The 118859-nt window shown below is 43.5% G+C and overlaps 1 protein-coding gene and 1 pseudogene across 7 annotated transcripts; both read right to left on the minus strand.

The window, feature by feature from the left end:
• Nucleotides 1-730: 730 nt before the first annotated feature.
• On the minus strand, nt 731-115155 carry GTF2I (general transcription factor IIi). Of its 7 annotated transcripts, none has more exons than XM_055292777.2 (35): nt 114578-115140; nt 75982-76085; nt 74093-74231; nt 65380-65514; nt 64048-64231; nt 63849-63877; nt 59758-59812; nt 58549-58592; nt 53566-53643; nt 48886-48945; nt 46860-46916; nt 44868-44930; nt 34683-34793; nt 33275-33340; nt 29034-29217; nt 27714-27772; nt 26150-26221; nt 24977-25160; nt 23559-23617; nt 18208-18279; nt 16792-16975; nt 15796-15854; nt 15330-15404; nt 13640-13741; nt 12658-12723; nt 12297-12480; nt 10339-10394; nt 9536-9616; nt 8239-8322; nt 7385-7568; nt 5881-5909; nt 4561-4602; nt 3421-3462; nt 2568-2643; nt 731-1866 (listed from the first exon to the last, which is right to left on the minus strand). In XM_055292777.2, the coding sequence occupies exons 1-34, from the start codon at nt 115056-115058 to the stop codon at nt 2585-2587; spliced, it is 3483 nt and encodes a 1160-aa protein (XP_055148752.1). In that variant the 5' UTR covers nt 115059-115140; the 3' UTR covers nt 731-1866; nt 2568-2584. The 7 variants fall into 7 exon arrangements, with proteins under 7 accessions (XP_055148752.1, XP_055148753.1, XP_055148758.1 ...); XM_055292778.2 differs by having other exon boundaries at nt 48886-48942; nt 114578-115114; XM_055292783.2 differs by lacking the exon at nt 114578-115140 and adding an exon at nt 106351-106402.
• On the minus strand, nt 68578-71358 carry LOC134737514 (small ribosomal subunit protein uS2-like; annotated as a pseudogene).
• Nucleotides 115156-118859: the final 3704 nt, after the last annotated feature.

Below are 118859 nucleotides of genomic sequence, written 5' to 3' on the forward strand. Positions count from 1 at the left end.
CCAGCCTGGGCAACAGAGCAAGACTGTCTGTCTCAGAAAAAAAAAGAAAGAAAAAAAAAGTGTACACACAGAATTGTTGTAATGGATTGAATCATGAATCTCCTTGGCAAGTCTGTGACCTCACAAATGAGTGTGAAACCAGTAACTGAATGGAGATTCATGGCAGAGCTGAGCTTTCACCAACGGCAGCCTTGCCATGGCCCTGATTCTCCAGGATGGGTGCTGGGAGATGTGGCTGAGGGTGGCGCGGCAGGACACATTTTAAGAACATATTAAAAGAACTGTGAGACACTATCAGAGAAGTGGTCTCCTCCCAGGTTAGCAGGCAGGTGAATCGTGAGATGTTTCGCTTTCTGGCACACGTGGATAGGGCATGGTGGAGGCAGGGATCACGCTGAGAACAGAAGAGCCTCAGAGCCAGTGTGTGGGCTCAGGCAGAAGGGGCTGCTGCACAAGCTCTCGATGGCAGGGGCTTTTGGCCCCCAATGTCGTATGTGAGCGGCTCTCCATCCACAGCTGGCATGGCCCAGATGGAAGGGTGGGGGCCCTGGCCCGCTCAGAGGAGATGGGCAGCAGTGGTCTGAGAAAACACCACAAGTGGCGCTGTCCCCGGGGGGCCCGGAGGACTCTGCCCAGTGCCAGCCTCGGCCTTGGTCTGCGTCCCACCTACACCGAGCCACCCCCAAGCTTCCCCAGACAGAACCATGAAAACAGCTGAGAGAGCAATGACTTAGTGTGTGAAAGGCATGGATGGATTTTATTGATTACCCTATATCTACAATTTGAGGTAAAATAGAAGCAACACATAAAAGGGCCTATTTCTGCTACCATGTCATATAATTCTCCATTGTGAATATTGTGATAAAGCTACTGAAAACTATGCCGTCACAGAGCCTAGCTTCTTGTAGAGCTGGTATTTTTACAACTCGCATCGCTTGTGAAATCTCAACACATGTAAGACTCTCCCAGGAAGGCGCAGAACGTCAGAGGTTGCATCCTTAGCCCCGACCCCTCCTCACTCCCCACGCTGGCACCTCAGGGTTACAAGAAGGACTAGGAACTAATGCCGGCCACGGCGACCCCTGGAGAGGGGCCGGCTAGAACAGCGTTCCTAAGAATCCGCGCCACAGCAGGTCCCGCGATGTTGGGGCCTCAGTGTCATCGAGCTAGCCCCAATCCTCAACCCGATCTTCAACTTCTGGTACACCATGCATTTTATTTGGACGAAAAGTAAAAGTGGAAGAGGTTCTCTCTGTATTTACTCTATAATTCACACGCTGAGATACTGACCTCTGACTGTGAGGTGATCCAGATGGTTTTGCTTTTAATTATGATAAAAAAACATAGGAACCATGAGAGATAGCTTAGGAAAAGGTTTAGTCAAATATACAGATAGCAACTGTTCACTCAGTCATTAAGGAGAGCCGTGAACAAAGGATCATTTAAATGATTTTTTTTTTTTTCAAATAGAAAAACTAAAGAACTGAACTATCACAGGAATTTTTCTTCACTGCCGAAGCTGAGATGTTCCAGTAGGAGATATCTTCACTTGATTGGAAAATAAACACCGTGACTCAAGGCTCTGCTGAGTACATAAAAAATCTGGTGAGATTCATTCCTGTCATTTTCCCTGTCATTTCCCAGCATTGCTGTAAAATCCTGATAGTACATTCCCAAGTACACCAGCCATTCCAGACCCACAGTCACTCTGCTCTTTAATTCACAGAACTGCTGAAAAAGTAGACATTTCTATCTAAAAGTAGAAAAAAAGGTTTGTATAGAAGGTATTTCTGTTATACAAGTATATTACACAGCTTGGGGTAGTAACAGGTCCGAAAAGCTCTTCTCAACCACTGATACTTTAAGCTAAAATAGGAGAGAAAACAAACAAGCAAGCAAAGAGGTTAATCTAATTACAGGAATTTAACAGTCACAAATATCACAACTTAATTTGCAAATTCGGGTTTACAATGACTTGGATTCAGATGCACTCATAAAGCGGAATGAAACCTTAAGTCCAAGAGCTGACAGGGTAAGGCAAATTCCAGTACAAGTCTCTGGATTAAAAAAAAAAATCCATTGTCAAAGTTTCCTGACTTCGGGTCTCAAGCTACTGCTCCTATTATAACTTGGCCAAATTTAAAAAATCTAGAATAACAGGATCAGACTTGTTAACTCAACTCTGCAAGATGAACAATAGATCTGCAGCTCTGTGAGACTCTGCAAAATACTATTACTACAGAAAAAAAAAAGTCAGTCTAATGATTCTGACTCATAGTGAATTCCAATGAGGAGGACAACATTTACTCTATAGATCAGAAACAGAACATTCTTTTTAAGGCAAAAGTGCTTTTACATCTTTGACTGAGAGACAAATATTGATCCAAGGAGAATCTCCCTGTTGAATCTTCTAGCTTAAACATCCGGGAAGGCTCCCACCTGGCTCCCACATTCCCTGAAGGCAGGGCCACCATCTTATGTGAAAGTGGGGAGATCACATTAGCTACGCGTATGCAGGGGGTTCGGATGGACACCACACGGCATCCCTGACACAGAAGCTGATTTACCCTAGGAGGGAAGAGGTCTACCACGTGGGGTCTGGTTCTTGCTTGATCTGAGAGCTTCCATCGGTCTCTTTTATTTCTATCAATGGAAACAAAATGGTACCGATTAATTATTTTACAGACCTGCTCAGTGATAAATCCATTTGTACCAAACTATTTACTAAGATATGGTTTAATAAGAAGGACAAGGCACCAAACATCAAGAGCTTCAGAGAGACGTCTCTTTAGCAATACATTCAAACTTTTGTTACTTATGTTTTCAAAGTAACATATTTTCTGGCTTGTATGCATTTAAAGGACACACATTATGTTATCTAGGTTATGTAGCAGAGTCATTCACGGAGAATTTACCATGTCATCTAGGGGAAATGGAGTAAAAGCCGCTATGCGTCATCGCTCAACAGAATAACCTGCAAATCCAATTCACACAGAAGAAAGAGAGCAAAACCACCACCCAGTTCTACTGAAATAGTTTAAACGCACAATCCTTTGTCCTGATAAAAAAGTCTTGGCTGGGCGAGGTGGCTCGCGCCTATAATCCGAGCACTTTGGGAGGCCAAGGCTGGCGGATCACTTGAGGTCAGAAGTTCGAGACTAGCCTGGCCAATATGGTGAAACCCCGTTTCTACTAAAGATACAAAAATTAGCCAAGCATGGTGGTGCAGGCCTATAATCCCAGCTACTCGGGAGGCTGAGGCAGGAGAATTGCTTGAGCCCAGGAGGCGGAGGTTGCAGAGATTGTGCCACCTCACTCCACCCTGGGTGACAGAGCAAGTCTCTGTCTTTAAAAAAAAAAAAAAAGAAGAAGAAGAAAGAAGAAGTCTTAAGGACTTGCAGGACCACCCCACCCTTTTACCTTCTGTGGCTGGAACTTCCAACTGGCTTGGTTCAGCTGATTCTAAAGAGAAACACAGAGACTGATTTCCACACTGTTCAACAGCTGCTTTATACCATGTAAAGAACCCAGGAGGAGGAAGAGGAGAAAAGCCCTCTAGACTCTGTACAAACACAGGTGCATGATGAAACCATGCTCACGGTCTTGAGATGAAGCACACGATTATCCAAGTGTACTTTCAAATTTCTGTTTCTCAAATGTGGTCCTAAGTTCATATATACAACTGAAGTCTGAAAGAGCAGAGTCTTAACATAGCTCTACTATGAAAACAACAAGTTCCTTAGTTATGCTTTCTCCCTCATCCTTCTGTTTACTCCCTTTAATAAAAGGTTTTCATTACTTTTTTTGTTTTTGTTCGTATGTTTGTTTTTTTGAGACAGAATCTCCTTTTGTTGCCCAGGTTGGAGTGCAGTGGCACGATCTTGGCTCACTGCAACCTCCGCCTCCCAGGCTCAAGCGGTTCTCCTGCCTCAGCCTCCCGAGTAGCTGGCACACGCTACCATGTCCGGCTAATTTTTGTACTCTTAGTAGAGATGGGGTTTCACCATGTTGGCCAGGCTGGTCTCGAACTCCTGATCTCAAGTGATCTACCCTTCTCAGCCTCCCAAAGTGCTGGGATAACAGGCGTGAGCCACCACACCCAGCCTCATTACTTTCAATGACTCACAGAGCACCAGGCCATTCCACTTGTTTTTTAAGGAATTTTTTAAGAGCACAATCTGTACATTTCTACTGAAGAACATTTTGCTCAGTGACTTATGGCAGACATTAGAAACGGATGGCAGTCAGGTTAAAAGGACGGCCCTCTTGCTCTGCCATTTCATCCTATCCATTAATCCTGGGGTTCCTGATGTTAGGCCTGAGCTGGGATAGGGGGTGCAAATGGTCTGCAGCCCCCAGTTCTCAATCAGGACCCACAGCTTGAATTTATGTTCTGATCAGCTGTCAAACCCAGGAGTGAAAACCACAGAGAGGCATGTGCACGCTGTGTAACTGAGTCCTCTCAGGGCAGGTGACTGAGAGCTGAGGCCACACGCAGGCACGCCATGTGTGCCACCGTGCAGGCAGGAGTAGCTCCGGGCCCTCCCCTGCCTCACTCACCTTGTATCACGGGGCCTTCTGACTCACTCTGATCAACCAGCTCTGAAAATGAAGCAGATTGGTTTAAATAATTTAAGGACGTGTTGTTCCCTTGGAAAAGCATTTTAACATACATTTGCTGTTTCCCTCAAGATGAGAAGGAAACAAACCTCAGAGTTCTGGTATGTCCCTCAGAATCACTAATTCATAGTTATTACCATAAAACTCTATTCCACACTACCACACAAGAACAGGAACAAAAGAGAACATTTTATTTATTTATTGAGACAGAGTTTCGCTCTTGTTGCCCGGGCTGGAGTGCAATGGCACGATCTCAGCTCACTGCAACCTCCACCTCTAGGATTCAAGCAACTCTCCTGCCTCAGCCTCCCGAGTAACTGGGATTACAGACGTGCGCCACCACACCCAGCTGATTTTTGTATTTTTAGTAGAGACAGGCTTTCACCATGTTGGACGGGCTGGTCTTGAACTCCCAACCTCAACTGATCCGCCTGCCTCAGCCTCCCAAACTGCTGGGATTACAGGCGTGAGCCACCGTGCCTGGCCTCACTTTTATACATTTTTAATAATAAAGTTAAGAGAACAAAACACACACGCAAAATTAAGTTTGGCTCAAAATACTATTGAAAATGACATCAACGTTAAGGAATTGAAAGGACATTTGTTCACTCGCTCAGCAATATTTGAGAGCCCCATGTGTGCCAGGCATCGTGCTGAAATACTAACAGAAGCAGGCACATTGTGACTTAACTTTGTCACGAAATCCAAGCACAGTAATTATAACAGTCATAAAAGCAGTAATAAATATAGATTGTATTCGCTGAGCACATACTGTAGGCTAAACACGTACTATAGGCTAGACACCGTTCTAGGTTAGGGGGCTGCAAACTCTTTTCTTGCAGAGCCAATTACTAAATATTTTAGGTTTTGCAGGCACACACTTGCTGCTGCCATCTCTCAATTCTGCCATAAACAAATGGACACGATGGTGGTTTCAATAAAACTTTATGCACACACATTGGCAGGAGCTTGCTGACACCTGTTCTAGATGCTTTCCATCTATTGGAACAACTCCCCCAAAATCGGTGCTATTATTACCATTTTATGATTAAGTGCATCGAGGATAGGAAGTTAAGAAGCTTGAATAATTTTACAACTAGGAAGTGCCTCGTGTTTTTACTGAGGGCTAAAACAAGTATTTGGCATGGTTACTGACACAGGTCAAGTAACGTGATATACGTTAAGCACGTATACACACGCACAAGCACACACATCAGACCCCAGGAAAAAACAAACAAAAACACTTCACAAAATACTCACGGTTATTAATCACAAGTCCTGGAAATGGTCTAAAGAGAGAAACAAATTGTAAAGTATAACAATTTATGTTCACTCTGTAAGAATTTACAGGTATAATTGTTTATTCAACTCATATCTAGCCCACGTCATTTACGTACCACAATGAGAAGTGTTATCCATGACCTTATAAGCTTATGGAAGAGATAGATATGTATCGATAATAAGAACACTGTTAGAAAGTGTTACGCTACTAGTAAATGGAGGAAAAACAAAAAATAGAAACGCAGAGCAGGGAACAGAGTGATTCTAAGTTCAACATAAGGAAGAACAGAAGGGGCTTTTTGCCTAACTCCTGGGAATGATACGGAGAATGATCGTGGGTGAAGTGGAACCAAAATATGAGATTTTGAAGGAAAGAAGATTGGAAGAAGACGAGTGAATGAGAAGCCTCAAGAGGATTTATTACGAGATTTCTGAGTGCCAGTCCTAAGAGATCTGAACTAGAGACAGTGGCAATTTGATGATGAACTGATTGATTGGGCAGGTTGAGTCGTAGCTGTTTCTGGCGGGCTGGAAGACAAAGGGGAAGATAACCTGGGGTTGGTGCTCAGGTGGGCATCTTATGGTGACAAGGACACAGGAAGGAATGTGGTGCTCACAATGGTGTCAGAGGTGAGTACAATCATCACGCCTGCTCTATCAGAAGGAGCTGACACTCTCGGTGGGAACAACAATCAATCTCATTTACAGACAAAGAACAGAGTGACCTGGCTAACAAACAGCTGATGCGAGGTTGAATCCGTCTGACCTGAAGCCTGTGACAAGGTGCCCTAAGACAGAGGTTGACAAAATTTTTTTCTTGTGATGGGAGTCTCACTCTGTCGTCCAGGCTGGAGTGCAGTGGCATGATCTTGGCTCATTGCCACCTCCACCTCCTGGGTTCAAGCGATTATCCTGCCTCAGCCTCCTGAGTAGCTGGGATTACAGGCACCCGCCATCATGCCCAGCTAACTGTTGTATTTTGTAGAGATGGGATTTCACCATGTTGGTCAGGCTGGTCTGGAACTCCTGACCTCAGGTGATCTGCCTGCCTTGGCCTCCCAAAATGCTGGGATTACAGGCGTTAGCCACTGTGCCTGGCCAAGGTTTTTCTATAAAGTGCTAGAGAGTAAATATTTTAGACTTTGGAGGCCATGCCGTCTCAGTCCCAGCTACTTACTCACTGTGACAGGAAAGCAGCCATGGATAATACGGGTGTAGCTGTGTTTCAGGAAGACTCTAAAAACAGGAGGCAGGCTGAATTTGGCAAACAGTCCTAGTTTGCCAACCCTTTGCCAAAGAATTAGAAGAGTCAGCTTAGGTAGAAGCACATCTAACATTCTAATGATGAAACAAGTTATTTTGATTTGTTTATTGCACAGCATAGGAAGCCTGATTCGATGACTACCTGTGGCTGCATTTTAGATGAATCAGCCTCATGAGCTCCAGATTCGTTCCTGTGACTAAGCAGGAAACTCTCACTTACCTAATGACCGTGAATTTGATAAACTCGGCAGAATCTAAGATCCTTCTCATGGAGCTGATTTCCAGGTAGCTGGGGGCTTTGAAGGACACCCCCGGGGGCATGCCATCAACCACCACACAGCCAGGGTTAATTGTGATTTTCCTGTAGGGAACTTTCACAGGAAAACCCATACCAATAGCTTCACCTACAGTCACAGTGAGACAAACAGCACAACAGCACAGATTAACCCACTGCCTTAAACAGTCTGTCAAAAGCACAAGATCAACATTTATTTTAAAGACTGTCTCTGCTGTTAACTAAGGTCTTTGTACACTTCAAACAAATTTAAATATGAACCTTAAATTTTTTTTTTTTGAGACAGAGTCTTGCTCTGTCACCCAGGTTGGAGTGCGGTGGCTTGATCTCAGCTCACTGCAATCTCTGCCTCCCAGGTTCAAGCAATTCTCGTGCCACAGCCTCCTGAGTAGCTGGGATTACAGGTGTGCGCCACCATACCTGGCTAATTTTTTGAATTTTTTAGTAGAGACAGGGTTTCACTATGTTGGCCAGGTTGGTCTTGAACTCCTGGCCTCAAGTGATCCACCCGCCTCAGGGTCCCAAAATGCTGGGATTATAAGCGTGAGCCACACTGCCAGATGGTGAACCTTAAATTCATTAACTTCCATACTGACAATCAATAGTGTAGCACTAATGGTATCTTCTTAAATAAATTTAGCACAAACAAAAAACTCGCTTTTAAATTTTAATTCCTTTTATATAGGATTACAACCACCTAACCATCATCTGCTGAAAAGATCTTATTAAAACAAATCTCTTTGCTTATAGCAACTGTACTTTGCAAATGCAAAACTTACCAAATTTCCGACTAAAGAGGTCATTCACTTGTTCTCTTAGCTGTCTAGCTTTTTCAACTTTTGAGAGTCTTTCATTATCATCATCTGAAACAGTACAGAGAAAACCCAAAACTTAAATACTGCCTTTTTTTTTTTTTTTTTGGTAAAGAGATGGTATCTCACGATGTTGCCCACACTGGCCTTGAACTCTTGGGCTCAAACGATCCTCCTGCCTTAGCCTCCCAAGTAGCCGAGACTACAGGTACAAGGCGCTGCTCAATGATGCACTTTTAATCCCAATTTTTAGGAGCTCTGTGTAATGTTTTCAAGCATTTTCCATTTTTTTTTTTTTTTTTTTTTTTTTTTTGAGACGGAGTCTCACTCTGTCGCCCTGGCTGGAGTGCAGTGGCGCGATCTCGGCTCACTGCAAGCTCCGCCTCCCGGGTTCACGCCATTCTCCTGCCTCAGCCTCTCTGAGTAGCTGAGACTACAGGCCCCCGCCACTACGCCCGGCTAATTTTTTTGTATTTTTAGTAGAGACGGGGTTTTCACCGTGGTCTCAATCTCCTGACCTTGTGATCCGCCCGCCTCGGCCTCCCAAAGTGCTGGGATTACAAGCGTGAGCCACCGCGCCCGGCCAGCATTTTCCATTTTTTAATGATTTAAGTATTTGAGCACTTTGAGCTAATTAAATTTGAAATTGCTTAAAATAACGCCTAACTAAAAATGCTACAAATTTATTCTTGTTATAAAGACCTTTACCTGCTGTTTTATATAGATTTTTTTTTCCCAGATGGAGTATGGCTCTGTCACCGAGGCTGGAGTGCAGTGGTGCCATCTCAGCTCACTGTGACCTCCACCTCCTGGGTTCAAGCATTTCTCCTGCCTCAGCCTCCCAAGTAGCTGGGATTACAGCCACACACCACCAGGCCTGGCTAATTTTTTTTTGTATTTTTAGTAGACACAGGGTTTCACCATGTTGGCCAGGCTGGTTTTGAACTCCTGACCTCAAGCGATCATCCCGCCTCAGCCTCCCAAACTGCTGGGATTCGGTCTTATATAGACTTTTTTTAAGGAACAGACTAGACATTTGGGTGGTTAACAGGATTTAGCTCATGCCAAGTGCCAAAACTTGCCGGAGCTGTTTGGAGGGCAACTGTATTTGGAAGGCAACTGCTGTAGGGGTCTGGGAGGAGCGCCAGGCAATGTGTAATATATCCGAGTCCCCGGATGAGCTGAGCAAACCTCTCTAGTTGGGAAAGTCCAAGAGGCCCTGAAGAGACCCCCACAAACTCTGATGGAAGCAGAGAAATCATACCTGGAATTGTCACCTGAATGATGTTAAGGTCTTCAACACCTGATGCAGTAGTATTAACATTGGGTGATGAATTTATTTTTCCTGAAAATATACATTTAAAATCAGAATTTGTAGAAAACATGGTCAACATCTCTAATAACCATGCTGTCTGAGACTGTATAATCTCAGTCCTGTTCAAGGTTCTTTCTTTCCATTTCAAGATCATTTCTTTCCATTTCAAGATCATTTCAAGAAGACATGATGCCCCCTGAAGGGCTGCCTTTCACTGTTTTTCTCTTCCTGGAGGTGCTTAGGAGATCATCACACACTCACAGAGCCACCCAATTATTAAAGAACTAAAAATTGTGAAATAGCCCAAACTACAACTTTGAATGGGTTTTCTTTTTTTTTTCTTTTTTCTTTTTTTTTTTTTTTTTTTTGAGATGGAGTCTTGCTCTGTTGCCCAGGCTGGAGTGCAGTGGTGCGATCTTGGCTCACTGCAACTTCCGCCTCCCGGGTTCAAGCGATTCTGCTGTCTCAGCCTTCTGAGTAGCTGGGATTACAGGCACCTGCCACCACGCCCGGCTAATTTTTTATATTTTTAGTAGAGACAGGGTTTTGCCATGTTGGCCAGGCTGGTCTCGAACTCCTGACCTCAGGTGATCCACCCACCTCAGCCTCTCAAAATGCTGGGATTACAGGCCTGAGCCACCATGCCCGGCCTCAATGGCTATTCTTTAAACAATGTTTGTAAACCACAGCTGCACAATGCATGCCTAAAAGCGTGTGTTCTATAGCAATAAAAATACAGAAAATACACTCACTGGGAGGGCTCTTAGAGGAGGTGCTCTCCTTAATCGCTGTCTCAAACATTTCGGGCCTATAGACAAAAGAGAAAAAAATGTGCTGATCAAACAGTAAAACTCTGACATTAAAATTTAAACAACTCAAAGATTTACAAACCAGTAACTCTGTAAAGTCTAAATTCAATTCTTAGTCATGAAAAACAGAAATCACATGCTTATCTAAAGAACCACAGCCAAAAAGACAAACCACAATTGTAAATTTAACATCCATTGCTGCCTCTCATTGGCCGCCCTTCACCTATGCTGGTTTTATTGGCATCTTCTTTCCAAGGTTAGCATGTATCCTGAAAAGAATCAGCGCCAGACTTGAGGATGGAAAGAGAAAACGCCCCGCATACGTAGCATGGAAACACAAGATGGGCTGTGAAAACAGGAGCACTTGAGGCTCTCGCTCCGGAAGCAGAAGCAGAGGGCTTAGGGGCTGCCAAACCTCTGCAGACCTGGCCCAAAGTATAAAAGGTGGCCATTGGCCAGGCGCGGTGGCTCATGCCTGTAATCCCAGCACTTTGGGAGGCCGAGGCAGGCAGATCATGAGGTCAGGGGTTTGAGACTAGCCTGACCAAAATGGTGAAACCCCTTCTCTACTAAAAATACAAATATTAGCTGGGCATGGTGGCACATGCCTGTAAATCCCAGGTACTTTGGAGGCTGAGGCAGGAGAATCGCTTGAACCCAGGAGGCGGAATTTGCAGTAAGCCGAGATCACACACCACTGCACTCTTGGGTACAGAGCGAGATTCTGTCTCATTAAAAAAAAAAAAAAAAAAAAAAAAAGAGGTGGCCAGCTTTGCTTGAGAGCATCCCTGGGTGACTCAAAATTAAGCCTGACACCAAGTAAATGAAACCTAAAATTCATTTCAATTGATTTCAAATAATTCATGTGCATTCACATGTACTATAAAATTTCAATTATTCTTATTTCTTTATTTTTTTTTTGAGACAGAGTCTTTGTCACCCAGGCTGGAGTGCAATGGCACGATCTCGGCTCACTGCAACCTCCACCTCCTGGGTTCAGGCAACTCTCCTGCCTCAGCCTCCCGAGTAGCTGAGATTACAGGTGCCAGCTACCACCCCTGGCTAATTTTTTTTTTTTTTTGTATTTTAAGTAGAGATGGGGTTTCACCATGTTGGCCAGGCTGGTCTCAAACTCCTGACCTCAAGTGATCTGCCCACCTTGGCCTCCCACAGTGCTGGGATTTATGGCCGCACCCGGCCCATTCCTATCTATTTCAATTATGTTAGCCTAATCCACAGATGTTCAAGCAAACAGGAGAAATAAAAAATATTCTATTAAGTTGGAGAAATAAAAGGACTTAAAAAACTAAACAGCTGCTCAGATTCCAGCAGCATCAAGTAGTAACATAGCTGTGTAGATTTAGCAACCAAAAGTCGTTATCTCTCTAGTATGGTGGAGTCCTCCTTCCCTTCTACTAGCAGCATAAAGAAAATTTCTTTTTCTTTCTTTTTTTTTTTTTTTGAGATGGAGTTTTGCTCTTGCTGCCCAGGCTGGAGTGCAGTGGCACGATCTTGGCTCATTGCAACCTCTGCCTGCTGGGTTCAAGTGATTCTTCTGCCTCAGTCTCCCAAGTAGCTGGGATTACAGGCACGTGCCACCACACCCAGCTAATTTTTGTACTTTTAGTAGAGATGGGTTTCATCATGTTGGCCAGGTTGGTCTTGAACTTCTGACCTCAGGTAATCCACCTGCTTTGGCCTCCCAAAGCGCTGGGATTACAGGTGTGAGCCACCGCGCCTGGCCAGAAAGTTTTAAACATGTACAAGAGTGCAGCTTAAAAAGGAGTTTTTCTGACTCCAGAGCTAATTCAGTCCTGCCAACAAACACGAACCCACATACCCATCTCCCAGTGTCAAACACAATCAACTCATGCTAATCCCACTTCATCCAATTTCCTTACTTTTTAATGATGAACTTAATTTTGGCTTTGTTTCTGAGTATCTTCTCCAGCCTTGGAATGCCAAAAGTCGATGGTCTTCGGAATGGCACACCCTCAGGTAAGCCTTCCACGTAAAAGTCTTCTGGGAAAGACTCAAATAACGCGAACGGCACCTTCACAGCTTGTTTAAGGCCAAGAGCTTCCCCTGCAAAACAGCCGCGTACACAAAACAGAACATGGGCGAAATGACGCCATTCGATCCCGAAAAACCCACACGTTGCCAATGACAGGGATACTCCAATGCTCAGTATCCCACTCTGCTCCCTCCTACTCCCATGAAGGCACCCTGCGCTGCAGTAAGAACGTTTCAAAATAGACTTACCGCATTTCTCATTGAAGAGATTTTCAACTTTCTGTTTTAGGTCCGTGATTTTGGCATTCCAGGCCTCTGCATATAAAACATAAGAGAGTTAAATTGCAATACTTATCACAGTACTTATCAATACACGTTCACAGGCAGGAGTGTTTCATCTTATTTGTGCATCTTGTTTTTTTTGTTGTTGTTGTTGAGACGGAGTTTCGCTCTTGTTACCCAGGCTGGAGTGCAATGGTGCGATTTCTGCTCACTGCAACCTCCACCTCCTGAGTTCAAGCAGTTCTCCTGCCTCCGCCTCCTGAGTAGCTGGGATTACAGGCATGCGCCACCATGCCTGGCTAATTTTGTATTTTTAGCAGACATGGGGTTTCTCCATGTTGGTCAGGCTGGTCTCGAACTCCCAACCTCAGCTGATCCGCCCACCTCGGCCTCCCAAAGTGCTGGAATTACAGGCGTGAGCCACCGCGCCCAGCCTTATTTGTGCATCTTTAAGAAGAAATAAAAAATGCATAATCTTTTACCACAATATGACTTGACAACTACTCCAATCCTGATACATAAGCAAACCGTTTTAGTACATTGCTTTTATGTTGACTACAAATAAGTGAACAAATGCTGAAATAAAGAAAAAACAAATAAAAACCCCCAAAAGGCCCCCACAAATGATAGTGTCTACTACATGCGAGGTATGGTTCTAAGTACTTTAAATGACAGTGTTTGTAATCCTCATCATAACCTCATGAGAAAGAAAGTAATGTTATTACCATTTTGCACAAAGGGAAACTGAGGCAGGGTGCATTCACCTGCCCAAGTGGCATCGGATTTGAACTCAGATCTGAACTCAGGCAGCCTGGCTCTACGGGCTATTCCTTTAACCTTTGATATATACTGACTCATCAATAAGAACAATTCACCTGGCAAAATGAAACATGATGAACCTATTCTATTTAAAACTATGAAAAGAAAGAAAAATAAAACGCATATTTACCAAAGGAAAACTCTCTCCCTCGTGGCTTGAAGGGAACGTTAGAACCATTCGTCTGGGTCGGGGTTCGAACAGCTGAGGTTTGAGGATTGTTGTTATTAGGGCCTAAAGGACAGTAAAAATAATGATAACACACATTTAATGACGTTAGTGTCTCTAGGTTACAGACTTCAAGTCCAGCCTGTGCCAGAAAACAAAGCTAGGTTCAAATTGAAATGGGTATTCTTGTCATGCCGGCGAGTTCCACAGAAACCATTTTTCTATTTCTACAGAAACCCATTTTTCTTTTCTTCTTTTTTTTTTTTTGAGACAAAGTTTCACTCTTGTCGCCCAGGCTGGAGTGCAATGGCGCAATCTCGGCTCACCGCAATCTCTGCCTCCTGGTTTCAAGCGATTGTCTTGTCTCAGCCTCCCAAGTAGCTGGGATTACAGGCATGCGCCACCAGGCCCAGATAATTTTGTATTTTCAGTGGAGATGGGGTTTCTCCATGTTGGTCAGGCTGGTCTTGATCTCCCAACCTCAGGTGATCCGCCCGCCTCAGCCTCCCAAAGTGCTGGGATTACAGGCGTGAGCCTCCATGCCCGGCCCTAATTTTGTATTCTTAAAGCAGGCCTCCCAGGTCCCGTGAACTTGGATCTGCCCTTCAGGAAAGGCTGGCATCTTGTATATAAGAGAGATCTTCCTCTGATCTTTTCCGGAAGGAGGAAAGTAAAGGGTTCAATATATTTTTAATTCTTGGCATTTTTGAACAGAAATAATTAATCAGGTCTAAGTTGTCCATGGATGCCTGTTGGCTATCTTATGAGAAAGCAGGCTCTCTGACAGTGTGCCACATGACTAAATGGACTTCTGCGCCACTCAACACCAGTACGGCAAACTCTTATTTAAAAATTTGACACCTGGGATATAGAGAATGATCCTAATGCAGTGATTTCCTTCTGCATTTATGAAGAGATGGAAGAAATATCCAAACTTGACTGTTGGTTGGAGATTGTCTTTAGTATTGTATGCAGTATTTTAACACTGTGAGCCTGAAAAGATGAGAACCAGCTGGGTCTGGTGGCTCACTTGAGGTCAGGGGTTCGAGACCAGCCTGGCCAACATGGTAAAACCCCGTCTCTACTAAAGATATAAAAATTAGCTGGACTTGGTGGTGGACGCCTGTAATCCCAGCTACCTGGCAGGCTGAGGCAGGAGAATCACTTGAACCCGGGAGGCAGAGGCTGCAGTGAGCCGAGATTGTGCCACTGCACTTCACCCTGGGCAAGACAGCGAGACTCTGTCTAAAAAAAAAAAAAAAAAAGAAAAAAATACTTTCATTCAAGGCACCGCTGTTTAAACCACCCTAAACTTTCTTTCCTTAAAAGAATAGAAAAAAAATGAAGAGGAAAAAAAAGATAAAACATTCCACGTGACTCTGCACCCTTATTTGTTATGATAAAGGAAAAGTATTTTAGGGCTTTTCTTGGGGACAGTTTATGATGTGATCCATGTTATCTGTTTTCTATTAAGGATTTTAAAATTTTCAATTAGAAGCATTCAGAAATTTAGCTTTATCACAGGCAGCTGTTCACAGTTAAAGCTGGTTTGGTTAACGTCATCTGTATAAACCTGTATAAACACATAGCTAGTGAACTGACATAATTAGTAAACTAGAGAATGAACAGAAACATACCGAGGACTGGCCCTTACCTTCCACAGTGACCTCAATTTCAGGAACCTTTGAATTACTCCCAGGACTTCGTGGTCTTTTGGGGGACTGCAAAGCTGTAAAATAAGCAGAGTTCCTTTTGTATATTGCCAGGGAAAAAAAATACAGAAGGAGATGCTTTATAAGAGCAGAGTATTAAAATTCATACAGTTTGGCTCTTTTCAAAGAAACCTGCAGAATTAAACTTGTGTAATCCTCCACAGGGGCTCAACAAAGCTGTGAAAACATGAATGAACTGGGATTGCAAATGTGACATTTCCAATGAAATGTTTTTTTTTTTTTTTTTAAAAAAAGAAAAATAGTTCCATTAAATAAAATACCTTAGAAAGCAAAGTAAACAACTCCAAGCCCCACAAAGATATTGGCCGATTCCATATGATTTAAGGAATGCGATAGAAAGTGTCTTAATGCGCTCAAATAGGATACGGAGTACACGTCGTCTCTTACCTTTAGTGTTTATTTTACTAGCCATCCCAGGAGGCAAGTAGGAAATAACTAGTTCAGGTCTAGAAAGAAAACCAAGAAATGTTATAGTAGCCAGTACAGTGGTGGTCTCACAGCTAGTAAAACGGTCGTGATGTGACCAGGGTTTTTTTTCTAAAGGCGTTCACAGAATCATCCTGTAACATAATAATTCCTAGTGTTGTGGACAAAAGACCCTGACTTTTCCTTCCCATGACTGGTAAGGCATTTTATGAAGAGTAAATAAATGACTATTTTCATTAAAAAAGAAAACAAAAAAACACTAGTGTACTTTCTTTAGCCACTAAAATTCTGCAGAAATGTAGATAAGAAAATCAATCATTAGGCTGGGCACGGTGGCTCATGCCTGTAATCCCAGCATTCTGGGAGGCTGAGGCGGGTGGATTACCTGAGGTCAGGAATTCCAGACCAGCCTAGCCAACACGGTGAAGCTCTGTCTATTCTAAAAATACAAAAATTAGCCAGGCGTGGTGGTGCAAGTCTGTAATCCCAGCTACTTGGGAGGCTGAGGCACAAGATTTGCTCGAACCCAGGAGGCGGAGGTTGCAGTGAGCTGAGATTGCGCCACCGCACTCAAGCCTGGGTGACAGAGCAAGACTCCGTCTCAAAAAAAAAAGAAAGCAACTCAGTCACTGATATTTAGTCGCTCTCAAGATTGATCAGGAATAACCGAGCAGATAAAAAAACAGCAAATTAAACTTCCATTCAACTACTCAGGCATACTGCGAGTCACCACGGGGCCTCTTGCGGTGACTCCGCGGAAGCGATCGTCACTATTTTCCTTGCACTGATGAAGATGACTGAGTACGGGCAGGGGCAATGGACAGTACCAGGACTGCAGCTCACAGCCAGGCTTTGACATAGCCATGCCTGTCACCTCTAGCTTGAAAAACATTTTAACAGAAATGTCATTTTATTGTTTTAATTCCAGAAACGACTACAGTGGCAAAGAGAACTTACTTTTTAACAACGAACTTGATTTTATTACTCCCGCGGACGATTCTTTCAAGTCGTGGAATTCCAAACCAGGTAGGGCTTCGGAAGGGAATCCCCTCTGGCAAGCCTTCCACATACAAGAACTCGGGGTTTGATTCAAACACAGGATACGGTACTTTTACTGCCTCGGTGAGTCCAAGAGCTTGAGCTGAAAGCGCAAGAGAACTTAAGTTGCGGAGGATAACATTTGACACAGCCATTCTTTTCTTTGTGTCTACATTCTCGAGTACAGTATGGACAAGCTCCCTACGGTCAAGCAATATCCACTTCATATTGAAGGCATTTTGCTTAGGATATGGGGCAAATCTGAAGAATGAGCCTAAAAAATAAGTGCTTTTAGGAGGAACATTTTAACACTTTCAACCAAAAGGAGAGTTATGTTATTAGTGAAAATGACCTCTGTGCTCTGGGCAGAAATGACCGAAGGCCATTCCACACAGCAGTGGACCCTGCTGGCCTTTGTGTTATCATCAAGAAGCAGGGTGTCTGTTCACAAACAGGCGGTGTCTACAATACATCTAAGCAGCACTCAGTTCGAGTGGTCAGAGGCAGGGTAGTCAGGACTCCTGATCTGAGACAGGAAATGTCAACCCCAGGTATTGAGATAATGGACATAAGTGCCCCGGGAATTTTGCTAGCACTGCCCACTCCTTACTTCCTTCTCCATGACAGACACACCCAATCAACTGAAACACTCTTTCTTGCTGAGCCTCCTCAGAATCGTTCTCAAGACAGCACTCCAGGAAACCGCTGTCAACAAATCTAAGCTGAAACAAATGATGAAACCTATTTGCCACATGGGTGTTAGCCAGATGAGAAGAACAAACAGCGGAACTGAGACTTATCCCAACGCCTCCCTTCCTCTCCCATTCTGACACGTGAGAAAGTGGAATCCAAGAGAAATGAAGTCGTCTGCTTGGTTTCAGTAGCAAGTGTAGCAGTAGAAAGAAACAGAAACCCAGTTTCTGGGACCTTCCTTCTTTAGGTCCTGAACTTTTTTCTATTTTTTTTTTTTTGAGACAGAGTCTCACTCTGTCGCCTAGGCTGGAGTGCAGTGGTGCGATCTCGGCTCACTGCAAGCTCCGCCTCCTGGATTCAAGCCATTCCCCTGCCTCAGCCTCCGGAGTAGCTGGGACTACAGGCGCCCGCCACCACGCCTGGCTAATTGTCTTGTATTTTTAGTACAGACGGGGTTTCATCGTGTTAGCCAGGATGGTCTCGATCTCCTGACCTCCTGATCTGCCCGCCTTGGCCTCCCAAAGTGCTGGGATTACAGGCGTGAGCCACCGTGCCCGGCTGGTCCTGAACTTCTACACTTCATTCAGACATGGCCCTTCGTTGATATGTTTATTAAAGACATAAATACTGGCTTTTACTTACCAAATTTCAAATTAAAAATCTCTTCTACTTGCTTCCGTAGCTTGGTAATTCTGACATTCCAATCTTCTTTGACTGGAAAACAAAAAGAAACCCGATAACCATGTTATTTATCGGTGCTGTTGCAAATCAGAATGGATTTTGCTAGAATGTACTCTTGTTTGCAGTGATTCTTTTTTGTTTGTTTTGTTTTGATGTTTTTGAGACAGAGTCTTGCTCTGTCGCCCATGCTGGAGTGCAGTGGCGTGATCTCGGCTCACTGCAAGCTCCGTCTCCTGGGTTCACGTCATTCTCCTGCCTCAGCCTCCCGAGTAGCTGGGACTACAGGCGCCTGCCACCACGCCCAGCTAATTTCTTTTTGTATTTTTAGTAGAGACAGGGTTTCATGGTGTTAGCCAGGAAGGTCTTGATCTCCTGACCTTGTGATCTGCCCGCCTCGGCCTCCCAAAGTGCTGGGATTACAGGTGTGAGCCACCACGCCCGGCCTGCAGTGATTCTCTTAATTCAGTTTTGTTAAAAGCAAACATTTGGGGTATTTTTTTTAATTAATTATTTTTTATTATACTTTTAGTTCTAGGGTACATGTGCACAACGTGCAGGTTTGTTACATATGTATACATGTGCCTTGTTGGTGTGAAAATTTGGGGTCTTAAGGAAAATAATTTCTGGTACTTGCCAAATATCAGAAAAACTGCAGAAAGACAGAATTTTATTTATTATTTAGAGACAGAGTCTCGCTATGACGCCCAGGCTGGTGTGCGGTGGCGTGATCTCAGCTCACAGCAACCTCTGCCTCCTGGGTTCAAGCGATTCTCCTGCCTCAGCCTCCTGAGGAGCTGGGATTACAGGTGCCCGCCACCATGCCAGGCTAATTTTTATATTTTTAGTAGAGACAGGGTTTCACCATGTTGGCCAAGCTGGTCTTGAATGCCTGACCTTAAGTGATCTGCCCGCCTTGGCCTCCCAAAGTGCTGAGATTAGAGGCGTGAGCCACTGTGCCCAGCCGAGAAAGACAGAATTTAAATTTAAGTTTACATTGTAAATAAAGTGAAATTTGTCCACATGAAAGAGTGCTCAAAATCAGTGCTTCTCACATATTCCTCCTTGGAGAAGTCCCTCAGGGAACTCGGTCAGAGCAGGGAGCCCAGCTGCATAAGGTTCAAGGGCTCCCACACTAGTTTCAACAAGAGGGCCTTTGCTTTTATTTGCTTTCTCTACAGGCAAGCCTCGTTTTATCTAACAGATGTGTGCCTAAAAATCTACATAAAGCAACACTTCACTAATCAAAGTGACTTTTCGCATCAGAAATCTATGATAAAGGGACAGAATTCATGTGGGGGGTTGGAGTGGACGCAGGCGTGAGTGGGTCCAGCAGATGGAAACACAGCTGCTAAGTCTGGCCTGGCCTTAGCTTCTGCAGGAGGTGTGGGGAACTCTGCCTTCTACAATGTGATGCTGGACAGAGAGCTGTCTGTCACCTTCGACCAATTCCATGGCATTCAGGACACTGTGATAGGGGAAGGAACGCACTTTCTCATCCCATGGGAAAAGAAACCAATTATCTTTGACTGCTGCTCTTGACCACATTACGCACCAGTCATCACTGGGAGCAAAGATTGTCACCATCACACTGGGCGTCCTCTTCCCGCCTGTTGCTGGCCAGGTCCTTGCATCTTCCAATTATTGAAGAAGCCAATGAAGAATGTGCTGCCGTCCAGCACTGCGGAGCTCCTCAAGCTGGGGGTGGCTCAGGCTGACGCTGAAGAACCAATCACACAGGGAGAGCTGGGCTCCAGACAGGTGAGCAATTAACTTCGGAGCAAGCAGCAATCTTTGGGCTCCTCCTGGATGCTATGACCTTGGATCTGACCTTCAGGAAGGAGTTTGCAGAAGCAGTGGAACCAAAGAGGTGGCTCAGCAGGAAGAAGAGAGGGCCAGATCCATGGTGGCAAGGGCTGAGCAGCAGAAGACGGCCGCCGTCATCTCTGCTGAGGGTGACTCCAAGGCCACGGAGTTCATCGCCAGCTCAGTGGCCACTGCAGGTGACGGCTTGATCAAGCCCACAAGCTGGAACCATGGAGGACACACTGCGTACCAGCCATCCAGCTCTCAGAACTCACCCACCTGCCCGTGGGGCCATCTGTGCTCCTCCAGCTGCCCCAGTGCAGGCCACCCTTCCCTGCACCTCCTCCAGCCAACTGGGCCACAGCACTAATGACTTTTACTACTGCCTTCCTTCTGTCCCCATTCCAGAAATCACTGTGCAATTTCATGAATGGCTTAAAGCAATGGACACAAAAGGAAAAATCACTTCAGAAAAAAAAGAAAGCAATGGTAAAAGACCTAGAGACATTATTCAGCTTCACTCACAGTGACAGTGGGGTGTGTTTTCCTATTCCTAAGACAACCATTACCTTTTAAACATAAAAATTTAAAAAACAAACAAAAAAACAAGCTATTATATAGACACGTAGAATATCACTGATGTGGACAGCGTGTTCAGGTGTGGACGAGGTGCGGATGAGGATGGAGGTCAACTTGGAGACACTGCAGGATGACCGAAGCGTTTCTGGATGAGGAAAGGAGGGAAAGAGAGAGGAAAGGGGTCGGGGGGTAGAAGGTTCGCCTCAGTGTGGAGGTCATCTCTGATTGCTGATAAACGCAGTGGAAAATGTTGGAGGAGATCTGACAATATCGCTAAAGGTTGGTGGTTTCAGAAAATCTTATAACAGTTCCTTTACTTTAAAAGAAAACTCAGCATCTCAAGGGTTGAATGTGAGTTGTTTTTTCCCTGTGGATTTCAGAGTAGGCCATTCAGCCACAGAAAATAACTCTGGATGAACCATATTTGCATACTACCAATAAAGACCTCGGACTCTCCTCCTCTATTAACTGCTCAGCCTCCTCTTCTGCCCCGCCCCCACCCCTTCCTCCCCCACCTTGCTCTTCCCATGCAGGACTTCACAGCCTCCTCACAGAGCCAGGTGCCACCTCCCACTCCGTCATGTGCCTGGCTCCACTGCCTTCTCGCATGTGACATCTCCCTTTCACCAAGCTGAGGACACTGTGCACCCGTGTGTGTTTAAGCAGACAATTCTGATGGCCACAAAATTCTTTTATCATGTGGTCTGTGACTTGAATTGTCCTGTCCAAAGACTAATGCATGCTCTACGGGCAGGCCAAGTAAGGTGTTGTTGGAATGAGTAACCACCAAGCACCTTTAGTTCCTTCCAAGATCTTTTATGAATGGGACAAAGTCAACTGCTGTTAGTGACAACAAGAGTGGAGATTCTCCTTCTGGTGACGGCTGCTGCACTCTGGTGACGATGGCAGGTCCGGCACTGCTCCAGCACCCAATCCTTACAGTGACTTCTGTGGCGCTTGCACATTCTTTATATAATACAGGCTTTGCATTCTCAGTTTTTGCAGTCACTGTCACAACTGCCCCTAACAAAAGCAGTGACTGCACTCCCCACCTTGAATTTGAGCCTTGTCTTGAGAAATGAAGGTTTCTACAGGTTTCAGCATGTTCAGACTAATCCAAACTGAAGATCTACCTCCAGGAAGATTTTTCTTTCTCCATTACTTCCCTGAGCAAAAAAGTGTGTCACTTCCAATCTTCAATTCTTCACCAATACTTTGATTGCTTGACCAAATCAAAGGCATGCTGAGGTTAACCTATGAGTTAAGCATTGACTTTTATCTTCTCCACTGCAGGACTCCTGGACCAAGACAATTTTGTTACCCTGCTACAGAATTTCTCAGCCACTTTTCATGCCATAATCCACAAAAAATCTATTTGGCACACTGACTGACCTTCACTAATGGCCACAAGGTACTGTGAGAGCTGAAGGAGAAGTATTTTAGGGCACACCCAGGAACCCAACTTGAAACATTTGTTCACCTTAGTAGTCGTGAGCATGATTAACTGCACAAATCTGTATACACCTAATACACATACAAATTTCATACTTGATTCCTAACACTTATTTCCTAACAACAGAAAACTTCACGCTGCAGGGTACGGGCATTTATTGGTTCTTGGCAACAGAAGTTCCTAAGGTGGTCGATGATCTACAGATTGTGGTCACTTCCTCTGACATTACACAACGGCAAACAAAAAGAAAGAGGTCAGGTGCAGTGGCTCACACCTGTAATCCCAACACTTTGGGAGGCTGGGAAAGGTGGATCATCTGAGGTCAGGAGTTCAACACCAGCCGGGCCGACATGGTGAAACCCCATCTCTACTAAAAATACAAAAATTAGCTAGGTGTGGTGGCATGCAGCTGTAGTCCCAGCTACTCGGGAGGCTGAGGCGGGAGAACTGCTTGAACCCGGGAGGCGGAGGCCCCAGTGAGCCGAGATCACGCCACTGCACTCCAGCCTGGGCGACAGAGTGAGGTTTTGTCTCAAAAAAAAAAAAGATAGGAAAGAAATAAAAATAAAGGCACACTTAGAGCTCTAATAAAGAAAATAACATCATTCATTGAACAGAGACTTCTTAGATCTTCCCTATTAGGCTGTGATATTTGTGTGCAGGTCAGAGTTATAGTCTTTGCCATTTTAGGAACAGGATACATATGAATAAACATTAAGGTCTAAATGCGTATAGCAGGTACTATCCCTGAGCAGTTGAAATGTTTGAAACGTGGCTACTTGGAACTGAAATATGCTATGAGTATGAAATACGCGCCAACTGTCAAATAAAGAACATGGGATAAAGACCGTGAAAAACTTCCTCATGTATTTCTTTATAATGATTACAGGCTGAACTAGAATGTGGAAGATTACACACACGGCTTGCATTTGTGGGGCACACTGCCTTTCTCGTGGATAGCAGTGGTCTATGGTCAAAGCTTGAGTTATCCACACACTGCAGGTGTTCATATTGATAAATCAAGGAGTGCCTGGATTGAGCTTCTGCAAATGATTTTTTGGGGAGGCAGGGGAAGGAGGATTTCCATAATTTTAAAAGATTAACTTTTAAAAGCTTAAAAAGTATTGACCTGTGCTTTTTTTTTTTTTTTTTTTTTCTGAGAGAGTCTTGCTCTGTTGCCCAGGCTGGAGTACAGTGGCGCGATCTCGGCTCACTGCAAGCTCCACCTCCCGGGTTCATGCCATTCTCCTGCCTCAGCCTCCTAAGTAGCTGGGACTATAGGTGCCCGCCATCACGCCCGGCTAATTTTTTTGTATTTTTAGTAGACATGGAGTTTCACCATGTTAGCCAGGATGGTCTCGATCTCCTGACCTCGTGATCCACCTGCCTCAGCCTCCTAAAGTGCTGGGATTACAGGTGTGAGCCACCGCACCCGGCTTATCTGTGTTTTTAAAAAAGGATTTCACAACTAGCTTACCTGGTGTATTCGTTCTTGGCTGAGTAACTTCTGTGGTACTGTGAGTCAGAAGTTCTGGTCTGTAAAAACAGAGTTGATATTAGTAATAAAGCATTTAGAAGCAACTCACAAGGCCTTTCTCACACAGCTGTGCATTGCCACTTAGTTTTAAATATGGTTCATTCTGCCTTCATTTTATAGCGAAAAAAATCATTTTGGTGACTTATTTTGAAAATGGCAATTTTCAGATATTTGGGTGAGACCTTCAAAGTCATCCTATATTTAAGATAAACAGGCGAAAGTCACTTTTCCCCCAAACCAGCTCAATTCTGTTTCTGAATCTTAGATGAACTGTCCCACAGCATAGCCAGAAGCAGCTTGCTGTAGCATCTTAAACGTTTCCTATCCCTTATAACTCCGTCCCAACAAACACACAGAGGCATGACCCCAATCAGTAAGCAAGGTTTACCCTTTCACATCCCGTCAATGAGTGGAAAGAGGCCTTCTGTTCCTAACCCCGCACCCAAACTACCCATTGTGTTATCCTTCAAAATCAAGCCAGAATTACCTTTCTAAAGGGCAGATCCACATTATTTTCAGAGGGATCCACCTCGAGACCATTTCGTGACTGCCTCTGCTTTCGTAGGATCTGAGGCCTTCCTCCACTTGCCCACCCAAGTTGATCCATGCAACCCCACCACGCCCACGTGGCAGTCCTCACTCCACACACAATGGGTGAGTTCTGTGGATATGCTGGCATATTTGCCACCTCCTCCCCCTAGTCATATGATTTCCTTCACTAGAAACACCTTCGGTCTCTTCTGGATGCATAAATGACTGAGCTGGGTGTGCCATCCTTGCCTTCTCCCCTAAAAACGCTCAATAACACTTCATTGCATTTTTCTATTTTTTTTTTTTTATTATTATTTTGAGATGGAGTCTCGCTCTGTTGCCCAGGCTGGAGTGCAGTGGCGCGATCTCGGCTCACTGCAACCTCTGCCTCTGGGGTTCAAGTGATTCTCCAACCTCAGCCTCCCGAGTAGCTGGAACTACAGGCTCACACCACTGCTTTCCAGCTAATTTTTGTATTTTTACTAGAGATGGGGCTTCATCATGTTGGCCAGGCTAGTCTTGAACTCCTGACCTCAAGTGATCCACCTGCCTTGGCCTCCCAAAGTGCTGGGATTACAGGCCTGAGCCGCCGCGCCTGACCTTCAGTGTATTTTTCTTTGTATGAAGGCCCCAAAGACAGCGGTCTTGTTAGACCCAATTTTGCACATCTGATGCTTATACTAATATTTGTTCATTATGTGAATCTAAATATTAATGCCTCATTGTCAATAGAAATAAGTCAAAAGGTAAACAAAAGGCCCTTCTTCATCAAATTAACCTCTTCTCAGGGAAGACACTGAAACTATTTCTGCAGATTATCATCTTACCTTTTAATAACAAATTTAATTCGATTGCCCACTTGAATGATTTTTTCCAGCCTTGGGATTCCATACCATGAGGGACTTCGGAAAGGAATGTTTTCTGGCAGTCCTTCCACGTACAGATCATTCGGGTGTGCCTCAAATTTTTGGTACGGTACAGCCTTGGCTTCAGTGCTCCCCAAGGCTTCCGCTGGACAAAAATCAAAGCAATTCGGGAGACTACATTTGTATTGAAATCAGATTTTAGTACAATCCAAAGAAAGGCACAGGTCAATTTTGTTTTACTTGAAAAAAACTCTTTCTAGAAACATATTTATTAACTATTGAATAGACTTAATACAGCAAAGACAAGTAGAGATGACCGATCATCAACAGCCAGGTTTTGGCAGATTTAAGTGTCCTGGTCCTAAGACAATCTTAATAGCTCTGAGATCTTTAAAAGATTAAAGTTTGTTTTTCAGTATCCTTAGGAAGAAAAGAAAGAAAGAAAATCATCATGGACAATAGAGGACACAATCTAAATACTATCTGGAAGCAGCTTTTTGCTACTAACTGTTCAGGACTGTAATTACCCTCCTCTATCGGCTATGGCAAACTGGTACACATTTCCGAGTACACTTTCATCTGCGTGGCAACCAGATCAATGTTCTTTACCCCTTCAACCTCGTGAGCATGCCATTTTAAAGGAAATAACTTTCCACAGATAATTCGTGGAATGGGGGCCAGGCGCGGTGGCTCATGCCTGTAATCCCAGCACTTTGGGAGGCTGAGGCGGGTGGATCACCTGAGTTCAGGAGTTTGAGACCAGCCTGGCCAACATGGCGAAACCCCATCTCTACTAAAAATACAAAAGTTAGCCAGGCGTGGTGGCGGGCACCTGTAATCCCAGCTACTTGGGAAGCTGAGGCAGGAGAATTGCTTGAACCCGGGAGGAGGAGGTTGCAGTGAGCTGAGATCGTACCACTGCACTCCAGCCTGGGCAACAGAGCAAGACTCCCTCTCAAGAAACAAAACAAAACAAAACAAAACAAAACACACAAAAAAACAAAAAAAAACCAGAGAAAACTAAAGCTGAGTCCTATTCACTGTATTTACTTTCCTAAAATAAAACCACATTTAAAAAAACATTACTCAGTAATACATTTTAGTTGAAGGGGTAATTAAAAAAAACAGACTTACCAAATTTTTTGCAGAAAAGCTGATCCACCATCTTTCTTAATTTAGTGATTCTGGCATACCATTCTTCCTTTACTGTCAAAATAACAGTAATACAAGTGTTCTCAATTTAATGGGTTTAATAACTTTGATTATTAAATATTATTACTATAAAATAAGAGGTATAACTTTTCCTTTTCCTATGACTAAAATTATTTCTAAGATTCGTGGCCAGGCACAGTGGCTCATGCATGTAATCCCAACACTTTGGGAAGCCGAGGCAGGCGGGTCACTTGAGGTCAGGAGTTTGAGACCAGCCTGGCCAACATAGTGAAACCCCATCTCTACTAAAAATACATAAATTAGCCAGGCGTGATGGCGCATGCCTGTAGTCCCAGCTACTCACGAGGCTGAGGCAGGAGAATCGCTTGAACCCAGGAGGCAGAGGTTGCAGTGAGCTGAGATTGCACCATTGCACTCCAGCCTGGGCAACAGAATGAGACTCTGTCTCAAAAAAAAAAAAAAGACAGTAATGAAATTATTCCTAAGATTCTAGAATGTATTTATTTCTAAAACAATGCTGACACTGTACACAAAGAGAAAGAATGAAACATTCGTTAGAGCTAGGAAAAAGCAAAACTCAGTGTATTCAGGAACAGCTAGCAGGTAATACTTGCTACAGGAAGATTAGGGATATGATCTTGCTGCAGTCCTTCTATCTTAGTAAATATCAACAGTGTGATTCCATTCTGTTTTGTCCTCACTCCACTCCACTCCAGAGCAAAAGCAAGCAAGAAAATCAATTATATTTCTATTTCTTTTAAAACACATCTAACAGGCTGGGCATGGTGGCTCATGCCTGTAATCCTAGCACTCTGGGAGGCCGAGGTGGGCAGATCACCTGAGGTCAGGAGTTTGAGATCAGCCTGGCCAACATAGTGAAACCCTGTCTCTATGAAAAATACAAAAATTAGCTGGGCGTGGTGGCAGGCACCTGTAATCCCAGCTACTTGGGAGGCTGAGGCAGGAGAATTGCTTGAACCCAGGAGGCGGGAGGTTGCAGTGAGCTGAGATCGCACCACTGCACTCCAGCCTGCGCAACAGAGCAAGACTCCCTCTCAAAAAACAAAACAAAACAAAACAAAACAAAACAAAATACATCTAACAATCAAGAGATGATATAAATGGCTCCATGCTCTAAAAAGAAACCTTCTTATGTCCTGCACATCATGGACATTCAATGAATGCTTGTTCCATTGACATGTGTAGACTTCAATAATAAACTGTTCAATGCATTATGCCAGATAAATCTTGCATCAAAAGTAGAACAAATATTGTTCTTTTACTTCTGTCTACCCATAAATGCAATATTTACAAGTATTTACAATGGGTTAATAAAAAGAAGATGTGTTTATTCTTCTAGAAATTATTAGAATTTTGACAACATGAATTCTCCTGTAATGGCACATAATTAATAGTTAGAGACATATTATTTCATGTGGAAGGTAACATAAAGAAGAAATCAATGTTAAGTGTGAAATAATTATTGCATATAATCTTCTGATCTGCCTCGAGATTGAAGACCTACCTCCTGAAGCTGGCTTATCAAGCTGTAAATCTTCACGTGTTGAATTCAGAAGCTCATGTCTGAAAGGTGAGAATAAATACTCAATAATCACTAGGCAATATTCAGCAAACTAATAACGACTAGTACATATTTAACATTTAGTCAATAAGGCTGGTTTTGAAAAGAAAAGATAATCTGGATGCTTGAACACAACTAAATCTTTTTTTTTTTTTTTTTTCCTGAGATGGAATTTTGCTCTTGTTCCCAGGCTTGAGTGCAATAGAGCAGTCTCGACTCACTGCAACCTCCACCTCCCGGGTTCAAGCAATCCTTCTGCCTCAGCCTCCCAAGTAGCTGGGATTCCAGGCGCCCGCCACCACACCTGGTCGATTTTTGTATTTTTAGTAGAGACAGTGTTTCACTATTGTTGGCCTGGCTGGTCTCGAACTCCTGACCTCAGGTGATCCACCCACCTTGGCCTCCCAAAGTGCTGGGATTACAGGTGTGAGCCACCACACCCAGCCCACAACTAAATCTTAATTTGAAGTTTCTACAGAGTAAAAAGCAAACTAATAATTGCAAGTTGTCTCATAAGGTGCTTCATGGAGCATGTATCCTCACAAGTAAAGAGGTAACTTTGCAACCCACAGGTCTTTGAAGAGTATTACAAAAATCTTAAATGGGATCCTTTAATGTCATATTGCATTCAAGACTATCTTCCTCCACACATCTACAAAAACAATCATATATTCCCACACATGCTTTAAAAATCTCAGGCCTATGAGGGCGAGGTGGGCAGATCATCTGAGGTCAGGAGTTCAAGACCAGCCTGGCCAACATGGTGAATCACCGTCTCTACTAAAAATACAAAAATTAGCCAGGCATGGTGGCGCACGCCTGTAATCTCAGCTACTCGGGAGTCTGAGGCATGAGAATCGCTTGAACCTGGGAGGCAGAGGTTGCAGTGAGCCGAGATTGCAACACTGCACTCAAGCCTGGGTTCCAATGTGAGACTCCATCTCAAAAAAAAATATATATATATATCAGGCCTAAAAACAAAGTGTGGATTCTATATTCTTTAGCAAAAGTAGCAGAAAATTGTGAAAGAAAATGTGAGTTGCATGCCAATCCAGTGCGGGCACTGTTCATGCTTCGAATGCCAACACTGCATGACTGATGCAATGTTGGACTCAGACAAATTAAAAAGTGGAAGATAAAAATACTTAAAATAACTCAAACTTCATCACATAGAACCTTAGTGGTGAATGAATATTTGTCAACAATAAAAAAGACGTATTATTCAGAAAAGAGACAAGAGTTCAACAGGAATCCAAGTCTTACTTCTTTATCACAAAACGAATCCTTTCCTTTGCAAGTAATATCCTCTCTAGGCGAGGAATTCCGTAAGTAGATGGTCTTCTAAAAGGAATTCCTTCAGGAAGTCCTTCTACATAAAGATCTTCAACATGAGACTGGAAAAGAGGGTATGGGATCGTCACTGGACCTTTGGCTTTTATGGCTTGAGCTATAAGGACAAAAAGAGAAAGAGATATAATTTAAACACAGTTTGTAGAAAAGAATAATAAATCATTGAATCTGCAGTGCTCTTTAACTTTTTTTTTTTTTTTTGAGGCGGAGTCTTGCTGTGTCACCCAGGCTGGAGTACAGTGGCGCGATCTCGGTTCACTGCAAGCTCTGCCTCCTGGGTTCATGCCATTCTCCTGCCTCAGCCTCCCAAGTAGCTGGGACTACAGGCGCCCACCACCACCCCCGGCTAATTTTTTGTATTTTTAGTAGAGACGGGTTTCACTGTGTTAGCCAGGATGGGCTCGATCTCCTGACCTCGTGATCCACCCACCTCGGCCTCCCAAAGTGCTGGGATTATGGGCGTGAGCCACGGCGCCCGGCCATGTGCTCTTTAACTTTTATAATTTGATCTTTACTTGTTATTGTGATTGAATCAGAAGAAAAATACTATGAGGGAAATAAAAAGAACATCAAAATTTCTAATATTCTGTTTATCAAAGTCTGCAGTGAAATATCCCATTACTTTAAGGCAATGTGGATACAGCCAGACTTTCTACAGAAATCTGAACCACTTTACAAAGCCAGAAAAACACACCAGGTAATATCATTTAATACATATAGTACTAAATGGAAGAAGCAGTATTTTAAAAACATAAACATCACTGTAACCTTATTGGACTTATAAAAATACTTTCTGTTAAATAACAGAGGCAGGCTGGTCACAGTGGCTCATGCGTGTCATCCCAGCACTTTGGGAGGCCAAGGCAGGTGAATCACCTGAGGTCAGGAGTTCAAGGCCAGCCTGGCCAACATGGTGGAACCCTGTCTCTACAAAAAATACAAAAATTAGCCGGGCATGATGGCGGGCACCTGTAATCCCAGCTACTGGGGAGGCTGAGGCAGGAGAATCGCTTGAACCCGGGAGGCAGAGGTTGCAGTGAGCCGAGATTGTGCCGTTGCACTCCAGCCTGGGTGACAGAGCAAGTCTCCGTCTCAAAAAAATAAAATAAAATAAATAAGTATAAATAACAGAAGCAAAAGATTCTCCTGAACTACAACATTTCTGCTAACATTTATTTACCCAAGAGTAAAATAATACAGTGACTATAAACAGTTAAGAGTGTGGGGACTATTAAAATCAAACATAACAAGTGGCCTCCCATCAGAAAAGCTCCACTTTTGCCTTCATTGTGTGTAAAAGTCTATTTGTTGAACATTAATATTTGTACTAAAATTTCAAGTGTAACATATTACACATTAGCGCTGAGTTAGAGTTAATATCCTCTGTTGTACACTAAACTTGAATATTGTATTTGTATGTCACAATGAAAATATTGCTCCATAAGGCAATTACGATTAATATTGCTTTGAAATTATAAAATGTGAAGATGTTTTTATAATTTCACAACAGTTGGTAAACATTATTTATTGTCTTGTATACAAAATAATCTAATAAATCACCATCACAACAAAAGCCCCACAACATAACCTGTTTCAATTCATGAAAAGCACTGACATTGACGAAACTGATATAGTACATTTATAAAACTGTAATAATTATTTTAACTCAGAATAGCACTAAATAAAGAATATAATAAAAATATAAGGCCAGGGGCCGGGTGCGGTGGCTCACGCCTGTAATCCCAGCACTTTGGGAGGCCGAGGCGGGCAGATCACGAGGTCAGGAAATCGAGACCATCCTGGCTAACATGGTGAAACCCCGTCTCTACTAAAAATACAAAAAATTAGCTGGGCGTGGTGGCGGGCACCTGTTGTCCCAGCTACTCGGGAGGCTGAAGCAGGAGAATGGCGTGAACCCGGGAGACAGAGCTTGCAGTGAGCCGAGATCGCACCACTGCACTCCAGCCTGGGCGACAGAGCAAGACTCCATCTCAAAAAAAAAAAAAGTATATACACACACACACACACACACACACACACCTACATATATATATAAACAGGAAGCATTTATTACATGTATACCAGGTATTACGTGAAGCACTTTACTAACTTATCAATCTCCAGGCTAGATCTTCAGTTCTCATGACCACAAAAGAGGATACTAAGACTCAGACAGGAGAAGAGATGTGGCCAGGCACTGTGTCCCCAGAGCCTATGATCTTACCACTAGGTTACAGTGCTTCCAGGTAGCTCATGCTATGAAGTTTTTGCTTCAGAACAAACCAATAAAAAACACGAGGCCGAGAGCAGTGGCTCACGCCTGTAGTCCCAGCACTCTGGGAGGCCGAGGTGGGTGGATCACCTGAGGTCAGGAGTTCAAGACCAGCCTAGCCAACATGGTGAAACCCCGTCACTACTAAAAATACAAAAATTAGCTGGGCATGGGGGCGGGCACCTATAATCTCAACTACTCAGGAGGCTCAGACAGGAGAATTGCTTGAACCTGGGAGGCAGAGGTTGCAGTGAGCCGAGGTTGTGCCACTCCAGATTAGGCGACAAGAGTGAAATTCCATCTCAAAAAAAACAAACAAACAAACGAACAAAAACACACAAAAAAAACCCATGGGCAAAAAAGGTGTAAGCTATTAAAAACTGGGAGAAGCACTAAGAGAACCTTAAGTAAACCACTAAAAATATGGAAAAGTTACTGAATTCATTAGCAAATTTACTCTAATTGTAGATCTTCATTGAGGGGTAGGTTATATTACTCATGATGAAGAAAAAATGCTCATTTAAGTTTATTAACACAAATACCATCAATATGGTTTATTGCATTTAAATTTTCACTTAAAGCTGCATATCATACAATTTTACAGCTTGTTAGTTAATGGCAAAGTAAATAGTCATCCAAATAAAAATGATAACAGATAATAAAATTGATATAAATGATAAAAATAAAATGATTTTTATTTTAAATAATTTAAAATATTTTATAAAAAATAAAAATGGGCCGGGCGCAGTGGCTCACGCTTGTAATCCCAGCACTTTGGGAGGCCGAGGTGGGCGGATCACGAGGTCAGGAGATCGAGACCACAGTGAAACCCCGTCTCTACTAAAAACACAAAAAAATTAGCCGGGCGTGGTGGCGGGCGCCTGTAGTCCCAGCTACTCGGAGAGGCTGAGGCAGGAGAATGGCGTGAACCTGGGAGGCGGAGCTGGCAGTGAGCCGAGATTACGCCACTGCACTCCAGCCTGGGCCACAGAGCGAGACTCCATCTCAAAAAATAAAAATAAAATAAAAAATAAAAATGATAACAGATGATAATAACAAATTGAGAATTTCTTTGATCATTATATAAAGGTGGCTGTAGGATAGAATAGTAAAAGGACAAAGAAGGAATTGAAATCTAGCATCAACTCAGTTATACATCAAGATAAAAGCAGTGGCCGGGAAGGGTGGCTGACGCCTGTAATCCCAACACTTTGCGAGGACGAGGTGGGAGGATCACTTGAGGTCAGGAGTTCGAGACAAGCCTGGCCAACATGGTGAAACCTCGTCTCTACTAAAAATACAAAAATTAGTGGAGCATGGTGGCGGGCACCTGTAGTCCCAGCTGCTTGGGAGACTGAGGCAGGAGAATCGCTTGCACCTGGGAGGCGGAGGTTGCAGTGAGCCGAGATCGCAGCACCACCGCACTGCAGAGACTCTGTCTCAAAAAAAAAAAAAAAAAAAAAAGATAGAAACAGAGACAATGGGGGATCTCAGCGACTACTGGATTTAACAAAGTAGATTAACAAAAACTATCAGTTAAAAAATAATTTTTAATGAAACCCCCAAGATCCAGAGCTTTGTAATAAATATGTAATATAAATTCCCAAATATCCATGCTGGAAGTTTAAAAGAAATGTTAGCTGAGAACTACAGAAATACAACTTTTCCTTAGCTTTACTGTAATCTAGAAACAAAGCCTGTTTCTAATATTTAGACAGACACTACTAAGGACCTTACAATGAGAGACGTGTAAGTAAGTGTGGCACGGTTCACTGGCAGCCCTGGGCTGGGCTTGTCCACATCACCCCCATGATGAACAGTAACGCCATTGTGTAAATGCTCATGAACAAAGTATTACAGGAATTTTCCTGTTTAGACATACCATATTTCCTTTCAAACAATTCTTCAACTTGTTTACGTAGATCAGTGATGCGAGCATTCCATTTCTCTGAAAATTGAGCAAAAGTTAATTCTCATTAAGAAGTCCCTACCATCGGGGCAGCACTAGGGTCTTGGGATGACCGAACATACAATGACATATTTTCTACATTTTTACATCCCAACTGTCCATATCATTTTACTGCCTTCCAAGAACTTTCCCCTTTTTTGGTGGTTCTTAGAATTAGTAGGTTGGTGCAAAAGTAACTGTGGCTTTTGCCATTACTTTTAATAGTCTCATGGGAGACTATACGAGAAGTTTTAACATTTAGCACCTCTTTTTAGCCTTTTAATTTCTGAAAAGCAGGAGGGCAGAAAAGATCAATCAAATGAAACACGACAAAAGGGAGGCCACGACAAAAGGGAGGCCATGATAAAGGTCTCCAGGGGTCTTTTAGCAAACTTCCTAAAATATGTATTAGTTGTGTGGAAATAAGACTTTACGGATATATAGTTGCAACTTAAAATGCTAAAGAACAGGCCAAGTGCAGTGGCTTATGCCTGTAATCCCAGCACTTTGGCAGGCTGAGGCAGGCAGATCACCTGAGGTCAGGAGTTCGATTCCAGCCTGGCCAACATGGTGAAATCCCATCTCTACTAAAAATACAACAATTAGCTGGGCATGGTGGTGGGTGCCTGTAATCCCAGCTACTCAGGAGGCTGAGGCAGGAGAATCACTTGAACCCAGGAGGCAGAGGTTGCCGTGAGCCGAGATCGTGCCACTGCACTCCAACCTGGGTGACACAGCAAGACTCTGTCTCAAAAAAATAATAATAAAAATTAAAAATAAAGAACAAAAACGTATTTAAAAAGTACAAAAATTCAATTCATATCCAATCATTGTGACTATGACACAATAGAATATTAAAGTACTATTTTCAAGATGTATACAAGCTTAATGTCCCATTTATTCAAAATATGAATCATCAACATAATTTGCCGCTAATATCTCATTCAGTCCCTTGCTAGGATACATCATCCATTGAGAGCTCACAGATTAGCAGCCGCAGTAACATGGAGCAAAAAAAAGAAAACCAAGAGGTGAAACAGTTCTGAAATAAAGGTTTTAAAGCTAAGAGAAATAACTAGTTACTAAGTCTTTAGCACTAATCTTGAGCTGACTAATTAACATCAGATAAGACAATGTCCTATGCTTTGGTAAATCCAAACTATGTTTAAACAATGTCTGTAATGTAATGTTCAAAATGCTCCTGGCTTTCCAAAGATGAGATTATGATGCAGTAATAGATGCTAAAGCATATCCCCCCTGCAGAGCATGTTGCAACATTTATCAGTCACGCTGAGAATCCAGAAGATGAAGGAAAAGGTCACGTAGTTCGCTGAGAACTTACCGAAGTTGAACTCCCTCACTTTCCGCTTCCCAGCGTTGGCAGGTTCCGGGACTGGTGGCTGTGGTAGCTCATTGGCCTTTGGTCTCTTAGACGGTGGAGAATAATCATCATCTTGAAAAAGAAAATGGTCATTACTGGAAGAACCGTCTTAGAATTACAGTCACTTCCTGGTCAATTCCCAACATTCAAAAGGTGAGCAGGGCTTTAAAGCTATTTTGAGTATCAATAATTATTTCTGTATTGTGAGCTTTAGCAGGCTTTTTCCTAGTTACATTTGAAATTTTATTTGTTTGGGATGTGTTCAAGTGAATACTGCTTTTTCCTCTGTCGTTCTTCATTATTTTTTAGTTTGCTTCATTTGAATTGTCATTATAAATTTCCCCTTCTCAAATAACTTTCAAATTGCCAAGAACTATATTGTTTTAAGACTTTCAAGAAAAAACTTTTAATGAAGACAGCCACCTAAAGTTATAAGTAAAAGGGGATAAAATAAAGCTTAGATGGAAAAAGATATTTAAGCTTATACAAAATTTAAGCATGCATAAGCAAGGGAAATTGGGTAAATAGTTTTTTTCTTTTTTTGAGACAGACAATTGTTCTGCTGCCCAGGCTGGAGTTTAGTGGTGCGATCTTGGCTCACTGCAACCTCCACCTCCTGGGCTCAAGTGATTCTCATGCCTCAGCCTCCAGAGTAGCTGGGATTACAGGCACCCGCCACCGCGCCCGGCTAATTTTTGTATTTTTTTGGTAGAGATGGGGTTTCACCACGTTGGCCAGGCTGGTCTCAAACTCCTAGCCTCAAGTGATCCACCCATTTCGGCCTCCCAGAGTGCTGGGGTTACAGGTGTGAGGCACCGTGCCTGGCCTGTTCAAATACTTTCAACAAGTGCAAAATGTATGGGCTTAAAGAAATAGGGCTGCATTATTATGAAACAGATACTGTTGATTCAGTCAGCACAGAGGCTGTGTATAAAAGAGCAGTCAGCTATTCAAGCACAGCGCACAGCACACACGCTGTTGTGAGAGTTCCGGGCTCATTTCCTTGTGGATACACCAGCAACTCACTCTGCTGTGACCCTTCAGTACACCTCATGTTAGGATTAGAGACATCTGGGTCAAATCAGCTGCCACTGTCATCTTCTAGTCCCTCAAAGTGTCAGGTAAAATGCTATTAATATTGCTGCTCAAACACCTATAAAATACTGAAAACATCATTTTAAGAAATTCTCATTTAAAAACAAATGTGGTATGGTGAAGAAAATAATTATTGTGTTAAAGACAGTATCATAGGAAAAAAGATCACTCGAGTACAAGATGCTATCTTTTTAGATGGGTATAATTGTTATTCTTATTTACAGCTAAAGAAACGGGCTCAGAGGATGTTATTTGATTGGACTATGTTGTATCTCTGGAGAGCCCAGCAGAGATCAGACTGTGTGTGTAACTTCACTAGCCTACCAGGGTGCTTCTCATAAAGGTAAGAAATGCAAATTTGGCCTAATATACAATTGTTGCCCGGGGCAGCACTGGATCGCTTCTATAGACACTTCTGTGTTAATCAAGGGAAATCTTAAGGGAAGGTGAAAATGCTTCTAGAAGGCGACTGGACACCAGCGCCCTTGCTTGCTGCCTCTGGGCTTTTCCTCTAAGGCCAACAGTGACCTGAAATTATTGACCAGCTGGCCGTGCTAATCAACTGGAGAAAATGGTTCTGAGGTCACCAACATCAGACAAATTCATTTTAGGACCTATATATGTGCTTAGAAAGACAAAAGTGCTTTTGTAAAGGATACTGTTGGCTGGGCGCGGTGGCTCAAGCCTGTAATCCCAGCACTTTGGGAGGCCGAGGCGGGCGGATCACGAGGTCAGGAGATCGAGACCATCCTAGCTAACACGGTGAAACCCTGTCTCTACTAAAAAAAAATGCAAAAAAAATTAGCCGGGTGTGGTGGCAGGCGCCTGTAGTCCCAGCCACTCGGGAGGCTGAGGCAGGAGAATGGCGTGAACCCGGGAGGCAGAGCTTGCAGTGAGCCGAGATTGTGCCACTGCACTCCAGCCTGGGCGACAGAGCAAGACTCCGTCTCCAAAAAAAAAAAAAGAAAAAAAGGATACTGTTTCAGAAAAACATAATCATAATAACAACTAATGACGCTATAAAATGCTGATGTGTTGAATGCTACTTTAGAAAAACATGTTCAAATCTAGGAAAAAATTTGTGATAGAAAACTATCCGCAGGGTCTCATTCTATCTATCTATCTATCTATCTATCTATCTATCTATCTATCTATCTATCTATCTATCGGCAGGGTCTCATTCTATCGCCCAGGATGGAGGGCAGTGGCATGATTATAGCTCACTGCAACCTCGAGCTCCCGGCCTCAAATGATTCTCCTGCCTCAGCCTCCCAAATAGCTGGGACTACCACACCTGGCTATTTTTCTTTTAATTTTTTGTAGGGAGAGGGTCTCATTATGTTGCCCAGGCTGGTCTGAAACTCCTGGCCTCAAGTGATCCTTCTGCCTCAGCCTCCCAAAGTGTGGAGATTATAGGCATGAGCCCCGGGACCAGGACAGAAAACAATTTTAAAATGACAATCTCTCTGTGAAATAAAACTTGACTGGCACCTGGGTTTGTATTACTGTAAGGATTAAAAATGGTCAAGACACTCTATAAATAGATTAAGGTTCCAACCTAAGTAGAAACAATCTGGAAAACAGAATGTGTGAGTTTGGACCTCAATTCTGAAAATATGCTTTTTAAAAAACCCGATTTTCCAACTCCCAAATAGATTTTAGAAACCTTAAGAGTATTTTTATGCTGGCTTCCAAAGGTTAAAACAAAATACACTTATTTCACCTATGAATACTGTCAAAGCATTATAAATGCTTAATATTGCTATAATTTTTTTTTTTTACAAACATTAAGCAGTAACTTCTAAAATAAAAGTATTTCCACTATAGGTTAAGGTCTCCTAAGTATCCTTATAGATCATCATTTAAACTGACTGTTCACTGAATGACATAAACTGAAAGCTGCTAGAGTAGAATGACATGAGAAGGGAAACACAGCTGTAGATGGAATGGAATGGACACCTGTGGAGCTCCATCCCATGAATCTCAGTCCAAATCCAAACTTCACAGCTGAGGCCCAGGGGAGGGGAAGACAGGTTTTCCTTACTGAAAAGACTTCACTTTTTCAGTCACGCAAACATTTCAGAACACAAAAGATTTAATAGCATAAATATATTTTATGAAGGTAACTCAATCGATCATAAACCAAAAAAAAAAAAAAAAAGAGAGAGAGAGAAAGGCAAATCTACTGGAGTGCTTTTTTAATACAACAAAGACTGTAAAATATTGAAAATATCAGGGATATCACATTTTCCTCTTCACTGACAAATTATAAAGTTCAATCTGTTAAATGTGAACAAATGCAGAGATGAATGTAGTTATTTTTCAAGACAGGGTCTCCCTCTTTCACCCAGGCTGGAGCACCACTCACTGCAGCCTCGATTTCCCAGGCTCAGGTGATCCTCCCACTTCACCCTCCCAAATGGCTGGGACTACAGGCCTGCACCACCACGCCCAGCTAATTTTTTTTTTTTTTTTTTTTTTTTTTACTTTTATAGAGATGGGGGTCTCCCTATGTTGCCCAGGCTGGTCTTGAACTCCTGGCCTCAAGCAATCCTCCTGCCTTGGCCTCCTAAAATGCTGGGATTATAGGTGTGAGCCACCGCACCCAGCTGGACATAATTATTGATAAAATATCACACCATTTATTCTATTTTAAAAACCCTGTTTCATAAACTTATTAACTAATCTTTGGGTGTTTTAAGTCATATGGAACATGGCATTCAGGCGTCAGAACAGCTATAAACTTCACCACATCCTCAATTTTTTCTGCAATGAACTCTTTGTTGCAATTAATTGGTTTTGACAAAGTAAGAAAAAATGGGTTTCTTGACCTAAAATCCTTTCCACAAAGGATCAAAATTACTTTTTACTCTGAAGCATAAAACATCAACTAAAGCTCTAGGGCCTGCCCTCAGATACTGGGCATTGCTTTTCCAATTATTCTGCTGTTTCCAAAGCATAAACAACCATTTTTGTTTAACAAGACACATGTTTCAGCATGCTTCAAATTCAAGCCCGAACTCTGTTTCCATAATCAAAATGTAAAGCTTTTAAAATACATTTTACGATATTTTATTTTATTTTTTGAGATGGAGTCTCGCTCTGTCACCCAGGCTGGGAGTGCAATGGCACGATCTTGGCTCACTGTAACCTCCACTTCCTGGGTTCAAGCAATTCTCCTGCCTCAGCCTCCGGAGTAGCTGGGATTACAGGCGCCCACCACCACGCCCGGCTAATTTTTATATTTTTAGTACAGATGGAATTTCACCATGTTGGTCAGGCTGGTCTTGAACTCCTGACCTCAGGTGATCCACCCACCTCGGTCTTTCAAAGTGCTGGGATTACACCACCACACCTGGCCCATTTTAAGATACTTTAATATGCAAAAGGTGCTGTTCATGAATTTACAATAGTTACGCTACCCACACTAACAAAAGCACTCCGCCAGTACCTTCAAGTTGGCAACACCATCCCTAACTCAAAATTTGTGTTTAGAAAACACCAATTTCCTTTTTGCAACATATTAACGAATATGCCCACAGATAATACAGGCTTCAGAGCTAAAGCTGTTCATCACTGCATTCTGGCCAGTGAATCAATAAATAGACTATGTTACCATATCTTCTCATACTCTTAGCTTCAACATAATCAGACTGGTAATGTGTTATCATACAATCTGACATCTATTCAAAGTTAAAAGAACAATCAAAACCAGGTACTACGTCTATTTCAAAACTGGAGCCATTAATTACCCTATACATTTCAAATAAATGGATGCATTCTTTCACCCACGGATACCACTTATAGCTCCTCTAAAACTCTTTACATAAACAATTGAGTATTCACTAAATGACTATTTGACAGCAATAAAAAAAATTTAAAACAAAGTGTTCAAGTGCTAACCTAAGCAATTATGTCAATTTTAAAAGTGCTGCAGAGACATTTAAGAAAATACAAGAATTAAACCATAAACAGCAAAGCCTGGTGGCTTTGTCTTCAAAATCTCCCCAGAATCAACCACTTCTAATCTCCCCTGCCACCAACCTGCTCTAAAGCACCCTTCTCTGTGCCCGAGGTAGTTCCAAGAGGCTCCCAAGCTAGTTTTCTGTCAAAAAACTATTGACTGCTCTACGTCTTTTCTTTGTTTTGTTTTTCCCCCCTTTTCTCAACATAGTCGCCACTTTTCCTAGAAGTGAAGGACAAAAAGTGTCACTCTTATTTTCAAAACACTCCTGAGGATTTGCTACTAAATTATTCACTACTAAATTCTTAGCACTGTGGCCAGGCGAGGTGGTTCACACTTGTAATCCTAACACTTTGGGAGGCCGAGGCGGGCGGATCACCTGAGGTAAGGAGTTCAAGACCAGCCTGGCCAACATGGTGAAACCCCTGTCTGTACTAAAAGTAAAATATTAGCTGGACATGGTGGCATGTGCCTGTAGTTCCAGCTACTCCGGAGGCTGAGGCAGGAGAATCACTTGAACCCAGGAGGCGGAGCGTGCAGAGAGCCGAGATCAGGTCACTGTACTCCAGCCTGGGCAACAGAGCAAGACTCCGTCTTAAAAAAAAAAAAAAAAAAAAAAAAGAGGCCGGGCACGGTGGCTCATGCATGTAATCCCAGTTCTTTGGGAGGGTGAGGTGGGCGGATCACGAGGTCAGGAGTTCAAGATCACCCTGGCCAAGATGGTGAAACCCCGTCTCTACTAAAAATGCAAAAAAAATTAGCCGGGCATGGTGGCGGGCGCCTATAATCCCAGCTATTCAGAGGAAGGATGAGGCAGAGAATTGCTTAAACCTGGGAGGCAGAGGAAGCAGTGAGCTGAGATTGTGCCACTGCACTCCAGCCTGGGCGACAGAGCGAAACTCCATCTCAAAAAAAAAACTCTTAGCACCTGGTACATACAATGTGCTCAGTATTTGCGGAGGGATTAAATGAACATATGAATAGTATAGTCCCTAATTATATGCTGCAGTCAAGTATCTGGCACTATCTTAAACATAAATTCCACAAAAAAGGGATGGTAGGTAATCCAACTGCCCATCATAAACCCTACTAAAATATTGAAACTCTAAAAACGTATTATTCAAATCTTAGTACATAATTCCTCTGAGACTCCTTTTTTTACATGTATAATTGTGTATTAAGTGTCTGATTGGCAGCTATAAAAATAAAAAACGCAAAAGTTTTCCAACGCTACCCTCCTCAATTACAGAGATCCTAAAAAACCTACGGTACCAGCTGCAGTAAGTGTGCCATGTGTGGTCACGTGAGTCAATTATATTTGAAATTATTTACATATACCTTTCAAAATATGAGAAATAAAAAAAGCCAAAGAGTTTGACTTAGGAAGACATAAAATTCATCACAAAATGAATTTACTTAAAATCAATTTAAGGGAAAAAAATCAGGTTAAGTAATGAACAGAGAGTTAGGCCACAGCAGAAGGAACACAGGTAAGGTAAGTGACTCAGGTTTGGGAAGCTAGACCCTAAGAGAGAACTGCGCAAGAAAGAAACCTCCTTTACACCGTTCTTAGCACTCCCATGACAGCTAGACCTGAAACAAGTCGGATAAGGTTTTCTCTGCACACATCAGAGATAACATACCTGACAGCAATTCACCTTAACCCAGTTTTACGAAAACTGAGGCAAGCGGTCCTATTAGTCCAAGGCCGATTTCCCAAACCTAAGTCACGTATGTTTTAAATGTTTACCACTGACTCCAAGTACAAATAAAACGCCACAAATGGAAGCGCACAGCTCAGAGCGCACCAGCAGTGGGTAAGTAATGACCCTGTATCCACAAACACTTCCGCGTCAGTGTCAAATTAGCCACTTCAGAACTCCACATAATTGCAAGTGAAGATATCGAGGTTAAAACACTGTGAAAAATCGGACAGACTTGTTTGATAACAAAGTTCTGCTTTTTTTTTTTTCTATCTATCAATGATTTGGGAAATGTGAAAAGATATAAAAGGAGAAAATTTAAGTCATCTCCAAGCAAGCAGGAATATCTCAGTTTATTTTTGTCCATCTTCCTACCAAGCACGAGTATTTTCCAAAACAAAACTAAGATTATTCTCTAGATACACTTTTGCTTTTCAAGTTGCCTTGTTCTCAAGGCAGGATTTTTTTTTTTCCACTGTAACATTTTATATTAGAGATCTTTTTTCAGATTATTGGAAAACATTATCAGGATTTCAATGGCTATACATTTTTCTGTTATGAAGATATACCAAAATTTTATTTCCTAACTACGGGTATCTAAATAGCTCCTACCATTTGGAAGTAATCTTTCCAGAAAGAATATACGATACACACTATTAACCAGAGGTGTGCATATAAGTTCTCACTTGACCTTCCTTATTAATATTGAGAGCTTTTTATCTTCCTAAAAAAATCAGGAATTTAATGGTTCATGTAATTTCTATATAATATACACTTTTTTTATATATACATACATAAAATGTGTGTGTGTATGTGCACATATGATGTGGAAAATGCTACCTTTTAAAAGGATTACTTTACTCAGACCTGGTATTTCACTGGTCTTCTGAAAAGAAAGAGGTCTACTAGCAAAATTCTGCTAATCACAAATGTGAACATTAAATCAGGCTTATGGCACAATGTCTTAGTTTAAAAGAAATGAATGGCCGGGTGCGGTGGCTCATGCCTGTAATCCCAGCACTTTGGGAAGCCGAGGTGGGCGGATCACCTGAGGTCAGGAGTTCGAGACCAGCCTGACCAAGATGGAGAAACCCCGTCTCTATTAAAAATACAAAATTAGCCGAGTGTGGCGGCGCATGCCTGTAATCCCAGCTACTCAGGAGGCTGAGGCAGGAGAATCGCTTGAACCTGCGAGGCGGAGGTTGCGGTGAGCCGAGATTGCGCCACTGCACTCCAGCCTGGGCAACAAGAGTGAAACTCCATCTCAAAAATAAATAAATAAATAAATAAATAAATAACCAAATAAATGAAAAGAAAAGAAATGAGATTTATTACTCCATCCAAAACAGTTAAACTTCAAAAGGCTGACATAAGCTTCAGGTTCATGAGCCATTTATTTCTGGATTTTCGTAACCTCTCTTTAAAGGTCTTATACTACAAAAGCAAGTATTTACATTCTAAACCATTTTAATACAGCCTCTACAGGAGAATGGCGTGAACCAGGGAGGCAGAGCTTGCAGTGAGCCGAGATCGCGCCACTGCACTCCAGCCTGGGTGACACAGCCAGACTCCGTCTCAAAAAAAAAAAAAAAAAACAGCTTCTATCTGCTTTAAGATTTGACAAATCAAAATGGTTATTAGTCCTACCTAAAAACTTCATTTTTATAATTTTAATAACATCCTATTAATATCTCCATAGAAAGGGCACAGCTGAGTAGTTATATTTGTATGTTCTTAAATTTTTTTCCTGTTAATGAGGTTTCTAACTAAAAACGAATTAAATTTCAACCATTTAATGCTAGACAATAAACAATTCAAAATGTTTTAGATTAGAAAAATTATATTAATGAAAAAAGAAATCTGTATATTAAGTTAACACATGCAGCATGAAAAGATTTGTTGTATTAAGTGGAAGCTACTAATTGACTTATATTTTAGAAGCAATGAAGACAGACACATTGAGTAGTCTGGAGTAGTCAAACACTAGAAATAACCAAGTGACATCAGTAGGCGACAGGTTATTAAGAGAGAAAGAGAGACAGACAGCAAACCAAGAAAGGTTACGCAGCAGCTAGAAAAAAACTAATAAAGTACCAAGATGTGCAGTTATGGGAGGGGGAGGCCTATGGAATATGTGATATTTTAAAATTTGCATTGCAACATATGCTGAAAGCATCTGTATATTTTTGCATCAAGATATGTTCTGCAATTATTTCTCAAAGTAGACACAATAAGCTGACATATATCCCTCAGTACTGGGACTTGGGAGCAGAGTGAGGGTGAAGAAAACTTTCCACTGTACAATTTACTGTACCATTTTCACATTTTACCACAAGAAAGAAGTACTTTCAGGGGAAGAAACTTACGCAAGTATTGTGACACATTAATTTTAATTTTTTTTTGAGATGGAGTTTCACTCTGTCACCCAGGCTGTAGTGCAATGGTGTGAACTCAGCACACTACAACCTCTGCCTCTAGTGTTCAAGCGATTCTCCTGCCTCAGCCTCCCAAGTAGCTGGGATTACAGGCATGCACCACCACACCCAGCTAATTCTGTATTTTTAGTAGAGATGGGGGTTTCACTGTGTTGGTCAGGCTGGTCTTGAACTCCCGACCTCAGGTGATCTGCCTACCTTGGCCTCCCAAAATGCTGGGATTACAGGTGTGAGCCACCATGCCCAGCTGTGAGACACTAATTTAAAAGGAAAAACGCAATGCTCATTTAATAATTATTAGTATGAAGTGATAGTTAATAATTCTATTAGCTGAATTTTCAAATAATTCAGGATAAACTGGCTCAGCTGAGTTCATGCTTATCTTTGGAGAAAAAAAAAACCAGGTTTGAAGCAATCTTAGCTATAGAGAGTATTGTAGAATTTATTTGTAGCTATTGCTTCAAAACAGTTTTGAAAGATAAATTGTATGTCAGCCTCTAAGTAGTATTTGTGGGTTGTTGCAGGGGGCAGGGACTTGCTTTAAAAATTACTCACTAAACTATCAACACTTTCTCCTCCACTTTACTTAATTAGAAATTAGGGATTCCAGCTCCAAGTAAGTTTTCTTCTATCACAACCCAATAGATTATAGAATCTGTTTTTGTGTGTATCAAGTCTGGTCATAATTTTCTTTTTCTCTTTTCAACTCCCACTGATAGCAAGGATAGCTTGGGCCACCCGTGGGCCAATGCTAATTCTCACGGTCTCATTCTGTCATCTAAAACTCCCAAAGCAGTGGGGAGTGGGCTGCTTTGGCCACACAAACGCATGTATTCGTCCCACAAGTCTCCTTTAAAAATGAATGAAATGCATATTTAGCAATGTGAATGTGACAAATAGTTTTATGACCAGAAGTAAACTTTGGAATCAAGGCTTTTAGATAACTAACCTTCAATAGTCACCTCAACTTCAGGGTCCTCACTTGTTTCTGAAGGGACATGTTGAGTAGAATCTTGAAAAAAATAAAATTCTAAAATGACATTCATTATTAAGCATGTTTCCATATGTTCCAACATTTTACTGATTTGATACTCCAAAAGCAGCCTACTATAAAAATCCACTGGCATTTTCATTCATTTCATATTAATGAAATTAAAATTTGACCCTTTTCATTATAAATAGGGATAAAAGAAAACAAAAATTAGAAAAACTCTGGAAAAATTTAGATAATAACATGTTACCTGCAGAAATTGACTCAAAAAAATCCCATAGTCTTGGAGGAATGAGGATATGACAAAGTCACAATGAATTTCCTGCCACAGCTAGAAGATGCTCGGATAGAAACAAATGCTTTCTACTTTGGTTAGAATTTCTTCCCTCCTTTCAGAAATGTGAGGAGTGGTTTCTACTGTTCAATAAAACCACAACCCAGGCTTTGCAATGGAGAGTTTCCTATCAAAAGACTGAGTGTCACAAGTGCACACAGGACTATATCCTCTGGCTTTGTATGCAACATATTTCAAAAATTACAAAGTTCATTCATATTTGTTCCTACACAAGACAAATGTACATCAGAATGTTAGTGCTAGAAGCTTAGAGGGTATTTTCATTAGTTCTCTTTCATTGTGCAAAGGTTGAGAGATTAATTGATTTGCCAAAGATTATGTTTACTTGTTAGTAAAGGAATAAAGGCCAGAACCCAGATTCGATTCAACTTTGTTAACACTGGAATATGACAGTAAAAATGTCCTAAAAACGCAGTCTTCAAGGTGCAGTACCTGCCGACGGGGCTGCAAGGCGGTCAGTCATCAGTACTGCCCGATGAGCCCTTGTACTGCACGTGATCTACTACCTAGGTCTTGTTGTCCTAAATCCCGCCTACTCAAAGCTGAAAACTCTGTCACAGAGAAGATACCCACCTCCACACAGTAAAGCATACAACATTCACCCACACAGTCTTCTATAAAAAGGGCTGACAGGGAAATGTAACCAACGGTTTACAATGAGCATATCAGTATTTTTGAGAGAAATGTATTTCAGGGAAAAACCCTAATTCTATAATTGAATTTGGAGAAACCAGCCTATACTGGGGGACTTTTAAGATTGCCTTTCCCTCAAAGAAGGTAAAAGATCAAACAAAAGTTCTTTTTAATTAAAATAAAAATGTAAATACAATAGAATATAAGCAGTTACACAATAGACTCCTCTTTTCATTTGAGAAAAATAAGGGATAACATGACTAATTTATGAGAGAAATAATTCTAAAACAAGATTCAGTTACCTTACCAGTCATTTTCCTTGAGAGAAATCTATAAAAATTTGTGTGGAACCGTTTAAACCCCTTGGAAATAAGAAGCCACCCTATATGATAAGTTGAATTCAGGATGCTAAACAAAAAGAACTGTACCTCAGTCAGGCGTTCAATTCTAAAACCAAAGCTGTAGAGCTGATAAACTGACAAAGTCATTTATGGAGTAGTTGTGAGTATAAAATAAAGGGAGAAACTCTCTCCTGTATAAATTTTATGTAGGCTATATTCCTACCCTACGAAGAGACTAGAAGTATTAAAAAGTACATTTGAAAGTAAAATATGAATGGAGCTAGTAATTTTAATTCTCAAACACTGAAGCTATTCTTCCTTAAAAGATCTTTAATATGGCACAAGAAAACCAGGACAAAAAAAAAAAGTAGCATTTTGCATCATGTAAGAGCTTTACTTACCACTTAGTTTCATTCCCATAGGCTTTATTAATCAGTATGGTCAAAGAAGCATATTACATCTTAGAACTTAAAAAAATAATAATAACCTGTTGGCTAGGAAGGCATACCAAAGGAATCACCTTTTATTTCCAAATGAGGTGTTTTAAGGATAACAGAATCTATAAAACAGAATAAACATACAACAAATAGTGGAAAATATGCAATCTCTTTTTCTCCTAACCTTCTGCTGGTACTTCCATTTCTGTGCCTTCATTGCCCTCTGAAGAGTGATGGCTTCCTAAAAAGAAAATAAACAACATATAATAAACCAATAAAAACTGACATTGAAAGATGAAAGAGAATCTAGGTAACAATGCAAACAATGTAAGACATAATACACATATGCAAAATGATTGTCTAACTCTTTAGCAATTAAGTCGAGCAATGTTTTCTAATTCAGAAAAGAATACAACGCTTCTATTTGGAAGCTAAAAAAATTATCTGAAAACACAAATACAGAGTAGACCTAAGTAGGTTTGGGGATTTATTATTAGTTACTATAACTACATGATAAAATTACTAGATATTGGAATCTGAGGAAGCAGAATTATGCTTCAAGTACCATGCTCATCAGTCAATGACACACATACACAAATAGTTCAGAGTAAATGCTTGCTGTGATCAGACACTTAATTAACTCTCTATAAATAAGTTCCGGGTTTGCTGTGGAATGGTTCCTGCTTTCCATTTTCACTATGGTGAAAGCCATGGAAACTCAATCCCCATAATTTCATCAAAGTTGTACTTAAAGGAAACTCGTAAGTTAAAATTTAAGATACTACCTTTAGTCTCAAAAGCATTTTAAGTCAGGTAATATAATCTGCCTGCTTCTAAAAACTGGAACATAAAGCAATGATCAGTTAGGCAGTCACAAGGTGAACAGGCTCATCCTACTAGAGCAGAAGTTTTACTCACAAAAAGGAAAGGAAGAATCTAAGACATCAGAGAGCCACTTAGGATTAAGAACACAAGCTGCCCCCTAATTTGTATCCTCTGTCCTTAAAGATCTGAGCTACTAACATGGAAAAGACTGAAAAACACTGCCTTTAAGTACCAAAAAAACCATATTACCTATCAGTAAGAACACATCGCTTGAGGGGAAAGGAAGCAGATGTTCATCTATTTTGTCTTATCTATTGAGAACTAAATTCAGAAGCTATACTAAAAGTAAGATATATTATAAATGTATTTTATCTTGGTTTTTAAAGAGCAATGCTTACAGTCTGAAAAACTGTCATTTGGTGGCTAATACCCTTGAATTAAAAGTCCCATACTGAGGTTACATCTTTTTGGTTCTCAGTATCTAGCTTTAGCATGTCACAATTATCTGGGGATTCTTTTCCACTTACTTTATATTGTGAAAACTCACCTGAACTCAAAACTCTAGGTAAATCTACAAACCTATACCTATGAGTCACTCTTTAATTCATTTTTAAAATATGCTTTCTCTACACACTTCCTTTCTCTTTTTTTAATCTTAATATTTGAATTTATGGAGCATAAGTTATTTGACTGTAAAAGTCAAAGAAAAAAGAGATGTGAGGTCAAAGGAATGAGAGTGAAATGATGAGGCCAGTAGGTAAAAAGTAAAATTTCAGCAAAGAATAACAGTTAAGATGATTGTTCGTGTAAGCAATAATTCTGTATGTCTTTTAAAATCTGAAATAAACAATTACATTTACATTATATGCTAAGCCTAAAGAAAATACATCTTATGCACTCAAAGCCAGAATAGATAGAAGTAAATGCCATTACTAATAGCCTATGAGTATCAAGTTTGAGAACACTGTAAAAAATTGCCAAAAAGCAATAAATTAGAAACTTACAGATTAACAAGTGCTATTTCAGAATTCTTCTAAATACTAAGTATCAACCTATCAATATTTGCATCACTAACCAATACAACAGTAACCTGGCTTCTGACTGTTCTGAGATAAGGTATAAATGTGTACTTTACCTTCAATAGGAAAGTGTGTCATGTACCCATTTCGAGATTCATTACTAGATTCACAAAAGGGAAAATTGATTTTGAAAAATTGTTGCTTGTGAAGTTCATTTATATGTTAAAAAAAGGCCAATACATTTTTTTTTCCTTTTCCATTTAGAAAAGTAATACCATACTTACAAATATTAAAACACAGTCTGTGCAATATAGGAAACATTAAACATGAGCATTATGTGGGAGAATGGAAGTGAAAAGATTATACCTTGCAAAGGCTTCGATAGGGGCTGTTTTTCATCAACATCATCAGTTTCAGAAGGGCCTGCTTTGGGATACAAAGATAATACTTCAAAAGTAATCCCCCCCCAAAAAAAATGTGGGGTGACTTTAGTCAACAAATTTGGGTGAGATACATGGAATGGCCTTTTTATAAATAAAAAAGAAAAAAATTAAAAAAAAAGACTGACAAGATGAGCAATGTCAATTTATGGTCTTGAATGGAAAAATGTAATCAGGTGAATTCATATGTAAACAGTCAAAAGAAATTTTGAAGATGACTGGACATATGGATTGAATGGGAATGGTATGTCTAAAATGGATGATGTGGGTTTTTAAAAACAGTACAATGTTCATAACAGTAAACTGTAACTTTTACTTCATACAGATTACAAATGCAGGTTTATCTCACAGGTGTATTTGTTTCTTCTTTGGCAAATATTTGCTTACTCTTTTGTCATACTGAAGACAAATGCAGAACCAAATGTTATATACCTTCCTTAGAATCTCTAAAGCAACGTAAACCATCTCCTTGAATCTCTACTGAAATAGAAATGATACAAACTAACAGCTATTAATTCATTCTCCCTTTATTCCAGCACCACGGGCACTTTTTCTAATAAGGTTCTTTCCAAAACACAGAAAGTACTCTGAGTTAAATTCAACTTCACAAACTGCTATATTTTGACAACATATTTACATGTTATCATCAAATTTTTTAATGATTAAAGTAATAATAGTTTTAAAATAGAAAACAAAACATTGTGTTTTCAATGGCTATTTAATATAAAACACATTTTGGCATTAATATGACCACAATTCAGTTAACTATCTCTGAAGAGAATTGGGAAAACATCCTAAGTCGTTTGAAAGGCTTCATTCTCTAAAGGCTAAGAAATTTCACAAAGATGCACCACACTACACATTACAGGCAAAGGACACATCAGAGAAAAAAATCAATTGCATGAGAAATAAAGAAATAGTTTCTATTTGGAATCTCAAAGAAGAGCAAGTCTTTGAATGTAGACTCCTAAATTCAAATGCTAGATCCACTGCTTCCTAGTCTTCTGACTCTGAGTAAAATATACAGAGCTCATGAAAAGGAAGAAGTGCTATTTACAGGATTTAAAAATGCAACCTTAGTGAAGGCTACTAATTGACCTCTAAGTACTGCTTTAGTTGCTCTTCACAAGTTTAACTATGTGGCATTCTCAATATTCTGGTCGAAATATTTTTAATGAGGCCCTCATTAAGTCAATTACAAGAATGTTTCCTAGGACTCTCACTGTATATGTTTTCTATTAATAATTTAATTTCGGTATGTTCAGAGAATTTATTAAGACTAACTGTGAACAAGTATACAGTCAATTTTTATAAATGATTCATGCTTTGTAAATAAACTTATTTCTTGGGTACACAGTTTTCTATAGTTAGCTTACATATATTAACTGTAGTGAAAATATTCTATTTAACATATAAATGTTAAAAGAGTATTCATCAGCTAGACGTATATCGTTGGTTAAAATCTCCCACATGACTGCACATATCTACAGAGACTTATAATTTGTAAATAATTTTTACTTTTACTTTGAAGATATGTTGTTAGGCACATACAAACTAATGGTTGTTATATCAACTTAGTGACCAATTCCTTGAAATATGACATAGTCTTATTCTACCCCTGCTACTACTGTTTTTGGCTTCCAATATTGCTAAACTATATTTTTTTAAGTTGGTATTTACTCAGCATACCTTCATGTATCACTATACTTTCAAATTATTTTAATGTCCCATATTTGAATTTTATTCACCCTAAAAATGGTACTTGATTTTATTCACCCTAAAACATACTTAACCTCCACCTCTCAAATGCTTGAGGTGCCTACCACTCATTGAGAAAACCAACACATTCCCAACACTCACATTTGAATGCCACTATTTTATAGGAGCACTGAGGTGCACAGAGAAATATATCCAAGCCTATTTTGGAATACAAAAGGTTTCAGAAGAAAACATCAATGTCTTTATGTAGAAGAACGAAAAAATGAACTGTCTTATAATCACACAGTGTAACTACCATGATGACATGATTAAATCTACTTGTGACAAAACAGATAAATCCCAGCTGAGGCAGAGAATTGCTTGAATCTGGCAAGCGGAGGTTGCAGTGAGCCAAGATCGCACCACTGCACTCCAGCTTGGGTGACAGAGCAAAAATCCATCCCACCCCCACGCAAAAAAAAAAAAAAAAAGATAAATCTTGAAAACTTAAATTGAGTGACAGACTATACTCAACAACATATACCGTGTAGGCCGGGCGCAGTGGCTCGCGCTTGTAATCCCAGCACTTTGGGAGGCCGAGGTGGGCGGATCACGAGGTCAGGAGATCGAGACCACGGTGAAACCCCGTCTCTACTAAAAATACAAAAAATTAGCTGGGCGTGGTGGCAGGCGCCTGTAGTCCCAGCTACTCGGGGGGCTGAGGCAGGAGAATGGTGTGAACCCGGGAGGCGGAGCTTGCAGTGAGCCAAGATCGTGCCACTGCACTCCAGCCTGGGCAACACAGCGAGACTCTGTCTCCAAAAAAAAAAAACATATACTGTGTACCACTGTGTAAGCTTCACTCAGGAAGTGGCATATATAAAACAATACGCGTGGACATGACACACACACACACACACACTCCTGGGAGAATATTTACGTAGTAAAGCACATTACCATCAGGAAGGACAGTTCTCAGTTTTCAAGACCATGTTTAACTTAAGAATAGAAAGAGAAGTGGGGATTTGGGAGAGCCCAAAGAAGGGCTTCAATGAAATAGTTACACGTTTCTTGGAGGGAGGAGAGAAGAGACGAATACTATGGTTCACTAAACCTGGGCAGACTGATACTATGCTTTTAGGTTTTAAATATTTCATTTTAAAAAAGCGTGTTAGCCCCTGTAATCCTGGTACTTTGGGAGGCCGAGGTGGGTGGATCACCTGAGGTCAGGAGCTCGAGACCAGCCTGGCCAAGATGGTGAAACCCCATGTCTACTAAAAAACAGAAAACTTAGCCGGGTGTGTTGGCACACACCTGCAATCCCAGCTATTCGGGAGGCTGAGGCAGAAGAATCACTTCAACCCGGGAGGTGGAGGTTGCAGTGAGCCAAGATCGCGCCACTGCACTCCAGCCTGGGCAACAGAGTGAGACTCTGTCTCAAAAAAAAAAAAAAAAAAAGAGAAATTAAGGCCTATGTCCACACAAAAGCCTGTAAATAAATGTTCATAGTACTTCTATTTGTAATGGCCCCAAACTGGAAGAACCCAAATGGCTATCAACAGACAAAGAGATGAACAAATTTTGACTCAGGCATACAATAGAATACAAATCAACAATCAAATGGAATCTACTACTGATACATGCAACGCTGTGGATGAATTTCAAAACAATCATTTGAAATGAAAGAAGCCACACTGCTCCCCAGCCCATGAAAATAGTCCACATTTTATTATTTCATTCATAAGACTTTATAGAAAATGCAAACTAACCTAAAACAGAAAACAGATCCGTGTTGCCTGAATACTGGGCAGGGCAATGAATGACAAGGGGACACAGGAAACTTTTGGGGTTATAGATATTTCATTATCTTGGATGCAATGAAGATGGTGTATTAGATATGTACATGGCAAAGCTAACCAGATTTTTTACTTTAACTGTTTAATATACTATAATTATGCAGTGAGAAAAAATTAAGCCTAACAGGTTTATTTTATTTTATTTTGCAACACTAGAACCCGGGATTGAATTCTGTACTGTGCCACAACTTTTGCTCATCCTTCTAAGAACACAAATGGTGGCCGGGCACGGTGGCTCACGCTTGTAATCCCAGCACTTTGGGAGGCCGAGGCGGGCGGATCACGAGGTCAGAAGATCGAACCATCCTGGCTAACATGGTGAAACCCCGTCTCTACTAAAAATACAAAAAATTAGCCGGGTGCGGTGGCGGGCGCCTGTAGTCCCAGCTACTCAGAAGGCTGAGGCAGGAGAATGGCGTGAACCCAGGAGGCAGAGCTTGCAGTGAGCCGAGATAGTGCCACTGCAGTCTGGCCTGGGCGAAAGAGCGAGACTCCGTCTCAAAAAAAACAAAAAAACAAAAAAACAAAAAACACACAAATGGCTATTTTACATATCTCCTCTGGATTGTCTGAGTTGATCTTACAGCTCCATTTTAAAAATTTTTTTTTTTTTTTTTTTGAGACGGAGTCTCGCTCTGTCGCCCAGGCTGGAGTGCAGTGGCGCAATCTCGGCTCACTGCAAGCTCCGCCTCCCGGGTTCACGCCATTCTCCTGCCTCAGCCACTCCGAGTAGCTGGGACTACAGGTGCCCGCCACCACGCCCGGCTAATTTTTTGTATTTTTAGTAGAGACGGGGTTTCACCGTGGTCTCGATCTCCTGACCTCGTGATCCGCCCGCCTTGGCCTCCCAAAGTGCTGGGATTACAAGCGTGAGCCACCGCGCCCGGCCCATTTTTAAAATGTTTTATCCCTGGGACTGAATTACAAGTATATATATCGATCAAGAACTGATCAATAAAATACTATTTAAGAAATTAAAGCAATTGATGAGCAAATTTTAATTTTAGCCACGAATAATTTTTAGAAAGAAAAATTGCATTAACTCGAATTACCTTGAATGTTATATTGATAATAATCAGGATCTTCTGATTCTTCCTTTACTGTCACAGCTGCCATTTCCAGGGAAATGCCTAGAAAAGCAAATGCAATGATATGATTGCATGTCAGAACTTTCAGCTAGATTGTGTAGGGAAATCCTCTCTGCCCTCCCTATAAATACAGCAATGCGTATTTATTTTAAGTAAAGACTTTAAGTCTTTGAAAAAAGTTTGCTAGGTAGCAGAAGGTAAAAATCAGCTATGATCCCAGCCAATGCAAAGTTTTAACCATTTATTAATATTCTGCAATTATGTGCTGCTCTTTTCTCCAGCAAATTCTTATCTTTAGAATCAAAGAAAATTTTACCACACTCCCTTTTCACTTAATATTAAAAATACTTTTATAAACCATTGAAACACACTTATAAACATCAGTTTTAATAACTCAGTATTCCAGGCCGGGCGCGGTGGCTCACGCCTGTAATCCCAGCACTTTGGAAGGCTGAGGCGGGCGGATCACAAGGTCAGGAGATCGAGACCATCCTGGCTAACACGGTGAAACCCCATCTCTACTAAAAATACAAAAAAAATTATCCGGGCCTGGTGGCGGGCGCCTGTAGTCCCAGGTACTCCAGAGGCTGAGGCAGGAGAATGGCGTGAGCCCGGGAGGCGGAGCTTGCAGCAAGCCGAGATCGCAACACTGCACTCCAGCCTGGGTGACAGAGCGAGACTCCGTCTCAAAAAAAAAAAAAAAAAAAAAACAAACAAACAAAAAAACTCAGTATTCCAAAGAAGAGATAGCATAATGGTTAACAATTTCAATAATGAGATACATTGTTTTTTTTTCACCTAATACATCCCTTTTATTACAGAGATTTGTATAAGGGTACAAAGCACACCTTTCTGCATAAAGCTTTGCCCACAATTAGGACAGATGATTTGAAGCAGACCTTTGTGGCCAGATACAAAAGACTACACATTGTGTAATTCCTCTCATATGAAGGTCAAAATAGGCAAAAGCAATCTATGTTATTAAAAAGTTGACTTTGGGAAGGGCCGAGATTGTGCCACTGCACTCCAGCCTGGGTGACACAGCGAGACTCCCTCTCAAAAAAAAAAAAGAAAAAGAAATGAACAATGCATGGGTACACATACACATTTCAGGCTGAGATATTCACCCACAGTCATACCAACCCTAAGACGAACGAAATCGTGAGCTCTGACTTGGGCAACTTTGTAAACAGTATTTTCAACTCTAGAGAAAGAGCTCAAAGAGAGTTAAATTGATATACAAAGGGTATGCATCCCTGAAGCAACAAGCAAACAAAGGAGTTACTCCAGTGCCTTCAATCACCAAGGGGAAAGTGTTTTGCTGCTACACAGTGGTGGCAGAGAACACTGCATCTGAGACCTTTGCAACTCTCTGGGCTAACTTAGCACTTTCATGTCCATCAGTAAAAGTTAATAGAAAATTACAGCTAACAGATGGGCGCAGTGGCTCATGCCTGTAATCCCAGCACTTTGGGAGGTCCAGGCGGGCAAATCACCTGAGGTCAGGAGTTCGAGACCAGCCTGGCCAACATGGTGAAACCTCATCTCTACTAAAAATACAAAAATTAGCCGGGAGTGGTGGCACGCACCTGTAGTCTCAGCTACCCGAGAGGCTGAGGTACAAAGATCACCTGAACTCAAGAGGTGGAGGTTGCAGTGAGTGGAGATGGCACCACTACACTCCAGCCTGGGCGACACAGCAAGACTCCGTCTCAACAAAAAAAAAAAAAAAAGAAGGAAAGAAAATCACAGCATTACAGCTAACAAAAAAGGCAGATCCACTGGAGATTCAGACCCTTCAGGAATAAAAATTTGGGTCACTCCAATTTGCTAAAGAACCTTACACATACTGGCTGGGTGCAGAGGCTAATGCCTGTAATCCCAGCACTTTGGGAGGCTGAGGCGGATGATTACCTGAGGTCAGGAGTTCAAGATCAGCTTGGTCAACATGGTTAAACCCCGTCTCTACTAAAATAAATAAATGAATAATACAAAAATCGGCTGGGTGGCACACGCCTGTAATCCCAGCTGCTCGGGAGGCTGAGGTGGGAGAATCGCTTGAATCCGAGACATGGAGGTTGTGGTGAGCCGAGATCGCACGACTACACTCAAGTCTGGACGACAGAGTGAGATCTTGTCTCAAAAAATATAAATAAATAAAAATAAAAAGGTAAATCCAAAAAAAAGTCTGGTAAGCTGCAGAAATGTAGACTGTGGCAACTATGCCTATTCTCTTCCTTGTCTGTTACAAATGTGTTTGTGTGAAGATATGTGCTTGCATATACTAACTATTCTCTTCTGTGCGGTAGTATTTCACAATAGTTTGGCTGGAGGTTTCCTTTCCGTTTGTCCATTAGACTAGAGATTACTCAAATAGGTTTGGACTGCATTTAAAGAGCAGGTAATATAGCTCGCGACTGGATTTTAAGTCAGTCTCCCAGCGATGGGTGTGACTGCTGGAACACTGTGTCTCCCCATTTTAAGGAGAGGGTAAAAATGGATTTCTTTGTAGGAAGTAAAGTTGCATCTCTTTAGATGGAACAGTTGTCTTGTTTTGTACAGAAGGTCAAATGTGCAGGGAAGGGTGTGTATATATGCTGAGCAGCCAAAGAGAACAGCCTGGGCCACCCACAAAACTGATGTCTCTCAGTTGCAAACCCATCCTCTGGGTTTCTGCTGAAGTTTGAGCTCTGCACAGCAGCTGGCTCCGTGTGAGTCTCTGCCACAAGGATACACTACAGAGAGACAGGCTAGAGGAGGGGAAGAGATCTGGGCCTTCCTTTTGGCTTCTTGTCTGCATTTTCATCCCAAAAAGGTCACTCCTTGGTACCCTCGTTCAGCCTGGCCAAAGCAGGCCCTCCCATCACAACAGCTGCGCCCAGTTGGCAATGTCTCCAACACTACCAGAAGCAACTTCACCATGCCCCTCAGCCACCAGCACCAGCCAAACACTACCCCACCTCAGAAGTCAGATGGAAAGCTGATAGGGTGGCAGCCACTGCCTAGAATTATTCCTTAAAGAAAACCTTAGTATTCTCCTTTAGGTTACAAAGTTAACAACTTTATAACTAGTTAACAATGTTTTTTTTTTTTTGAGATGGAGTTTCACTCTTGTTGCCCAGGCTGGAATGCAATGGCACGATCTTGACTCAGTGCAACCTCCACCTCCAGAGTTCAAACGATTCTCCTCCCTCAGCCTCTTGAGTAGCTGGGATTACAGGCACCCACCACCACGCCCAGCTAATTTTTTTTTGTATTTTTAGTAGAGACTGGGTTTCACCATGTTGGCCAGGCCGGTCTCCAACTCCTGACCTCAGGTGATCCACTCGCCTCAGCCTCCCAAAGTGCTGGGATTACAGGTGTGAGCCGCTGCACCCAGCCAACAATCTTTATATTAAATTTTCTCTCTTCCAATAACTGATATGGCTTCTGTCTCCTGACTAAACCCTGGCTATAAATGTAAATCTTATTTGCAGAATAAATTAGGAATACAAAGATGCAAAGTGTAAAAGAGAAAAAAAAACATATAATGATGCTGATGTGTACATAAAGACAGCTGAAAGAATTCAATTAAACACATGGGGTTTCTCAATTCAGCATGTTTCTTTTTAGAAGCAAACTAAATATTCAGGAGATGAATATATGAATTATGGGGGAAAATTTGCAGAATGATGATTTTTTTTGGCACAATCTACTGAAAACCACACAAAAATTTGAGATTTCCTATGGAGTGAAAATAAAGAAAAAAGAAAAACCTTCGGTAAAACCAGCAAACAGTGTAAAAGACTCAAATACCTTTTCCAAAAAAGGATAATTCAACACTTTCTTGCAGCTCTCCCAAAATACATACATAAAAGCTCTCATTCACATGCACGCACACACACGTTAACGTGGCCCTACCCTCCTCCCCAACAACTCATTCGCGATGCCCTTAGATGGGGGTCAATCGGGGCAGGTGGCTGCCCAGGAAACATGGCAGAATGAGAAGGCTGACGAAGGGCAGGGGAAGCTGCCGAGGGCCTGGGCAGACAGAGGGAGATGAGGGAGCAGGCAGGGTGGTGACAGCCCACTAAGGAGTGTCCCGTGTGAATAAGGGGCACGGGGCCGAGCAGCGGGAGGCTTGACAGTGGCACTAGGACACAGGATAACACTGGGGAAACAATGAAATAAATAAATATGCTGAGAACATCTGGGTGCCATGGTTCTAGGACAGAACAGAATTATAAACAGGGGGCCAGGCACGGTGGCTCATGCCTGTAATCCTAGGACTTTGGGAGGCTGAGGTGGGCGGATCACTTGAGGTCAGGATTCAAGACTGGCCTGGCCAACCTGGCGAAACCCTGTCTCTACTAAAAATATAAAAATCAGCTGGGCATGATGGCACATGCCTGTAATCCCAGCTACTCAGGAGGCTGAGGTGGGAGAATGCTTGAACCCAGAGGCAGAGGTTGCAGTGAGCCGAGGTCCCACCACTGCACTTCAGTCTGGGTGACAAAGCAAGACTCCATCTCAAAAAATAAATAAACAAATAAGGAATTAAGTAGCAATTTTATTTGAGAATTGAAAATGGTCTCCTTAGAGAGTGGAAAACAGTAGTGTAGAGGGAAGGAGGAGACAAAGGGGGCGTTCTATTGATTTTTGTAAAAAGCACTACAAAACAGCTGACCTCTTACATTATATGTCTGTATAACTGGAAAAAAAACCAATACATTTTATCTACAAACATGTGTAACTGGCAAAGAACTCTGCCTACCACTTACTGAGCAAATTACCTTTCTGGGTCTTAATGTGATAACATTAACAAATGGTGTCACAGTTGGAATACATTAGCAGTGACTGCCTCTTTCTTATCAAAACAAAACAATAATTGAGTCAGACTATAACCTTCTACACTAAGGAAAAGTCTTCCTTAATTTTACCATTGATTCTAAAACAGCTAGTACGTACCAGAATCTTCTGTGGGTTCAGTTTTCACTTTGATGGGGCCACAACTGCAAGGAGAAGAAAGCCCTGATCAAGCCACACGCTGGTGACAGCCATTCCCACAGCATTCAAAGTCTCTGGGTCTCAAAGTGTAAGATCCCTCCCTTGACCAAGGTGGGTGCAAACCTGACTCAGCTTAAAACTGACATATTTATTTATTGCATAAATAAGAGTTATTGGGCCGGGCACAGTGGCTCACGCTTGTAATCCCAACACACTGGGAGGCTGAGGTGGGCAGATCACGAGGTCAGGAGTTCAAGACCAGCCTGGCCAATATGGTGAAACCTCATCTCTACTAAAAATACAAAAATTAGCCAGGTGTGGTGGCGCTCACCTGAATCACTTGAACCCGGGAGGCGGAGGTTGCAGTGAGCTGAGATCATGCCACTGAACTCCAGCCTGAGCGACAGAGGGAGACTCTGTCTCCAAAAAAAAAAAAACAGTTACCAACTGAACTTAGTACTTTAATTTCTATCTTTTGGGGAAAAAAGTACAATAAAATACTACAGAGTAACATATTAAGACTTATTGGGCCAGGCGTGGTGGCTCATGCCTGTAATCCCAGCACTTTGGGAGGCCGAGGCAGGTGGATCACCTGAGGTCAGGAGTTCGAGACCAGCCTGGCCAACATGGTGAAACCCCGTCTCTACTAAAAATACAAAAAAATTAGCCAGGCATGGTGGCACATGCCTATAGTCCCTGCTGTTTGGGAGGCTGAGGCAGGAGAATCGCTTGAACCCAGCAGGGGGGCGGAGGTTGCAGCGAGCCGAGATCGCGCCACTTCACTCTAGCCTGAGCAAAAAGAGCAAAACTCCATCTCAAAAAAAAAAAAAAAAAAGAGTTATCAACTGAACTTAGTACTTTAATTTCTATCTATCTTTTGGAGAAAACAGTACAATAAAATACTACAGAATAGCATATTAACTTCCAAATACCACTCTAAGGCCAATTCACAGTGTGACCAATGCCCCTGGCTTTTCCCAGGAACTCTACTATTCAGAAATACCAAGTCAAAGAGGGCATGTTCACAAGATCCCCAAATGATATCCTTGCCTACCAAACTTTAAGATGTGTGACATAAGGCCTTTTTAATATTCTAATATCTCAATTATCTAACAACTAAAACTTTTTGAGGTGTGGGAGTTAAACAGCAGTAATGAAATTAGGTTTTACCTTCCACCTGGAGATAGTATTGACCTGTCAGCATCTGTTACCATCACACGACCACCTACGTACAAAAAAAAAATTGGAGTTAGTTTTTCAACATTTCAAATATAATATGTCTAAAAGCTTTAAATATAGAATGAGTGGGGTAGAACTAGGCTTTGTAACTCTGGATCACACCAGAATAAACACTGCTTTTCATCCCTTCACCCAAACACACCTTCCTTGAATGAAAAAGCTCTTATTTTCATCAATGAGAGAAATGCAGAAACATACCATTTGTCTAGTAAGATGGAATATGGAGAATTTGACTCTGCTGACATATAAATGACGATACAGATTTTTTTTTTTTTTTTTTTTAGAAACAGGGTTTTTACTCTGTTGCCCAGGCTGGTGTGCAGTGGCATGATCATAGCTCATTGCAGCCTCCAACTCTCGAGGATCAAGCAATCCTCCTACATCAGCCTCCTGAGTAGCTGGGACTACAGAGGCATGCATTACCACTCCCAGCTAATTGTTTTCTATTTTTTGTAGAAATTGGATCTTGCTATGTTGCCCAGGCTGGTCTCGAACTCCTGGCCTCAAGGGAGACTCCCACTCTGGTCTCCCAAAGTGCTGAGATTAGGCTGGGCATGGTGGCTCACACCTGTAATCCCAGCACTTTGGGAGGCTGAGATGGGTAGATTGCTTGAGGTCAGGGGTTCGAGACCAGCCTGGCCAACACGGTGAAACCCCGTCTCTGCTAAAAAATATAAAAATTAGCCGGGTTGGCCGGGCGCAGTGGCTCATGCCTGTAATCCCAGCACTTTGGGAGGCCGATGCAGGCAGATCAGTTGAGCTCAGGAGTTCCAGACCAGCCTGGCCAACACGGCAAAAGCTTGTCTCTACCAAAAAAGGTTCAGTGATGAGCTGGGTATGGTGGCACACGCCTGTAGTCCTAGCTACTGAGAAGCTGAGGCAGCAGGATTGCTTGAGCCTTGGAGGTTGAGGCTGCACTAAGCTGAGATGGCACCACTACACTCCAGCCTGGGTAACAGAGTGAGACCCTGTCTCAAAAAAAAAAAAAAAAAAGGCCAGGCGCGGTGGCTCATGCTTGTAATCTCAGCACTTTGGGAGGCTGAGGTGGGCGGATCACGAGGTCAGGAGATCGAGACCACGGTGAAACCCCGTCTCTACTAAAAATACAAAAAATTAGCCGGGCATGGTGGCAGGCGCCTGTAGTCCCAGCTATTCGGGAGGCTGAGGCAGGAGAATGGCGTGAACCCGGGAGGCGGAGCTTGCAGTGAGCTGAGATTGAGCCATTGCACTCCAGCCTGGGTGAAAAAGTGAGACTCCGTCTCAAAAAAAAAAAAAAAAAAAAGAAAGAAAAGTAAAAACACAACATCAACAATCACTAGAGAAATTTTAAAAAATCAAACAAAAATTAGATACCACTTCACATCTATTACAGTGGCTAAAATCAAGAAGTAAGTTGGCAGCAATGTGGGGGTAACCCTCCTATCCTGCTGCGAGAATATAACATGGTATAGCCACCTTGGAAAACAGCTTGTCAGTTTCTTCAAAGTTCAGTGTACTAGGGCGCGATGGCTCACGCCTGTAATCTCAACACTTTGAGAGGCCTCCCTTGATCATGAGGTCAAGAGATCGAGACCAGCCTGGCCAACATGGTGAAACCTCGTCTCTACTAAAAATACAAAAATTAGCCGGGTGTGGTGGCGCGTGCCTGTAATCCCAGCTACTCAGGAGGCTGAGGCAGATGAACCTCTCGAATCCAGGAGGCAGAGGATGCAGTGAGCCGAGATCGTGCCACTGCACTCCAAGCTGGTGACAGAACGAGACTCCGTCTCAATTAAAAAAAAAAAAAAAAAAGTTCAGCGTAAATTTACCCTATTCCTAGTAATTGCACTCCTACATAAATATCCAAGAGATATCAAGGAATATGTCCAGACAAAAACTTGCTCAAATATGTTCACTGTAACATTATTCCCAATACCCAAAGGTGGAAACAACCGAAATATCTATAAACTGATGACTGGATCAACAGGCAGTATGTTCATGTCACAGAATAGTTAGTGCTCAGCAATAAAAAGAAGCTACGGATACACCCACCAAGCTCGATGAGCCTCGAGTGAGTGATGCTCAGTGAAAAAAGCTCGCCGGGCGCGGTGGCTCACGCTTGTAATCCCAGCACTTTGGGAGGCCGAGGCGGGCGGATCACGAGGTCAAGAGATCGAGACCACGGTGAAACCCCGTCTCTACTAAAAATACAAAAAAATTAGCCGGGCGTGGTGGCGGGCGCCTGTAGTCCCAGCTACTCGGAGAGGCTGAGGCAGGAGAATGGCGTGAACCTGGGAGGCAGAGCTTGCAGTGAGCTGAGATTGCGCCACCGCACTCCAGCCTGGGCGACAGAGCGAGACTCTGTCTCAAAAAAAAAAAAAAAAAAAAGAAAAAAGAAAAAAGAAAAAAGCTCATTTCAATAGGATACATACTACATATTCCATTTCTACAACATTCATGAAATAGCAGAGACAGAGATGATGAAAGCATCCCAAAATTAGACTGTGATGATGGGTGAAAACCCCTTAAAAACATTTTAAGATTGTAAATCTACTATTAGTGAATTATGTACTTAAGACAGGTGAATTTGGCTGGGCACAGTGGCTCACGCCTGTAATCCCAGCACTTTGGGAGGCCGGGGCGGGTGGATCATTTGAGGTCAGGAGTTCAAGATTATTCTAACATGGTGAAACCCCATCTCTACTAAAAATACAAAAAATTAGCCGGGCATGGTGGCACGTGCCTGTAATTCCAGCTACTCAGGAGGCTGAGGCAGAATCACTTGAACCCAGGAAGCAGAGGCTGCAGTGAGCCAAGATTGCGCCACTGCACTCCAGCCTTGGCGACAGAGCAAGACTCCGTCTCAAAAAATAATAATAGGCCGGGCGCAGTGGTTCACGCTTGTAATCCCAGCACTTTGGGAGGCCGAGGCAGGCGGATCACGAGGTCAGGAGATCGAGACCACAGTGAAACCCCGTCTCTACTAAAAAATACAAAAAATTAGCCGGGCGTGGTGGCGGGCGCCTGTAGTCCCAGCTACTCAGAGAGGCTGAGGCAGGAGAATGGCGTGAACCCGGGAGGCGGAGCTTGCAGTGAGCCGCGATTGTGCCACTGCACTCCAGCCTGGGCGACAGAGCAAGACTCTGTCTCAAAAAAAAAAAAAAATAAATAAATAAATTAATTAAATAAATAAATAAAAATAATAATAAAAATAAGGCAGGTGAATTTTATGGTGTATCAATTATACCTCAATAAAGCTGCTAAAAAATTAACCTTTTCACCACAACGAGACTAAAACAAAGGTTAACAGAAAACACAATGTGTATGTTTACGTATATATAATTTTTTCCATTCATAGTTACATGTTTAAGAGTATTCCAATGATACTGGTTATTTACTTCCGAAAGTCTCAAATAAACCTGGTTCTAAAGGGTACCATTCTTTATCCTGTTTTCCCTTCAAATGAAATGGCTAGACTTCCCTAAAGGAAGCTGAAATCCGCATCATTCTTCAAGGGCCCATGGAAATGCTCTCTTCCTCATGAACTCTTTCCTGAACTATAAAGGAATCCAACCTCCAATAACATCCACAGCGCTTTCTCAGAACCATTCTTGCCATAGGGATGCGATGTTCTTGCCATGTTCACTTTACAGACTTTTCTCTCTTCCATGAGACTCACAGCTCTCAAAAGTTGTAATGCTGATACACAGCTGCGTATCCCCTCCCCACTCAATGCTGGGCCCAACAATGCCTTGCCTAGTCAATGACATTAGGTCACTTAAATCCTACTCATAATTCTGGTAAGTGAGGGCAGATATATGATCTTCTATAGAAAACAAGCAGCAGAGCTGAAAACAAAAAAACAAGTCTCCACTTTTTTAGCTCAAGGAACCTTTGGTGGATTATATAAACATCTAAACAGCCCATCCGAAAATGTCTGATATCATATTCTCAAAGAAAATAAAACAGAAACCATTAAAGTGTATTAAAATCTAGCAAAACGGAGGCCAGCCAGCTATCAAGGAAGCGAAACACTTACTTACCTACATGCTTCTTTGGCTCTAAGAAAGGTCTGCATTAAAACAAAACAAAACTCTGTATGAATATGCAAAATTATTGTAGAGCATACATTTAAATGACTTCTGTGTTAAATATGAATTTTAAAAATACATTAACATAAGCTAAATATTCAAATTTATACGAATCAACTGTTGATGGCTACAAAAGGAGAAAGCACTTCACCTCTTAATGATGAATGAAATCCCTGCTTTGTTCTCCAAAATCCATTTCAGGGTTGCAAGATCATAGTTCTCGGGGTGTTTAAAGGCAACACCTTCTGGAAGCCCCTGCACTACCACAGCCGACTGGTCTCGCAGCATCTTCTCATATGGTACAGGTACCACTGTGGATTTGCCTAAAGCTTTCCCTGGGGGAGATGAAAAGCGGATGAACATCATTCAATGGTAAGATTACAAAATGAAATCATCGCTAGCTTATTGTGGCTTAATAAGGGCATCCACGATTTTTTATAATATGTGATTTCAAAATTAATTAATACTACAGCATTCTATCTCCCCATGTCAGCAGAAGGTCTAAACCTGAAACTGATCCAAAGAGCCAAAATGAAAAGTAGATAAAATATTTTACTTTAAAAACTACACAGAGAGAGCAATGGTTGGTTTCTTGCACTATTGTCTTTCTTGAAGATGGTCCCATCCTGGCATATTCTCAGGTACAATTTGGCCTCAGAATACAGAAGCCCAGCACATCCAACTATTACCATAAAATACCAGGAACGTTTCGGCTAATATTCTCATTGAAAACTTATCAGGTAAACACAAACTTCCCATTTACAAATGAGTATATACTGTCAACCTATTGGGCAGCAAGCCTCACACATACTGAAAATCCCATTCCAGAGAATTGATTTTCACCTATGATCCCACAGTAAAACCTCAATCTCCTCCTTTGAGTGTTTTCTTTTAAGAGCTTTGTTTTATGATGTGACAAGAGTAACAAAAGGTGGCTTTGCAGGGAATTAGAGAGATGAGCATGCTTATTAGAAAGAAACAGCTAGGCCAGGCGTGGTGGCTCATGCCTGTAATCCCAGCACTTTGGGAGGCCAAGGTGGGTGGATCACCTGAGATCAGGAGTTCGAGACCAGCCTGGCGAATGTGGTGAAACCCCATCTCTACTAAAATTTAATACAAAAATTAGCCGGGCATGGTGGCGGACACCTGTAATCCTAGTTACTCGGGGGGCCGAGGCAGAAGAATCACTTGAAACTGGGAGGCAGAGGTTGCAGTGAGCCGAGATTGTGCCACTGCACTCCAGCCTGGGTGACAGAGCGACACTCCATCTCAAAAAAAAAAAAAAGAAAGAAACAGCTCTGCTGGCCACACTTCTTCCTGGGTTCCTTCAAAATGGAAGTGGAAGAAAGTAAGGTTATTGCTAATCCATTCAATCATTGAAAATGTGTGTTATATGATTTTCGAAATCAATTACATAATCTCTCCTTTAGAAAACTCAATTATATAATGTATCTTTTAGAAAAATTAAGTGTATTGTTTTTACCATAGCAAAAGCAGAAATAGTCCTCAACTGTTTTTCTGAGTGTTTCAATTTCTACAGCATCTACACTCATCCGATTCGCCTGGGTTGTAGATTTCATTTTATGCATCTCTGCAGCTTTTTCTTCTTCTTCAACACCTGTAAAAAATAATAATAATAATAAAAACGTCCATATCCATTACCTTAATATTTGGTTTTTAGTAAAAATCGTTTTCCTGTATCCTAACAGGGAAAACTATTTTTATCATGTATTCTAACAGGAAAAAATTATTTCTTAACCATTCTTTAACATTTATTAATCATTGTAACAAAATAACAAGTCTTTGTGATTTGTTATAAAAGCAAAAAAGAGGCCAAGCCCAAGGGCTCACGCCTGTAATTCCACCACCTTGGGAGGCTGAAGCAGGAGGATTGCTTGAGCCCAGGAGTTCAAGACCAGCTTTGGCAACATAACAAGGACTCATCTCTGCAAAAAAATGAAAATAGCCAGGTATAGTGGTGTGTGTCTGCAGTCCTAGCTGTCTGGGGGCTGAAGTGAGGATTGCTTGAGTCTAGAAGTTTAAGGCTGCAGTGAGCTATGATCAGGCCGAGAACATACCACTGCACTCCAGCCTGGGTAATGGAGAGAGACTGTGTCTCTTAAATTAAAAAAAAAAAAAAAAAAAAAGCCAGGTGCGGTGGCTCACACCTGTAATCGCAGCAGTTTGGGAGGCCGAGGCTGGCAGATGACAAGGTCAAGAGATCGAGAGCATCCTGGTCAACATGGTGAAACCCCGTTTCTACTAAAAATACAAAAATTAGCTGGGCATGGTGGCACACACCTGTAGTCTCAGCTACTTGGGAAGTTGAGGCAGGAGAATTGCTTGAACCTGGGAGGTGGAGGGTGCAGTGAGCCAAGATTGCGCCACTGCACTCCAGCCTGTCAACAGAGCGAGACTCCGTCTCAAAAAAATAAAAAATAAAAGGCAGGGAGATGGAGATTTAAAAGGGAACTTTTCAAATAAAAATCTAAAATACATAAGTGAGATCAATGAAAGTAATATGAAATGGTGACCATCTCTGAAATAAGTGTAGCTATAGCTAAAAATACCATATACTAGTACCCTTGTACTACTTTTAAATAGAAAATTTGTATTGGTTACAAATTTAAATATGAGAAGATTATCAACACAAAAAAATTCTAGGCTTACAAAGTCTAGCATGGTAACAAATAGATACATGTGGCACTTGAAACTTGGCTGGTCCAAATTCAGATGTTTCATGAGTGTACAATACACTTTGGATTTTGAAGACTTAGTACAAAAAAAGTATGACAAATATCCCATTAATAATTTTTTTTTTTTCTGGAGATGGAGTCTTGCTCTGTCACCAGGCTGGACTGCAGTGGCGCGATCTCGGCTCACTGCAATCTCCACCTCCCAGGTTCAAACGATTCTCCTGCCTCAGCCTCCCGAGTAGCTGGGATTACAGGTGAGTGCCACCACTCCCAGCTAATTTTTGTATTTTTAGTAGAGAAAGGGTTTCACCATGTTGGCCAGATGGTCTCCATCTCCTGACCTCATGATCCGCCTGCCTCTGCCTCCCAAAGTGCTGGGATTACAGGCGTGAGCCACCACACCCGGCCTATTAATAATTTTTAAATTGATTATATGTTGAAATATTTTAGATATAATAAGTTAAAGTATTACCAGTAAAATGAATTTCACTTGTTTTTCTTTATTTTTCTTTAATGTTCTAACTAGAAAGTTTTAAATTATGTGAGAGACTCACATGATACTTTTTTCTGCTGAACAACGCTTTTCTAAATCCCAGAAAAGGGCTCAGAATTTTCCTGAAGAATTTCTATGATTGCCTCATAAACCTATTGATTACATTCCAGAAGACCATTATTGCCTCTTATCTACAAAGTACTTTATACAAACAAGTAAGAGGTACTTGAGAATTAGGCCAGGTACAGTGGCTCATGCCTGTAATCCCAGCACTTTGGGAGGCCAAGGAGGGCAGATTACCTGAGGTCAGGGGTTTAAGATCAGCCTGGCCAACATGGTGAAACCCCATCTCTACTAAAAAATACAAAAAATTAGCCGAGTGTGGTGGCGGGTGCCTGTAGTCCCAGCTACTTGGGAGGCGGAGGCAGGAGAATGGCATGAACCCGGGAGGCGAAGCTTGCAGTGAGCCGAGATCGCGCCACTGCACTCTAGCCTGGGCGACAGAGCAAGACTCCGTCACAAAAAAAAAAAAAAAAAAAATTAGCCGGGTGTAGTGACACACGCCTGTAATCCCAGCTACTCGGGAGGCGGAGGCAGGAGACTTGCTTGAACCTGGGAGGCAGAAGTTGCAGTGAGCCAAGATTGTGCCACTGCACTCCATGGGCGATTGTGAGACTCTGTCTCAAAAAAAAGAGAAGAAGGAGAATTAGATACAGAAACCATTCTCCACGGATCAAATTATTAACAATGAGGCCAGTCATGGTGGCTCACGCCGGTAATCCCAGCACTTTGGGAGGCCAAGGTGGGTGGATCGCTTGAGGTAAAGAGTTCGAGACCAGCCTGGCCAACATGGCAAAACCCCATCTCTACTAAAAATACAAAAATTAGCCAGGTGTGTCTGTAATCCCAGCTACTCGGGAGGCTGAGACAGAAGAATCGCTTGAACCTGGGAGCTGAGGTTGCAGTGAGCCAAGATCACGCCACTGCACTCCAGCCTGGGTGACAGAGCGAGACTCATTCTCAAAAAAAAAAAAAAAAAAATTATTAGCAATGAAAACAAAGTATGAATACTGATGGACAGTGACTACAGCTTGCAGCTGAGGACAGTGCCCTTAATGCTTAGTTCTAACCAGTGGAGAACCACATAAGCCAGGCAGGACAGGGAAGGGGAGAATAAGTACAGCTGTGGGCAGGCTTATGGTATTGGTGGGGGAGACAGCAGCTGATACACACACAATCAAAACAGCATTATTAGTATAAAGAAACACAGAAACATAATCAATGCCTGAACATTTCTCAACATTGTAATACTGACAACACTTTAAAAATAGGTTACTAACATAAAGCTTAGAAGATTACAGCATGGGGGTGGGGGACAGGGGGAGGAATACAGTGGCAGAGGATAGTTTTTAAAAGAAACTAAAAATACAATTGGGAATTAAAATCCGTGTATTAACAAAACTTTTTATTCACTAATAATTTGCTGAATGTATCACTAATAATTTGCTGAATGTATCACCAATTTAATCTAAACTGACATCAGAAGTTTAACTTTAGACCTTAGTGGCATACAGGCATCTGCAGGAGATAGTGTAGGTTCAATTCCAAACCGCCACAATAATGCAAGCATAAAGTCAAGTCACGTAGATGTTTTGGTTTCCCAATGCATGTAAAAGTTACATTGACTCTTGCTTTCATGAAAGATCTCTCTGTAGTGTGACGCTATTTGATAGCATTTTACCCATAGTAGAACTTGCTTCAAAATTGGAGTCAATCCTCCAAAACCCTGCCACTGCTTTATGAACTAAGTTTATGTCATACTCTAAATCCTTTGTTATCATTTCGACAATGTTTGCGGGGGTTGCAGTGAGCTGAGATGGCGCCATTGCACTCCAGCCTGGGCAACAAGAGCGAAACTCTGTCTCAAAAAATAAAAAATAAAAATAAAATGGCAAGCATCTCCTTATACACCTCCATCAGGACTCTGTGAGTGATTATGAGCAGTCATATTTTGAAAGCAATCTTTTTTTCTGAGCAGTAGGTCTCAAAAGTGGGCTTAAAATATTCGGTGAACCATGCTATCAAGAGATGTGCTGTCATCCAGGCTTTATTGTTCTATGGATGGAGCACAGGCAGAGCAGATTTAGTGTTAACTCTTCAGGACCCCAGGATTTTCAGAATGGTAAATGAACATGGCTTCAAAGTAACCAGAGGCATTAACCCCTCACAAGGAATTCAGCCTGTCCTTTGAAACTTTGAAGCCAGGAATGGACTTCTCTCTAGCTAGCAAAGTCCTAGAGGGTATCTTCCAACATAAGGCTGTTTTGTCTACGTTGAAAATCGATTTCATGAGTGTAGCCATCTTCATGAATTACCTCAGCTAGATCTTCTAAAGAACTTGCTGCAGTTTCTACATCAAGCACTTGCTGCTTTACCTTGCACTTTTATGTTATAGAGACTCTGTCTTTCCTTTTTTTTTTTTTTTTTTTTGAGACAGATCTCAAGAGTCCAGGCTGGAGTGCAATGGCGTGATCTCAGCTCATTGCAACCTCCGCCTCCTGGGCTCAAGCGATTCTCATACCTCAGCCTCCAGAATAGCTAGGACTACAGGTGCGCGCCACCGTGCCTGGCTAATTTTTTGTATTTTAGAAGAGACGGGGTTTCACCAGGGTGCCTAGGGTGGTCTTGAACTCCTGAGATCAGGCGATCTGCCTGCCTCAGCCTCCCAAAGTGCTGGGATTACAGGCGTGAGTCACCGCCCCCAGCCGACTGTGTCTTTCCTTAAACCTCATGAGCCAACCTCTGCTACCTTCCAATTTTTCTTCTGCAGCTTCGTCACCCATCTGAGCCTTCACAGAACTGAAGAGAGTTAGGGCCTCACTCTGGATTACGCTGTGGCTTAAGGGAATGCTGTGGCTGCTTTGATCTTCTATCCACACCATTCAAACTTTCTTCCTATCAGCAATAAGCTGTTTTGCTTTATCATTTGCGTGTTCACTGGAGCAGCACTTTTCATTTCCTTCGAGAACTTTTCCTATGCATTCTCCACCTGGCTAACTGTTCAGCCTAGCTTTCAGCCTACCTCAGCTGCTGACATGCCTTCCTCACTAAGCTTCATCATTTCTGCTTTTGATGTAAAGTGAGCAGCCTGCAACTCTTCCTTTCACTCGAACACTCAGAGGCCACTATAGGTCTATTAATTGGCCTAATTTTTTTTTTTTTTTTTTAGAAACTGATGTTTATTTTCCATGACCATTTTTCCATGTTGCTTAAGAGCTCGTGCAAGAACAGCTTAAGACCAGTCAGTCAGTCAGTGGTTGCTCCTACCCATCCAGTGGCCTGAGCGATGGGAGCTGCAGACCAGTCTTCCGTGGCAGGCTGAGCGCTCCAGTCTTCAGTAGGGAACTGCTGAATAGGCACAGAGGGCACCTGTACACCTTCAGACCAGTCTGCAACCTCAGGCTGAGTAGCAGTGAACTCAGGAGCCGGAGCAGTCCATTCACCCTGAAATTCCTCCTTGGTCACTGCCTTTTCAGCAGCAGCCTGCTCTTCTTTTTCAATTTCTTCAGGATCTCTGTAGAAGTAGAGATCAGGCATGACCTCCCACGGGTGTTCACGGGAAATGGTGCCACGCATGCGCAGAACTTCCCGAGCCAGCATCCACCACATCAAACCCACTGAGTGAGCTCCCTTGTTGTTGCATGGGATGGCAATGTCCACATAGCGCAGAGGAGAATCTGTGTTACAAGGCGCGATGGTAGATAGGTTAACATAAGATGCCTCCGTGAGAGGCTGGTGGTCAGCCCTGGGGTCAGTAACCACAAGAAGCCGTGGCTCCCGGAAGGCTGCCTGGATCTGGTTAGTGAAGGTTCCAGGAGTGAAGCGGCCAGCAATTGGAGTGGCTCCAGTGGCAGCAGCAAACTTCAGCACAGCCCTCTGGCCAGTATTCCTGGAGGATATAACACTCACATCAGCAGGGTTTTCAATGGCAACAATAGCACGAGCTGCCAGCAGAAGCTTCTCTCAGGTCCTCTTCAGATTTATGATATAGATGCCATCACTTTTCCTTTTATAGATGTACTGTTCCATCTGGAAGTCAAGATTGGTGCCACCTAAGTGGGTTCCTGCTGCAAGGAACTTAAGGACATCCTCCTCCTTCATTCGCAGGACATCAAGGGCTCCGGACATTGTGAACGTTTCCCTTTAAGTTACGACGGGAATCCACAACAACGCCGTATGGACCCCCCCTACAGATACCGCAGAAAGCTTTTTTTTGTTGTTGTTGAGACAGAGTCTTGCTCTTTCGCCAGGCTGGAGTGCACTGGCGCGATCTTGGCTCACTGCAACCTCCGCCTCCCAGGTTCAAGCAATTCTCCTGCCTCCCGAGTAGCTGGGACTACACGCGCGTGCCACCACACCCAGCTAATTTTTGTATTTTTCATAGAGATGGGGTTTCACCATGTTGGCCAGGATGGTCTCGATCTCTTGACCTCGTGGTCCACCCGTCTCGGCCTCCCAAAGTGCTAGGATGACAGGCGTCAGCCATCGCGCCTGGCCGGCCTAATTTCAATATTGTGTCTCAGGGACCAGGGAAGCCTGGGGGCCTGAGGAGAGGGAATAATGGGGGACCAGGAGATTGGTGGAGCAGTCAGAACACATATTTACCAATTAGGTTTGCCATCTTATATGTGTGCGTTTGAGGACTCCCAGTACAATTACAATAGTAACATCAAAGATCACTGATCTCAATACCTTGAACCAAGGAGGCAGAGGATGCAATGAGCCGAGATCGCACCACTGCACTCCAGCCTGGGTGACGGAGCAAACCTCCATCTCAAAAAAAAAAAAAAATCCACCACAGCGGATACAATAATCGTGAAAAAGTCTCAAATAATGCTATGCCAAGTTACCAAAATGCGACACAGAGAACCAAGTAAGCACACGCTGCAGGAAAAATGGCACCAACAGACTTGACACAAGGTTGCCACAAATCTTCAATGTGTGAAAACTGCAGTGTCTGCAAGACACACAAAAAAAATGAGGTATGCCCAGTCGGGCACAGTGGCTCACGCCTGTAATCCCAGCACTTTGGGAGGCCAAGGCAGGCAGATAACCTGAGGTCAGGAGTACAAGACCAGCCTGACCAACATGGAGAAACCCCATCTCTACTAAAAATACAAAAATAGCTGGGCATGGTGGTGCATGCCTGTAATCCCAGCTACTTGGGAGGCTGAGGCAGGAGAATCACTTGAACCCAAGAGGCGGAGGTTGCAGTGAGCCAAGATCACACCATTGCACTCCAGCCTGGGCAACAAGAGCAAAACTCTGTCTCAAAAAAACAAAAATGACAACAAGAAAAAATGAGGTATGCCCATATATAATACGTGCCTATAGATACCCTAGCTTTTTCTGTTCCCTTTCCATGTTTTTAAGAAAATGCTGTATCAGTCAGTTAACATAAAACCTGGTGTTAGGTTAAACACAGATATGAAAATTGTCATACTGGGAAAGGCTGTGGGTATTAAAACCCTACAGTAAATTTCAACACTGTTCCAATGTCAAATCAGCTCACCACTGCTCTAAATGCGGATTACAAAACTCACTGAAGACTGTGGTAAGGTGATTCTTATCTGTGAGGGAGTGGAGAAGAACTGTTTAATTTTGCATATGCTTAAACAAACTTGCACAGTGAATCACTGGTTTTCAACACACCAACTCTTTTATCTAGAAAAGAACTCCTGGCCGGATGTGGTGGCCCACGCCTGTAATCCCAGCACTTTGGGAGGCCAAGGTGGGCAGATCACCTGAGGTCAGGAGTCCAAGACCAGCCTGGCCAACATGGAGAAACCCTGTCTGTACTAAAAATACAAAAAATTAGCCAGGTATGGTGGTGCGCACCTGTAATCCCAGCTACTCCAGAGGCTGAAGTAGAAGAATTGCTTGAACATGGGACGTGGAAGTTGCAGTGAGCGGAGATCGCACCACTGCACTCCAGCCTGGTGACGGAGTGAGACCCCATCTCTTAAAAAAAAAAAAAAAAAAAAAAAGGCCGAGAGTGGTGGCTCATGCCTGAAATCCTAGCACTTTGGGAGGCCAAGGCAAGCAGATCACCTGAGGTCAGGAGTTCGAGACCAACTTGGCCAACATGGCAAAACCGTGTCTTTGCTAAAATTACAAAAATTAGCCAGGCATAGTGGTGGGCACCTGTAAACCCAGCGACTCAGGAGGATGAGGTAGAAGAATTGCTCGAACGTGGGAGGTGGAAGTTGCAGTGAGCCGAGATCGCGCCATTGCACTCCAGCCCAGGGGGCCAAGAGTGAAACTCCGTCTCAAAAAAAAAAAAAAAGAGAAAAGAAAATAACTCCTTATCTGAGTAAAAGTTTTAACCTATTCAAAATTTCTCTACCTTCATTACCTTCTCTCTAATGTATCTCATTAACCCAGAGTAAAGCCAAGCAAGGAACACTGTACAATAAACACTACAATTTTTCTTAACTCTTCAGTATCTATCCTGACATATTTCAGTGATTCCTTTTGAGCATTTTGAAATGTCTCCATAAACATTTCAGAAAATCTTTTTTAGTTTAAACCTCATTCTGTTTTAGAAGAAAATATAACTTGGCCAGGTGCAGTGGCTCACGCCTGTAATCCCCGCACTTTAGGAGGCTAAGGTGGGGAGATCACCTGAGGTCGGGAGTTTGAGACCAGCCTCACCAACACGGAGAAACCCCTTCTCTACTAAAAATACAAAATTAGCTGGGCGTGCTGGCGCATGCCTGCAATCCCAGCTACTCAGGAGGCTGAGGCAGGAGAATCGCTTGAACTCACGCAGCGGGGGTTGTGGTGAGCCAAGATTGCGCCATTGCACTCCAGCCTAGGCAACAAGAGAAAACTCCATCTCAAAAAAAAAAAAGAAAGAAAGAAAGAAAGAAAATATAACTTGTCTTACCTATAAATATTTAGGCTTAAAATTAATGAAATGCGAAAGATAAAAATACAATGCTTACAATATTTTACAAAATCTTTTTGAAAATCCTTTCTGGTATTGACAAAAGCACGTCCTCTTTCAGTTCCGACGACAAACACATCTGTTTCATACACTGCAATGCAGGCCACTTCGGCTTTGGACTTGGCCAGTTCTTTACACTACAATACAAACAGTAAACATCATGTTACACGCGGACGTTTAAGAGCACCATTTCTGCTCCATGAATTAAAAAAATCTAACATTTTTTAAAGGTACTTCTCTTTCGAGATAGTTTTCGGCCTGATTTTAAACAAAAGACGACACAGAATTTATAAGGAAAAAAAAAAAAACACAATTCCCTTGTAATCTCTTATAGGTCAGATTCTCCAAGAAGTAGACTCAGAGTTTACACAGGCTTGCTGGGGGGCACTGTCACTTACAGCACTTGGGGGGTGGAAGGCAGGCAGGGCTGGACAGGGGAAGCACTGAACACTGATGCAGCTGCACCCAGAGCTAGGAGCTGGCATGGCCCTCCCCAGGGAAAGGGTGGAACCTTGTGCAAGGTGGCTCTAACAGTCATGGCACCTGGGGCAATTAGTGCCATCAGTACAAAAGGAGGGGGTCTGAAACCCACACTACAGCGTTCATTACATAATCCCCACCTCCAGAAGTATTCCCCTGTGTACGCACAGCCAGAATCACTTTTAGGTGGTAGAGTATTTACTGACTTTTACTAAGTATATTTCTATGAAATTAAATATTCTTTTAAAATGTTATAGAGTATATAGTATTCCATTTAATGAATATACCTTGAATGATTTACTGATAACATTATTTAAAAGGTTGGTGATTCCAATTTTCTCCCCTAAAAATAATACCACCATAACAACCTAGGAACAAAATATTATGGGCATCCTTTTTTTTTTTTTTTTTAAGACAGAGTTCCGCTCTGTTGCCCAGGCTGGAGTGCAGTGGCGCAATCTCGGCTCACTGCAACCTCCACCTCCTGGGTTCAAGCAATTCTCCTGTTTCAGCCTCCCGGGTTACTGGGACTACAGGCACACGCTGCCACGCCGGCTAATTTTTCTGTATTTTTAATAGAGATGGGGTTTCACAATGTTGGCCAGGCTAGTCTTGAACTCCTGACCTCAGGTAATCCACTGGCTTATGCCTGTAATCCCAGCATTTTGGGAGGCCAAGGTGGGTGGATCACCTGAGGTCAGGAGGTCGAGACCTGCGTGACCAACATGGTGAAACCCTGTCTCTACTAAAAATACAAAAAATTACCCGAGCGTGGTGGCACACACCTGTAATCCCAGCTACTCGGGAGTCTAAGGCATGAGAATCACTTGAACCCAGGGGGCAGAGGTTGCAGGGAGCCGATATCGTGCCATTGCACCCCAGCCTGGGCAACAAGAGCGAAACTCTGTCTCGAATGAATGAATGAGTGAATGTGATGTGAAAGGCTTAAAGCCATAACTATTATTCAAGAAGAAAAACTACTCATTGGTTGGGGCGGTGGTTCACGCCTGTAATCCCAGCACTTTGGGCGGCTGAGGCAGGTGGATCAAGAGGTCAGGAGTTCGAAACCGGCCTGGCCAAGATGGTGAAACCCTGTCTTTACTAAAAATACAAAAAATTAGCCGGGTGTCGTGGCAGGCACCTGTAATCCCAGCTACTCGGAAGGCTAAGACAGGAGAATCGCTTGAACCCGGGATGTAATGGTTGCAGTGATCTCACCACTGCACCCTAGCCTGGGTAACAGAGCAAGACTCAGTCTCAAAAAAATAAAAAAATAAACAAAATAAATAAATAAAAAGTACTCATTAAAACTAAAAACCATAAAATTCTATCTTCCACAAAAACAAATCAACGTTATCTACAGCGCAGGCCTACCCAACTACAGAATGATGGAACAGAAGGCCTCACCATGGACTCGAGAGCTGACATGAGGAATGTCACCACCATCCTGCTCTCCGAGGACTCCTCATCTTCAACGGGCAGGGTGGACATTGCAACTTGGGCCATGATCCCTGTGCAGGAGAAGTAAGAAAAAAGTGAGTGGTAGAAATCTGGTGTCCTGAACCCACAGCCAAAGCTGTGAGGGCCCCTCACGGGCTGCCTAATTTACAGTTTTCTTGCTCTAGAGACAAAATAAGGCTCAGAAACTAAGTATTTGACTTGCCCCACACCCTCATAAGATAAAGAATCTATCCCCTAACTTTCTATATATTGTTGTTTCCAGAAAATTGGGTCAATATCACACCCCAAATAAATCCAGGTGGCACCCAGATTCAGTGAAATTTCTCCCAAGTAAGAGCAAGAGGAGGCAAGGCACTTTACAGCCCAGTGACGGACAACCACAACTCAGTACAGGAAAGAGGTGCCAAGCCCTCTTCTCCCCTGAACATCCTGACACAGAAAAGAGTGGGTGCAGTGGACTGAGGCTGAGTGGAGAGAAGTTTCTCTTCTTACTAAGAAAACAGATCACAGGCATCAACTAACATGTAAGATTCTTTATAATACAGCATATTCTGCCCAGGCACGTTGGCTCACACCTATCATCCCAGCACTTTGGGAGGCTGAGGCAGGAGAATCGCTTGAACCCAGGAGGTGGAGGCTGCAGTGAGCGGAGATCACACCACTGCACTCCAGTCTGGGTGACAAGAGCAAAACTCCGTCTCAAAAAAACAAAGCAAAACAAAACAGAAATGTAAATTTTATGTTATGTATATTTTACCAAAATAAAATGAAAACAATACACCATATAAAAACATACTGGCCAGGCGTGGTGGCTCATGTCTCTAATCCCAGCTCTTTGGGAGGCCGAGGCAGGTGGATCACCTGAGGTCGGGAGTTCGAGATTAGCCTGGCCAACATGGCAAAACTCCGTCTCTACTAAAAATACAAAAATGAGCCAGGCAGGGTGGTGGGCGCCTGTAATCCCAGCTACTCAGGAGTCTAAGACAGGGGAATCGCTTGAACCTGGGAGACGGAGGTTGCAGTGAGCTGAGATCACGCCATCTCACTGGAGCCTTGGTGACAGAGTGAGCCCATCACAAAAAAAAAAAAATTATGTATATTTTACCAAAATAAAACCAAAACAATACACCATATAAAGACATACTAAGATGGCAAAATCTAAAGCAAATTTCTAAAACTGAAATACTAAAAAGGTTTTCTGTAAATAGCATGCAAATTAGATGCCTATTAAAAATTGTCCCTTTTAATTTAGTTGAATTAATTCTACTTTTAGGGAGCTATTGAATAATTATATAAACTTAATATGGAAAGATAACTGAAAAATTTAAAAATTAAACACTGGAAACAAGAATAGTAACTGTAAAAACATAAATTAATTTACTGACAATACCCAAGTATTCCTTAACTAAATCCCCAGGGTTCTGGAGAACGTGGACAAGCAGTTGAGGAGCTGTCAGCAGAAAACTGTTATGCCTAAAAATGTCAGTAAATCTTTTCCCTATTATTCAAGAGGATGCTCTATTTCCCTATTATTAAAGACTGTGATCTAGCTTTATCTGTTACCATGTGAATTAACTGCTAGCCCAGATTACCCATCAACAGGTAACGAAGCATACATACTTAGGAAGTTGCACTTTATAATAAAAACCATAATCCACTGGGCATGGTGGCTCATGCCTATAATCCCAGCACTTTGGGAGGCCGAGACGGGTGGATCTCCTGAGGTCAGGAGTTCAAGATCAGCATGGCCAACATGGTGAAACCCTGTCTCTATTAAAAATTCAAATTAGCCGGGCATGGTGGCACGCACCTGTAATCCCAGCTACCTGGGAGGCTGAGGCAGGAGAATCGCTTGAGCCCAGGAGGCGGAGGTTGCAGTGAGCCAAGATTGTGCTGCTGCACTCCAGCCTGGGTGACAGAACGAGACTCCATCTCAAATAAATAAAATAAATAAATACAAACCATAATAAAAAATAATTGACACTTGGCCGGGCACAGTGGCTCAAACCTGTAATCCCAGCATTTTGGGAGGCCGTGGCAGGTGGATCTCATGAGGCCAGGAGTTCGAGACCATCCTGGGCAATGTGGTGAAACCCTGTCTCTACTAAAAATACAAAAATTAGCCAGGCATGGTGGTGTACTGTCTGTAATTCCAGCCACTCAGGAGGCTGAGGCACGAGAATCAATTGAATCCAGTAGGTGGAGGTTGCAGTGAGCCAAAATCACGCCACAGCACTCCAGCCCGAACAACAAAGCAAGACTCTATCTCAAAAAAAAACAAAAACAAAAACAAAACAAACAAACACTTAGCCCCATATATTTGAACAAACAGAAGCAAATCTGATTCCCAAAACAAGATTCCCTGACTAGAGACGGAATTAAAAGCCGTATCAAGCAAGTGAATAGGTAAATTACAGAAATCATTTGGCCTAACAGCCTAGGTCCCATTCTTCTTCTCTTGGATAAGACTAAGTGAATTTGTCTGGTTTTCTTTCCCTCTCCCTCTCCCCCAAGTCTAAGTAAATTTGCATTAAAATGTGGCTTAGGCGAAATGGACAACAAAGGCATATATGTTTCTCTAATTAGACATTTGCTTAGCATACACTTTCATTATTTCTGAAAATTCATGGTATTTCTTCATAATCTCACTTTTCCTTTAATTCCCCAGTGAAAGAAAACAGAAATGTGTTCTCATTTTACAAATGCAGTGATTTGTCAAGGTCATATAGCCACTATCACAGTCAGAACATGAAACTAGGGCAATTTTCTGCCTACTGCTGTTACCACTTCTTCTCATCTTTAATCGCCATAAATCTGCTATCAAGTCATCATGAGGCCGGAGAATAGGGTCTGGAGGCAGGGAACCTAAGGCCAATTCATGCTGACTTCCTGGAACTAAATCAAAAGGAAAACCCCAACTTTCCACACCTAAGTAACAAAAGGATGGGAGGCTACTCAGTGTGCAAACCACCACCCTCACTTTTTCTGTGTCCCAGATGGAAAATTGAAAGTATCTCTGATTGGTTACTTTCTGCAACCAATCAGACGTTTGCACAGGAGTGTAACTTTGTAACTTCACTTCAGCCTCTGATTGGTTCCTTCCTGCAACGAATCAGACTGACTGCGATCAAGTCTTTTTTCCTTTTTTTTTTTTTTGAGATGTAGTCTCCCTGTGTCACCCAGGCTGGAGTGCAGTGGCACGATCTCGGCTCAGTGCAAGCTCCGCCTCCCGGGTTCACGCCATTCTCCCACCTCAGCCTCCCGAGTAGCTGGGACTACAGGCGCCCGCCACCACGCCCAGCTAATTTTTTGTGTTTTTTAGTAGAGACGGGTTTTCACCATGTTAGCCAGGATGGTATCAATCTCCTGACCTCACGATCCGCCCGCCTCGGCCTCCCAAAGTGCTGAGATTACAGGCGTGAGCCATCGCGCCCGGACTCTTTTTTTCTTTTTTTAAGACGGAGTCTAGCACTATCGCCCAGGCTGGAGTGCAGTATGACCTCTCCTATCTGTCATGACACATCAAAACTCAGAGGTCTCCCAATAAAAGAGGCCGTGAAAGAAAAAAAAAAATTTAAACCTGGTAAAATGAGGACATTTTGCTTTGCGCTCATAAGGAATGCAACTAGGCATGATTTTTAAGTTTTTTTTTTTTTTTTGGTTGGGGGAAGGAGTCTCGTTCTGTTGCCCCGGCTGGAGTGCAGTGGCACAATCCTGGCTCACTGAAATCTCCAGCTCCTGGGTGCGAGCAATTCTTCTGCCTCCCGAGTAGCTGGGATGACAGGTGCCCACCACCACACCCGGGTAATTTTTTTATTTTTAGTAGAGATGGGGTTTCACCACGTTGGCCAGGCTGGTCTTGAGCTCCTGACCTCAGGTGATCCGCCCGCTTCAGCCTCCCAAAGTGCTGAGATTACAGGCATGAGCCACCGCACCCGGCCTAATTCTCTATTTTTAGATGCAACACTATCTTTTTTTTTTTTTTTTTGGAGACGGAGTCTCGCTCTGTCACCCAGGCTGGAGTGCAGTGGCGCAATCTTGGCTCACTGCAAGCTCCGCCTCCCGGGTTCACGCCATTCTCCTGCCTCAGCCTCTCCGAGTAGCTGGGACTACAGGCGCCCGCCACCACGCCCGGCTAATTTTTTGTATTTTTAGTAGAGACGGGGTTTCACCGTGGTCTTGATCTCCTGACCTCGTGATCCGCCCACCTCGGCCTCCCAAAGTGCTGGGATTACAAGCGTGAGCCACCGTGCCCGGCCTAGATGCAACACTATCTTTGCTTAAACAATTTAATTTTCCTTTAGTTGTAACCACGTATTTATGACATAATTTGCTCATTCTTTTGTGTTCCTGCTGTCCTCTGGTGACAAACTGTTTCTGTTTGCTAAAATTTTTTTCTTGAAAGGCATTTTCACTGGAATAGAAACCTGGGTTGACAATTATATTCTTTCAGCACACTAAGGTTATTTCATTATCTCTTGGTGTCATTATGTTTTGGCTTCCATTGTCGCTATTGGGAGGTAATCTACAGTCTCTTTTTAGGTGATTCCCATCCCTACTCCTGCTGTTTTTAAGGTTTTCTTTGTCTCAGATGTTTTCTACAGTTTCACTATGTATTCTAGGTGTAGATTTTATTTTTATTAAACATGTCTGTCATTCACTGGGCTTCTTGACTATGGAATGGTATCCTTCAATGTGGAAAACTCTCAGCTATTATCTCTTTAGATTCTGCCCCATTCTCTATCTCCTATCCTAATGGGACTGACATTAATGTATGTTAGTCTTCACTTTATCCTTTTAGCTTCTTACCTTTTTTTTACTTTTTCTTCTCCATACCAAACAATTATTTCTTCTGGCTTAACTTCCATTTCACTAATTCCTTCTTCATCTTTTTATTCTGTTGTTAAAACACCTATCCGGTTTTAAATTTTGTTTGTAACTTTCATTTCTACGATTTCTAGTTACTGCTAAGTCATATTTTATAGTTTCCTACTCTCTAAGGAATTTCAAGATTGTCATATTTCTTTTAAGGTAACGGGGAAGTTATTTTATAGTCTCTGATAATTCCAAATCTCAAGTTTTTGCAGGACTATTACTGTTGTTCCTAGTGGTTCTTACCCTTATGCATGGTTCTTATTCCCTTGTATGCCTAATTATCTTAGTGAGTTAGTTATTTTACATGAAAAAATTCCTTATAATCTTAAGCCTAGGGTGATGGCAGCTTCCTCCAGGTGTCAAGAGACAACACCTGCCTAGAATCACTCTAATCCAAGTTGGAGACTTGGTTCCTTGGCCCACCCAGTAGAAGTTAACCCAGGCCACAAGTAAGGATGCAGACTATTCTGAGTCTCTCACCCCACAAAGCTTTCAAAACTCAAAGTCAAGTGGTGAAATGTTTGCCTTCAGAACAAGAGCAATTCTCATTTCTGTCATCTGACTTCCCATAACACAGCCCTTCAAGTTTTCTCTACTTTTCAACTTTCTGGTGTTTTCACGAAAGTTTTGTTTTATAATTTTATAACACTGTTGCTTGTTTTCAGTAAGAATAACTAACCTCACCAACTCTGGGAACCATACCTTCCATATCCTTTATTCTCAAGAACAATTTATGAATTAGCCAGAACTACTTTAGATTGTGAGGTTACCAATTCCCGATTCAAACAAGATCAAGTACAAAAGAGAACTTTTATTGCTTCATTTAATTAATTAAGTCTAAAGGTTATACTGGCTCCACATATAGCTAGATCCAAAACCACAAAATAAGTCATTAGAATTCTCTCGGCTTAAGCAGAAGGGTGTCCTCCCTAAGGCAGACCTGACAGCCACATGTGCCTTCATGCATACCACATTCCTGTCCTGTGATCCCAGAGGCAGAGAACTATCACATCCTCCCATTACCTTTTTTTTTTTTTTTTTTGAGACGGAGTCTCACTTATCACCCAGGTTGGAGTGCAGTAGCACAATCTCAACTCACTGCAACCTCCACCTCCTGGGTTCAAGTGATTCTCCTGCCTCAGCCTCCCGAGTAGCTGGGATTACAGGCATGCACCACCACGTCTGACTAATTTTTGTATTTTTAGTAGAGACGGGATTTTGCCATGTTGGCCAGGCTGGTCTCGAACTTCTGACCTCAGTTGATCCGTCTGCTTTGGGCTCCCAAAGTGCTAGGATTACAGGCGTGAGCCACTATGCCCAGCCTTCCCATTACATTTTGTGTAAAAGATCTGGGCATGTGTGTCATAAGCCTACCCAAATCCAATTACTGTGGCTGGTCAGAAGATGACACGGGATATACTGTGATTAAACAGACACACAAAAAATAACAGCTATGTGAGCCTGCTATACCTTCTTTCCCATTTTTTTTCTTTTTTTTTTATTTTTGAGACAGAATCTTGCTCAATCGCTCAGGCTGGAGTGCAATGGCACAATCTCGGCTCACTGCAACCTCCACCTCCCAGGTTCAAGCGATTCTCCTGCCTCAGTCTCCCAAATAGTTGGGATTACAGGCGCCTGCCACCACACCCAGCTAATTTTTGTATTTTTAGTAGAGATGGGGTTTCGTCATGTTGGTCAGGCTGGTCTTGAACTCCTGACGTCAGGTGATCCGCCCGCCTTGGCCTCCCAAAGTGCTGGGATTACAGGCGTGAGCCACTGCGCCCAGCGTCCCATTTTTTCAATCTCCTCAGTTCTTCTATTCTCAACGTTTTTTGACTTCACCTTTTGTTTCCCTGATTTGATTTTAATTCTCCTTCATGAGTTTCAAAGATGAACTCAAGTGGCCTGTTGCTGTTTCATTGTTTATCTCTGATTCTGGTTGGCTACTGTATATGTGATGCCTTCTTTATCTCTGAAAACAGACTCTAGCCATTGTTTGAAATCCTCTTGAGTTTCCTGTTGGAGATCCATTTCAGGTATTAGATTTATCTGTGTCCTTGCTGTTCTGATTCATTCTTCCTCAAAATAAGCCAATAACTAATTCCATAAAATTTTCTTTTTGACTGTACTTCTGCTTTAATTATCTGATTCCTTGCCATTAATACAAAACAGCACACAACAACATTTGGTTTTGGGTTTTATGAGACAAAGTCTCACTCTGTTGCCTGGACGAGTACAGTGGCACCATCACTGCTAACTGCAGCCTCCACCTCCTGCGTTCAAGCGATCTTTCCACCTCAGCATCCCTACTAGCTGGGACTACAGACTTGCAGCACCACACCCGGCTAATTTTTTGTATTTTTAGTAGAGCTCTCACTATGTTGCGCAGGCTGGTCTCGAACTCCTGAGATCAAATGATCCTCCCGCCTCAGTCTACCAAAGTACTAGGATTAAAAGCATAAGCCACTGCACCCAGACAAAAAAAAATATTTCATAGTGAGTGAAAGGAAGAACGCGCTTGAAGATTTTTACAAACCTTATCATTACCCTAATAAAAACTGAGGTTCTTAATATTTTTTATGATGCTGTTCTCTGAAATACTTCTGAACTTTCAATACATTTCTGCTTCAAAACAAGGTTCCAGTCAGACTGGTAAGTGGTGAGGCGCTAGAACACTCTTTTATTTAAATTATATTCATGCCCTATTTCTTTCTCATGTTTATATATATATATATATATATATATATATATATATATATATATACACACACACACACAAATATATATATAAATATATAGGCCGGGCGCGGTGGCTCACGCTTGTAATCCCAGCACTTTGGGAGGCCGAGGCGGGTGGATCACGAGGTCAGGAGATCGAGACCACGGTGAAGCCCCGTCTCTACTAAAAATACAAAAAAAAAAAAAATTAGCTGGGCATGGTGGCAGGCGCCTGTAGTCCCAGCTACTCGGAGAGGCTGAGGCAGGAGAATGGCGTGAACCCGGGAGGCGGAGCTTGCCGTGAGCCGAGATTGCGCCACTGCACTCCAGCCTGGGCGACAGAGCGAGACTCCATCTCAAAAACGATAATAATAAAAATAAAAATAAATAAATAAATATATAAAAATTACATGTATGTGTATATATAAGTTTTTATTTTGAGATGGACTCTGGCTCTTGTCACCCAGGCTGGAGTACAATGGTGTGATCTCAGCTCATTGCAACCTCCACCTCCCGGGTTCAAGCGATTCTCCTGCCTCAGACTCCCAAGTAGCTGGGATTACAGGTGTCCGCCACCACCCAGATAGTTTTTCTACTTTTAGTAAAAATGGGGTTTCACCATGTTGGCCAGGCTGGTCTCGAACTCCTGATCTCAGGTAATCTGCCTGCCTCGGCCTCCCAAAGGGCTGGGATTACAGGCGACAGCCACCGAGCACAGCCTACAGTTAGTTCTTTAACAAGGGACTAGAATCCCTCTCTGAATTCCAAATTGCCTCTTTACAGCCAGGTGTGGTGGCTCACACCTGTAATCTCAGCATTTTGGGAGGCCAAGGTAGGAGGATCGCTTGAGGTCTAGAGTTCAAGACCAAACTACGTTTTTAATGCATAATAACAATCAAAGGATGGCAGGTTTTAAAAACAGAATCAACACAAGGTAAATAATTAGACAGTGATTGCAACTATAATACTACACAGTCTTTCAGCAGAGAATTAACTGCCACTTACCATAAATGAACTGACTGAAGCAAAGTATAATATCCTTTTCATTAGAAAGCAAAGATGATAGTGGACACTGAACTTTCTGTATCAGCATCAGTCACATTCTAAGAAAATAAGGGATTTGGTTAAAATATATATGGAAAATATGGCAGTGGCTCATGCCCGTAATCCCAGCATTTTGGGAGGTCAAGTCAGGTGGATCACTTGAGGTCAGGAATTCGAGACCAGCCTGGCCAACATGGTGAAACCCCATCTCTACTAAAAATACAAAAATAAGCTGGGCGTGGTGGTGGGTGCCTGGAATCCCAGCTACTCAGGAGGCTGAGGCAGGAGAATCCCTTGAACCCGGGAGGTGGAGGTTGCAATGATCCAAGTTCACGCCACTGCACTCCAGCCTGGGCAACAGAGTGAGACTCCATCTCAAAAAATTAAAAAAATTTTAAAAATATAGCTGGGCGCGGTGGCTCATGCCTGTAATCCCAGCATTTTGGGAGGCTGAGGTGGGCAAATCACAAGGTCAGGAGTTCGAGACCAGCCTGGCCAACATGCTAAAACCCCCACCTCTATTAAAAATACAAAAATTAGCCGGGCGTGGTTGCGCATGCCTGTAATCCCAGCTACTCAGGAGGCTGACACAGGAGAATTGCTTGAACCTGGGAGGCGGAGGTTGCAGTGAGCCGATATCGCACCACCGCACTCCAGCCTGGGCGACAGCGAGACTCTGTCTCAAAAAAAAAAAAAAAAAAAAAAAAAAAAAAATATATATATATATATATATATATATATATATATATATATGAGTAGGTTACAGACTGATTCTCTAGGTGGACACATTACTTATGTCACAAAACACTGCTTCCAGGTACTGTCAGGCAAACTATCTCCTTTAACAATGAAAGACAGCCCTGAATTTAGACAATGGTTTAAATTAGTAAAACCTTGACTTGCCACCTAAAAGAATGAAGACTCAGTCTCAACGAAGGTGAAATGGATTTAAACTGATGAGAAACACCAGGCCCATTATTTTATTTTCTTCTGCACAAATTTCTGCAGGCTACTATTTTTACTTGTAATAAGCAATGAAGATCTACACTGCACCTTTACTTAAGGAAGGCGAGATAAACTCAAGACTGCAAAAATCAGTAACTTTCCTAACTCAATGTTTTGCATTCAAACAATAATCACTAAACCCCCAGATTCTTAGATGAATAAAAACTGAGAAAAACCTTCAAAATTAGCTAAAATAACTGCCACTAGGATATTGTCCCTGGAAGACAGTATTTAAGACAGGTAATAGTATTCAATTCTGTAATTATTCAACAGGCTTAAGAGTTTAAAAAAAAAAAAAAAAAAGGCCGGGCTCAGTAGCTCACACCTGTAATCCCAGTGCTCTGGGAGGCCGAGACAGGAGGATGGCTTGAGCCCAGGAGGTGAAGGCTGCAGTGAGCCATGATGACACCACTGCACTCCAGCGTGGGTGACAGAGTAAGCCCCTGTGTCCATTAAAGAGAGAGAGAGAGAGAGAGAGAGAGAAAGAATACTTTTACCAGAGAAATTTTCCATCCAAACATAAGTTTTTGACCCCCTATTCCAAAAAATGGACTACAGAGGTGAGTCTGCAGTACTGGTGGATGCACTTCTGCCTTGGCCAGTATTTCAGGGAAGTTCTCTCTTTCTTGGTTTTCTGGTGTCTTCCAGCTTTCCAGTTGTCTTCATTCTTTGAGATCTAGTCTCCAGTTATCTTTTGTATAAGAGGAAAAACTGTAAAACCCAAATTTACTTTTTTTTTTTTTTTTGAGACAGAGTCTCACTCTGTCGCCCAGGCTGGAGTGCAGTGGCTCCATCTCGGCTCACTGCAATCTCTGCCTCCCAGGTTCAAGCAATTCTCCTGCCTCAGCCTCCCGAGTAGCTGGCATTACAGGTGTGTGTCACCACACCCGGCTAATTTTCTTTTTTTTAGTAGAGACGGGGTTTCACCATGTTGGCCAGGCTGGTCTTGAACTCCTGACCTCAGGTGATCTGCCCGCCTCAGCCTCCCAAAGTGCCACACCTGGCCAACCGACTCATTTTATTAACAGCCACTAAAGCCAAGTTTCAACAAAATTAAGTGACTAATGGCATCATCATATTCTTGAATGTATACACTAAGAAACATCTTCAGTCAGTAGAATAAAATGAATTCATGTATCGCTTAATGCTAAGGGAAAAATTAGTGACATCTCAAACTTTTAAAAAGTAATTTCTTCAAAACAATGAGTGGTAAGAAAAAGTTAAAATTCATCAAGTAAAATGTTATATATTTTGTCCTAAAATGGTGCTTAAAATAAATCCAAAAGATCTAATACTAATAGTTGAATCAGCTGACTTTATTCTAAACCAGGATTCAGTTGCATTAAAACTAGTTTAGTTTATCATGTAATACTACATTTTGGCAATCTTTTAGGCCGCCTAAATCTTTTTATCTCTGTAACTGTTGGGGTTTTTTTCGGTTTTTTGTTTTGTTTTGGTTTTGTTTTGGAGACGGAGTCTCACTCTGACGCCCAGGCTGGAGTGCAGTGGCGTAATCTCGGCTCGCTGCAACTTCCACCTCTTGGGTTCAAGCAATTCTCCTGGCTCGACCTCTGGAGTAGCTAGCATTACAGGCACCTGCCACCACACCCAGCTAGTTTTTTTTTGTATTTTTAGTAGAGACAGGGTTTCCCCATGTTGGCCAGGCTGGTCTTGAACTCCTGACCTCAAGTGATTTGCCTGCCTCAGCCTCCTAAAGTGCTGGGATTACAGGCATGAGCCATCACGCCCAGCCAAATTGTTGGTATTTAATATTTCCATGTTCTCCCTATAATTATTAAGTACTAAAAGCCAAAACTAAAATCTGTTTTTCAGAAGGAAATTTATTCATCCCTAAAATGTCAGTATACATTTAATATAATCAGTTCAGATTGTAAACACAGACTTTGTAAATGTCTTAATGATTTCTATTTAATTTTTTTTTCTGGACATGTGGTTCACACTAAATGTCTTATTTTTTTCAACATACTACCATTTGTTTTAATTACGTCCACTGAGTAGCTTCTATAGAAAATGTGCTTTGTTCGGGTTTTGGTTTTTGTTTTGTTTTGTTTTCCAGATAAGGGTCTCTCTATGTTGCCCAAGATGGCTGCAAACTCCTGGGCTCAAAGGATCGTCCTACCTCAGTCTCCCAATTAGCTGGGACTACAGGCATCTGCCACCATGTCTGGCTATAGGAGATGTGTTTTCAATTTTTGTTTTAATGAGAACATGTTTAAGGTAGTTTGCTGACCCTATCAGTTTGTCTTTCGAATGACAGCAAAGAAATTAACTTCATATCTTGTTATGTTTATTATAAATGGTCGACATCTGCTTGACACAATTTACAAAATGGATCTTTTTATAACCTAAGAACAGCTGATAACTAAAGACAATGTAAATTGCCCAAGATCACAGAATTGCTAAGAATAGAATCCAGATCTATCCAACTGACTGGATGTCCTCAATTCCCCATTCTCTGTCTTTTTTATTTTGTTTGTTTTAGACGGAGTCTTGCTCTGTCACCCAAGCTGCAGTGCAGTGGCATGATCTTGGCTCACTGCAACCACTGCCTCCCAGGTTCAAGTGATTCTCCTGCCTCAGCCTCCTGAGTAGCTGGGACTATAGGCGCCCATCACCATGGCCCAGCTAATTTTTCTATTTTTAGTAGAGACGGGGTTTTGCCATATTGGCCAGGCTGGTCTCCAACTCCTGACCTCTAGTGACCTGCCCACCTCGGACTCCCAAAGTGCTGGGATTACAGGCGTGAGCCACTGCGCCCAGCCCCCCATTCTCTTTCAAACCACACTATACACTGTAAAATTTAATCAGATTTTAAATACTTTTCAAATTCCATTATCTACAAATTTAAACTTTAGAAAAACATTAAGTTTTCAAGGGCTTAGATAACAACTATAATGGTATTTAAGTCTATGAACTGACCTTCTGCCCCCACCAAAAAAAAACAGCCTCTCAAAGAAATAGGATTCCTCAAAACTAAAACGAGATCTTTTCATTTTCCCAAAGTATTGTACCACAAAATACTAGTTCATAGCTACTTTTCTTCTTTTAAAAATATTCATTCTTTTAAAAAAAAAGGAGAACATGGCACACCCCATCGTAACCAAGTCATCAAAGTTAACACTAGTCTCCAGACAGACAAACACCATGTCCCACCCAACAAAATGCAAGGAAAACATGGATATTCCTGCTCAAAATGCTTAACCTCAATATAAGCATGAGGAAGCACTGGACAAACCTGAGTTAAGAGATATTCTATAAAAATGCCTCTAGTCTTCAAAAAGGTCAAGGGCATGAATGAAACTCAAAACACTGAAGAACTGTTTTAAAATAAAGTATATTAGGCCGGGATCGATGGCTCACACCTGTAATCCCAGCACTTTGGGAGGCCGAGGTGGGTGGATCACCTGAGGTCAGGAGTTTGACACCAGCCTGGCCAACATGGCAAAACCCCATCTCTACCAAAAATACAAAAATTGGCTGGGTGTGGTGGCAGGTGCCTGTAATCCCAGCTGCTTGGGAGACTGAGGCAGGAGAATCGCTTGAACTGGGGGGAAGAAGTTGCAGTGAGCTGAAATGGTGCCACTGCACTCCAGCCTGGGCGAAAGAGTGAAACTCCATCTCAAAAAAAAAAAAAAAAAAAAAAAGTGTATTAGGGCATAGTGGCTCATGCCCATCATCCCAGCACTTTGGGAGGCTGAGGTGCGCGGATCACCTGAGGTTGGGAGTTCAAGACCAGCCTGACCAACATGGAGAAACCCCGTCTCCACTAAAAAAAAATGCGAAATTAGTTGGGCATGGTGGCGCATGCCTGTAATCCCAGCTACCTGGGAGGCTGAGGCAGGAGAATCGCTTGAACCCAGGAGGCAGAGGTTACAGTGAGCCGAGATTGCACGATTGCACTCCAGCCTGGGCAACAAGAGCGAAACTCCGTCTCAAAAAAGTATATTAGAGAGGCAAGGAAACTGGGTGGAAATATGATCCTGGATTACAGTCTTGCAATAAAGGACATCCATCACCAAAACGATGGGCAGAACTTGAATGCAAGTCTCTGCGTGAAAGATACGTGAGCAAGTTTTGTTTATTTGCTGTTCTTGCAACTATTTTCTAAGTTTAAAAGTGACTCAGGCTGGGCGCCGTGGCTCACCCCTGAAATCCCAACACTTTGGGAGGCTGACGTGGGAGGGCTGCTTAAGACCAAGAGCTCGACACCAGCTTGGGCAACAGAGTGAGATCCCTTCTCTACCAAAAATTTAAAAAGTATCCAGGTGTCGTGGTACACGCCTGTTGTCCCAGTTACTCAAGGAGCCTGAGGCAAGAGGATCACTTGAGCCTAGGAGTTCGACGCTGCAGTGAGCTATGACCACACCACTGCACTCCAGCTTGGGAGACAGAGCAAGACCCTGTTAAAAAAAAAAGTCAGATCACTAGCTGGTTTATATTAGTTGTACATTTTACCTGCTTTTTAAATTCATAGCTATTTTTCTTCTTTTAAAAATAGTTTTTAGGCCAGGCGCGGTGGCTCACGCTTGTAATCCCAGCACTTTGGGAGGCCGAGGTGGGCCTCACGAGGTCAAGAGATCGAGACCATCCTGGCCAACATGGTGAAATCCCGTCTCTACTAAAAATACAAAAATTAGCTGGGTGTGGTGGTGGGTGCCTGTATTCCCAGCTACTTGGGAGGCTGAGGCAGGAGAATCGCTTGAACCTGGGAGGTGGAGGTTGCAGTGAGCTGAGATCACACTACTACACTTTAGATTGGTGACAGAGCAAGACTGGTCTCAAAAAAAAAAAAAAAAAAGAGGCCGGGCGTGGTGGCTCACGCCTGTAATCTCAACACTTTGGGAGGGCGAGGCGAGCCGATCACCTGAGGTCGGGAGTTCGAGACCAGCCTAACACAGAGCAATCTTGTCTCTACTAAAAATACAAAATTAGCCATGGCCGGGCGCGGTGGCTCACGCCTGTAATCCCAGCACTTTGGGAGGCCGAGGCAGGCGGATCACGAGGTCAGGAGATCGAGACCATCCTGGCTAACATGGTGAAACCCCGTGTCTACTAAAAATACAAAAATTAGCCGGGCGCGGTGGCGGGCGCCTGTAGTCCCAGCTACTCAGGAGGCTGAGGCAGGAGAATGGCGTGAACCCGGGAGGCGGAGCTTGCAGTGAGCCAAGATTGCGCCACCGCACTCTGGCCTGGGAGAAAGAGCAAGACTCCGTCTCAAAAAAAAAAAAAATTAGCCAGGCATGGCTGCGCATGCCTGTAATCCCAGCTACTCGGGAGGCTGAGACAGGAGAATTGCTTGAACGTGAGGGGCAGAGGTTGCAGTGAGCTGAGGTCAGATCACACCATTGCATTCCAGCCTGGGCAACAAGAGTGAAACTCCATCTCAGACAAAACAAAAACAAACAAATCCAAAAACCACATAGCAGTTAAGAGCAGGAGTTGTCTGGCTGCCTAGTTTTATATTAACACTGTCCCTTACTATATTTTTCAGATTAGTTAGCCTTATTTTTCTCAACTTTAAAATGGGATCATAATAGTGCCTACCTCACATCTCAGGATTGCTATGAGGATTAAATATGTTAATGCAGGTAGCACTTAAAACAGTAAACTCAGCTGGGGGCAGTGGCTCAGGCCTGTAATCCCAGCACTTTGGGAGGCCAACCGCAGGCAGATCACGAGGTCAGGAAATCGAGACCATCCTGGCTAACACGGTGATACCCCATCTTTACTAAAAATACAAAAAATCAGCTGGGCGTGGTGGCACGCGCCTGTAGTCCCAGCTACTAGGGAGGCTGAGGCAGGAGAATCGCTTGAACCCAGGAGGCAGAGGTTGCAGTGAGCCGAGATCGTGCCGCTGCACTCCAGCCTGGGCAACAGAATGAGACTCTGTCTCAAAAGAAAAAGACAAAAAATCCCAGTAAACTCATAAACTCTCAAAAAATGTCAGTTATTGTTGTTGATATTGTCTTCAGTATTCTAGTCCAATCTCCAGCTCTGACATATCCTCCAACAGAGAGCTTCCTGTTTACTGTATATAATATCTTAGAAAAGATAAGTTCACCAGAGACTACACTAGACCTGGAATAGGCAGGACTTCTGTATGCCTTGCTTATAATGAACAATACTTCAATTCTAAGAGTTTATCTCCATAGGCTTACTAGGTATTTTCCCAAGGAAAATAAATTAGGTCAGCAATTCAGAGGCTCTGTGTTTTTTTTTTTTTTTTTTTGAGACAGAGTCTCACTCTGTTGCCCAGGCGGGAGTACAGTGGCGCAATCCTGGCTCACTGGAAACTCTGCCTTCCTGGTCCAAATGATTCTCCTGCCTCAGCTCCCGAGTAGCTGGGATTACAGGGGTGCACCATCACTCCTGGCTAATTTTTGTAATTTTAGTAGAGACGGGGTTTCACCATGTTGCCCAGGCTGGTCTCAAACTCCTGAGCCCAGGCAATATTTGTGCGCCTCAGCCTCCCAAAGTGCTGGGATTACAGGCGTGAGCCATCGTGCCCGGCCAGAGGTTCTGTTTTACAAATATTTAATAGCAGGATATAAACTATCACAATTTATATTAATGTATATTAATATATACACTTCAGCAGACAAGAAATAGAGCCAAAGAACCCATTTTAGTTCATTTGACTTTAATTTTTAACATATATATATATATATATATATATATATATATGGCAAGTACTTCCAAATAAAATAAGAAATCCCTAAGCCAAACCTTTGATCAGGATTGATTTTTAAATCAAGACTTTGAATTTTTTTTTTTTTGAGACACGGTCTTGTTCTGTCATGCAGTGGCAGGGACATGGCTCATTGCAGCCTCAACCTCCTGGGCTCAAGCAATCCTCCCACCTCATCCTTCATAGTAGCTGAGACTACAGGAATGCACCACCATGCCTGGCTAATTTTTTTGATTTTTTGGTAGAGACAGGGTCTCACTATGTTGCCTAGGCTGGTGTCAAACTCTTGTGCTCAAGCAGTCCTCCCACCGTAGCCTTTCAAAGTACTGAGATTACAGGCATGAGACACCATGGCCAGCCGGCTGTGAAATTTTTCTAGGGGTGTATGCAGACATTTTAAGATACTAAATTGTTAATTTCTATCTGCTGAAATAAAGCTGGCATTTACATCAGTAAATAACAAACATCCCTCAAGAAAAAATAAAATAAATTTGAAGGGTTAAGATTTGAAATGATTTACAACTGTGTTGTATTCCTACTTAAAGCTTTATAGTATGGTGACCCCATTAAAGAAAAAAAAGCTTCAGACAGCTAATAGCTAAATTTGACTTTTTTAAAAAGCCAGGTGAAGGAAAGAATGACAAAATAATAAAGAAAGGATCTAGCCAGGTACAGTGGCTCATACCTGTAATCCCAGCACTTCGGGAGGCCAGGGTGGGCAGATCACCTGAGGTCAGGAGTTCAAGACCAGCCTGGACATCATGGTGAAATTCTGTCTCTACCAAAAATACAAAAATTAGCCAGGTGTGGTGGCACACACCTGTAATCTCAGCTACTTGGGAGGCTGAGGCAGAAGAATCACTTGAACACAGGAGGGGGAGATCATGCCACTGCACACCACCCTAGGCAACAGAGTGAGACTGTCTCAAAAAAAAAAAAAAAAAAAAAAAAAAAAAAGGATCTGCCCAATCAGTGGATGACAAGTTCAGCTCTGAGTTCTGAGTTTCACAGTAGCCAAAACAACATCCTTAAAAAACAAACAAGGAAAAATCTTAACCAGCTATTCAGAAAGACCTATTTTCCTTGCACCACAGTTTAAGACACCATTTTTGCATATGTATTAATTATACTTTTAAATTGATAGTCCAGATTTTTAAACAGCAGCAGCTTGCTCTGCCAACACACATAAAGAATGTGTCCTTTTGACATGACTCCAAATTTAAAACTCAGTTGGATTTGGAAAAACCATTTGGAAGAGAAAATGAAAATCAAGTAGCTATTATCTAAGGATCCATCTTTACTTTGTTCTTGAGGTGTTTTTTTTTTTTTTTTTTTTGAGAAAGAGTCTCACTCTGTTGTCCAGGCTAGAATGCAGTGGCATGGTCTCAGCTCACTGCAACCTCCGTCTCCCAGGTCCAAGCAATTCTCTTGCCTCAGCCTCCCGAGTAGCTGGGACTGCAGGTAGATGCCACCACACCCGGCTAATTTTTTGTATTTTCAGTAGAGACGGGGTTTTACCATGTTGGCCAGGATGGTCTCAAACTCCTGACCTCAGATGATCCACCCACCTCGGCCTCCCAAAGTGCTGGGATTACAGGCGTGAGCCACCCGCACCCGGCCATTTTTACTTTTTTAAAAGCACTGTTCACAGAAGGCAGGCAACAGAGCAAAGCTATTAGGAAGGTGAGCTTTGCAATCAGGCAAAAGTTCTGAATTCAAGTCCTGTCTCCAATCTTATAGGTGACGCTGGGATTCTTTAATCCCAAATTTACTAGTCTGGAAGATGACAATAGTCTGCATACTTACCTTACAAAGTTGATAATGCATCAGAATGCATGTCAATTCTTAATAAAAGAATTATTTAATAATTATTAATAAAGCGCATCACAAAAGCATTCAGTGAATTGAGCAAGCATTTATCATTTAAACTTCACTAAAATAGTTATTTTAAAAATATATGTACATATATCTATTAATTTACATAAAAACTCACCAAATCCAAGCCTGGTAAATTGAAAATAGCTTATTTCCCAACAAACTGCATTAATTATCACTGCTAAATAAAATAACCTATTTTCTGAGAGAGCAGGAAAATTAATGAGACAAGTGTCAAAATAAATAACTGCTTTGAAATGACGTATGTGTACCTTTTAAGGCATCTGAGCATGAACAACTGCTTATGTCAAATTTACTCCTCAAAGATCGTTTTAAAATTTAACTTTAAAAAGTCACCTTGGCCGGACACAGTGGCTCACACCTGTAGCGCCCGCACTTTGGGAGGCCGAGGTGGGTGGATCACAAAGTCAGGAGTTCGAGACCAGCCTGGCCAATACGGTGATACCCCGTCTCTACTAATAATACAAAAATTGCTGGGCGTGGTGGCATGCGCCTGTAGTCCCAGCTACTCAGGAGGCTGAGGCACGAGAAGAGCTTGAACAGGAGGCAGAGGTTTCAGTGAGCCGAGATCGTGCCACTGCACTCCAGCCTGGACAACAGAGGGAGACTCTTTCTCAAAAAAAAAAAAAAAAAAAAAAAAAAAAGTCACCTTCCAGCTGGGCGCAATGGTTCATGCCTGTAATCCCAACACTTTGGGAGGCCGAGGCGGGCGGATCACTTGAGGTCAGGAGTTCAAGACCAGCCTGGCCAACATGATGAAACCTCGTTCTCTACCAAAACACACAAAGATTAGCCAGGCATTGTGGTGCACGCCTGTAATCTCAGCTATTCAGGAGGCTGAGGCACCAGAATCGCTTGAACCCGGGAAGTGGAGGTTGCATTGAGCTGAGATTGTGCCACTGCACTCCAGCCCGGGAGACAGAGCAAGACTGTCTCCAAAAAAACAAAAAAAAAAGTAAACTAGTCTGGATACACAAACTAAACTAAAAGATTCTTTATCCTGAAGCTCTCAACAATGTCATTTGCCCATGCCAGTATTTTCCAAGAAACACGCTGTGTTCTGAGGCCTCATAGGATGAGGCCGTCAGTATGCTGAATAAATGAATAAATAGTTACTGTTCCCGACGAGATAAAAGATCCCTTCTTTTGGGCCGGGCGTGGTGGCTCACACCTGTAATCCCAGCACTTTGGGAGACTGAGGTGGGAGGATCACTTGAGCCCAGGAGTTTGAGACCAGCCTGGGCAACATAGCAAGATCCTGTCTCTATAAAAATAAATTAATGTATTTTTAAAAATTTAAAAGATCCCTTCTTAACCTGGTACGGTGGCTCACATATGTAATCTCAGCACTTTGGGAGGCCAAGGCAGGTGGATCACGAGGTCAGAAGTTCGAGACCAGCCTGGCCAACAAGGTGAAACCCCATCTTTTCTAAAAACACAAAAATTAGCCAGGCATGGTGGTCGGCGCCTGTAATCCCAGCTACTCAGGGGGCTGAGGCAAAAGAATTGCTTGAACCCAGAAGTGGAGGTTGCAGTGAGCCAAGATCACGTCACTGCACTCCAGCCTGGGTGACAGAGTGAGACTCCATCTCAATAAATAAATAAATAACTATGATCTCTAAGGACTGTGTATGGAAATGAGATCAAAACACAAGCAGGAATTCTCAAAAGCATAGAACCTATACAATCAGAAAACTTCCTAGGTTCTGTCTGCTAAACAGGGTTCTACATAACCAGTTATATTATGGACCAAACTCTTCATCATGCTCCACTTTTCCAAGTACACCATAATATAATTATATATACTTCTTACACACACACAGACACACACACACAGACACACACACACACACAATGTGCTTTGCCATGCTACAAAACAAAAACTCCAAAAACCACAAAAAGGATTAAATAGGGAGATTCTAACACACAGGTGAACTTGATAATATCCTGCATTCCAGCCTGGGCAACAGAGCAAGACCCTGTCTCAAAAAAAAAAAGTTCTGGACCACTGAACTCTACATACACTTAAAAATGGTTAAGACTGGGTGCAGTTGCTCACGCCTGTAATCCCAGCACTTTGGGAGGCCAAGACAGGTGGATCACGAGGTCAGGAGATTGAGACCATCCTGGCCTACATGGTGAAACCCCATCTCTACTAAAAATACAAAAATTAGCTGGGTGTGGTGGTGTGCACCTGTAGTCCTAGCTACTCGATCGGCTGAGGCAGGAGAATCACTTGAACCCGGGAGATGGAGGTTGCCATGAGCCAAGATGGTGCCCCTGCACTCCAGCCTGGCGACAAAGCAAGACTCCATCTCAAAAAAAAAAAAAAAAATTTTTTTTTGTAAAATCAGGCTGGGTGTGGTGGCTCATGTCTCTAATCCCAGCACTTTGGGAAGCAGATGCAGGCAGATTGTTTGAGCTTAGGAGTTTGAGACCAGCCTGGGCAACATAGCGAGACCCCCATCTCTACAAAAAATAAAAAATCAAGCCAGACGTGGTGGCATGCACCTGTAGTCCCAGCTACTCAGGAGACTGAGGTGGGAGGATGTCTTGACCCTAGGACACGGAGGTTACAGAGAGCCAAAAGCATACCACTGCACTCCAGCCTGGGCAACAGAGTGACACCCCATCCCTTCCCCCACAAAAAAAAGGTTAAAATGGTAATTTTTGTGTTAAGTATATGTTACCACAATTTAACAACAACAACGACAACAAAAAAAACACTACAACGAACAACTCCAAAGAAAGGCATTCACGGTGTAAATGGAAGACACAAATTTATTCTTCATAAAGGAACAAATTCATCTTACAGGATTTTCTTTTTTTTGAGATGGTGTCTTGCTCTGTCGCCCAGGCTGGAGAGCAGTGGCAAGATCTCGGTACACTGCAACCTCTGCCTCCCAGGTTCAAGTGATTCTCGTGCCTCAGCCACCCAAGCAGCTGGGATTACAGGCACCTGTCACCACTCCCAACTAATTTCTGTATTTTCAGTAGAGACGTGTTTTTTTGTTTGTTTGTTTTCCTTGCGACATAGTCTTGTTCTATGGCCCAGGCTGGAGTGGAATGGAGTGATCTTGGCTCACTGCAACCTCCGCCTCCAGGGTTCAAGTGATTCTCCTGCCTCAGCCTCCCAAGTATCTGGGATTACAGGTGCGTACCACCACGCCTGGCTAATTTGTTTTTGTTTTTTGAGACGGAGTCTCGCACTGTCACCCAGGCTGGAGTGCAGTGGCACGATCTCAGCTCACTGCAACCTCCGCCTCCCGGGTTCACGCCATGCTCTTGCCTCAGCCTCCTGAGTAGCTGGGTCTACAGGCGCCCGCCACCACGCCCGGCTAATTTTTTTTTTTTTTCGTATTTTTAGTAGAGACAGGGTTTCACCATGTTAGCCATGATGGTCTCGATCTCCTGACCTCGTGATCCACCCGCCTTGGCCTCCCAAAGTGCTGAGATTACAGGCGTGAGCCACTGCACCCAGCCAATTTTTTGTATTTTTAGTAGAGATGGGGTTTCACCATGTTGGTCAGGCTGGTCTCAAACTCCTGACCTCAAGTGACTCATGGCCTCCCAAAGCGCTGGGAGTACAGGAGTGAGCCACCATACCCAGCCAAAAAAAATTTTTTTTAATGCTTACCATGGGGAAAAACGAAGAAAGAAAATGAAAAGGAGGAAGGAGTGACGCTAATGAATCTTGCAGGGTCTATTTCTCTGCCCTTTCCTCATATGGACATAATACATGCCATCGTCCTCTGTCAAATTATCTCACAGATGAGATCATGTAATTTAAGTGCATTAAAGTCTAATGCCAAAGCCAGTTACTAATTTTAGTTCACTTCCAATACCTTATTTATTTTCTTGAAACCAATTACGGTCTGAAAACTCAATCTAGATAAAATTCTACTCACGTCATGTATGTGTTATAGTCAACAGTAAGAGCTAAATATCTAGATATAACAAATTATAATGAACAACATCTAAAGCATACATTCTTAGGTTTCATCAATCAAACTGTCAAGCTCTGGCCAGGCGTGGTGGATCACGTCTATAATCCCAGCACTTTGGGAGGCTGAGGTGGGCAGATCATCTGAGGTCAGGGGTTCCAGACCAGCCTGGCCAACATACAGTACAACCCCTTCTCTACTAAAAAAAACAAAAATTAGCTGGGCATGGTGGCGCACACCTGTAGTCCCAGCTACTTGAGAAGCTAAAACAGGAGAATCCCTTGAACCCGGGAGGCAGAGGTGGAGGTTGCAATGAGCTGGGATCCCGCCACTGCACTCCAGCCTGGGTGACAAAGCGAGACTCCATCTCAACAAAACAAAACATAAAAACAATGTAGCAGTCACAGGGGAAAATCCCACAGAGGAACAAGTCCTTGCCCTTGCAATTCATATTCTCCAGAGTTCTTGGAGATTAACATCGTAGTCAATATTACTAGTAAAATTTTCGCTTCCTCAACTTCCCAAAAGTCTTTATAATAGTACTTTTATGACTAATATTTCTTGAGTGTCTACTATATGCCAGACAGCAACCTAAGTACTTAAACTCTATCCTCGCAACAGCTCTTAGAAGCGAAACATGTTCTATTATCATCAACTCCATTTTTAAAAATAGGCGCCAGGCGCGGTGGCTCAGGCCTGTAATCCCAGCCTTTGAGCGGCTGAGGTGGGCGGATCATCTAAGGTCAGGAGTTGGAGACCAGCCTGGCCAACATGGTGAAACCCTGTCTCTACTAAAAATACAGAAATTAGCCAGGTGTGGTGGCACACGCCTATAATTCCAGCTACTCAGGAGGCTGAGGCACGAGAATCACTCAAACCCGAGAGGCAGGGGTTGTAGTGAGCTGAGATCATGCCACTGCATTCCAGCCTGGGTAACAGAGCAAGACACTGTCTCAAAAAATAAAAATAAAAATAAAAAACAGGCCGGGCACTGTTGGTTCACACCTGTAACCCCAGCACTTTGGGAGGCCGAGGCGGGTGGATCACCTGAGGTCAGGAGTTCGAGACCAGCCTGACCAAAATGGAGAAACCCCGTCTCTGCTAAAAATACAAAATTAGCCAGGCGTGGTGGCACATGCCTGTAATCCCAGCTACTCGGGAGGCAGAGGCAGGAAAATCACTTGAACCCGGGAGGCGGAGGTTGCAGTGAGCCAAGCGCACCACTACGCTCCAGCCTGGGCAACAAGAGCAAAACTCCGTCTCAAAAAAAAAAAAAAAAAAAAAAATAGGGAAACACACAAAGCTGAAGTGAAATGCCCAAGGTCGCACAGGCAGGAAATGGCAAGGGCCAGGATTGGAATCCAGGCAGTCAGACTTCAAACTTGTGTCACTAGCCATAAGCTATAAACCCTCTCTCAATTTATAAATTTGTCTTCCCTCTCATGATATATTTTTTAAGTAACTAGTTCTTTAAAAATCCTATATAGAGTGTTGGCCGGGCGTGGTGGCTCATGCCTGTAATCCCAGCACTTTGGGAGGCTGAGGCAGGTGGATCACTTGAGGTCAGCAGTTTGAGACCAGCCTGACCAACATGGTGAAACCCCATCTCTACTAAAAATACAAAAATTAGCCGGGCATGGTGGCACATGCCTGTAATCCCAGCTACTCAGGAGACTGAGGCAGGAGAATCGCTTGAACCTGGGAGGCGGGGGTTGCAGTGAGCCGAGATCGCGCCATCGCACTTTAGCCTGTGCAACAGAGGGAGACTCCTTCTCAAAAAACCAAAAACAGAAACAAGTTACAACCAAAGGAGAATGAGTCAATCCTCCAACAGCTCTGACAGTTCCTGGCTATACTGAACTTTCTCTTACTTTCTCAGTAGGCCAAAGTGGTAAAAAGCAAATGAGTACTGCCTGAAACAGGCATGGAATACCAAAACAAGAATTTTACAAAGGAAAAAAAAGAAAGAGGAAACAACAAACAGGAAGACAGCAGGGAGAGTTCCAGAACAAAAGGGCAACAGTAAAGGACGACAGGGGAAGAATGGAGAATGAAGAATTATCAAGACAAATTCTTCACCTCTTCCAATGACATATCCACACAATTTTTACAGGATACACACATCCTTGGCTGGGCGCGGTGGCTCATGCCTGTAATCTCAGCACTTTGGGAGGCCAAGGCGGACAGATCACCTGAGGTCAGGAGTTTGAGACCACCTGGCCAACATGGTGAAACCCCATCTCTACTAAAAATACAAAAATTAGCCGGGCGTGGTGGCGAGTGCCTGTAGTACCAGCTACTTAGGAGACTGAGGCAGGAGAACCACTTGAACCCAGGAGGCGGAGGTTGCAGTGAGCCGAGATCGCGCCACTGCACCCCAGCCTGGGTGACAAAAGCGAGACTCTGTCTCAAAAATAAATAATAATAAAATAAAATGCAATAAAAAAACACACATCTTCTAAGACTAAGGCGTTTCGCTCCCCCAGGTAGGTATCCCCAATACACTTTAGTTAACCAAGTATGAGTCTTCATAGAGCTATGCTGCCAGTTTAAGCCTACTGATTCCCAGGTATCTCAACTCTACAAGTAGAATAAGCAACTGATTAGGTGTATTTTCTACTTTCTTTCAGTTATTAACAATGAATAACCTTCATTCAATAAATGAACCGGGTGCAGTGGCTCACGCCTGTAATCTCAGCACTTTGGGAGGCCGAGGCGGGTGGATCACTTGAGGTCGGGAGTTGGAGACCAGCCTGGCCAACATGGTGAAACCCCATCTCTACGAAAAATACAAAAAAATTAGCTGGGCATGGCGGCACATGCCTGTAATCCCAGCTACTCATGAGGCTAAGGCACAAGAATCGCTTGAGCCTGGGAATCGGAGGTTGCAGAGCTGAGATGGCACCACTGCACTCCAGCCTGGGCCACAGAGCGAGACTCCGTCTCAAAAAAATAAATAAATACTTTCCCTTAGACTGACATAAAAATGATTTGACATCCACCTATTTAAGCCAGTGGTAAGACCATCTCGTGTTAATTATACCACCCTAGTTACGAAGCATATTGCAAAAACTCATGTTCATATAAAACATTCATGTCATCAACAAAGAATGAAACAACAGTAGAAATGAATTAGGTGAAATGCAATGCAAATAGCTGGTAACCAGTAATAACAGAAGAGGTTAAGTGTTTAGTAATTGTTCAGTGTTCCTTTAGACAATAACAACCTGTCCACCTATGGGTCATCGAAAATGCTAGAACATAGCAGGATAGTGGCCATGAAAGTTGGGATCCCCTGAGGAGTGTGTACAACTCGCCTAAGGGTGTAGGTGGGGGAAAGGAGGGAAGTCATCAACTTTAAACTAAAACCATTCCTCCCACCTAACCTGTGGTTATTTTCCCCAGAAAGAAATCCATTATAATTTTAAAAACCTAAAAATCACCAGGCGCGGTGGCTCACGCCTGTAACCCCAACAGTTTGGGAGGCCTAGGTGGGCAGATCACAAGGTCAGGAGTTGGGGACCAGCCTGGCCAGCATGATGAAACCCCGTGTCTACTAAAAATACAAAAAATTAGCCAGGTGTGGTGGTGCATGCAATCCCAGCTACTCAGGAGGCTCAGTCAGGAGAATCACTTGAACCCAGGAGGAGAGGTTGCAGTGAGCCAAGATTGCGCACCTACATTAGAGCAAGACTGTGTCTCAAAAAAAAAAAAAAAAAAAAAAGGGGGCCAGGTGCGGTGGCTCACGCCTGTAATCCCAGCACTTTAGGAGGCCAAGACAGGTGGATCACCTGAGGTCAGGAGTTCGAGACCCGCCTGGCCAACATGGAGAAACCCCGTCTCTACTAAAAATACAAAGTTAGCCGGGCGTGGTGGCACATGCCTATGATTCCAGCTACTCCGGAGGCTGAGGCAGGAGAGTCACTTGAACCTGGGTGGGAGCAGAGGTTGCAGTGAGCCGACTGTGCCACTGCACTCTAGCCTGGGCGACAGAGTGAAACTCCATCAAAAAAAAAAAAAGAAAGAAAAAACCTAAAAATCTTTCTCAGCAAGAATTGCCCCCAACCCTGTCCCGCAAAAAGAACCCCCAAAGCCTACATTTTAATGTCAGTCTCTGTAGTCCTATTTGAGTAAGCTGAATCGTTGGAGGGGCATGTGGCAGAGGAGCCTCAGCACACAATGCTCCCCAACCCCCGTACTTCCAAGGGCCAAAACTACAAGCTGTGGTCCTATCACTCAAACCTTCTGTGTGGTGGTGTGGCAGACTTTGGGCATCTGAAGAAGATAATGTAACAAATGCCTGTGCTGCGACTAAAATAATAAATAAATCAGAATGGAAAAAAGCCAAACTTCCATAGATTTCCCATTTTATTCCGCACTTAAATCCATGGCCCCTTTTTAAACTGGAAACTTATGAAACTTTTAACTTTTCTAATCATGCCTAACAGGAATTCTCAACTCTCAGACAGTTTTCTAAGCAATCTACAGTCAATCGTCCGAATTATTTTTCATTCTTTAAGATCTAATTGTATTTTATTTATTTTTTTTTTGAGACAGAGTCTCACTCTGTGGCCCAGGCTGGAGTGCAGTGGTGAGATCTCATCTCACTGCAACCTCCGCCTCCCAGGTTCAAGAGATTCCCCTGCCTCAGCCTCCCCAAGTAGCTGAAACTACGGACGCACGCCACCACACCCGGCTAATTTTTGTATTTTTAGTACAGACGGGGTTTCACCATGTTGGCCAGGCTGGTCTCGAACTCCTAACTTCAGGTGTTCCACCTCCCTCGGCCTCCCAAAGTGCTGGGATTACAGGTGTGAGCCACCTCACCCGGCCAAGATCTAATTTTAAAGTAAGGAAAAGCAAACATCTCCAATAAATTTCTCCCCCTTCATTTTGCACCATTGTGAATGGTTCTCAAAGGGCTGTCCGGGGAGCAGCCACCATCAACACCACCTGGGGAGCTAATCGAAATGCAAATTGTCGGGCAACTCCCCAGACCTACAGGATCAGCCTGGGAGGTAGGGCCCAGCAAGCAGAGTCCGCACATGCCAGCTCTCCTGGGGACGCCCAGGCGCGGTGGTTTCAGAACCTCGGCTTAGGGGTTGAGTCACACTGGCCAGGTTCATGTGCTAGGTAAGCAAGAGTACAGAACTCTCCAACTTCTCTAGACTTGTTCCGCTCTATAGAATAGAATTACAGACTTGTCACAAAGATTAAATAAGAAAAATACTGTACATCCAAAGCGCTCAAGAGCCATGGGGGGGCAAGGAAGACACTCAAATGTAAGCAGCATTGCTACCACCGGCAAGGCACTAGGACGATGCCAAACTGGAGGGGGAAGTGGAGGGAGAAAGACAAAGGAGGAAAAGGCTTCTTGTCCCTGCCCCTACGAGCTCAACATCCAGTGACTAGGTCAGATGCAGAGGAAAATAAAAGTGCCCTTAGCCGGGCGTGGTGGAGCGCTCCTGTAATCCCAGCTACTCAGCAGTCTGAAGCAGGAGAATCGCTTGAACCCGGGAGGCAGAGGTTGCAGAGAGCCGAGATCGCGCCACTGCACTCCAGCCTGGGCAACGAGAGCAAAACTCCGCTTCCAAAAAAAAAAAAGAAAAGAAAAAGAAAAAGGAAAAGGAAAAAAAAGAGAGAAAATACAGGTGCCCTGCGAGGAAGGGCACACAAGTTGATGGAAGACTAAGAAGAAACAAACTCTGACCATGAAATATAAGACCTCAGGCCGAGAGCGGTGGCTCACGCCTGTAATCCCAGCGCTTTCGGAGACCGAGGCAGGCGCATCACCTGAGGTCAGGAGTTCAAGACCAGCCTTACAAACATGGCGAAACACCGTCTCTATTCAAAATACAAATATTAGCCGGGCTTGGGGGCAGGCGCCTGTAAACCCAGCTACTCGGGGGAGACTGAGGCAGGAAAATCGCTTGAACCTGGGAGGCGGAGGTTGCAGTGAGCGAAGATCGCGCCACTGCACTCCAGCCTGGGGGATAGAACGAAACTCTCTCAACAACAACAACGACAAAAAAAAAAAAAAGAGAAGACCTTAAGGAAGTGGCTGCATATGAGCAAGAAAGATTTCCATAGCCTGAAAAACGTCATTCCAGCCAAAAGACCAAGATCTCAAGGAGGAGAAACGAAAGCCAAGCCAGCAGCTACCGAAAAATCCTGTAGCAAGAAATAAAATCGGTCAACCCACACCATAGGCCTCAGCCTGGGGAGTAGACCCCGTCTACCTGCACGTTCTCATTTGCAAACTAACTTCCCCTTTTGTTCCCTGAAGGACTGGAGACTTCTCCTCTGCACTGTCGGCCGATCAAGCCATTGTCTGCGGCAAAGTTGAATTTAAAAGAGATGAGGCCCAGCGTGGTGGCTCAAGCCTGTACTCCCACCACTTTGGGAGGCCTAAACGGGAGGATCACCAGAGTCCAGGAGTTCCCGACCAGCCTAGGCAACACAAGAAGACCCCATCTCTAAAAAAAAATTAAAAATTAGCCAGGCGTGACCCAGGGCGGTGGCTCACGCCTGTAATCCCAGCACTTTGGTGGCAGGCCAAGGCGGGCCAATTGCTTTGAGCTTGATTTAAGAGTTGGAGACCAGCCTGGGCAACATGGTGAAACGCCATCTCTACTAAAAACACAAAAATCAGCCCAGCGTGGTGGCGCACGCCTGTAATCCCAGCTACTCAGGAGGCTGAGGCAGGAGAATGGCTTGAATCCGGGAGGCAGAGGTTGCAGTGAGCCGAGATCACGCCAGTACACTTCAGCCTGGGCCACATAGTGAGACTCCATCTCAAAAAAAAAAAAAAAAAAAAAAATTAGCCGGGTATGATGGCATGCGCCTGTAGTCCCAGGCACTGGGGAGGCTGAGGCAGGAGAATCGCTGGAGCCCAGGTGTTGGAGGCAGCGATGTGCTATGATTGTGCCACTCTGCACTTCAGCCAGGGCAACATAGAGAGACTCTTTCTAAAAAAAAAGAAAATTAAGCCGAAAGCGATGGCTCACACCTGTAATCCCAGCACTCTGGGAGGCCAAGGTGGGAGGATAGCTTAAGCCTAGGAGTTGAAGACCAGCCTGGGCAACGTAGTGAGAACGCATCTCCACAAATAATTTTTTTTTAAAAAAAGAGGTCAGTAGTCAGCAAGAGCTGCGCATCGGCAAGAGTGGACACTACTCGAACAGCACCCCACCTGTGAACATCCCCAGCCGCAAATCAGCGCAAATCTATAACCTAGGGAGGACAAAATTCGCTACACGAAAAGGCAAAAGTTGGATTAAGAAAAAGTAGAGAAGTCAGGGAGCGGGAAGGAGACAGCTTTTTCCATTTCATTTTCCTTCTTCCTCTGCACTCCCGTCGTCTGGGTGCTGGCCGAACCCAGACGGCTTAATTTTCATGGCCTAAGGCTGAAGTTTTCCTTCCGGTCATTGTGTTTATTTCCCCCAAAGAACAGGCCCCGCGGGACAGGCGCGCCGGGCCGGCCCGGGACAAAGCCCACTGCGGACTCCACCTGGGAGCGCGGCGGGGCGGGGGACAGCGCTCCCGCTCCCCCTCCCGCCGCAGTTACCAGGCAACGCGCGGCCCCGCCCCCGCGCCGGTCGGCCAATCCCGCGCGTCTGCTGCCCCGGCGCAGGAGCCCCAGATACACCAGGCGAGCGCGACCCCAAGGCGGCTCGGGCCTGGCACCGCGCGCGCCCCCGCACCGCCTAGCCGGCCAATCAGCGCGGCGGGGCATGCGCAGCCCGCAGGGCCTCTCGCTCGCTCGCGCGCGGGATCGCACGCGCGAGGCGCCCCCCCACCCCACGCCGGTTGGCGCGCGCGCCCCTCCCCCACGCGCACCGAGGCGCGCGCGTGCCACTGTCGTCCCCCGCGACCGCGTCCGTGCCGCCCCACCCCCATCGCCTCGTTTCGGCCACTGCCAAGGCCGGCGGGGCTCGAGACCCGGCGAGGCGGTGGGGGTGGGGGTAGGGGGGGCGGCACGGGCGCCCCCCAAAGCCCCACACCGCGCGCGGCGGGCCGCGGCTCCCAGGCCCCTGTCCCTGCAAGCCCCGGCGGGGCAAAGTCTCCAATAATGGCCCCCGAGGCGGGGGCGGGGGGCGCGGGGACGAGGCGAGAGGGACTCACCCGAGTGCGGCCGCCTCCAGGCAGCGCCGGGGCCGGAGGTGCCGAGGGGAGGCGAGTGTGGGCCGCGCGCGGGCTACGGCCGCCGCGGAGCAGCCTCGGCTGAGGGGAGCTGGCGAGCGGACGGGAGGCGACAGGGGGCGAGGGGCCCGTGAGTGTTGGCCGCGCTCCTGTCACCGCCGCATGGCCGCCCCGCAGGCAGGGCCTCGCTCAGCGCCTTGATCCGATCACTGGGGGACAGAGGCAGAGGCCGGGGTGACCGCGGCAGGCGGGCGGCCGCGGCTGGAGAGCGCGTGCGGGGAAGCGGGGGGGCGACCGGTGGCCCCTTTTCTCTGCTCTCCCAGCTTCTCTCTCACCCTCCTCCTCCTCCTTTTTTTTTCTTTTTTTCTTTTTTTTTTTTTTTGTTCCTCGAAGGCGCGTTGCGCGTGCGCATCCGCAGCGCCGCCCAGCGGGAGTTGTAGTTTCGGATGCGTTCCCGGTCAACGCGGCGGCGGTGGCCATGGACTACAACTCCCAGGAAGCACCGAGCCAGCTAGCCCCGAACCCGAGGACTAGGCAAGCGCGGCGCCCGGCCCTCTCCAGCAAGGGCTGTCAATGGAGGCGAGGGTAGTGGGAGCGAGAACATGGCTGCACCTGGGGCCTGCGCGGCCGCCCGGGTGGGGGAGGGGAGCCGGGGTGCAGAAACGGAAATCTGGACTGGTGGTGGTGGCTCCGGCCTCGTCCCCACCGCGCGCCAGCCGCCGTCCAAGTTCCCCACTTGCTCTTGCACCCCACATTCCTTGCAAATTGCGAGGCAGGGACGCTGCAAAAGCCGGGGAGCCCCGGGCCGGCCCGTCGTCCTCTGTGCTCTGCAAAAGCGGAGTCTTTCCGCCCAGCACCACCCTCCGGGACACAAAGAACTCCTCTCTAGTGTTTTCCAAGCTGGCCTCCAAAGAGACCGTTGCCCCCAAGTTCGGACAGGCGAGAGGGGAGGAGACCTTGTGTTTTAATTCCTCCCCCAGACCCTCCGCCTCTGTCTCTCCCTCAGGATTTGGAAGGAAACTTGCAAGGGAGTGGGAGCAGAAATCCTGACTCGTAGCTCTTGTTTTGTTCTGTCAACCGCGATGCGATTTAACTCAAACTCCTCCCCCTACCATTATTTTTTGCTTCTCAACTTGCATTAGCCGGTGGGTTTTGAAAATGGAGAGACATTACTGTTCACCTAAGTTAAACTCCAAAACTTTACAACCCCGAGGCCGACGATTTTTAGATGTTTATGTAAAGCACAAGATTGAGTGGTTTTTTGATTCCCGCCCCCACCACCCCCCCACCGACCCAGTACCACCCACTGGGGATTCGGGCCACGACGGCCATCCTCCCCCTACCCGCCGCTTCTCGGTAGGTGGCGACCACGACGCTTTTTCCAGTCTCCAAGCCTTTGTCGCTAGTGAGAAAACTTTCCGAGCAGCCAGTCTTTTGATGTGGGTCCAAAAAACCTTTCCTTTCAATCTGGGTTCTGCGATTGGCATTCCCCATCGTCTCTCTTGCACAGACCGCACCCAATAAAGCCTCCTCTAGAATTTTCATGTTGGATTTTTTAAAAAAATACATGGAGAGCGTAAAGCTCACCGGAGAAGCAATCTGATTACAGAAGCCTGAATTTTTGCGATTTCCCGGACAATGTCTAGGATCCCTTCGGTCCTTGCCTAATAAGATTGTGACTCTCCTTTGTCGATTGTCTCGAAAGTCATTCATTAAGTTTGCACAAGAGCAACTTTCTTTTTGCACTTGTATTTCATTGATACTTAGTAATATTTAATTAAATTCTCTATTCCCAATACCACGTGCCACTGACATATATTTAGGAACAAATTTAACTCTTGAGAAGCCTATAACTCACTTTAGTAAGAGCAGCCAGCCTACGAGATGCAGATTTCAGCTACTGTGGACTTCAGTGAGTATGTTTTGTTGAGAGAGTGGTTTCTCCACCTGGAGGGGTCGAGGAAAGGATTTCCTGGGTATAGTGGAGTCGTAGAGTAGAATTTGGGAGGGTGTTACAAAGTGAGTTAGTAAGGCAGAAGTTTATTTAGCCAAGATGACCCTTATCGTGAAAAAGTTTGGAAGATAGTTCCTTTCTTCTATGAATTTGTTTAGTGGTTCACAGTGGAATTTTTTTTTGAGACCAAGCCTCGCTCCGTCGCCCACGCTGGAGTGCAGTGGCGCGATCTCGGCTCACGGCAACCTCTACCTCCCGGGTTCAAGCGATTCTCCTGCCTCAGCCTCCTGAGTAGCTAGGATTACAGGCGTGCACTACCACGCCCAGCTAATTTTTGTATTTTTAGTACAGACGGGTTACACCATGTTGCCCAGACTGTTCTCGAACTCCTGACCTCAAGTGATCTGCCTGCCTCAGCCTCCCAAAGAGCTGAGATTACAGGCGTGAGCATTGCACCGGGCCCACAGTGGAATTTTGCTGCCTCTTCATAAACAACTCCAACTTCTTTGAGACTGAAGCAATTCCTAAAACGGTTAGGTCAACATGAGCTGGTTTTGAATTACCTCTAGTCAGAAAGCTGTCTCTGTTGAGGCAATGTGTATGCAGACAAAGCGTTTTTCTGAGCATTTTGCCATTAAGGTTTGTAACCCTCAAATTCATGTGTTACAGTCATAAAGATCTTGTGTGTTCTGTCTTCATTAAGGTCTGGCTCACTGCAGCTTGTTGGAACACTTGTCACTATTCATTGACCAATTTGCCCTTCATCTTAGTGGTATAGATACTACATTAATTGTGGCCACTGTTATAAATCACTTTGGGGGCCGGGCGCGGTGGCTCACGCTTGTAATCCCAGCACTTTGGGAGGCCGAGGCGGGTGGATCACGAGGTCAGGAGATCGAGACCACGGTGAAACCCCATCTCTACTAAAAATACAAAAAATTAGCCGGGCGTGGTGGCGGACGCCTGTAGTCCCAGCTACTGGGAGAGGCTGAGGCAGGAGAATGGCGTGAACCCGGGAGGCGGAGCTTGCAGTGAGCCGAGATCGCGCCACTGCACTCCAACCTGGGTGACAGAGCGAGACTCCGTCTCAAAAAAATAAATAAATAAATCACTTTGGATACTATCTCTCTGCAAAGCTAGGGTTTTGTTTTACTTTTTTTTTTTTTTCCTGTTTTTGAGACAGGGTCTTACTGTATCACCCAGGCTGGAGTGCAATGGTTCAATCACAGCTCACTGCAGCCTCCAACTCCAGTTTCAAGCCATCCTCCCACCTTAGCCTCCCGAATGGCTGGGACAACATGTATGTGCCACCACACCCAGCTAATTTCGTTTTTTGTAGAGACGGGTCTCACTATGTTGCCCAGGCTGGTCTTGACTTCCTGGGCTCAAATGAGCCTCCTGCCATGGCCTCCAAAGTGCTGGGATTACAGGCATGGGGCACTGCACTGGACCCAGGTTTTTTTTTCAAATGTAGGATCAGATTACCCTTTTGGGGATTGGGCAATAGATGAAAAATAATAGTTGATTTGTGTCTAAAAATGATGTAGTAGGAAGTCCTCCTTTATTTATTGATATTTTTGGGAGGGGATGGGGTCTCACTCTGGTGCCCAGGCTGGAGTGCAGTGGTGCGATCTTGGCTCACTGCAACCTCCAACTCCTGGGCTCAAGAGATTCTCCTGCCTCAGCCTCCCAAGTAGCTGGGATTACAGGTATGCACCACCATGCTCGGCTAATTTTGGGATTTTTAGTAGAGACAGGGTTTCACCATGTTGGTCTGTCTGGTCTCAACTTCCTGACCTCAAGTGATCCGCCTGCCTCAGCCCCCCAAAGTGCTGAGATTATAGGCGTAAACCACTGCACCCAGCCAGGAAATCCTCCTTTAAAGACTAGAATCGGGCTGGGCACAGTGGCTCATGCCTGTAATCCCAGCACTTTAGAAGGCCGAGGCAGGCAGATCACCTGAGGTTAGGAGTTCGAGACCAGACAGACCAACATGGAGAAACCACATCTCTTCTAAAAATATAAAATTAGGCCGGGCCCGGTGGCTCACACTTGTAATCCCAGCACTTTGGGAGGCTGAGGCGGGCGGATCACTAGGTCAGGAGATTGAGACCATGGTGAAACCCCGTCTCTACTAAAAATACAAAAAAATTAGCCGGGCGTGGTGGCGGGCGCCTGTAGTCCCAGCTACTCGGAGAGGCTGAGGCAGGAGAATGGCGTGAACCCGGGAGGCGGAGCTTGCAGTGAGCCGAGATCGCGCCACTGCACTCCAGCCTGGGCGACAGAGAAAGACTCCGTCTCAAAAAAAAAAAAAAAAAAAGTCTCAAAAATATAAAATTAGCCGGGCGTGGTGGCACATGCCTGTAATCCCAGCTACTCAGGAAGCTGAGGCAGGAGAATCGCTTGAACCTGAGAGGGAAAGATTGCGGTGAGCCGAGATCGTGCCATTGCACTGCAGCCTGGACAACAAGAGCGAAACTCCATCTCAAAAAAAAAAAAAAAAAGACTAGAATCACAGGATGCGTATACCAACAGATGCAGACTGGATTGGGGCTTCAGCAAGAGCAGATTTGCGGCTCTCAGCTCATGGTCAGTCAGGACATAAGTACAGAGTCCAACAGCTGACAGAACCATCCATGTTATTTCAATTATTTCCCCCTCTCTTTTTGTTAATGTTTAGCTTAGCCTTCAGATAAGCGTCCATATGATGTGACTTTTCCATTCTTCTGTTTGGTGGGAAACAAAGCCAAGTCAAATGGGCCTTGGCCAAGCTAGAGATGGATCTGGACCCCACGTGAGCAATTCCACCAACTCAGATGCATCTTCGCTTAGACTCTGGGCTTAGAGCTTCGTTGACTGCTTTGAAATAGCAGGTGATTGGCGCGGCGGCTCATGCCTGTAATCCCAGCAGTTTGAGAGGCCAAAGTGGGAGGATCACGAGGTCGGGAGTTTGAGACCAGCCTGGCCAACATGGTGAAACTCCATCGCTACTAAAAATACAAAAAAAAAAAAAATTAGCCAAGCATGGTGGTATGTGCCTGTAATCCCAGCTACTCGGGAGGCTGAGGCAGTAGAATCGCTTGAACCAGGGAGGCAGAGGTTGCAGTGAGCTGAGATCGCGCCATTGCACTACAGTCTGGGCAAAAGAGCGAGACTCCGTCTCAAGATGGTGAAACCCGTCTCTACTAAAAATACAAAAAATTAGCCGGGCGTGGTGGCAGGCACCTGTAATCGCAGCTACTTGGGAGGCTGAGGCAGAGAATTGCTTGAACCCAGGAGGCGGAGGTTGTAGTGAGCCGAGATCGCGCCACTGCACTCCAGCCTGGGAGACAGAGCGAGACTCCATCTCAAAAAAAAAAAAGAAAGAAAAGAAAACAGAAATAGCATGTGATCATGGAACCCTGCATAGGAACCCCTGAAAGCCCACAGTGACAGGACCATGGTTATGCCACTTTGTTGAGATCTCTGTTGTTGGGATCATATGCTCTTTTTAAAGATGTTTTTTTGAATCCAAACTGAATACTCTTTTGGTGACTCTGTTATATCATTTTTTTTTTTTTGGTAGAGATGGAGTCTTGCTATGTTGACCGGGCTGGTTCCAAACTCCTGGCTTCAAGCAATCCTCCTGCCTCAGCCTTCCAAAGTGCTATGATTACAGACATGAGCACCTGCACCCACTGTCTCTCATATATTCTATTTTATTTATTTATTTATTATTATTTTTGATGGAGTCTCACTCTGTCACACAGGTTGGAGTACAGTGGCACAAGCTCAGCTCACTGCAACCTCCACCTCCCAGGTTCAAGCGATTCTCCTGCCTCAGGCCCTTGAGTAGCTGGGATTATAGGTGCACACCACCCCACCTGGCTAATTTTTGGATTTTTAGTAGAGACGAGGTTTCACCATGTTGGTCATGTTGGCCAGGCTGGTCTCAAACTCCTAACCCCAGGTGATCCATCCACCTCGGACTCCCAAAGTGCTGCCATTGCACTTTCAGCCACCGCGCCCAGCCCTCAGTAGTATATTTTAGATTGCCCAAAACCATAATTCTGGTGAAAGTTCAGGTACTCTGTTTTTTTGTTTTCTGCTTTTTGTTTTGAGACAAGTTCTCTCACTCCAGTTGCCCAGGCTGGAGTGCAATGGTGCGATCTCGGCTCCTGCAACCTCCGCCTCCTGGGTTCAAGCAATTCTCCTGTCTCAGCCTCCTGAGTAGCTGGGATTACAGGTGCGTGCCCCCAGTCCCGGCTAATTTTTGTATTTTTAGTAGAGACAGGGTTTCACCATGTTGGTCAGGCTGGTCTCAAACTCCTAACCTCATGATCCGCCCACCTTGGCCTCCCAAAGTGCTGGGATTACAGGCGTGAGCCACCGTGCCCAGCCACTTTTTTTGTTGTTGTTGTTTTTTGAGACAGAGTTTCCCATGTTGGAGTGGGATCCCCAGCTGTATCCCATGCTGGAGTGCAGTGGCGTGATCTCGGCTCACTGCAACCTCTGCCTCCCAGGTTCAAGCAATTCTCCTGCCTCAGCCTCCTGAGTAGCTGGGATTACAGGCAAGCACCACCACGCCTGGCTAATTTCTGTATTTTTGGTGAGACGGGATTCTACCATGTTGGTCAGGTTGGTCTCGAACTCCTGACCTCGTAATCTGCCCACCTCAGCCTCGCAAAGTGCTGGGATTACAGGCATGAGCCAACACATCCAACCACAATGATATTTTTTAATACTGATTATAAAACACTGTTTTTGAACGGTTTTTTGTTCGAATAATTTGAATATTTAGAATCCTGAATAAATGACGACCTTTTCCAGTATGTATGGTTCTTAGAATTCATCCAAAGGTGGAAAAAAAAACTAAATCCAAGTTATAATTTATTCATAACAATTAATAATGTAGATGTGATCTAAATAGACCTTCCAGCTCTAGCTCTGCCTTTTGTGTGAGCATCTGGCCGACACAGTAAAACGAATATTCATGTTGCACCAGTTGAAATAAACAGTTTTCTTTGTTGGGGTAGCAGGATTTAGATGAATTTTATCTGCTATTTAAGATTATGTTAACATTGTCGTCGTTTTTTGAAGTTTTTAAATTTAAGTTTTTAAATATAAAGCTCTAAATTTAAGTTGTTAAAAATAAAACCTCCATAGTATTTTCTCTGCCTTCTCCAGGGATTTGGGGAAATCAGATGATATGCAGATGAAAATACTTTATCAACTTGGGTACGTGTTATATAAATATTAGATGGTATTATTTAGCATTCAAAACTTTTTTTTTTTTTTTTGAGACGGAGTCTCGCTCTGTCTCCCAGGCTGGAGTGCAGTGGCACAATCTCGGCTCACTGCAAGCTCCGCCTCCTGGGTTCACGCCATTCTCCTGCCTCAGCCTCTCCGAGTAGCTGGGACTACAGGCGCCCGCCACCACGCCTGGCTAATTTTTTGTATTTTTAGTAGAGACGGGGTTTCACCATGGTCTCGATCTCCTGACCTCGTGATCCGCCCACCTCAGCCTCCCAAAGTGCTGGGATTACAAGAGTGAGCCACCGCGCCCGGCCTCAAAACATTTTTTTTAATATGAAGAAAGTTCATGTTTCTTTTCTTTCTTTTCTTTCTTTCTTTTTTTTTTTTTTTTTTTTTTGAGACAGAGTTTCGCTCTTGTTGCCCAGGCTGGAGTGCAATGGCACGATCTCCGCTCACTGCAACCTTTGCCTCCGGTTCAAGCGATTCTCCTGCCTCAGCCTCCCAAGCAGCTGGGATTACAGGCATGCGCCACCATGCCTGGCTAATTTTGTATTTTTAGTAGAGACGGGGTTTCTCCATGTTGGTCAGGCTGATCTCGAACTCCCAACCTCAGGTGATCCGCCCGCCTCAGTGGGAGAAGGATAAGGAGCAGAAAAAAAATAACTATTAGATAGGCTTAGTACCCGGGTGGCAAAATAATCTGTACAACAAACGCTGGTGACACGAGTTTACCTATATAACAAACCCGCATATGTACCCATGAACCTAAAATAAAAGTTAAAAAAGAGAGAGAGAGAGCGAATACAGTAGTCACCTCTTATCTGTGGAGGACACATTCCAAGATGGCTAGTGGATGCCTGAAACCTTGGATAATACCAAATCCAATTAGGCACAGGAAGAAATTAACAACAATGATAACAAAATAGAACAAGTATAGCAAGTACTAAGTTAGGTGAATGTGATCCCTCTCTCTCTCTCTCTCTCTCCTCTCTTTCTCAAAATAACTTGTACTGTACTCACCCTTCTTCTTCTTCTTGTAATGATGTGAGAATCTATGCCTGAATCTGTGTAACCATCCCTTACTCGCAGTAAATGGCTTGGTGTCGGTTTCAGAGCATCCCTTGCTGAAGTCTTGGTATAGGCTCAAGGCTTTCTGGCGCAACATGTTGCTGTCAGTGGGAACACGTTTTCTGTTCATCTCTTCCACCCACAAATGCAGTGCCTGTTCCATCTTAACTAAGCACTTATCACGCACTGTGGCCGTCACTTTAGCAGTTGGAGGTGAGACAGCAAAACTAGCACGAATTTCTTTTTCCTTCTTCACAATTTCACGGATGGAAGATTCATTCTTCCCGTAGATCTTAGCAACCTCAGCATAGGATTTTTTGTCTTTCCTGATTAAGTCGAGAACTTTCACCTTTTCACTTAGAGGAAGCACTTTACGGCTTCTCTTTGGCCTATCCAAATTACCAGCATCACTACTCTTGTGCTTTGGGGCCATTATGATGGAAAATAAGAGTGATTTGAACACAAACAATGCAATACTTGCAGACAGTCGATCTGATAACCCAGACGGCTCCCAAGTGACTAACAGGTGGGTGGGTGGGTGGCGTCTACGGTAGTTCCCCCTCTTATCTGCAGTTTCGCTTTCTGCAGTTTCAGTTACCCACGGTCAACCGCGGTCCAAAAATAGCTGAGTTCAGTACAAAAAGATATTTTTGTGAGAGAGGCAGAGACAGACCGTAGTCACATAACTTTTATTACAGTATATTATTATAGATGTATAATATAGATGTATAGTATATTATTACAGATGTATAGTATATTATTACAGTATATTATTATAGAACAATTCCATATATATATATTATATATATATATATATAGACAACCTATAGCTTTGCAACATAATCATAAAATCAAGAGAAGAAAAATCTAGGTTAAATGCTGACAACAAATACCTGCATCCTTCCTTTTCTCTTTTTGTTTCCACGGTGGACTTAACCACCAGTTTCTTGATTCTTTAGCATTGCGTTTACCAACCCTTTCCTCTTTTTCTGGTGAGTCATAGCAACCTTTTTTAACCCCTTCAAGACCTGGTGTTTATTATACTTAAGGTAGATGACCCACTTGGAAAAGTTTTCATCAAAGAATAAAGGGAATTTTTGAACAATGGGTTGGAAGGAGGAGGAAAAGCCAATCAGAATGATGCTGTTCAAAAGTGAAATTAACCCACCGTCTGGCCAGGCGTGGTGGTTCATACCTGTCATCCCAGCACTTCGGGAGGCCAAGGTGGATGGATCATCTGAGGTCAGGAGTTCAAGACCAGCCTGGCCAACATGGTGAAACCCCGTCTTTACTAACAATACAATAATTCGCCAGGCATGGTGGCAGGTGCCTGTAATCCCAGTTACTTGGGAGGCTGAGGCAAGAGAATCCCCTAAACCCGGGAGGTGGAGGTTGCAGTGAGCTGAGATCACGCCACTGCACTCCAGCCTGGGGGACAGAGTGAAACTCTGTATGAAAAAAAGAAATTAACTCACTATCAAGTACTTTTCATTGTTTTCCCAGCAGTGCGAAGGTGTTAATTATCCATTCCCTTCCCCCTAAACCTAGAGAGGGGGCTGACCAAGCTCTGGCTTGTACCTGGGGCTGTAGGCTGACTTCATTCATACCACCCTGCCGTGTTTTCCAATCCCAGATGAGCTCAGACTGACCCGGAGATAATGGAAGAAAGCAAGGGGCACCAATGAGTATCAAGAAAGAATCTGAACAACTACTAAATTCTGGAAAGCCTGCGAGACCATCTGTGCCCTCCAGAAATGTGTGATCATGGCTCACATGTATTGAGCAGTCCTTCGGAACCACACACCAGGCTCAACACTTAATAGATTATCTCATTGCTTGCTGCCTTTGTGGCAAGTGCTCCGAATGCACCTCCACCCCCATGCTAAAGAGGCTCAGAAAGGCTCAGTACTCAGCCTGGGATACACAGATGGCACAACCACAACCAGATTTTGATCTAAACCTGCTCAGATCCAAAGCCTGAATTCTTAACTACTGTTGTCTATTCACCAGCAATAACCATCTGATTCAAGCAGATACGATGAATGAATCAAATACAATATGCACTCAGGTAAATGTGTCAAGATGGCACAAGAAAGCTAGACACAAAGCAGAAAATTTTTCATGGAGAAAGTAGCATTTGCAGCCAGGTGCGGTGGCTCACGCCTGTAATCCCAGCACTTTGGGAGGCCAAGACGAGCAGATCACAAGGTCAGCAGATGGAGACCATCCTGGCTAACACGGTGAAACCCTGTCTCTACTAAAAATACAAAAAAATTAGCCAGGCATGGTGGCAGGCACCTATAGTCCCAGCTACTTGGGAGGCTGAGGCAGGAGAATGGTGTGAACCCGGGAGGCGGAGCTTGCAGTGAGCTGAGAGAGCGCCACTGCACTCCAGCCTGGGCAACAGAGCAAGACTCTGTCTCAAAAAAAAAAAAAAAAAAAAAGAAAGAAAGAAAGTAGCATTTGCAATGAAAAGTAAAGGAAGGGTGAATTTTTTAATTATTTATTTATTTATTTATTTATTTTGAGATGAAGTCTCACTCTGTTGCCCAAGCTGGAGTGCAGTTGCATGATCTCGGCTTATTGCAACATCCACCTCCCAGGATCAAGCAATTCTCCTGCCTCAACCCCCACTGAGTAGCGAGGACTACAGGTGTGCACCACAACACTGGGCTAATTTTTTTTTTTTTTTTTTTAAAGAGGGAGTCTCGCTCTTGTTGCCCAGGCTGGAGTGCAATGGCGCAATCTCGGCTCACCACAACCTCCACTTCTCAGGTTCAAGTGATTCTGCTGCCCTAGCCTCCCGAGTAGCTGGGATTACAGGCATGCACCACCATGCCCCGCTAATGTATTTTTATTACGGACAGGGCTTTTCCATGTTGATCAGGCTGGTCTCGAACTCCTGACCTCAGGTGATGCTCCCACCTCGGCCTCCCAAAGTGCTGGGATTACAGGCGTGAGCCACTGTGCCCATCCTAGGATGAATGAATTTTTGAAAAACAAAATAAGATGAATATGATTTTAATTTTTCTATTTGGTTTTTTTTTTTTTTGAGACAGTGTCTGGCTCTGTTACCCAGGCTAGAGTGCAGGGGTGCAATCACTGCTCACTGTAGCCTCTATCTCTTGGTCCCAAGTGATCTTCCCACCTCAGTCTCCTAAGTAGCTGGGACTACAGGTGCACACCACCACGCCCAGCTAATTTTTGTATTTTTTGTAGAGACCGGGTCTTGCCATGTTGCCCAGGCTGGTCTGGAACTCCTAGGCTCAAGTGATCTGCCCACCTCAGCCTCCCCAAGTGCTGGGATTACAGGGATGAGCCACCGTGCCCAGCTATGAATGTGATTTTTTTTTTTTTTGAGACGGAGTCTCACTCTGTCGCCCAGGTTAGAGTGCAGAGGCGCGATCTCGGCTCACTGCAACCTCCACCTCCCAGGTTCACACCATTCTCCTGCCTCAGGCTCCCGAGTAGCTGGGACTATAGGCACCCCCCACCAAACCCAGCTAATTTTTTATATTTTTAGTGGAGACGGGGTTTCACTGTGTTAGCCAGGATGGTCTCGATCTCCTGACCTCGTGATCCACCCGCTTCGGCCTCCCAAAATGCTGGGATTACAGGCTTGAGCCACTGCACCCAGACGATTTTTTTTTTCTTTTTTTGAGATTGAGTTTTGCTCTTCTTGCCCAGGCTGGAGTGCAATGACACGATCTCAGCTCACTGCAACCTCTGCTACCCAGGTTCAAGCGATTATCTTGCCTCAGCCTCCTGAGTTAGCTGGGATTACAGGCACGCACCACCCAGCTCGGCTAATTTTTGTATTTTTAGTAGAGACAGGGTTTCACCATGTTGGCCAGGCTGATATCGAACCCCTGACCTCAGGTCATCTGCCCGCCTCAGCCTCCCAAAGTGTTGGGATTACGGGTGTGAGCTACCGTGCCCGGCCATGAATATGATTTTTAAAAGGGGGAGTGTATTCTCTTAGTCCTCTAGTACCTGTCATCAAAGACATCCTTTCAGGAAACAAACAAACAAAAATCTGTACTGGCACACACACATCCTTTTAATGTGTATAAAAATGAGATCATACTATGCATATTTTTCTAACCAGTCCCCTAATGATGGACATGTAGGTTGTTTCTTATATTTTTGCAATGTTAAGTGGCTTGGCATTCTTTTTTTTTTTTTTTTTTTTTTTTTGAGATGGAGTCTCGCTCTGTCGCCCAGGTTGGAGTGC

The sequence above is a fragment of the Symphalangus syndactylus genome, chromosome 9 (assembly GCF_028878055.3).
Source record: "Symphalangus syndactylus isolate Jambi chromosome 9, NHGRI_mSymSyn1-v2.1_pri, whole genome shotgun sequence".
Taxonomy (NCBI): domain Eukaryota; kingdom Metazoa; phylum Chordata; class Mammalia; order Primates; family Hylobatidae; genus Symphalangus; species Symphalangus syndactylus.

Bases quoted from the DNA above. Each gene is read 5' to 3' on its own strand.
- GTF2I (XM_055292777.2), bottom strand. From the start codon at position 115,058: ATGGCCCCAAAGCACAAGAGTAGTGATGCTGGTAATTTGGATAGGCCA. The intron at 46,917-48,885 runs GTATAATCTTTT...TTTTCTTTTTAG, and splicing joins CCTATCGAAGCCTTTGCAAG to GAAGCCATCACTCTTCAGAG. The intron at 23,618-24,976 runs GTAAGATGATAA...CTGTTTTTACAG, and splicing joins ATTAAATTTGTTATTAAAAG to ACCAGAACTTCTGACTCACA.